At 39.7% G+C, this 144,179-nt stretch overlaps 1 protein-coding gene across 1 annotated transcript; it reads left to right on the top strand.

Annotated features, from left to right (window-relative positions):
- Positions 1 to 79,144: 79,144 nt before the first annotated feature.
- On the top strand, positions 79,145 to 136,150 carry epha5 (EPH receptor A5). The gene is made up of 19 exons (XM_085358067.1): positions 79,145 to 79,244; positions 84,066 to 84,130; positions 92,071 to 92,791; positions 107,752 to 107,907; positions 108,024 to 108,362; positions 116,770 to 116,894; positions 117,953 to 118,042; positions 118,220 to 118,289; positions 118,444 to 118,546; positions 122,113 to 122,180; positions 122,759 to 122,884; positions 124,176 to 124,361; positions 125,702 to 125,763; positions 129,167 to 129,234; positions 129,330 to 129,471; positions 130,722 to 130,871; positions 133,194 to 133,387; positions 134,357 to 134,521; positions 136,039 to 136,150. The coding sequence occupies exons 1-19, from the start codon at positions 79,145 to 79,147 to the stop codon at positions 136,148 to 136,150; spliced, it is 3,042 nt and encodes a 1,013-aa protein (XP_085214193.1).
- The last annotated feature ends 8,029 nt before the right edge of the window (positions 136,151 to 144,179 follow it).

The following is a 144,179-nucleotide window of genomic DNA, read 5'->3' as shown; positions in this document are numbered from 1 at the left end:
CGCCTCTTCTTTCTCAGGAGACTGAAAAGATTCGGCATGAGCCCCCGCATCCTCAGGACCTTCTATCACTGTGCCATTGAGAGCATCCTCACTGGATGCATCACCACCTGGTATGGCAACAGCACCACCTACAACCGCAAAGCTCTCCAGCGAGTAGTGCGGTGCTCTGAACGGATAATTGGAGGTGAGCTTCCCTCCCTCCAAGACATCTACAGGAAGCGCTGCCTGAGGAAAGCGGGGAGGATCATCAAGGACTCCAGTCACCCCAGCCATAAACTGTTCAGACTGCTTCCATCAGGAAGGAGGTTCTGCAGCATCCGGTCCCGAACCAGCAGACTGAGAGACAGCTTCTTCCATCAGGCCATCAGACTGCTGAACACGTCATAGACACCTCAGCTTCACTACTGGAACTTTAACATTATGCACTCCATACTGTACAGTAATGCCACTGTTTTGCACATATTCAACTCTGTATATTTTATATATTTATTATTGTTTACTCTATTTAATTTGTAAAATATGTGTACACACACACACACACACACACACACACACACACACACACACACACACACACACACACACGTAGGAAAATATTTAGTATACACATCCAGAAATGCATACACTATTATATATTGTACATATATTTATTAGTTTCAGATGTAGCCATTCTTGTATGTTGCTTGTTTACATTATTGTATTTTGCACAACTCTGTTGCTTGTGAAGCTCGCACACAAGAATTTCACTCACATGTGCTGTACCAATGTACCTCCACATGTGATGTGACAATAAAAGTGATTTGATTTGATTTGATTTGATTTGATTTAACTACATGTTATTATCAAAAACAAAACCTTTAAGGGTCATTTTAAAAGTAGAGAGGGTGTCTGTCTCCTGCATCCAAAGGATGGTCTTGAAAGCTAAAGGCTCCCCTAAAGGCTGCCTCCCTTTCTACTTTTAGATACCCTATGAATCACAAGTTCCACCAGTCTAACAACAAAGTGCTCTATTGGGCAGTAAGATGAGAAGCTTGAGAAGGGGTTGAAAGAAGAGCTAGAGAAGATGTGGAAGGTGATGCCAACAGTGGTCTTCATGGTACTCAGACACTCGGGGCGGCGACCCCAAAACTGTAACCAGGAATGACACCCTGTACAGAATTTCTGTAAGATGCTAAAGTTGTCACACATTCACACAAGATTGCAGGGGCCATACAAGTTACTAAGTATTATTTTGAGTTGCTGCAATTAAATGTCAGAAAATAGACTAGCCCGCCTCAGTTTTTTCACTTCGATTTTTAAGATGTCTTTGAAGTCAGTCCACTGTTGTCTGATATTTTTTATTTCCAATAGTATGAATATCTAGCATGATTTATTTTTTCCACTGACACTGACTATGTTTTCTAAGTGTTCCTTTAATTTTTTTAAGCACTGTACACTGGACTTAAGAATACCTTATGAGAGATAGATAGATGGACTAGGTGAGGTGTTGGCAGACTCAGATAATAAGCTGAAATGATTAGCTACACACACAAACAAATAAACACAGATAAATGAACCTCGGCAGGCAAGCAGGCAACCTTTTTATGCCAGCATAAACAGATGTACACACAAGGCTCTGCTAACATAAACACACACAAGCAGTGAAAGGCAGACACTGGTTTTCAGCCATTTGAATCTCAGTAGTGACAATCAGTATGTTATTGTGGGGAAACATAGCGCATTAAAGTCTCATTTAAAAGGGAATATGAGCTTTAATCACATGCAGAGGGTTGTTTAACTTGCAGTGCAGAACTTTTGTCTCCCCCTTCTGACAAAGGCAGTAACTACACCAACATTGTGGATGCATGTTTATTTCACAGTTCGAAGAATACAGATATGTTTTCTACTTTCAACTGTAGTGCAGTAAAGCACATACTATACAAGAGCAGCAAGCCGTTGATCTGTTTGTTCTCAGTGTCACCATTTTTTCAGACATTTCCTAAAAAACAGGGAGATAGTAAATAGGTACAGCAAACACTGAGCATGATTTTCAGCCCTGTGTCCTAGAACAGATTTGTTTCAGTAGTTGTTAAAGTCTAGTAAACATAAGTCTAACTTAATAGTGCACAAGTTATATAATGAAATATTTCCCTTTCACAGTCATATATATGACATTATTGGATTATAGTTATTAATTAATTGTTTAGCACCTAAATGTGCTACACAATTAATTGATATAAGAGCTCCTTGACACAATTGTGCAACATCCACCCATCCCTTTTCAGGATCAGGAGGTGCTGAGGTCCAGCTACCATTGGGTACACCCTGGACATGTTGCCTCTGTCAACAGCTATAATAAGAAACTAAATTGAGTACACATAATGTCTGCATCCAAAAATATCACAGAAACAGTAGAATAACATAGAAATAGTAAAAGTACCTTAAACCTTGAGCAAAACTTGAGTAAATGTACTAAGTCACACTTTCCTTGTAAGAATAAGGGTACACAGGTCCAAAGGCACATCGCCTATCTTGTGGGGCATTTGGCACCCCAAACTCTCCTTCTGTACATGCCCTTGTTAGCTCCACATTTAATCAAACGCCTTTTCTAAGGTCTTCTTGTCTAACCCTTGTTAATAAATTCCACATTTACTTGTTCTATGCCTAACCTCTAACAAAAGAAACTGAACATGTACTGTTTCACACTGTGTGTGAGTTTGTGTGTGTGTGAAGGGGTATGGGCAATTTAGTTTTGACCAAGAAAAAAATAAAAACACTGGCTTTTAGTTCTGTTTTGCCTCCTTGCTGGCTTTTTACAGCTGAACCAAGAGCTGTAAACATAAATTTATACTGACTGACAAGTTAGTCAGTATAAATAGAGTTAGTCATTTATTGGAAAGTTTTAGTGTCACCCAACATCATAAGTGCTATATGGCCCCGTGTGGGAATATAAAATCTAGCACTTGACAGAAAGTCATGCAGCACTTTACTGAACCTTTCTAGTGTCACACTACTCATCTAGAATGTACAAGAAGCTTAGAGGCGAGACCCTGCTTTTCTGTATTGATTATTTAGGGCAGTCGGACTTGTCAGTCAACCCCTGACCTCAGAATGGTCTAGTTGTATGTAAACAGCAAGTTAATGAAATTCTGAACATATCATCACTAACTGAGTACTGTCTTGGCATCTCTAGGTCTGACTGCAATAGAGTAAAGCTAAATCAAACACATAAAATCTTGTTATATGTTATATTCTGTATGTTTTAAATGTTTCATAAAGAGGATGCTGTGTGTTTCTTTCACTGATGGAAGAAACATATACAAACCCTTTTGCAGACAACGGTTCTGCATGGTTAACAAAAGCACATTATTATAGCCATCACTTACAACCATTTATTGTTTCAGTGTGAAAAACTTTCCAGTAGTTTTCAGTAGTTAAATTATGTTCTCATTTCAAATAAAACTCTTTCATGTTGTTTTTGATATTTTGATCCCACTGTAGTAAAAACAGTATTATTCTCTGATGGCCAAAGCTGATGAGACGATGGAAACTTTGCATTGATAATTTGACTACATCTTAAATTTTACCTATTGGGAGTTTTATTATGTCAGTGCATTAGACTGAGACTGACATCATAATAAAGCACAGAAAAAAACAATAACATGGTGCTACTGGGGTGCAGTGAATGGGTGGAATATGTCTCATCACGTAGAACTTCAAAAAAGGCTCACAAAGAATGAGGAAAATCATCAGAGACAGAATGATACTGACAGAGACACAAACAGAAACAGAGAATGAAAGAGTAAAACAAAGCAAGAGAGAGATGCATAGGCATCCAGAGACAAGAGTTTATAAAAAATGGAGTTGGAATAAAAAACCATAAAATGACAGAAAAATGTAAAAACAAACAAAAACAACCGCACATGTGGGGGAAGACCCGAATAAACATGAGTTGTTTGGGGATTTGGTTTCATAATTTACCTAATCTTCCTGTTTGAAAATAAACTCGGGCAATATTCATAGCTGTGGTCTTCTGTAATTTAAATGTAATGTGGTTAACTGTAATTAATATGCAAAACGCTTCTTTGCAGCAACTGCCATTTTAATAGTGTAACAAAGAAAGGCAGATTAATGTGAGACAGTACTGGCTAACAGTGGCACATTTACATTTTTATTAATGTTGAAATATTTGCACTATTCCTCAAGATAAATAAAAACAGAAAACAGCAACTAATAAAAAGAAAATGTGATGACTTAATTTTTTTGTTTTTCATAGTATAAATAAACGATTCAAGTGCAGGTGAAAATAATATCAAGAGGAAAAATCACAAAGGTTGATGTAAAACGCTGATATGCTGAAAATACACGTGTCAAAATCTCCTGTTACCCACTAGAATATGTGACCTGAAACATTTCTTTAGTCACTCTGTCCTGATCTTTTTTTTTTTTTTTTTAAAAACAAGCAAACAAAAAACCCATCACTTTCACATGCATTGCGTTGACTACCACATGCTAGGAGAAGTGCAGCTGTCACTGCAAAACATGATCTTGTAGTCTGAAGACAGCTGGAAACAAACCTGATCTGCTGGTAACAGGATACAAGTTTTAGGTAGAAACATGTCTCCAGTAAAAATAAACAACTGACCAGCAGGCAGTAGAAAGATAAACAACTGGAAAAGATGTATGCGTGTTCAAACATTCAGACCCTGACACCAAAATTCCACACTCTATACACATTCATCCTTTACTCTGCTTACATTGTAACAGAACATATGTGTATACACAGACACACACAAATGAATGTGTGTTCACAACACACAGGAGTTCTACACTAAATACACATCATGTACTTTCATAACACTGGCAGAAACAAGCGTTACAAGTTATCTTGACAGAAATAAAAAAGAAGAAGAAAAATCATCATATGCAGGCATGTATTCAAGGACAGGTACAATACACACTTTTGTGGTGTAACTCACTTATTCTCGGCAGCACTCTCACTCGCACACATATATACTTTTCTATATCTCTTTCATATTCCATAGGGGCTGGAGTTAATCCTCAACACAGGAGGTGTCATCACCTCACTGAGACTGTTGGATCCTGCTGACACACCTCAAGCGTAAGTCGAGATGAATTAATGTCATTTAATTCCCTTCACAGTCAAACACTGGCATGCACTGTAATACTTTAAACTCACATATGCCTCAAACACGAAGTCAAATATTTGAACGGAATTGAATTCACTGTTTTTGTCAGCGCTCATATGTGCTGGGCTGTCATCTCCAATATTACAGCCGTTAGCTCACATGCTATTTGTTCACGTTCAGACTGTTTACATATTAATACGTCTGAAGAAGTATGATTAGTGGGAGTCCCTGAAACCTATTTGTGTTTGAGGAGTGTGGGAGGAAGAGGAAGAGTAACAGGAGCCTTTTGAGCTCTTTCTGTCTACCTCTCTCTGCATGTTTCCCCTCAGTTATTCTCTCTCTGTAAATATTCATTAGAGCTCTTTGTAACACTTAGTTCAGCTTTCTTTCCCTGATGCATAACCCTAAACACTGCTGCATGTGATACATGCTGATGAAGGTGACATCGTTTCAAAAAAGTTTTGATCCGCTTTTGGGAAACAGTTGAGATTTTTCTTTAATCTGCAGAGATGGCAAAGTAGGTAGGATCATTTGCTTTTTTTCTGTATTATTTTAAGTGCAGACATATGATTTCCACTGGTGTGTGATATTCTAAAGGTTCTTCTGAGTCACTGATCAAACTCAAATTTAGGTTGTTCAGAGTTTGATGGTTGTCATATCTCAGTTTTTTGTTGTCCTCTGACAGAGTCTGAAAGGCGTTTCTCTGTCTGTATTGAATTATCTTGCTTTTTAAAAATCACTGGGATAAAAAAAAGAATATGAAAATTATATGAACGGCACAGGTTTAATATTTGGATATTTAAGAGACAGAGTTAGTCTTAACCAAAAGTGAATAGACGCTTATTAAGAAATACAGCTTTGGCTTAGTAATTTCCCTCATTTATACCTTGTCCTCCTAGGTGGCATGCTGGTAACACAATGTGCAGCATACATGTAAAATTGTTCTCTATTGTTTTGCAAGGAGTTTATTATTGTCATGGTCCGGGTGTGTGCCAGTGTGTCTCCCTCCGAGCCGGCGTCTCCACCCCTGGGAGGGGCCTCAGTGTTTTTGCTGATCGCTTACACCTGTGGGTAATTTAGCCGGGGACTCAATCTCTCTTCGCCAGATTCTCTGCTAACATCAGTCAGTGCAGGCCACCACCATAATTCCCTACGTATTTTGTGAATCTCCTTGCCTCACTGTATGTTTGTCTTTTGTGCGCCTCTCTCTTAGCTACACCTAACTGCCAACCCCTGCCGAAGAGCTCCTACTTGGATGCTGGACCATCTGGCAGTCCCACAGGCTATTACCCGAATCACCTACCTGCCTCTCTGCCTCCATGCCAGGAGTTTTTGGATTACACATCCGGACTACTCACCCCTTTACGTCATCTCCGACCACCTGTGGCAAGTACGCAGTACGAAGGAGGATTCTGAACCAACAACATATTCATATGTCTCCTTATCCGTATCTGAACATCTGCACTCTGTTACAGTGACCCCGACCTTTTCCTGGATCTAATGTGACTTGCTTTCCAGTCCAATCCCCGGAATAGCTGTCCCCTCTGACCCGGACCAGATTGTTACTTAGTTTCAGTGGTGGAACGTCGTACTTGTCTAACTCACCTTTTTGTTTATGAATATTTGTGGAATCATTAAACATTATTCTTAAAATCTTCTTACGAGCTGTTCGGCGTCCTGCATTTGAGTCCTGTCACTCGTCTAAGACGGTCTCGGCCGTAACAATTATGTACCAAGAGCAGGTTTTACACTCTTTTCAGTTCCCTGTGGAGATTGTTGTAATTATAATGGGGCAAAAGAAAGTAGATGGTTGTGGGAAGCTGCTGTTCTATGTCACTCTGCAAACTACAACTTTATTAATAAAATCAATATGACTCAAACCATATTTTAGCACAAATCCAAAACTGTACTATATTACTGTGACATTAAAAACATTTAATATGGCAGCTTGAGTCAAGGGATAAACTGTCAGTTGCAGCATTTACTGCTTCACTGTGAAAGAGTTTGAAAACGTCATCATAAAGAAGAAACCTCCACAGTGCTTTGTGCAACAGGGTTAACGCTTTGTGTAAGCACCTTCCACCTCAGGCTGACCATTACAATAAGCCTTATTATCCCTATCAGAGAGGGAAGAAACACAAACATACATATGTAGGCACTTTTTTGATCATCACTAATAAACGATAGTAATGGAACATGTATGAAGTTATTTCTTGCCTTTGAAGTGATTCATGGATTTGCATCATTTTGTTTATTTGATATAACTTTGTGCATTTTTGCTCAGCTCCCATTGTGATAAGATGACATCTTTCACTTGAAACTACGACACACATTTTTTGGGTGTGTAGAAAAATGTATGTTTGAAAAACTGGTTTCAACGTGTTTGCTCTTTTAAAAAAACAACTTATTGATCATCTAGTGAAAATAATAAGAAATGATGAGTCAGAAAACACCACATAATTATGGTGCAAAGATTTGAGTGTAAAGTGTAATGACATATGCTGATTGATTAAATGCAGAGCACATGCCTCAGGAATAAATCATTTCAATGAAAAGATGAATAATGTCATCACGTATTCTGTTTCAGAGGACATAATCTCCTTGACCTGTAAGACCCAAGACTGGTAGAAAATGAAATGAGTGGGGAAATGATCAAGACAGAGTGGAATTAAAGAAGAAACGGATTATATTTTAAATTAGAGATTAATCATTTACAGAAAATGTCAATCTCTGCAAAAAGTGTCATGGTCCTGCATATTGGACGCACGGCTCTGAGTTTCTTAGACTTTTAAATTCTTGTTTATTATAAAATAAAAGCTGTGGCACATTTTCAAATTCAGATTCAGCCATGCCTCATTACCCTTCCCTAGTTACCTTGTGCATTTATAGGGCTGGTCTCCCTGCGTCCTCAGCTGCATCATATTGTGTTGCTGATTTGTAGTTCCTAGTGTGTTCTGTTCTGAGTTTTCTTTGGATTTGGACCACAATAAAGGCTCAACTTTTGCTCTGACAAGTTAGACTCAAAAGTCTTCATTTGGGTCCCACCTCCATACCTCCACCTCATGGTAAAAAAGACAGTTGATGATTTCAAATGAATATTAGTATAGCTGAAACAAACTGTCACATTTTAAAAATGGACTCATGCAATTAAATTACAGAAATAAATTGTGCTGTGTTTAAAAAAGCACATATGCTGCTTCCTGCTGTCTGTGTAAACAGTTGTTATCCTGACTTAGTGGTTAGGAGTTTGGCTTCTGCAGCTAATACCAGCTGGTAATTTAGAGAGAGATGGATAATTAGAAAAGACAGAGTTGTAGTTGCATGTGTATGCCTGTAAACTTGTAGTTCTGGCTTTCAGTTTCACTTGCAACACTGGGTCAGTCAGGTATATTGTAGGGGAATACATACAAAAGTGGTGCACAATAGGTGTACAGGTTTTCTGTTGGGTTTAATGGAGCAGCCAAACAAGGTTCTTTCCATGTGTGGCTACTATTTTTCAAACTGTGGAGAGTTTCAATTTATACAGCAGATAACATTGTAAGAACACCCCTTTGCAATAATAAATCTATTAGTAAATGCCATCACTTGTTCTTTGATGTTTCATTTTCAAAATACCTTGGGAAAAATGTTTCTCTCCTCCTCTTTTCTTGTTTCTCCTCCTGCAACCTCAAGTCTCGAAGTATTACTAAAATACATTTTATCATTACATCACCTTTCTCACTATCTTTTTTTCTCTCCTTCCTTTGTGGTTGTGCTGGTGATGACGTTTATCATTTATTTTACCCCACACGTCCCCATGTGCTTCACATGTAAGGGATTATCATCATCCCTTACATGTGAAACTCTCAAGATTTAATCCTATCAGGACTTCCCTTCTGCACTGCATGCAAATTCACCACTTGCCTTTGCACATGTTGTGTAGTCAAAAGTAAATTGTGTTTTTGTGCCAGGCAAGCACAGTTACTCTGAGAAATTAACATAAATAAATTTCAAATAGGATGGAAGCAGTGAATTGATTTCTTGGAAGGGAAGTGGGTATCATGAATAATGACTTAGCAGGGGCTAGTCCTTGAAGTCCCTGATGGAAACCAGGCCAATGTTTTGTATGCCTTGTACACTAAATACACTGGCTCTTTCTGACATCTAGTGGTGACATTATCAGTTGCACTGATGGTAGTTAGTATTCCTATTTGTAGGCTGAATGAATGACAATGGATAGATGGATAAATTCATCTTGGATGGTTGATACCTGATGCAAAGCTCCAATATTAGAAAGGAAAACACATTTTCATCTCCTCTTAAAATGGAAACTTTTGGCTAATATAATCAAGCAAATTACAAGAGATACCCCTCTCTGAAATTTAGTTATGACGTACCATTATTAAAATTTAATTTGTACTACTTGTGCTGTAGCTTATGATATCCCCAGTTAAACCATTGACTAAGGAGCAGGGATATCTTGGAATAATAATAAAAGTATGCACAGTATAACCTTAATAACAGTAAATTCTACTCTTGGTGAGCAGTAGACAGTTCATCCAGTTCACAGACTTGGACAAAGAACCTTAAGCCATACTTGACTGAAGAAATTTTTAGAAAGAAATATTTTCTCTGCTAAATAAAGGTAAATGTTTTTTATTGTCCCATATTAGATCTTCGTAAATCCTTGGTGGGGAAAGATCTTCAGTGAGCTGGTAAATTAATTTGTTACATCTTCCCTCCATACTTACCTTAGATCCTGTTATCTAAAGCATGAACAAAAAGCATCGTGCAAAAGAATTTGTGGTGACAGAAAAGCAGGGTAAGAAATCTTAAATCTCCAGTGATACAATATTGGATGAAACTCAATTGGTGTCATAATACTTTGATATGGACTAAATTTATTTAGCATATCGTTTCAAGCTTGGCAGCAGGGCTACTTAAATTACATCAGTGTAACTCACTAGAGAAGACAGCAGTGTAATTAAAGACCGGTGCTCACTGCTTCAAGGGACATTTTAGCAAAAAATTACGAAATGTGCTCTTTGTAGGACGGTGGCCTGAAACAAGAATAAAACGGTGCTTGTGTTCGCGTGCGTGCACTCTTTTATTCTTGTTTCAGGCCACTGTCCTACAAAGAGCAAGGTGTGCCTTGTCAGGGTTCATTTCTGGAATTTCTTCTTAATGGGGCTGGGATCATCAGTTGTGTTGTGCAAAAGTCAAGTTGGCACACAGCTGACAGCCCTATTTGACAACTGTTAGAATTCATATTATAACAAGAACCAGTCACTTAAGAAAAGAGAAATAACAGTCCATCATCACTTTAAGAACTGAAGGTCAGTCAGTCTGGAAAAGTGCTAAAACTTTGAATATGTTCCCAAGTGCTGTCGCAAAAACCATCTAGTGTTAAACGACAAAACTAACTCACATGACTCATATGAGTGGCTCACCAGCCTCAGACATCGCAAGTTAACAGCACCTCAGATTAGAGCCCAGATAAATGCCACACAGAGGTCCAGTAGGTTCAGAGGAGACTTTGAGAATCAGGCCTTTATGGTCAAATAGCTGCTAAGAAACCACTGCAAAAGAAAAACAACAAGCAGTTGACATTTGTTTGGGCCAAGAAACACTGTGCTAGATGGTCTGGCCTCCACAGTCACCTGACCTAAACCCAATCAAGATGGTTCAGGATGAGATGGAATGCAGAGTAAGGGCAAAAGGGTCAACAAGGGCTCAGCATCTCTGGGAACGCCTTCAAGACTGTTGGAAAACCATTTCATGAAGCTCATCGAGAGAATGTATGCAAAACAGTAATCAAAGCAAAGGGTGGCTATTTTGAAGAATCTGATTACTACATAATTGCAAATGTGTTCATTCATACTTTTCATACTTTTGATGCCTTCAGTCAGACTCTACAATGTAAATAGTCATGAAAACAATGAAAAAACATTAAATGAGAAGGTGTGTCCAAACCTTTGACTGGTCGTGTTTGTGTGTGCATGTGTGTGCATGTGTGTGTTTATATATTTTAATTTAATTGAAACAATTTTGCTTTTTAGTCTTTAGTCAAAAACAAAACTGATGTTACTGTTTAGATATGATAATCATTACCTGCCAAGACAAACATGTTTTCATTTGATATATGTTAATTATAAGGCAGCTTTGACAACTTTACATTGGGATTTGCATGGTAAAAACTATTATGATAAATAGACAATTCTTCACTGAACAAAGCATCAAATAACATTAAAATTGCACCTCCTTATTTATAGCCCAAATACAACAGAATCATTATTCTGCCAGAAGGGGGTGCTGGTAGTTCTTCAGTGACCCAAGAAATTCCCTGATCAGGCACATTCATCTGCTACTTCAAGAAGTGGCACATTAGTGACACAAAAGAGTTTGTTTGTTTTTTAATACAGATGTTTCAAAAGTCTTTCTCACTTGGTAATTTTCATTTGGACCTCAATTTATAATAGCAGACAAGATTTAATAATGTGATTGTCTTCTAATGGAAATTTAGTATCCTAGCATCCTGACAATAGAATTAAATTAGTTTGCGGTTTTTAATTTATTTATTTATTAGAATGAAAACATTTTTCATAATCCATTCCCACTGTAAATGTAATCACTCAAATGCATTCATATTGCCCTTCTATCCAGTGGGACTATCATTCAGTTGAAATTCAGTGGTGTTTGCAACATTTCTATGTGTGAATTCAAAGAATGTAATACTACCATATCCTGTGATTGTTTTATTGCATCTTTTAATCAGTTTGACTTTTCTATTCTGACTTATAGTAATTAGGGGAAAAAAAGTGCTAGTCAAATGCACATTTCACTGAAATGAGAAATGTGTGACACATGTATCCAACACTGGAGACACACCATTTCATTGCAATGAATCTCACTGGACTGAGCTAATTAATGAATGCAATTAGTATTTAATGGTCAGGTCAGTGGCTGATCTTCTAAAGGACTTGAATGGACCATTATCAGCATGTGTATGGTCTTAGGAGGATGCTTCAATGTTGTCTCAAAGTGGTAATAATGCATTTTTATATATAAAAAACCCCAATAAGAACTCTCTATGAAATGAAGTTATGGTCAAAGCCCACAAAATTGTCCATGAAATCTAATCTAACAGCTCCTGAACAGCCTAAGATTTTCAATCGTGTTCGATTTTTTTCACAATAATTACTGGTCTTTGGCACCTTTTCTTTTCAGGCATATTCTGCCAGAACAAATAAAACACAAACTGTATTCATCTTTTGGCTGATTAGATCACCTTTCAGGACTGCGTGGTTGACGTCTTCTGTACTCTTAGTTTTTTACTGGTTTACACCAACACATCAATAAAATTATCTTATGTTATACTACTGATTGAAACACTCCGCTTTTCCTATTTGTTACAGTGGGGCAAAAAAGTATTTAGTCAGCCACCGATTGTGCAAGTTCCCCCACCTAAAATGATGATAGAGGTCAGTAATTTGCACCAGAGGTACACTTCAACTGTGAGAGACAGAATGTGAAAAAAAAAAAAAAAATCCATGAATCCACATGGTAGGATTTGTAAAGAATTTATTCGTAAATCAGGGTGGAAAATAAGTATTTGGTCAATAACAAAAATACAACTCAATACTTTGTAACATAACCTTTGTTGGCAATAACAGAGGTCAAACGTTTACTATAGGTCTTTACCAGGTTTGCACACACAGTAGCTGGTATTTTGGCCCATTCCTCCATGCAGATCTTCTCGAGAGCAGTGATGTTTTGGGGCTGTCGCCGAGCAACACGGACTTTCAACTCCCGCCACAGATTTTCTATGGGGTTGAGGTCTGGAGACTGGCTAGGCCACTCCAGGACTTTCAAATGCTTCTTACGGAGCCACTCCTTTGTTGCCCGGGCGGTGTGTTTTGGATCATTGTCATGTTGGAAGACCCAGCCTCGTTTCATCTTCAAAGTTCTCACTGATGGAAGGAGGTTTTGGCTCAAAATCTCACGATACATGGCCCCATTCATTCTGTCCTTAACACGGATCAGTCGTCCTGTCCAAGAGAAAAACAGCCCCATAGCATGATGTTTCCACCCTCATGCTTCACAGTAGGTATTGTGTTCTTGGGATGCAACTCAGTATTCTTCTTCCTCCAAACACGACGAGTTGAGTTTATACCAAAAAATTCTACTTTGGTTTCATCTGACCACATGACATTCTCCCAATCCTCTGCTGTATCATCCATGTGCTCTCTGGCAAACTTCAGACGGGCCTGGACATGCACTGGCTTCAGCAGCGGAACACGTATTGGCACTGCAGGATTTGATTCCCTGCCGTTGTAGTGTGTTACTGATGGTGACCTTTGTTACTTTGGTCCCAGCTCTCTGCAGGTCATTCACCAGGTCCCCCCGTGTGGTTCTGGGATCTTTGCTCACCGTTCTCATGATCATTTTGACCCCACGGGATGAGATCTTGCGTGGAGCCTCAGATCGAGGGAGATTATCAGTGGTCTTGTATGTCTTCCATTTTCTGATGATTGCTCCCACGGTTGATTTTTTCACACCAAGCTGCTTGCCTATTGTAGATTCACTCTTTCCAGTCTGGTGCAGGTCTACAATACTTTTCCTGGTGTCCTTCGAAAGCTCTTTGGTCTTGGCTATGGCGGAGTTTGGAGTCTGACTGTTTGAGGCTGTGGACAGGTGTCTTTTATACAGATGATGAGTTCAAACAGGTGCCATTCATACAGGTAACGAGTGGGGGACAGAAAAGCTTCTTACAGAAGACGTTACAGGTCTGTGAGAGCCAGAGATTTTCCTTGTTTGAGGTGACCAAATACTTATTTTCCACCCTGATTTACGAATAAATTCTTTACAAATCCTACCATGTGAATTCATGGATTTTTTTTTCACATTCTGTCTCTCACAGTTGAAGTGTACCTCTGGTGCAAATTACTGACCTCTGTCATCATTTTAAGTGGGGGAACTTGCACAATCGGTGGCTGACTAAATACTGTTTTGCCCCACTGTATATTAGCAATGTTTATGTTAATAGGTGAGCATACATGTTTTTATTACTAATTTTAGAAATTAGCAGTGCCCATTTTACAGCTAATGCCATTTTGCAAATCAAACAAAAAAGAAATATAAGACATTTGAATGTAAATTGTATTCTTATAGATGCATTTTTATTTTTGTTGTTGAGTGTGCGTGTGCGTGTGTTTGTATTTGTGTGTGAAAGTCTTCCCATGTGTTTATGGTTTCAAGTGACAGTTAAAAGGCAGAGTGAAGAGGCCCATCTGGAGAAGTGAAACATGAGCCATTATTTCACTCTCTTTGTCAATGTGTGTGAGTGTGTGTGTCAGCATGTGCATGAGCGACTGTCTGTTACTGACAATTCGGGTCAGTTATTGGCCAGTTAACATGTTGTCTTACACACTTAAGCAAAAACTGTATGAACACCTGCACAGCCTTACAAACATTTGCTTTGCTGCTCTACACCATAGACAAAGTTTCCATCCAAGTCTGAAGATGAAGAAAAACAGGCCATTCATCAGGAGACATGGGATATGGGACTGAGACATTGGTGAGCTCTGGAGACAGAGATGCATGATAAATGAAGAAAACCTGTTATATTATCTAACTATTAATATACCTTTGATAGGATATGTTCCTACCTGCTCATCCACCCTACTATCCTGAGGGGTTGGAAGATAATTATGTCTTACTGATGGACAATGTGATTGGGAGTGGAGGATCACATGAAAGAATATGGGGAGAGCACAGAAAAAGAAATTCAACCCTTTTGGGTATCGGGACATTAATGACTACTGTGGTCACTCAGAGCCAGATACCACTCTAATATAATGTAATCTACCTGGACACTAATCAGACTACGGTCTCATCATCAGTTGATGAGCATGTCAGCATGAACTCTTAATGGAGTTGACCCAGAAAGGAAGAAATCTTTGTAGAACATCATTAACGGTGGATGAACAAAGTTTTGTAGTCTGGAGTTAAGTTTAGTTTCACACTTGTACATGCCATTTCTTCAAATTGTTAGTGGCATTTTTAACAGGCAAAAGTTTAACATCGTCTTGTGTGTGCACTGTCCAGTATCTGCAGTGGAATTACATTTCATTTTTACATGATAGCAGTATACTGCAATCTTCCAGTGTTACAAAATGTAATACAATAAAACAGCTCAGTCCACCATTTCAGTCCAACTGCTGCTTCATTGCCAGGCGATTTATGGTCTCCATCCAAATGATCCAGGTGATCTCTAAAATGCTGGTAAAATAAAAATTAAAAAAACTAAGGCAATATCAAAGTTCTTTTAAGTGCCACTTGACTGAAGGTCGGGTAGCTTAAGAGCAGAATTACTAAGTTAAAAAAAAAAAGTTGAATGGCATTGGCTTCATACCAGTAGATATGGCTTCATCTCTTTGCAATCTCCTCCAAGACCATCAGTTACTGACCGACCAAATATGCACACAAGTACACTTATAAGGTTTTGGGGCTCTAGTGACAAGAAGTGCAGGTTAGTTATATATTTCCAAGGCCAGTATTTGCAATCAGCACATTTCTGATGTAAGCATGTGTGTTGAACAGATAACAGCACAATGCAACATCATCATTTATCACTATCCAGGTGTTTTCTGTCATCTGGGAAATGCCTGTCAGCTCTCTGGAGTATGATCACATTGTGCACAGACACAAAAGACCCAAAACCTCAATTATGAATCTTCTTAATTAGATGTGACCAAAAATAAGCTAATAAAATGTCTGTTGTCTGTTTTGCTGTTTATTTATATAGTTAGAACTGAATTAGGTGGTAAAGAAAGTTGTCTTTTAGTGCCTGAATTTGTAGCATGACTCAAAAACAGCCCATGGTGAATTATAAGTTGATTGGAGGCAAGCACCATCAACCCTGATTTGTGTGCGTGTGTAACACATTGTAAAGTGTTTTGAAGAACCACTGAGTTTAAAAAGGAGCTTTATATTACAACAACATTAATTTGAACAATGATAGGCAGAAAAAATATATTGTTAAAGTTCTGATGTAGAAGACAATAGAGAATATAAATGATGATGTTTTATATGCACATTATGCAGTTTAATGTGTCTTACATGGCATTTTCTATATACTGTATCAAACTTTGTCACCGTTTTTAACATATATAATTGGTGAACAAAACACTATTTTGTTATTTTGGCAAGACAGTGGCATGTATCAATAATGATGTGTCTTTTAAATAAAGAGCGTTTTTGAAAAAGAAAATACACAATAGAGAAGCAATTACATGCGGGTCCACTTCAGCTTTCCAGATAGTAAAAACACAAAGAAAAAGGCATTATTTCACTGTGACTGAGCATCTGTTATGGTGAATACAGGTCTATTTAATGAACACTGATCAGTGTCCAGAAGCAATTAACATGTTCCCAAAGAGAGATGGAGAGCCTTACACAGGATGGGGAAATTGAGAGCTCATAGGCAATTGCCAAGCCTGCAGAAGGAGGCAACACTCACCTGAGACACAGCACAACGTTCTGTGGTGGAAATTCACAGTTTTCTTCACAGAAGCAGATAGAGAGGCAGGGACGGGGACAAAAAAGGATGAAACAAAGGGAGGAGAAATCGTCCCCAGATGGCAGGGCATACGGTGAGATGTGTAGAAGACAAAGCTGGCATGCTGATGTGACTTGGAGAGGAATAAAGGGACAAGGGATTTGTGTGTGTGTGTGTGTGTATCTGTGTGTGAGTGTGTGCTGGTGATTTAATCACTCCTCAGAGAATCATTATTCGCTGTTGCACAATAAATGATGATCTCCACGGGAAGAAAAAAAAATCACAGAGTTTACAATTACGAATAATGCATCTAAAAGGTATAATATATAATATCTGTTCAATTTATTGATGAAATAAACGGTGTAGAAGTTATAAATTTTCTTTTAAAGTGTTTATAGCAGCCTGTAGAGGGCAATCACAGTCTATTCTTTATACATTTGTTCAAACTGACAAATTCTTGCACATATAAAACTGAGAGGCAAGTGTTAAGGTGAAAGACTCAAACGTTTGTCTAGACAGTTCTCTAAATCAGCAATGTTTCCAGAGAAAAACCAGTGGAGAAAAGTCATGGACTGAAGATGTTATTATTCTTACTTTTCACCTTACAGTTTTCCTTTGTTGACCCAATTATTCTTCAGCCAGCAACCCTGTTTATTACCCACTCGTGCAGGATGTATTTATCAGTTGATGATGTCCTGCTGTTCTGTAAACAGAATATTTATAGACTGAACATTGATTTAACAACTGGGTAATTAATAACAGTGGTTGACTGCCGTGCTCTTAGGTGTTCTGGTTTGATAATTAGAAACAGATCTTGAGACCTGAAGAGAGAGGAATATTTATCATCACCAGATCCCCTACTTAGCTTAGTAAGACCTTTATCTAAATATAGGTCAGGTGTGTGTGAGGCCACTATTATCTGCCAGTCGAAAAAGGATACACGGCTCAATTTCCATGGTTCATACAAAATGTCTTGTGGTGTCAAAGAGGCCAGAAGACAATTAAAGTCAATTACTGATTAGCACAGGGAATTGGTAGAAATGTAGACACCCCAGACTGTGTTATGAAAAAAAAGATATGCACATTAGAAAAAGATAAGAGAGAACAGCTGTTTTGCTGTTTGTTTCTTGTATTGTTGACTTTAGTAGCAATGTTGCTCAGACATACAGTGACAGTAATGTCTGTAATGATTTGATGCTCTTAATGAGTAGCACTAACAACAAGTCTTGGTACCAACCCTCCAATTTGAGAGCTGTTTGTTTAACAAAATTGCACACCAGATGGAAGAACATGCGATTCACAGTGCAGGTCTCGCACACATATATTGCTGGTGCATATCAGCACGATAGTCCAACATCAGTCTACACTGGAAATGAGCAGAGAAAATTCCTAAAAGTCCCACTTGAAAATTTCAACCTATCGCATATTTCAGTTTGTGACTAATATGAACAGCGCTGAGATTCTGAACAGCTGTGCTTGCAGGCTGATGTAAAGCTAATATTTTTGACAAACCCAGATGGTTTCACACCTGTTTCTGCAACCATGACAGATTTTATTTTCATGCCGTATTTGAATGGACAACACGTTGTAATTCTAATCTCAATATTAAACAAGCCCCAGTCAAGGTTTCATTTTTACAATGGGAAAGCAAAAGATGAGAAGACGGAATTTGATTGTTGATGTGGGCCACTGTACGTATGACATTAAAGTGTGGCTAGATGTGAAGATGTTTCCATAGGCAGAAAATCAACATGTATTCTGTCAAACTGAGCAGCTGTGAACATCATGCAAACTGTTCAAAGACATTTACAAATCATGAAGACCAGTATGTGAACAAAAATGGTGGGCAGGGGGTTTGTGGCTGTACAGTATTTGTGTTTCTGTTCAATTCATGAGACATCTGGCATCCCTAAACCCCCCACCCTCTAGTGCAACATACCACACACACACACACCAAGACCTGAATAATGAGGTGTCATGTCTCCCTCACACCGTGGGACCTCCATTCATGCCTCATCCATTCATGTCATCTTCCAAATCCGTCTCTTGTGCACCAACTCTTCCGTGTTATACACTCATTCTCTTCTTTTAACGCACATGCATACACACACACATACTCACAGTGTCAGGATGGAGGTCAGGTCATTGTGATGAGAGATGAGGCTTCTATTGAGAATAATTACAGTTGAGAGTTGGATGCTCCCTGGCCTCTTCAGTATGAACAGCTCCTATTGGTCAGTCTGGCCCATGTCTAGCCTACCAGCTGCCCTGTTTGTTTCGGGTGGTGGGAATGATTATTATGAATGATGAAGATATTATTTATCATAGCAGTTAATTTGACAGCAGGGCTGGCTCTGGCTGCTTTGCTACAATGGCTGACATTGTTGAGGTGGTCATTATTCATTTTGTTCATCTGTCTTTCAGTCTAGTATGAAAACACTGATGTGAAGTACAAATAATGCAGACTTGACAACAGTCATTTTGTCTTCTTGCTGCTCAAAAGTGATTTTTTTAGGCTTATTTTTACTTTCCACAGTTCAATAACAAGACATTTGTTAAGCAGACTGAGACAGAAATTAGAAATATATTATTTCTCTGTTGTATTAGAAGCTATTCCAAATATATATAGCCTTTTGTGACTGAATAACAAGCTGATGTGAATAAATCAGATACACTGTTGTACTAAATTGTGATGGAGAGACGTAAATGTATATCAATGAAATCTCATGTTCTGGTGTTTTATGACATATAATAAAATATAACTTTTAGAATGTAAAATGTAACTTTTAGAAAATGTTTGTGAGCAAAAATGTGTGAAAAATGTTGCAATAAACTTTTAGAATGGTGTTGAAAGTTTAAGCGTTTATCATAAACACAGAAAAGTTACATTATTAAAGGAATAAAGTGTCATCAAAACCCACAAAACCTGCTTTGACGCACGTCTCATTGCTACCTTCAGTGATTAAATATTCAGTTTTTTCAACATCAAAAATTCACAAAGAAAGCACAAATAATATATCAAAACTATGTCAACAGTGAGTAAGAAGCCATTAGATCTCAGCATTTTCTCCATCAGAAAGGGTTTTTTTTTTACCCATTTTCTTTTTAAGTATCAAAACTGTTTACGTTTAAGAGTTAAGACTTTGGCTCACTGACTAAGAAAGCCGAAGTGTGTGTGTGTGTGTGTCACAAGTGACACGGTGTCACTATAGTTAGGTCATCATGTTTAGGCTCATTCACTCCAAAATTATTTAGGCCAAATCTTTCAAATGGTGTCACTGCATACACATTTTCAATTCATTTCAATCACACAAATGCAGAAATAATTATTTGCAGTATTTTATCTGATTTATTATGAGAATGTCATGCCTTTGGTGCTTAACTTAAATGTACCAAAAACATTTTTCCTGTTTTGCCTTCACAAGTCATTATATGTTTTGTCTATCCACATTCACTCTGATCCACATACTGAACACATAAAAGTGGTGAGCATACTGCATGCCTCGACTGTACATTTAATTCAGTTAGTTGTGAAGCTCAGATGAGCACAGACCTTTTAGATATTACATTCCTACTTCTTGAATACTATATTCAGCCACAGCTTCCACCTGGTGCATCTCTATTTTATATAGTTCTACAATATGACAACCTGCCAAAGTATCTTTGTCACTAGTTTGCTTGGAATTATTTTTTTTCATTAAATCAAGCAAAAAAGGTTGTTTTCTTTACCCTCTTTGTTATGCCCTTTAGCTAAATATAGATATCTTTTTATTAGATACATATTCTTCAAATAATGCTCCCTTTCATAAAATTAGGATAATTTAAAAAACATGTATTATAGCTCTATTATGTAGAAAAAAACAAGTCTTCTTTCCAGTTGTTTGTTATTGCAAAACAAACATAACATTAGGGATGTTAGTGGAATTAATTTCTTAGTCGACTAAATGGGGTGGGGGGGTGGACTAACCAACTGGTAAAATAGTAAGTTAAATTTGAAAACAGTTAAAAAAAATATATATCCCCATTTCAAAATGTAATGTGATCTCATTGGCTTACGCAGTGATGATGTCATAAGGACACCTTTAGAATCTTAAATCCTTTTAAGTTTTTGCATAAAGAGGAGTGAGAAGCAGCAATTTTTAATTCGTTTCTTCGCAGCAGTTGTGTTCGCAACCTTCAAACGTTCACCAGAGACACATTTGGAAACCTTTTCAGAGTCATCGTATACAAACTCCAACATGTATCCAAGACAACCCGAACAAAGACAAAAAGATTATGCCACCTCTCCTTCCTGGCGTGGCTGGCCAATTTTCCCAAATGGCATCTTATCCCTCCAAAAGGCATTACAGGAAAGTAGGAAGGAAACTATCATCTCCAGAACAAAATTAAACAAACTGAAGACAAGAAACTTCAACTGGAGGAGAAGTGCAGACAAATCGAAAACCAAAATAAACACCTGGAAGAAAGACCGCAACACCAGCCTGACATTAAAATTATTAATGAGAGCTGGGGAATAAAGTTTGGTCAAGCCCGAGAGCAGATTGTGTTCCTGATTAAAGAAAACAAGCAAAAGAGCGCTGAACTAAAAGAAATGTCCGACCAGCTTCAAGACAGGAAAGCTACTATTGAAAGATCCAATGGGATCTCCAATACAGGGAGTGCAGAATTATTAGGCAAATGAGTATTTTGTCCACATCATCCTCTTCATGCATGTTGTCTTACTCCAAGCTGTATAGGCTCGAAAGCCTACTACCAATTAAGCATATTAGGTGATGTGCATCTCTGTAATGAGAAGGGGTGTGGTCTAATGACATCAACACCCTATATCAGGTGTGCATAATTATTAGGCAACGTCCTTTCCTTTGGCAAAATGGGTCAAAAGAAGGACTTGACAGGCTCAGAAAAGTCAAAAATAGTGAGATATCTTGCAGAGGGATGCAGCAGTCTCAAAATTGCAAAGCTTCTGAAGCGTGATCATCGAACAATCAAGCGTTTCATTCAAAATAGTCAACAGGGTCGCAAGAAGCGTGTGGAAAAACCAAGGCGCAAAATAACTGCCCATGAACTGAGAAAAGTCAAGCGTGCAGCTGCCAAGATGCCACTTGCCACTAGTTTGGCCATATTTCAGAGCTGCAACATCACTGGAGTGCCCAAAAGCACAAGGTGTGCAATACTCAGAGACATGGCCAAGGTAAGAAAGGCTGAAAGACGACCACCACTGAACAAGACACACAAGCTGAAACGTCAAGACTGGGCCAAGAAATATCTCAAGACTGGTTTTTCTAAGGTTTTATGGACTGATGAAATGAGAGTGAGTCTTGATGGGCCAGATGGATGGGCCTGTGGCTGGATTGGTAAAGGGCAGAGAGCTCCAGTCCGACTCAGACGCCAGCAAGGTGGAGGTGGAGTACTGGTTTGGGCTGGTATCATCAAAGATGAGCTTGTGGGGCCTTTTCGGGTTGAGGATGGAGTCAAGCTCAACTCCCAGTCCTACTGCCAGTTTCTGGAAGACACCTTCTTCAAGCAGTGGTACAGGAAGAAGTCTGCATCCTTCAAGAAATACATGATTTTCATGCAGGACAATGCTCCATCACACGCGTCCAAGTACTCCACAGCGTGGCTGGTAAGAAAGGGTATAAAAGAAGAAACACTAATGACATGGCCTCCTTGTTCACCTGATCTGAACCCCATTGAGAACCTGTGGTCCATCATCAAATGTGAGATTTACAAGGAGGGAAAACAGTACACCTCTCTGAACAGTGTCTGGGAGGCTGTGGTTGCTGCTGCATGCAATGTGAACAGATCAAAACACTGACAGAATCCATGGATGGCAGGCTTTTGAGTGTCCTTGCAAAGAAAGGTGGCTATATTGGTCGCTGATTTGTTTTTCTTTTGTTTTTGAATGTCAGAAATGTATATTTGTGAATGTGGAGATGTTATATTGGTTTCACTGGTAAAAATAAATAATTGAAATGGGTATATATTTGTTTTTTGTTAAGTTGCCTAATAATTATGCACAGTAGTGATGTGCGATACCACTGATTTCCTTTCCGATCCGATACCAAGTAAAATTCAGGGTGGTATCGGCGATACTGATCCGATACCGATACTCTGTACAAAAACTTAATGTTTCATTGCATTTCATAATACAATATATAATTTTATGATGTAATTGTAATAATAACATAACCATATTGCTTCATAATGATTAGAGGACATCAGACAACTTGTTTTTATTGCTTAATAATACAGAATAATCATATAGAAAAAAAAAAAAAAAAACTGAAGTTGTGCGCTATTTGAGCATGTTGCCTGCCTGCAGCACTAAAGGACTCTGCGAGAGACGTCTGTGTCCCTGTCCTCCTCTTCAGTTCGCCTCAACATAAGCTCATCATATTCTGTGATGTGATTTACTCCGAGGTGTTTGACGAGGTCAGTGGTGTTGCCATAACACCTCACTGTCTTGCCACATATATCACAAACCTGCGTCTGGGCTGTTTGTGGAGGTAAAACGCGTCCACACATGACTCTGTTTGCGCTCAGCCATTGTTGTGAGTGTGCAGGCCAGGGGCTGTGACACATTTATACAGCCGTATTTCACATATGACTATGAAAGGCGTAAGAGGAAGTAGTTCCTTCCAAATTAGACGATCCGAATGGTATAGTTTCTTTCCACTGCGTTCATTTTAATGGAAAAACTACAAATTTACCCCAGAGTACTAAAATATCGATATTATAATATGAGAATCGATTCTAGAACATAAATTGCTGGTATCGGAAGAATCGATATTTCAGTATCGATCCACACACCACTAATGCACAGTAATAGTCACCTGCACACACAGATATTCCCTTAAAATAGCTAAAACTAAAAACAAACTAAAAACTACTTCCAAAAACATTCAGCTTTGATATTAATGAGTTTTTTGGCTTCATTGAGAACATGGTTGTTGTTCAATAATAAAATTATTCCTCAAAAATACAACTTGCCTAATAATTCTGCACTCCCTGTACATGGAACAAAAGAATCGAGTCCTCCAAGGAAAACTTGATGAAGCTGTGGAAAAAACTAAAGAGATCCTCCAACAGAAGGAAAAACAGGATATCAAGCAAAGAGACATGCAGTGTCAAAAGCATGGAGGAAAAATACAAAATGCTGAAAATAAGGTTGGATTAAACAGTGCGCAAAAATCAAGACCTTCTTCAAGAGAAAGAGGAACAGCAAGAAAGACTGAAAGAAGAAGAACCTGTTCTCCAGAACTTTTTTATAGTAAAAATCTGAAACTGCAAGAATTTTGTAATGACTTGAAGAACAAAACAACTAAACTGGAAGGAGAAAAGGAAAAACTGGAAAAACGATGCTCACAGATGGAGAAAAGGATCAATCTAATGGCGAGAAACAACTCAGAGGTCATTAAGGGGATATTATTGTCCTTCAACAACTTGAAGCACGAACATACTGAAATGCAGGCGCAAAAGTAACAACAAGACAAAATACATGAAGACCTGCAGTGTACGCTCCAAGAAATCCAGAGAAGAAATCAGCAGTTAGAAGACATGCACAAAGAAGTACAACAGAGTAATGCAGACCTGCACAATGCAAAGCTAACACAGGAGGCAACATCCAAAGAACTGAAAGAAAAGCTTGAAGAAAAACGAGCAACATTAGAAGAAGTGGAACAACGATGCGAGAAACTTGAGAAGCAAAACGCAGAAACAATCGATGAGTTGAAAATCCTCATCCTGGAGAATAAAGCGCTCATATGAAAAAGAAGAAAAAATGCTTCCACTTGCTCCGGAGGAAGAACACTGCTGCTTCCTTACCTGATGTAGCCTCGTCTTCCTCCCCCTCTGTTCACCCCCCAACCAGTCCCGGCAGTTGACCGCCCCCTCCTGAGCCTGGTTCTGCCAGAGGTTTCTGCCTGTTTAAAGGAGTTAAACAGGACCAGTGTTGCCAACTCCTCAGTAAGGAAAATCGCTATTGGCTTTCCTAAAAGTCGCTAGAAGTCGCTAAATGACGTCATCGCCTAATTTGCATAATTGGTCATGCTAATCTAATTGTAACCTATGTTGTTGGAGAGAGAAATAACATCGTGGAAGAGACATAAAGTGAGTAAAAAAAGTTTTAAATGCATTTAGAGTTTATTTAGAACTACAAATTAAATTTCTTTTAGCAATTATTGTTTTTTTTAATGTCACAATTCCAACCCTGCTCCTTTACCCGGGCTTGGACCGGCAAGTGACCCGAAATAGGCACTCTGGTGGAGTTACTTTGTGTGTGTGTGTTTATAAGTAGTTTTAAACCTTGTGATCCACAAACCAGCATAAGAGTAAAAGAGTAAAAGAAGAACTAACTGCGTTACAGCACCCGCTGCTTGTTGAGAGTAAAAGAGATACGCGCTTTCACGTCTTTTTTTAGCGGGTCTGAAAACTCGCTAAATATAGCGACAAAGTCGCTAAGTTGGCAATACTGAACAGGACTGCTCCTCCCCACTGTCGCCTAGTGCTTGCTCAGAGAGGGATTGTTGGGGGTTTCGCTCCTCTTTCTCTTTTGGTTTTTACCTCATTTTACCTTGTTCCTCTATTTACTTGTTTCTTTGTTTAACTTTATTTTTTTCCAGCTTATCTAACAAAATAATAAACCAACCTTAATTGATCTTTTGAGTATTGTGAGAAAACTCATAAATGGTGAACTAAAAACCCTGGAAAATGGTTTGAAACACAGAAATTGTTTCAGCTGAAACCGGCGAAGTCATACGTGCCTGCCTGTGCCTTTTGCTCATCAATAATAGCCATGCTTTTGGGTCCTTACCATGACAAGGACACGTGTGGACTCATATACACACCAGCACGTACAAGGTGCCATGTATCTTCTTTTCTATAACCTGGTTACCTGCTGGCTTCATATTGCTGATGACTGCTTTAGAACAGAACACTGCAAAGATCTCTCATCACTGTATGTGTCTCTTGCTCCATTACGGTCCATATTAGATCATAGGCTATAATCTAAAAAGTCTAGATTTTTGTTAATTTTTTTTATTTTAAACAGATAAAAAGCAAAATGGTGAAAATGGTAATAAAGACGGCAGGAAGTAGAATGTGCGAATGAAGATGTGAATTACAGATAAAGGGAAGAAGGCAGCAAATGCAGGTGTGGGAGGGTTCATAGCTCTGATGGCAACGATGAAATTTATTCAGTGAGTATGTAAATAGTGTGAAGTATAATGCTATTAGCTGTGATTATATTAGGCAGCTATTCCAGAACGAATTCGCACCCAGCTGCTATCACAGATGTTAGAGGAGAGTAGAGGAGACCTTTGACCAATCTTTTAATTAAAGTTTATTTACAGTTGCAGGGAGAAAAACTTAAATATGCTATAACATACAACTTACTTAACACTGTTGTACATTTTCATGACCTCACCCTATACCTGCCAGTAAACACTACAATAGAACCTTTCAGAACAAACTAGTGATGGGATTTCCAGCTCTTAAGCTTTAATTAATTTATTATTAACAACAATATAAAATTATGCACAAAAGGAATTACTAATGTAAAAAAAAGTGGCTTTATTTATATATGTTTATATATAAATATATACGGTGGCCCCTAGAGACAAAGCACGTACCAACTCCAAAACACATTTCTAGCGTTAACTGAACTTCCAAAACAGAGCTACCTAGATCACTTAAATTACACAATTGAAAGCATATGTGTATTGTTTGTGTATTTATACACAAGCATTCATTTATAGTCAAATAATTTTAAAAAAATGTTCATTTACCTGTTACTACCACACACCAAATCCAGTCGTTGGTACTTCCTGGCTTGTGTAGCCACTAGGTAGCAAAAGCTCAACACTGGGCCTAGCATCCTGGAGCACTTCTGTTGTCTTTTATACGTGTTTTGGAGTTTTTACGTATTTTGGAGTTTGTACGTGCTTTGGAGTTTTTACGTGTTTTGGAGTTTTTACGTGCTTTGTCTCTAGGAGCCACCGTAAATATACTTTTATTTATTCACTCCACATAAAATGTAATAAATAAATCATATAATACAAAAACCAGCTATTCACATTTCAACTTTTAACTATTTAAATTTTCAGCTTTTTCCTTTTAAACAAATTTAAAGTGAAACAACACAAAACACTGCAAACCACAACACAATTAAATATAAATTCAAATATGAAAACAAAAAGAAGATGCACATTCTCTGTCATATGGGCCCGCATGAATAAACTTTCTGAATCCTTTATCATCCGCAACTGAAAATAGTTGTGGATGATTACTATACCTTTCTAATGTGACGTTGTTGTCCCTGGCTCGCTTTCTCTGTCTCTCCCTCCGGCTCTGTTCCTGTGCTACTGCGACTGTAACTACCGTCCTCCCCCTCTTCCCAGCGCAAGCACAAGGCTCGCGTGCAGAGTGAAGCGGGGAAAAAAGTGCGAGAGGGAGGGTGAGAGAAAGAAAAAAAACAAACCCCCACGGCTCGCGTCGTTCACGTCAAAGACCCGGCTCTAAGAGCCATTTCGTTCGCAACCGACACATCACAAGTCCAAACCAGTGGCTGAGTTTCTGCAGAACTTACAGTTAATGCTCACCAAAAGACACCGGGAATGCCAGCCATACCGTCAATTTTTTTGATCCCACAACCAGAGATTGGCAGTAACACGTTACAAGTAATGCATTACTGTAATCAGATTACTTTTTTCAAGTAATGAGTAAAGTAAGGGATTACTATTGCAAAAAAGGTAATTAGATTACTGTTACTTTCCTGTAAGCACGTTGTGTTACTGCGTTACTAAAACCGTGATTTTTTTGCGAGTGTCTCATGACAATGATGTAAGCGAGTGCGACGTTCGTGACAACAGCTGTGTGCAGATCAACAATGGATAATATATCGAGTGCGGGAGAGAGTATGACCGTGCAGCGTTTAAAGCGTGGAAGTACTGACCTTACTTTGAGTTTGATTCTGTAAAAAGTGACAAAAACATTACTGTCCGCTGTTCACTGCGTGGGAAGAAAACTTCGTTTTTACAGCGAAAAACCCCCTGAACATCCGAGCAAGCACCGACAGTATACTGCCACGGGAATGTGAAACTCACAGATTCTTCCACTGACCGCTGCGGCACACCTGCACCAGGGCAAACCTCCGCCTGCCCCACTCGTGCTATACAGGTGAAACTAGAGCAACAGGACTGCTGAGTCTTTGATTTTATTTATTTTCTGCTGTGTTTTACTTGCATTTATTTGAAAGAGTGAGTGTAAACACAAAAAACTATTTTATTTTATATGCTGGAATGTGCAGAAAATAGGTTTAAATGTTAAACAAATTTCTTCCAGTCAGAGAATGTTGCATATAATTTAATGTTTGCTTCATGCGTAAAGTTAAAAGACTAAAACTAATAAAACAAGTTTCAAAAAGAGACTTTTTCATTTGATTACATTTTATATGATGGATTATGCAGAAAAATAGAACTGGGCTGAAAGATCTATTGCTTTATTACCTATTCAGGTTGTAAATCATGTTTTTTAAAGTAATGAAGTAACTAATTACTTTTGAAAATAAGTAATCAGTAAAGTAACAGGATTACTGTTTCAGTAATTAGTTACTGATTACTTAGTAATTTGACCAACACTGCCCACAGCACAGAAGCTGTTTCAGACCAAATCTGTGGGTTGTGGTACAGGAAATGCTGAGCAGTCCAAAGACAAAAAGCTGTGATGCAACTACAAATTTCAATCACTTTGAAAACAGTACTGCAGATTTAATTTAATGGTAAGGGTCCCCAAATTGTCAACCAGTTTCTTATTTTTGTCCTGCACCAATGCATTTGGAGGTTTAGTGCAACCATGAAGCGATACCAGAATTTCAAGGCAGCCAGATATTGCAAATTGTCCGTTTTTGCATTTCCCAGATTTAATAGGTCTAATTGTAATCCTTTCTGTCTATTTGAGAGAAATTTTACAATGATTTTGTTTCATTTGCTCAGAAGGGAAACACTGGTGTCCAGTTTTTAAGCAAGCTAAGATCTCCCCTTTTTTGGAAGTAGTGACAAAACTGCCCTTGTGCAGCTCAGTGATATTGTCCCAGAGCCCAGTGAGTCTCATGCAAGTCTTTTTCTTACACAGATCAAAATCATTTGTAGAACTCTGCAGGAAGTCCTTTGAATCCCGCTGGACGGTGACAATAAGCTGCTGGACACCAACAGACATCTGCTCAAAAAAAGGAGTGACTCTATGGAAGGCTTCTGAGATCCATTCAAGTTGGCTGGTTCATCCAATATGATAACTAATTAAAGTAAAATTTTCACATTCACTGTAGATCTGTATGGTCTCCTTCACTGTGCTAGATTAGTTGTTATGGCTATCAGGAAGCTTCGGGTGTGTCACCAAATTATGACTTGTTTTCTAACTTAAACCCATATATAGCTGGAACTATGTTGTTAATAGAAGATGCTCTGTCTATCTCTTTAATTAAAGATCCCTTTAAAGCTTCCTTTCCTACTGTTGGTCTTATTGTCAAGCAATAATCGTATCTTTCTACTACCTGTGTTCTATTCCTTATTGGTCTTTCTTAAATTGTGTCTAATCTGGCTGTCTTTCCATTACTTTCTGTGACTTTGACCCATGTCTGTTCTTTAATATGTGGGTTAAATTTTATAAGTAAGGTTATTTTCTGCTATGACAGAAGACAAATTGGTAAAAGAAAGTAGGTGGGTTTCCTCAACTGTTTAATTTTTGTTAACTATAAGTCAGTGATCCAATTCCAGTCCCCAGCTACTTTTATTAGTTGGGGATTGGAATTAGATGAGAAGATGATAGCCACACCTGCCCTGAGGTTTGTACAAAAACTTTAAATAAAAATAAATCCTTTCCAAGCCTTTTCCAAGTCAACAGCATAATTATGAGAGCTGTGTGTTTCTTGTAGGAATAATATGTCTATGTTTATATTTTTTATCTGTTTAGCTACGATCGCTTGCTTAATTCCATCTCGGTTTGGTCATTTTTGTTAACCAAAATCCTTTCTATTTGCCAAGGTGCTTATAACCTACCATCTTTTGACTTTTTGTACAGAGTTTGAGTCTGCGAAACATGTTTAAAACCTTGCTGATCTACTTTAACAAGTAACATTATTGATCATCTTGTGATACAATGTCTGAAAACTGTCTGTTTGCTCTAACTTTCTCTCTGTACCACTGGAGTTTGGCCTACCACCAACTCTACACATTCACCATCCACCACTGAAATAAAAGCACTAAAATGCAGGACTATATGAGGTAGTGATACATTTGTACTGTATTTATCACAAATACAGACAATATCCAGAAGAATGCTCACAGGATCTTTGACGGATACATCTTTGAGAAATCTCTGTAAATGGAAAGGATTTGGCCTGTAAACTCCAGATACCCATCTGTGAAATATATGTGTAATCTTAGCTAATATTTAATCTGCTAAAGATCTTTTCACTCATCTTTTCGCATATCATTTTGATCACTTAATAACACAAAGGGAAGCAAAATAAAACACAATGCAGATGAGACAAGAGACTATCAAAATAAAACAGGAAACCAACAAAGAGATAAAGACTGAGACAAACACAAAGGGAGAATTAACAGAGACACGACTGACTACATAAATAAAGTACAAAGGGACCAGACAGACCGAGACATGACTGGGGAAACAGACTGAGAAGACAATTCAAAAGTTAAAAACCACTATCATAAATCTTTAAAAACAGTTAAAGAAAAATACAAAACTAAGGATACTCTTAACTAAGACTACAAAACTGCAACTGAAAACACTGGGCCAGGCTCAGGACCATGGTTATGGCGATAGGGCTTTGGAGCGTGATGTCACGGGGGTGGGCGTGGAAAGGATTTTGGCCCGATCCGCCATTTTGGGGGTCTAGCGCAAGTGAAAAGGGAGCGAAGGCACACACAACAGCCATGGTTCGTATTTGCTGTGTGGTCGGCTGCAGTGTTCGATCACACGACCGGCAAGAGAATAAGGTTGAAAATGGTTTATCTTTTCATTCTTTCCCAACCTGGAAGCAACATGAGGCAGCTCGTGTATCGGATGTTACCAAATGAAGGCGTCTAGCCTGGATAGCAGCTGTGAGACGAGCTGATATCCTGTTCTCTTCCATCTCCAAATATCTGTTGGTGCTCCAGACATTTTCATTCCGGTAAGTTCTAAATATGTTCATATCACTCTTTATAGCCTATTAGTTTTATTTTCTATGCACTCTGAGGTCATAGCAAATTAGAACAAACATCCTACTGAGTGATTTTGCAGAACTACCTTCTATTTATAGAGTTGCTAATTATTTGGCATTATTGCAGCAAACCAGCCAATGAAATGGATGAAACATCATGACTGGGTTCCAGCGCTACACAAGGGACCTGCTTCAAACATACCACCATGCCAATCAGATTACTTCTTCCATGTAAGGGTGAAGAGGTGACCCTTCTGGATAAGACGGTGAAGGTTTGCTGAGTTTTGGTGAACAGTGTGATAATAAAACCAGGGAAAATGAAACCTGCTCCTGTTAAATATTCTTAAGTATTGTGCTGTTAAAATTGCTGTATTTTTTCAAAAGATACAGTAAATAAAGTAATGTTAGTAGTGGGTGATGTCATGTAAACACTCATGATTTTGTGTAAACATTTTGTCCTTTATAAACTATAAATGACATGGATTCTACACTGTAACTGATGTGATGTTCTATAAAGTGGTTTTAATAAAAAAAAAAGAGGCAAAAATTAGTTTGTTTCTTTATTCAACTTTTGAACAGTGGTACTCAGTCAGTACATATTCAGTAAATGCAAATTATTTACACGGCAGTGCACTACAGGCATAAATCTAGACCCCTAGATAAAACATTATGGGTCATTCCCACAACCCACAGCTTTACTGTGCTCCAGCAAAGTATCCAATAGCAGTGACAACTCCTCCACAGTAGCAGGTGGGATTTTTCTGTTTTGAGGATGGCAATACGGATGGTCTGTTTATGTTTTGATCAAGAGCCTTTTTTTGGGCAGCTGAAGAGGAGAAGTCTATCTTATGGCCAACCTCTGGCTGTATCTTGGTCATATTACCCAGCAAAACCCAGTATACAGGTTTATCTGTAACAGTCCTTGTGCCACGGATCAACACTGTTGCTCCTACATTAAACAGAAGAGCAGGTACAGTACATGGGTGCAGGTCTCCGCGACTCTGGCCATACAGGTGCGGTGGGCGGCTTCAACCTTCCCTGTGATGCTCACAGTGACCCATGGCTGCAATGCTGGTTCATTCAGTCTTTGAGAGTGCAGGACCTGAAACACACACAGACAAAGTTCATTTAAAGACAAGAACTATGAGCCATGGCTGACGTAAATGTGTTTTATCTACTTTATCATAAATGTAACAAAGTGTTTAGAAAGTTAGCACATACATGTAATTTTTCATTTTTTTATGTATCCATCTATAGAACTCTGCATGTTATATTCTAAATCTGCCTGTTCTCTGTCAGAAACCTGCCTGCCGAAAATGAACCTAAAGTATGTAATCAAATCAAATCAAATCACTTTTATTGTCACATCACATGTGCAGGCACACTGGCACAGCACATGCGAGTGAAATTCTTGTGTGCGAGCCCCACAAGCAACAGAGATGTGCAAACACAACAACACAAACGAGCAAAATACAAGAATGGCCAACCTGAAACTAATAAATATATGTACAATATATAATAGTGTATGCATTTCTGGATGTGTATACTAAATATTTTCCTACGTGTGTGTGTGTGTGTGTGTGTGTGTGTGTGTGTGTGTGTGTGTATACACATTTTTACAAATTAAATAGTAAAAAAAAAAATAATAATAATAATAATAATAATAATAATAATAAAATATACAGAGTTGAATATGTGCAAAACAAGTGGCATTTATATACTGTGTGGAGTGCATAATGTTGAAGTTCCAGTAGTGAAGCTGAGGTGTCTATGACGTGTTCAGCAGTCTGATGGCCTGATGGAAAAAGCTGTCTCTCAGTCTGCTGGTACGGGACCGGATGCTGCAGAACCTCCTTCCTGATGGAAGCAGTCTGAACAGTTTATGGCTGGGGTGACTGGAGTCCTTGATGATCCTCCCCGCTTTCCTCAGGCAGCGCTTCCTGTAGATGTCTTGGAGGGAGGGAAGCTCACCTCCAATTATCCGTTCAGAGCACCGCACTACTCGCTGGAGAGCTTTGAGGTTGTAGGCGGTGCTGTTGCCATACCAGGTGGTGATGCATCCAGTGAGGATGCTCTCAATGGCACAGTGATAGAAGGTCCTGAGGATGCGGGGGCTCATGCCGAATCTTTTCAGTCTCCTGAGAAAGAAGAGGCGCTGCTGCGCCTTCTTCACTGTTTTGTTTGTGTGTACTGACCACGTAAGATCCTCAGCCAGATGTACTCCAAGGAACCGGAAGCTGCTCACTCTCTCCACAGCAGCGCCGCTGATGGTGATGGGGGTGTGTACTTATCTGCACCTCCGGAAGTCCACTATCAACTCCTTTGTCTTTGCGACGTTGAGGGTGAGATGGTTGTCTTGACACCAGTGGGTCAGGGCGCTGACCTCCTCCCTGTAAGCCGTCTCATCACCGTTGGTGATAAGACCCACCACTGTAGTGTCATCCGCAAACTTCACAATGATGTTGGAGCTGTTAGTGGCTGTGCAGTCGTAGGTGTAGAGTGAGTACAGGAGAGGGCTCAGTACACACCCCTGTGGAGCACCAGTGTTCAGTGTGATGGGGGATGAGGTGATGCTGCCCAGTCTGACCACCTGGCGTCTGTCAGACAGGAAGCTAAGGATCCAGCTGCAGAGGGAGCTGCTCAGTCCTAGATCCTGCAGTTTCCTGTCCAGCTTCGAGGGAACGATGGTATTGAATGCTGAGCTGTAATCTACAAACAGCATCCTCACATACGTGTCTCTCTTCTCCAGGTGTGACAGGGCAGTGTGTAGTGTCAGGGCTATGGCATCATCAGTGGACCTGTTGTGGCGGTATACGAACTGTAGAGGGTCCAGTGAGTCGGGTAGTGCAGAGCAGATGAAGTCCCTGACCAGCTTCTCGAAGCATTTGCTTACGATGGGGGTCAGGGCTACAGGTCGCCAGTCGTTCAATGAGGAGATGGTGGAGGATTTGGGTACAGGGACGATGGTGGCCATTTTGAAGCAGGCTGGGACTACAGACAGAGAGAGGGAAAGGTTGAAGATGTGCGTGAACACTCCAGCCAGCTGAGCCGCGCATGACCTGAGGACGCGGCCGGGAATCCCGTCCGGACCAGTAGCTTTGCGTGCGTTCACCTTCCTGAAGCACTTCCGCACATCCTCCTCAGACACAGTGTGCGCACTGACGTCATCCGCGGTGCGCACACTGTCCGGTCTCATGGTGTTCGCTGTGTCGAATCTAGCGTAGAATACGTTTAGATCCTCACATAGAGAGGCCGTGGTCTGCGGTGTGCTGGTTTTCCCTCTAAAGTCTGTGATCGTGTTTAGTCCCTGCCACATACTCCGAGGGTTGTCAAACTGTTGCTCCACCCTGTCCCTGTACTCACGTTTGGCTGCTTTGATCGTCTTCCGGAGTTGGTAATGTGTGTGTTTGTAGTCCGATGTGTTCGCGGAGGCAAAGGCGGTGTTCCGTGCCGCGCGAACATCTCCGTTAATCCAGGGTTTTTGATTTGGGAAGGATTTGACTGTTCTGGATGGGACGACATCTTCCACGCATTTCCTGATAAATCCACAGACTGAGTCTGTGTATTCATCAATGTCTCTGGCGGCCACGTGAAACATTTCCCAGTCCGCGTGATCAAAACAGTCCCGCAGCGCAGACTCCGATTGGTCCGTCCAACAGTGCACCGCCCTCCGGGTTGGAGCTTCCTGTTTCAGCTTCTGCCTGTAGGCGGGCAGGAGCAGGATGGAGCAGTGATCTGATTGGCCGAATGGGGCGCGGGGGAGGGCTTTGTACGCATCCCGGAAAGAGGTGTAACAGTGGTCGAGTAGCCGGTTTCCACGTGTGTTGAAAAGGATGTGTTGATGGAGTTTTGGTGAGACTTTCTTCAGGTTTCCCTTATTAAAGTCTCCGGCTGTGATAAACGCTGCCTCTGGGTGTGCGGTTTCCTCGCTGCTGATCGCGCTGTACAGTTCCCTGAGTGCACGGTCAGTGTCGGCTTGTGGGGGAATGTAAACAGCCGTAATAATCACTGCTGTAAATTCCCTCGGTAGCCAGAATGGCCGGCACTTAATCATCAGGTACTCCAGGTCCGGTGAGCAGAAGGATTTGACCGGGTGCACGTTCGCATAATCACACCAGCTGTTGTTGATCATGAAACACACACCACCGCCTCTGCTTTTCCCAGTAAGATCCTGTGACCTGTCCGCGCGGTGCACAGAGAACCCCGGCAGTTGTATTGCGGAGTCCGGTACTTTGTCCGATAGCCAGGTTTCTGTGAGGCAGATCACGCAGCAGTCCCGCATCTCTCGCTGGAATGAGATCCGTGCCCGAAGCTCGCACAGCTTGTTCTCCAGAGACTGCATATTAGCCAGTAATAAACTGGTAACGGTGGTCTGTAAGTGCGCCGTCTCAGTCGAACCAGAACGCCAGATCTTCTCCCTCTGCGTCGGCGTTTGCGGCCTCCAGGGCCAGAGAACAAAGGCGTCTCAGGTGAGATGAATGGGGGGTCTGCAAACGGAGCGTCCGTGTTGCAAAACTTGAACTCCGGAAAGTTATAAGAAAGACCGTCTTTTATGTCCAGTAAGGTTTGTCGGTCGTACACAAGGAGACAAGTGCTGCTCGTGAAAAAATAAAGGAAAAGTAAAATTAAACACGCAAGGATGTAATCACTTTCAAGATGGAGAAAGCATAAAGTGACAATTATGAATCACTTAATATGATAAGGAGATTCTGCAGGTCATTAATCAATGTATAAAAGTAAAATAAAATGTATTTTTAGTCACAGGATACAAACATGGAAGCAAGATGCATAATTAGGATTATTTATAATAAATATGAATAAATTAGTGCAATTTCTTTAACCATAAAGAATAACTAAATTATTCAGGACAATGTCACATCAATGCACTGAACTCACTATGTTATCCACCTAACAGCCTCCACATGTTCTCACTGTAATTTCCCCTCATGAATGAATTTATGCTGCACTAATCTGAATGTTTGCAGGGAAATCAAACGCATTTCACACGCAGTACTCAAGCTGACTTACCTTTGCTTGAATGACGACTTGTACGCGCTGACTCCACAGACAAGGTACGAAAATATGTCAGGCTACATCAATAGCGGTTGGTCTTCAGGGTTTCTACTCCACGGCCCTATTTCATACGGGTCCACATTTCCAATGCACGTTATTTTCTGCAAGTACCGCTGCTTCGCCTCTGGACGCAATCGGTCTCTATACAGTTCATTCTCTTTTGAGCTGCTTTTAAGCATCTTTCTTGTCGTCTTCGTTCCAACACAGTGTGTTTGTTTTGATTCGTAGACCCCGAAAATGGCGCTGCGCTCCCATAATGCATTGCGCCGTGACGTCAACTCCAAAGCCCTATACTGAAGGAAAAATACTCCTGTAGCAAAAACATCAGACTGCTGTATGAACATAAAAACACAATAAATAATGAGTTCCAAAATATATTTTTTTTCTCTTGAAATGATAATCATAAATTCCGAGCAAGACACATTTCATCCCTTCTCCATTTCGTTAAAGGTAGTTGGTATATTGGTTGTTCTCACAAGCTGACAAGCTTACTTTGCTTTGTACTTCTCCTGCAAAGGTCAATCCTATGAGACCCTGACTGAGCTGGTTTAGGAGGGGTTTAATGCCCAAAGCATACAGCATCCCAGATAGAGGGCAACCTCTCTGAACAGGAACCGGTCAGCTAAGTCCTCCCCCACCTTTAGCCAAACAGTGGCACGTGAATACAACACATTAATCCAAGAAATAAAAGCTTTTCTAAAACAAAGTCTTCAAATGTTCTGAACAATGATCACTCTATCAAATGCTTTTTCTCCTGGAGTTTGGACAGATCAATAATGTCCCAGATAAAAAACAAGTTGTCCATTATAGTCTCTTCCCTTGTGCAGCTCAGAGTTAAGGTTTCAGAAATCAAGCAGTCTACAGTATAAGATAAAGCTCATACAAATGCTTATAAAGAATTCAGAATTTGTTTTAAAATTGTGCAGGAAGTCGATTAACCCCAGACAATCAGCAGCAGTTATTTCGAGTTATTTCGTGTGTTCACTTGGTAAAATGTTATAATCTGTGCTTTGTGTACAACCAATGATGATCAAGCTAGATTGTCTTGTCTCTTGTACTTAGTCTTCAATGACTCCAGAAGTCAGAGCAAAAAAAAAAAAAGAAGAAAAAAGCCATGGGCCAGTTAGCTAAATAAACCAATGGATAATATTGCTGCATTAACTAAACTATTATTGTATGCTTAACTGACATAAAATCTGTCTTGCCTGGCAGCCATCAAACTCCTTTAAGAGACATTTACATGTATATACTGTCTATAATGTGAGACCATTTTCTGCAATGATGGTGGATATCAGGGAACCTAAATGTCAACATCATCAAATATACAGTTGAAACCAGATATTTACACACTCTTCAGATAAAAACAGATACACTTTTTTAATTATAACATCAAATCAGACTAAATGTTTATTTTTTTTTAGATTGATAAATATAAAAAACATATTTGTTAAATTTAAGAGTAAAGAGAGAAACTCTGTATTTCTTAATTGCAAATTGCACCCAAATTGTATTCAAAATTGAGCCACACTTATGGAGCTCCACAGTTCTTTTACTGGTGTTTTGATTGATATCTCATGATTTTCCCATGTCAAAGAAACAGGCTCTGTGTTTTGCCTTATATGCATCCACAGGTGTGCCACCAATTTACTCACATGGACTCTACTAACCTATCAGAATGGAATCGTCGTTTTCTTATTAATTAACAATAAACTAAGTTTATATGTACTCCTAAATTTGATGAAAGTGATAAAAAATAGACAGCTCTGTCTCTCTTTATTCTGACATTTAACTAATTCAAAAGATATTTCAATATTTATTTATCTAAAACAAAACAAGTTTACTCTAAATTGATGTTTAACCGAAAAAAAAATGTTTTTATGTTTTTTCCCTAAAGTGTATGTAAATATTCAACTGTGAATATACTGCTGTGTGTTGAAATTCCTCTTGTTTTGCATAGAAATATACTGAACAACATACAAAGAATAATATATAAAATAACATCTCCCTGAGATTTTTCTTTGAAAGAAGCTCCTTATGTCCATTGTTGTATATCAGTACATTACTGAAACCGATTTAGAGGGCTTTGTTTAGCCATGGAGGGTAACAACTGAAAATATGAAATAAACACATATGTAAGCTAAGAGTGTCTAAAAAAAAAAAAACAGCATTGTTGCTTGTTTTTTCATTTCGCCATTTGTTGATTCACTCCAAGAGCAAGTAACGTAATATGGGTCAAGTGATCAGTTTGATATCAATCTTTTGCGATACACCGTCATGTTTACATTATTTGTACAGTACCAATGATTTGCTTTGGTACCTGGTCAAACTTAAGCTCTCCTCTGTCTGCCTGGCTCCGCTTCTCCTACAGCAAACTCGCAGGCAGCAGCTTCTCCCCCCTCGCTCACATGTGTAAGTGCTGTGCTCAGTGGCCTAGTGCCTGAGCTCGGATCATACCAAAATTAGGAGGAATTTACGACTGTACGCTATGTGCTTCGAATATTGTGTGTAGTTTTTGTTTTATACAGTTGTCAGTCAGGCATCTAACTATGAAAAAAATTGCACTCCAAACAACTCCGGGCTTCTCATAAAATGACTCGGGCTTAAGCTCAGTAAGCCGCCCCCCCAATTTGAACACCAAATTCAAAACATGTCATACTACTCGAGCTTGCATAAATAGTGTTGTATTTTTGTATTTAACTATGAAAGACACCCCCAGTTCAATAAGGCAGACCTGAAATCATCTGGCTGCTTTCCTGGCTTTTAGTCTATTCACTCCCTCTTTTCCATGCTTTCAAACTCTATATAAATACTTCATTACTTCATTACTCTAGTCCAATCATTTTCTTGCCTGCCTTCTGGGAGCCAATCAGCCTCTATTCTGCACGATTTAAATTTCAGTGCTCATCACTGTCAGCATCATCAACACCAATGTCTAGGCTCCAGAGGATACTGTTCTAACTCCTGCTAGGATCCTGTTCTGCTATGATGGGTCACCTAAGCCTAATAGCCAAATAACTTAATTGAATTCTGTATCTGAATAAATCATGTTCAGTTCTACCAAATGGCCTCTCCTTATTGAAATGTTTTCACGGTCACGAATGTGTGTGTGAATATGTGATTGGGTAAATGACACTTGCAGGACAGTACGCTTGAGTGCTCAGCTGAGTAGAAGGGACACTAATAAGTAGTGTTGGTCAAGTTACTTGAAAAAAGTAATCAGTAACTAATTACTGATTACTTCCCCAAAAAAGTAATCCTGTTACTTTACTGATTACTTATTTTCAAAAGTAATTAATTACTTAGTTACTTTTTAAAAACACGATTTACAATCTGAATAGGTGATAAAGCGATAGAGCTTTCAGCCCAATTCTACTTTTTCTACATAATCCATCATACAAAATGTAATCAAATGGAAAAGTCTCTTTTTAAAACTTGTTTTATCAGTTTTAATCTTTTAACTTTATGCATCAAGCAAAAATTTAATTATATGCAACATTCTCTGACTTGAAGAAATTTGTTTAACATTTAAACCTATTTTCTGCACATTCCAGCACATAAAATAAAATATTTTTTGTGTTTACACTCAGTCTTTCAAATAGATGCAAGTAAAACACAGCAGAAAAGAAATAACATCAAAGACTAGCGGTCCTTTTGCTCTATTTTCACCTGTAAAGCAGGAGTAGGGTAGGCGGAGGTTTACCCTGGTGCAGGTGTGCCGCAGCGGTCAGTGGAAGAATCCGTGAGTTTCTCTGTGAATTTCTCATTACGTCGTAGCGCACTCGGTGCTTGTTTAGGGTTTTTTTTTTCGCTGTACAAAGAAGTTTTCTTCCCACACACAACGGACACTAATGTTTTTGTCACTTTTTATGGAATCAAACAACGTCGCACTTGCTAACGTCATTGTCATGAGACATTCTCGCAAAAAAATCACGGTTTTAGTAACGCAGTAACGCAGCGTTCCTACGGGAAAGTAATGGTAATCTAATTACCGTTTTTGCAATAGTAATCCCTTACTTTAATCGTTACTTGAAAAAAGTAATCAGATTACAGTAACGCGTTACTGCCCATCTCTGCTAATAAGTACCACTCTGATTACAATTTAAAGTTCATCAAGAAGCAGGTGTAAAGAATGAAAGTCAGAAAAAACATGCAGTCCAGATGTCCCAAGTCATCAGCTCCACACACTCACCAACAACCTTCATGCACTCACTCACATTCCCAGCATGCAGTGCAGTAAGGAGAGGAGAAGAGAGATTTATGTAACTTCCCATGCATGCGACCGAGGATTTATTAAAGTCAGATAAACCTCATGCAGAATGTATGAGTGTGAAAGTTTTTTATTGTGTCCATGCTACATAAAAACTGACTGTGTGCTTGCATCTCTTTGAAGAAAAGACGCTCTTCCCTATGGGTAACTGCATGTGTGTTTGCATCTTTGTTCTTATGTGTGTGTGTACTTAATGCAAACGCCCATCTTTTTATAACAAGAGCCTGTAAAATTGTATCCGCACATAAGTCTGCAGAGCCAGATTTGGTGTGTCTACGTGTGTGTGCATGTGCGTTGGTGCACCCTCACCACAGCTTCCATGCTCTCTTATCCCCCTCAGTTACTGCGTTGAGGTATCCTTGCTCTCTGTATTGTGATGTTTTTATCTGTGTGTGATTGCTACAGTTCCCCTCAGCCAAAACACACAGCTCTCTGTAGGCACACACAGTGCCAGCTTTAGCCGCCCTCTAAGGAGTTTACGTCAATAAAATATGAACTCCGCCATACACACAATCTAACAAACACTAACGCTAACCCGACGACTGTACACACACCGAGGCATGCCTTAGCCTGTGCGTTTACACTGCTGTGAACATCAACACTAAGTGGAAGTTTGCACGCAAACATGGCGGCCACGGGAGTTACCTCAGGCCAGCTGCTCTGTCATCCGGTGAATCAAGCGGCCCTCTGTATTCCTGATCTCTTAAGACCTTTGCATCACTCCCAAGCAAGGAAGACAAAAGGGGAGGAATGAGGTAGAGGTATGGCTAGGAGGAGGGAGCGTTTTTCTTTTTTCACATGGGAATGAGGGTTGGTGTGGGAAATTTAGTGCATCAAGTTCACGCTTGATTATGTGAGCAAAGTTTTCCTAATATAAGTGTTATCAAATTGTTAAAGGGATCATTGTTTTCAGTGACTTGCAGTGATTAGGACTGCTCTGGTGACCTGTCCAGGGTGTACCCCACCTCTTGCCCCATGTCAACAAAAACAGGCTCCAGCTTCTGCTGGGACTCTAAATTAGATAAGAAGTTAAGAAAATTGATGGTTGGATGGATGCAAACATATGTGATCCTGTCAAAGAACAATGCCCCCGACTAAGCGGAGCTCCTAATTCTGTTCATTTTCACAAGATAGACTGTCTCAGAGGTCCTGCTGCATGAATCTCCAATGCTGGGATTACATTTGCTTACAGATGTACACTGCTGAAGACACCACAGTAGTTCTTTTTTAAGGACCAAATACTAGCCTCTCACCCACCCTGTGATGATGAAATTTACATCACAGGGACTCAAGCAGACCATAACATACTCAAGGATATGGCAATGGTGAGAAGTCCAGGAGAAGATGAGAGGTTTTCTTTACAAATACAAATACTGCTGGGCTGATTACTCTACTGGTATACACATTAAACATACTTACTGCACAAGCATCAATGAATTTCAAATACAAATACAGAAGAACATGGTCCGCACAGTTGATTGTGTTTGCTTAGAACCCACGGCCAAGTCAGAACCCATGTGCGATATTTATTTTACACCTTAAACTTACAATCTGTCTTTCTCAGACCTATTTAAAGGAAACTTTAACGGCTCACACTTCACATGCATGACTGCGATCTGAAGGAGAATTTAAGGCTTCAAGTCAATTTTTTATGTATTAGAAAAACTGTGAATTTGATTTTGACTTCAAAGCATCTCTGAGTTTAAACTGATTTGTAAATAACACACCCAACACAACAAACTTTGAAGCACAGAAATACTTTGCCTTACTCAAGTTTGTGGCTCTTTGTCCTGTAACAATTCTGTCAAACTTTGCTAATTAGTATTGACAAAGAGAACTGGATTTGTATTAATGAAGGTGTTATCACTTCGGATCCAGACTATTGAGGTATTTAATGGTCTGGCTGGAGTGTCATGAAGCGTGGACTGACGTCATGTCGTGCATGCAGGCTTTTGTGAGGAACAGTTGTCCAGCTACATGTAAGATTTAATAAGACACTAAACTTTTTGCTCCTTAAAGTTATTATTGGTCAAGTTTTTAATAACAGCCACATTCCTTCGTACCTTCTCTTCCCTTCTCTTTTCTTTCTGTCTGTCTTTCTTTCTTTATTTCTTCCTCTGAATGGACAAGGGAGCTCATTAAAGCCATTCTTTATCATTTAATGAAGCCATTGGATTAGAGGTGATGCTTTGACCAGTCAAAGGGGAGAAATGAGGAGAGGTGAGGAGAGCAGAGAGTAAAAGAAAATCAATTGCTGGTAGAAACAATTCAACAAGCATTTGGCTGTGTATCAGTGTATTTACAGTTTCCAGATTATTTTAATCTTCATCATGTACGATTATTGCACTTCTTATTCCCCCATTATGTACAAAGTTCTTATTAACCTTCCTTACCACTTTTTTATGTACCATGATTATACTACACATTACATCCCTTTTGCCAAAATTATTCAAAACAAATTGCTTCAAATACACTTTAAATACTGTAGCATAATACACTAAATACAACTTACATTAATATATTGAGTAAAACTGTAACAGTTAAACAAAACTCTTACTTCCAAATACATCAAAGGTGAACTTTACTATATATATTAGAATCTCTCCTTTAGACATATGCTCAATCTTTAACATTGCAGATGAGGTGGAAAATTAGATCTTAATAGAAAGGACAGAGTTGTTGCTAGTTGCTTCTAAGGAGGTGAGGTAGAGGCCAGGTATCTGATCTGATTTTCATATTCAGGCCACATAAGAAAGAGTTTTAATATTCAGTTTGAAGAAGAGTGAGACTTCAGGCTTTGTCCTGATGTCGATCCTTGGAGGGATAAAAACATCAATGAGGTGTTCGAGCTTTAAAGTGTGGATGCAAGCTGCGGTATATCTTCCTGACTCCATCCAAGGAGACTGTTCTGTGTACACGTAGCTGTGTCAATATTGAGATATCTCAGCCTAAAGAAACAAGAGAGCAGGCAGACTCTAGCCTGCCCATGATTGCTTTCACTGTATTTTCTGCTATTTCATCTCTCATTTACTACCTTCTCTATCCATTCTTCTCTCTATTGCATTTTCAATCTGTGTCACTGTAGCTAACCCCATATCGCTGATCATTCTTCTTTCTGCCATTCTACACCCGAGCCTTTCCCCTTTTCTTTTTACTGGGTTTTTTCCACTTCTGATTGTTTATGTCTGACATTCAACTCTTTCATGTTTTTTCTGGTGCACTCTGTTCTTGCCTGGCTTTCACTTTTTACTATTATCTTCCTTCCTCTGTTCTTTTCTGTTTTGTACAAGGAGATGCACAAGTTCATCATCCTACAAGTAACCTAAAATGATTTCTACAGAAATTTCTTGGATCCATTAGCAATCAAATTTCAGTGAGTTAGCTGAAACCAGTAGGTTTTGAACAAGCTCTTGCCAAAATTCAAGATAAAAGCGAAACAATCTTTTCTTTTTTTTTTGCCTGTCCCGTTTGTATCTTTAGCCATCAGAATTGTTGTCTGAAGGCCAACAAAGATGCCAAGTGGATTTACTTTACCAAGTGGATCATCATGGCCTTGCCATATTGGTCCATTTGGTTGACCTTTATTATAATTATGTATTTGTTTTATTTTCGTTTTTTAAAAGATGGGACAGACATGACTGGGGGATAGGACAGGGAGAAAGAATGAAAGAAAGAGAGGGAGAGAAAGAAAACCAAAGGGGAGAAGAGACGGTGAGAAGGGGGGGAAGAAAGAAAAAAAAACAAAAAAAAAAAAACACCTGGATCACCTGTATGGAGAAAAAAAAAACAGAAGAGAAAGCAAACAACAAAGAGCAACATAATAAAAAAAACGGCACCATCACAATAAACTAGCTAGCAGTAGATATCAGTAGATACTAAATAATAAACGATATTGTGCAGCACGCAAGATAGACAGCGCACAATGTGCTTTGAGGCAGCAACCAAGAAAGCTGTAGTCCGCGTCTGTGAATACCCGTGTGTACACCTGTGTGGATCAGCATGCTTGCATTCCAAAGGTTTCTCCATGTAACGATCTGCTAGGGAGTGTGGGGAGCCACAGCCCCGTCCTCCAGGGTATGAAGCAGGTATGGAGGAGATCAAAACTCCAGACATCCAGAGGCCCCCAGAACACAAGAGACCAAGGAAGACCAACAGAGGGGCAGCCGCGCCACTGTCCCAGTAAGAGCTGAGGAGAGTCCCAGATGAGGGCTCACTCAGCAGCCGCAGAGCAGAAGCCAGGGGCACCCCACCTCCGAAGTGGCCCGAGTGAGCCCCAGGCTCCAGGCCCCGATAAGCGGCCGCCAAGGAGTGAGCCCGGACGCCCACCCCCAGACACAAAGAGCCACCAACGCACCGACACCGGAGTCCGCCACTGGCAGGGGAAGTGGTGGTGGGTGGAGATAGGCCTCCAAACCTTGGAGGGCCTGAGATGTCCCCAGAGAGGTGGCGTCTGATACCCAACCTGACATATAGACACAGACATACAGGCACACACAGATACAAACATTCATTCCCGCCCTCATGCTCTCATATGCACTTACTCCACACTCAACCAACGTGGAGAAAGACATAAAGAGACGCTGTACACACGATCACACTCCCCAAGCGTACTCTGCGAACTGGGTCTAGGTACCCTTGCCCCTGGAGGGGGGAACTGCACCCAGACCCAGGTGGTGTTACCCTTTTCCCTGCGGTGGGGAGAGGCAGACCGCCCCGACTCCGCAGCAGTAGGGAGGCCCCACACTCCAGACCGCAGTTGGACGGCCAACTCCTCCTTGCCCCCCCGCTCCAGCAGGTCGCAGAGATAATAATAATTCTGCACTCCCTGTAGTCAACAGGGTCGCAAGAAGCGTGTGGAAAAACCAAGGCGCAAAATAACTGCCCATGAACTGAGAAAAGTCAAGCGTGCAGCTGCCAAGATGCCACTTGCCACCAGTTTGGCCATATTTCAGAGCTGCAACATCACTGGAGTGCCCAAAAGCACAAGGTGTGCAATACTCAGAGACATGGCCATGGTAAGAAAGGCTGAAAGACGACCACCACTGAACAAGACACACAAGCTGAAACGTCAAGACTGGGCCAAGAAATATCTCAAGACTGATTTTTCTAAGGTTTATGGACTGATGAAATGAGAGTGAGTCTTGATGGGCCAGATGGATGGGCCTGTGGCTGGATTGGTAAAGGGCAGAGAGCTCCAGTCCGACTCAGACGCCAGCAAGGTGGAGGTGGAGTACTGGTTTGGGCTGGTATCATCAAAGATGAGCTTGTGGGGCCTTTTCGGGTTGAGGATGGAGTCAAGCTCAACTCCCAGTCCTACTGCCAGTTTCTAGAAGACACCTTCTTCAAGCAGTAGTACAGGAAGAAGTCTGCATCCTTCAAGAAAAACATGATTTTCATGCAGGACAATGCTCCATCACACGCGTCCAAGTACTCCACAGCGTGGCTGACAAGAAAGGGCATAAAAGAAGAAAAACTAATGACATGGCCTCCTTGTTCACCTGATCTGAACCCCATTAAGAACCTGTGGTCCATCATCAAATGTAAGATTTACAAGGAGGGAAAACAGTACACCTCTCTGAACAGTGTCTGGGAGGCTGTGGTTGCTGCTGCACGCAATGTTGATGGTGAACAGATCAAAACACTGACAGAATCCATGGATGGCAGGCTTTTGAGTGTCCTTGCAAAGAAAGGTGGCTATATTGGTCGCTGATTTGTTTTTCTTTTGTTTTTGAATGTCAGAAATGTATATTTGTGAATGTGGAGATGTTATATTGGTTTCACTGGTAAAAATAAATAATTGAAATGGGTATATATTTGTTTTTTGTTAAGTTGCCTAATAATTATGCACAGTAATAGTCACCTGCACACACAGATATCCCCCTAAAATAGCTAAAACTAAAAACAAACTAAAAACTACTTCCAAAAACATTCTGTCATGGTTCTGGGCCATGTTGGCCCAGTGTTCTTAGTTTCCTTGTATGTTTGTATTTTGTTCCTTGCTTAGGCCATGTTTTCTGAGTTGCCCTGTTGTGTTGTTCCCTAAGTGTTCTCCCTTCATGGCTCTTACCCCCTGTGTGCCCCTCTGTGTATCTGTGAGCCCTCGTCTCTCCTTATGTTTTATTCCATGCTTCCCCTGCCCATTATGTCTAAGTTCTCCCCGTGCTCTCTCTTCCCCCTGTGTGCCCTCTATGTATTTATGAGCCCTCGTCCCCTTTCGTGTTTATTCCGTGTCTCCCCTGCCTGTTACGTTGGTGTTCTACTCGTGCTCTCTCTCCTCCTGTCTGAACCTCTGTGCACTTCCTGTTTACTTTGTGACTCTCACGCCCGCACATGTCATGTTCAGTTCACCCCGCCCTGTCTCGTCATGATTATCAGTGTCACCTGTGTTCCCCGTGTGTTCCCACTTTCCTCATTAACCCTCTGTGTATTTCTGTCTGCGTCTCCCTCTGTTCAGCGTGACGTCGTCCCTCATGCTGCGTGGATTTCCCTGTGTCTCTCTCCCCGAGTGTTAGTTTACTTTTCCCAGTTTAGTTTTGTATTTCCTATGTTCTGCCTCTTCGGCAATAAAGCTGCCTTTTGAGTTCATCCCCGTGTGTGTGAGTTTTGCATTTTGGGTCCTCCTCCTGCCTGCCACACAGCCGAGCCTTGACAGTACGACGTCACCACAACATGGACCCAGCAGACTTACCCGGGGAGAGCGATCTGGTACGTGTCCAACGCCTAGTCGAGTGGATAACCCACACTTCCAATACAAGGGCAAAGATTGTGGGGATAAATGCTATCGAAGCAATCCTCAAAGGAAATTCTCATCTCCGCCAGGTCAGAGGATGTTTGGACTTATTGGCCAATTTGAATGAAGCCCGGGAGGCGGCGCGAACTCGGGAAATATCAGACTTGGCCCAGCAGCAACAGACAACGGCCACCCTGGAGCAGCCGCGTCAGTTTCACCGGCCGGATGTGGTTTTTCCCGGCCCTTTGGAGCCATCTGCGGGGAAAAAACGGCATTCACGCCGCCGACGCGCCACCCCACAGCCGGACATTCGGCCTTCTAATTCACCTGCTGTGCTACCAGAAGCTCCGTCGGTTCCCTCGCAGCCCTTCACAGCTCAGTCAGCCCCCTCGCAGCCCTTCACAGCTCAGTCAGCCCCCTCGCAGCCCTTCACAGCTCCGTTAGCTCCCTCGCAGCCCTTCACAGCTCCGTTAGCTCCCTCGCAGCCCTTCACAGCTCCGTTAGCTCCCTCGCAGCCCTTCACAGCTCCGTTAGCTCCCTCGCAGCCCTTCACAGCTCCGTTAGCTCCCTCGCAGCCCTTCACAGCTCCGTTAGCTCCCTCGCAGCCCTTCACAGCTCCGTTAGCTCCCTCGCAGCCACCCTCAGTTCAGTTAGCTCCCTCGCAGCCACCCTCAGTTCAGTCTCCTGTGTCCCCGCTAGCTCAGCCATTAACTCCACCACAAGCTCCATTTTCACCTCTACCATCGCTTCAGTCATCAGTTCGGTCTGCCACTCAGTCGCCCTTAGCTCCATCATCCACACTACCACCTGTTTCTCTTCCACCACTCTAGCTCAGTCTCCTGTGCACTCACCTCTGGTTCATTCTCCTGTGAAGTCATCTACTCCACTGCCCACTCCACTCTCACCACCTCCGTTACAACAGACATCAGTTCAGTCCCCTGTGCCAGTGCAGACACCCTCAGTTCAGTCCCCAGTGCAGTTATCTACTTCACCACCATCAGTAGCTCAGCTCCCACTCTCATCCGCCTCTCCAGTAGCTCAGCTCGCACCTGAACCATTGGCCCAGTCCCCGATAGCAATACGGTCTTCTGTTCGGCTTAACATTCAGCCAGGGGTCCCAAACCTCTCTGGCTCTACATCAGCTCCTGCTGGGAGCTCGGATGAGCTCATCCAGGACTCCGCGGCTCCCACGCCGCCATCTACCTCGTCCGCTGGGGGTTCCAGTGAGCCCGGCCAGCACCTCCTCGTCTCCGCTGGAGGGTCCGAGGGGCCCGTTCAGCCTCCTGTCTCCGCTGGAGGGTCCGAGGGGCCCGTTCAGCCTCCTGTCTCCGCTGGAGGGTCCGAGGGGCCCGTTCAGCCTCCTGTCTCCGCTGGAGGGCCCGAGGAGCCTGTCCAGCCTCACGCCGCATCAGCTGGAGGGCCCGAGGAGCCTGTCCAGCCGCCATCTGCGACCGCTTCGTCATCGCCTGGGCCAGCCTCTGCCTGTGCTTCTGCTACGCCTGGTCCGGCCTCAGCCTCTGCAGCTCCGCCTGGTCCGGCCTCAGCCTCTGCAGCTCCGCCTGGTCCGGCCTCAGCCTCTGCAGCTCCGTCTGGCCCGGCCTCCTCAGAGTCTTCGTCCTCGTCTGGCCCGGCCTCCTCAGAGTCTTCGTCTGCTGCAGCCTCCTCAGAGCCTTCGTCTGCTGCAGCCTCCTCAGAGCCTTCGTCTGCTGCAGCCTCAGCCTGTGCTTCGCCTGGTCCCGCCTTGACTGGTCCCGTCTCGACTGGTCCTGTGCCCACCGGGCCTCGGCCAGTACGCCTGACACTGGAGTGCCGCCGCCGTCGCCTTCCGCACGGCCGGCCCCCGGACCGCCTTCGCCTGAGTGGCCGCCGTCGCCTTCCGCACGGCCGGCCCCCCGAACTGCGTCCACGTCGCCGTCGCCTTCCGCGCGGTCGGCCCCCGGACCAGCGCTGTCATCGTTGCCGTCGCCTCCCGCGCGGCCGGCCCCCTGAACTGCTCCGTCGTCTCCTTCACCGCCGCCGTTGCCTTGCGCACGGCCGGCCTCCTGAACTGTTTCCACGTCGCCGCCGTTGCCTTGCGCACGGCCGGCCTCCTGAACTGTTTCCACGTCGCCGCCGTTGCCTTGCGCACGGCCGGCCTCCTGAACTGTTTCCACGTCTCCGCCGTTGCCTTGCGCACGGCCGGCCTCCTGAACTGTTTCCACGTCTCCGCCGTTGCCTTCCGCATGGTCGGCCCCCTGAACTGCTTTGTGTTTGGGTTGTTTTCTTGGGCTCCGGTGTTTGCTGTGCTCTTCTTTTGTTTTCTGTTCCGAGCCCTCCGTCCTGGGCCCCCGCCGCCCGCCCTGGGTTGTTTTCTGTTTGGTTTTGTTTTTCTGTGTTTGGGCTGTCTGGAGCCAGCCCTTGAGGGGGGGGTACTGTCATGGTTCTGGGCCATGTTGGCCCAGTGTTCTTAGTTTCCTTGTATGTTTGTATTTTGTTCCTTGCTTAGGCCATGTTTTCTGAGTTGCCCTGTTGTGTTGTTCCCTAAGTGTTCTCCCTTCATGGCTCTTACCCCCTGTGTGCCCCTCTGTGTATCTGTGAGCCCTCGTCTCTCCTTATGTTTTATTCCATGCTTCCCCTGCCCATTATGTCTAAGTTCTCCCCGTGCTCTCTCTTCCCCCTGTGTGCCCTCTATGTATTTATGAGCCCTCGTCCCCTTTCGTGTTTATTCCGTGTCTCCCCTGCCTGTTACGTTGGTGTTCTACTCGTGCTCTCTCTCCTCCTGTCTGAACCTCTGTGCACTTCCTGTTTACTTTGTGACTCTCACGCCCGCACATGTCATGTTCAGTTCACCCCGCCCTGTCTCGTCATGATTATCAGTGTCACCTGTGTTCCCCGTGTGTTCCCACTTTCCTCATTAACCCTCTGTGTATTTCTGTCTGCGTCTCCCTCTGTTCAGCGTGACGTCGTCCCTCATGCTGCGTGGATTTCCCTGTGTCTCTCTCCCCGAGTGTTAGTTTACTTTTCCCAGTTTAGTTTTGTATTTCCTATGTTCTGCCTCTTCGGCAATAAAGCTGCCTTTTGAGTTCATCCCCGTGTGTGTGAGTTTTGCATTTTGGGTCCTCCTCCTGCCTGCCACACAGCCGAGCCTTGACACATTCAGCTTTGATATTAATGAGTTTTTTGGGTTCATTGAGAACATGGTTGTTGTTCAATAATAAAATTATTCCTCAAAAATACAACTTGCCTAATAATTCTGCACTCCCTGTATTTTGAATGAAACGCTTGATTGTTCGATGATCACGTTTCAGAAGCTTTGCAATTTTGAGACTGCTGCATCCCTCTGCAAGATATCACACTATTTTTGACTTTCCTGAGCCTGTCAAGTCCTTCTTTTGACCCATTTTGCCAAAGGAAAGGATGTTGCCTAATAATTATGCACACCTGATATAGGGTGTTGATGTCATTAGACCACACCCCTTCTCATTACAGAGATGCACATCACCTAATATGCTTAATTGGTAGTAGGCTTTCGAGCCTATACAGCTTGGAGTAAGACAACATGCATGAAGAGGATGATGTGGACAAAATACTCATTTGCCTAATAATTCTGCACTCCCTGTACAGGCACACACAGATACAAACATCCATTCCCACCCTCATGCTCTCATATGCAATTACTCAGCACTCACCCAACGTGGGGACAGACATAAAGAGACACTGTACATACATTCACACTCCCCAAGCGTACTCTAAGCCCCGGGTCTATGTACCCTTGCCCCTGGAGGGGGAAACTGCACCCAGACCCAGGTGGTGTTACCCTTTTCCCTGGGGTGGGGAGAAGCAGACCGCCCCGACTCGGCAGCAGCTGGGAGGCCCCACAGAGAACGGGGGTGTGTGAAGACTCCAAACCTCCCTCCGCCCGCTCTTATGTAATGTTGATGCATGTGTGTTCTAAGGTGCCTTTAAAACCCAGGAGGGCATGGAGCTACCTGCCAGAGAGCAGCAGGTAAGCGCATAGCCCCTCCTGATAGCCCTCAATGTCTACGTGTATTTAAAATTGAGAGGTGGGCAACGACGCCAGGGGTGAGGTGTCCACCCCCACCCCCAAGATCCTATATGTATGTGTTATGAGATTGTGAGTAATGTGAATGTCTAAGTTGTGGGATAAAATTGAGGCAGAGACAGCCAGAAGGGGACAGAGGGGGGGGGGGGGGGGGATGCCTCCCCTGCACCTTGGTGACACATCTTTACCTCAAGGCCCTGCATGTGTGGGTGATTGTGGTGGAGCGGGAAGGGGGAGGAAGCTGGAGATGGGGAGGGAAGGAAGGGAGGGGCGAGTGGCCCCTCCCTGGGGCCAGCTCCCGCGCTGACCCCAGTAGGCACCCCCATACTCTGCAACCTGCCAGGGAAAAGGGGGCCCAGGCCCCTCCCGACCAGGACCCAGTACAGCAGTGCCGCCCGGCCCCACAGAGCCCGGGAGAGTCCACCCAACCCCACCACAGAGAAAACTGCACCCACCCCGTCATCCACTCATCTTCCAAACTGCACAAGACAATAGATGCCCAGGCTGAGATCTTCCTCCACCTCTCCTGTATCTCCCCCTCCTGCAGAGTGAGTTCCTGAAGAGAAGAGAGCTCCTGCAAGATGTAACAACCTCCCCCACCAGTAGAAGAGCCCCCCAGGTGGCTTGATGCACCGGCGGCACCCTGCGCCAGGACTGGGGCCCCATACACCCACCCGCCCACAACCCCGGCAACACACCAACCAGGACCCGAGCCCCCGAGGCCCAGCCAGGGCCCCAGCCCAGAGACGGAGCACCCCCAGAACCCCGCCTGCCCTGGACACACCCAGAGACAGCCAGACTCCCAGGTCAGTAACCCACGTCCGTCAGCACAGACCCTCCCCTAGCCCCGCTGCACGCAGCCACGAGGAAACCGTCACCTAAGAGCCAACAGAGCCCTTAACAGGCCATGACCGCAACCCCGGGTTGAGCCCTCCAAGGAAGACACTTCTGGGGAATCCCCTGACGCCCCAAGCCTGTCCCTATCCCCACACCAATCACAACAGCGAAGGTGGGACCAAACTATGACCCCCCACCCCCACTAGGTGATGGAGCTGATCAAAGGAGCCCAGAGCAATTGATGTGGTGGCAGAGGCTGTATCAAGACTAATGTAATCTAATAGATAATTTCTATATTGACTGGAATCAAGATTATTTTTATTTTTCCAGTTCATGAGGACTGTTTTCTTGGCTATGCATAGGGCAGTGAAAACCAAATGGGCGATATTCTTTTCTGTAGTGACATTATCTAAGCTGCCCAACAAACACACTAAAGGGGAAGTTTGAATGTTACATTTCAGACACTTTGATAAGTCTTCACATATCTCGCGCCAAAACTTCTGAACTGGTGGACAGAACCAAAGAGCGTGCATATAATTGTGAAACAATCTAAGGGAAATCTGTTTATGATGAAACTATTATCTCTGAGCACTTTGTTACATAAACAGCAAATTAATGCCTTCAGTGTTGCTATTAAGACACATTATAACTTTTAACAGCTTAAAAAATTTGAGTAAAACAAATGTTTTTTTTAAATAGTCCAAAAATGTCAAAGCAAACAAGCAGAATTTTAATCAAAACTAACTGAAAGTTAAAACTATTTCTTACCACCTACAACAGAGAGATGTAAATTACACACTGACATGAGTTAGGTGGAATAGACTGATCATTGATTAAATTTTCACACCGCCCTTATGCAACAGTCTGGCTGCATAATATTAACTTGATAATGGCATGATCAACAGCACTCATGTGTCAGGAGCATAACTGAGAGCTGGGTATGACAATTTCTACCCTGTCTTGTTATCTTGCAAAGTGTGTCACAGCCACCATGTCACACCTCAAAGGGCCCAAACAGATGGACAGCTTAACATTTTTATACACATTCTCTCACCTTGTTTGACAATGTAATGACAACCCATACAACACATAGCTGCTTTCATGATCCCAGATATCTACAGTATGTGTGGCTGTCTGATTCTGTCCAATCTGCTATAATAAGGCTTTGCTGTGTTGTCTGATATTATTCCCTACAAAGTTAGGCTGCATGTCAAGGGACTATGATAGGAAGACTTATATACCATACAGTATGACCCTGGTTTCATCTGGGATAAGGTTAGTAAGTGTTATCTCTTCTTTTTTTGGTCAGTATTGTTTAAGAAAATACTTTGTGTGGCATGAATAAGGCACGGCGGGACCACGGAGCGACGTTCAGAGCCAACTTTATTTGATTTACGTCACACCACACCACCACCAACCCCTGAGTCCCCGTGTTTTAACACGGCGGGCGTGATTGCGGATGCCGTGCAGGTGCGTCCGCACGGCCCCGCAGACCACGCCCCACCACATACCCCCATCGCCCGATTGAGGCCGGGGAGCAATCTGGCCGAACCTACTCCCCCCCCGCGAACTGGGGCGAGACTCGGCCCCTACACATCGGCGCCCCAGCCCCTGACCAAGCGACGGGGAAGCGTCCGTTCTGGTGGCCGCCCGCGCATCCAGCGGCAACGGCGAAGCTGGTCCGGAGGTCGGCCGCGTAGCAAGCGGACACGGCCCCACAGGCATGGCCGTGCGCTCCTGCACACAGGCGGCTGGGCAGATGTAACCGGTGTGATTCTGCGTTGTGTCTGATAAAAAAGGTAAAAGAAAGAAAGACCTCCAAGTAAATAATTTGCCCACTCCAGCTCCTCTCCCACAGGGGAATTGTAGAAAAAGGGGCTGGCATTTATTTTTACATTAAACATAAAATATGCATTTACACGTAACATATTTGACATAAGATAAAACAAAAACAACATGAAATCTGACATACCTGATAAAAAAGGTAAAAGAAAGAAAGACCTCCAAGTAAATAATTTGCCCACTCCAGCTCCTACGACCAAATACAGACAGTGGGGAAGAGGATTAGCTCAACCCACCACAGCTCCCAAGCTAGCAAGGAATACATATTCATGCTATCATTTATGGCGCCTAAAACACATTTATGACACACACATACTACACACTTATAACATCTTACAAAAACAGGCTCAATAATGACAATAACTGAATTAAAATCGCAATCATAAACATCAGGGTGGTTAAATACGAATTATGTGTGCTCTAAGGTGCTGGAAAGAAATGACACCCACCTCTCCCACAGGGGAATTGTAGAAAAAGGGGAGAGGCAAAAGGGGTACACTGTATTTATAGTATTGCACCAAAGAAGAAGAAAAGAATGAGGAGGGGCTCTAACTGATAATGAACACAACTACAGGCTTGGAGGTCCTAAAAGTCAGGTATAAAAGGAGAAGTTTGGCGGTTTAGAACACATTTTGTGTAATTATAACAATGTTATTTATGACTCTGTTACACAGACGTCAGGCGCGCAGAACCGACTGGTGGCAGCGAGGCTGGACTAGCCAGCCCGCCGATCCCCGGCCTAGCGGGGCTGTCCCGCTCCTCTGCCTCCAACTCCGGCTGCACAGGCTGCCCTGGAGCAGGGACCTCCGTCTCCCCGCACAGCTGCTCCGCCACCACCTCCGCCACTCCCGTTTGGAGCGGCTCCCCGCACTGCGTCTCCGCCCCCAGCAGGCACAGCCCCTCGTCCACCTCTGGGTGGAGCGACTCCTCTGCCTCCGGCAGGTGTAGACCCTCGCCCGCCTCGTCCTCGGCCTCCGATTGGAGCGGCTCCTCCACCGCTCCCGGCAGGAGCAGCCCTTCACCCGGCTGCTCCTCCTCCTCCGGCAGGCTCGGACCCCCGCGTGGCTCGTCCACCACCTCCGGCTGCCGAGGTGACCCACACGGCTCCTCCACCGCTTCACTGTCCTCGGGACACACTTGTGGGGGTGGCGCCCAGGCCCAGAGCAGCGCTGCCAGCTCTGCCATCTTCCCCAGGTGGCGTTCGCTCTCCTTCCGCAGCTCTTCCTGTTGGCGACGCACCTCCGCCGCCTGCTTCCGCTGGGTGGCCGCTATTTCGGCCACCATCTCGGCCAGCTCTTTCCTTTCCTGGCTCTGGTAGGTACCCGCCATGCCGCCTCCTGGGTTTCGGCACCAATGTGGCATGAATAAGGCACGGCGGGACCACGGAGCGACGTTCAGAGCCAACTTTATTTGATTTACGTCACACCACACCACCACCAACCCCTGAGTCCCCGTGTTTTAACACGGCGGGCGTGATTGCGGATGCCGTGCAGGTGCGTCCGCACGGCCCCGCAGACCACGCCCCACCACACTTTGCCACTGATGAACCCAAGATATATTATTTGTAATAAGGTTATGGCAGACATGGATAATACAAGCAAAGGCTAGAATGTAGGATCTTTTGGCAATGGGTCTGAAATTGTCCTTAATCCTTTTGGTTGAAGCTTGAGTCAGTATGTGTGTAAGACAAACAACCAAAAGACAAAAAAAACATAGGCCAATTTATTACAGGCCCTATAGAAGGTCAGAGTACCCGCAGTGGTTGAAATTATGTGTGCCCTTCACTCTGGTGGATAATGAGTTCATACATTGATATTTTTAGTTATGTCACATCAAATGGTGTCGTCACAGAATGAAAAGCCAAATAACTGACAGGTAGAAAAGTGCAAATGTTAAAAAAAGAAGAAAATATCCTTAAATGATTATATGATCATTGTTCTCACCTCCCCTCTTTCTACTTCCTACCACTCCTGTTCGCCCTTCCTTTTTGCACTTTGGTTCTTCCCGCTGATCTACTTTTCTGTTTCTCCTCCCTTTCACTTCTCTCCCAAAGTCTGTGCTCTCTCTCTCCGCTCCTTCACTCCCCTTGAGTCTCCCTCTTTCTCCTCTCTACTGTCTTTCCTTTTTCACCCCCACCCCCAATCTATAGGGATAGAGACTCAGTAGAATTACCATCCTCTTGATCTATAATTACCACACAACTCTCTCTACCCCTGGCTCCCTTTCTCCTTGCTTACTTGCCAGACAGTCTCAGATTGTACACAGGATACATGCATCATTGTTGAGCATATGTATGACAAGTGTGTGATAGAATAACCAACATATTGAATAAACAAGAACGAATACATGATGTCTGCCATCACATCTTTTAATTTTCATAAAAGCTCACAAGGTAATGTTCTGTGCACAGGGAGCCTAATTGTCTAATTGCATATCCAACTGTGCAGGTCTTATATCTATGTCAACGTTTTGTGCCTTTTCCTTATTTAACTAACGACTTCTAATGATAGCTTGTTATCTTAGTGTAACTTTAGTTACTGCCCTTCAATTTTGTATCATTTAATTTATGTAGACTGGAAATGAACTTATGTTGCATATTAGGCTGTACAATATTATTTTGTGACTTTGCATTATATATTTAATTCATTATTATTTACTGCACTTTAAAATGTATGTGTAACATTTAAGTTATTTATTATAACTCCTTATGAAAGGTAATTTTGGTTCCTACCTGGTAGTGTTTATGGTGGGACTCTTTAGATTGTAACATGCTCTGAGTATTGGGGAGATCATTGAGTAAAATTTTGAATGCACACTTACCTGCCATGGTGGTGTTTGTTCTAGAAAATATTTTTAAGAGAAATGTAGCCATTCACCCACAACCCAGAGAGACCAGGGAGCGCTACCACAACAAGAAGCTAGCTTGCCAAAAATGTCTTGTGGTGTGTGTGAAGTCCAGCTCTAATTCACTTTCTTTTTATAAGGGAGAGGACTTTAGTGTTTCAGTCATATAGTTTTGTCACAGCTGTATTGCCAAACTTCAAACATTCAGCAATACAGTGGCCTGGAGACCATAATATTGCCAAAATTATTGCAACCATGCAATAAACTTGCAGACTCATTGCCTTTCATTGCCAGTCATTTCATATCTTCAAAGCAGCGTTGGCGTTTTCACGCCGGTGGTTAAACAACAGTAAGTGCCATCAGTCTTTTATCAGTTTATGACTGAATAGAGTCAAGTTAGCACATACACACTATCTGCTTGGAATGATGATCCTTATAAAGTTGCCTTATAGTAGGCCACCTGTGCAATCGCCTTGTGGTCAAAAGCGGTAACTCGCAGATTGAGTGAGCAACATCTGGAAAAGTACTGTTGGCAGGTTAGATGCCACAACTACTTCCAAGAAAAACTAAATGCAATCACTGCTCAACTACTAATTTTCCTCAGTCACAAGGAGGTTGCCATCCTGTTTTTTCTCTAGTGTGACTAGGCCATAAAAACATCTGCAAAACCAAAAGTAAGCTATAAGTGAAGAAGCCAAACAGAAATAGAAGCAGCACACAAACCACTGGCTAGAGGTTCATACTGTTGATCTGCTTACTTGCCTATTTGTACATTGCCAATTTAAAATAATTCTCATGAATATCAGCTACAACTTTGTAAAGAATCAAAATTATGCTGAGAGATAACTTAAAAAAATCTACTAAACACTTAGTAAACATAACTGAGTCGTTATTGTCAATATTAAAAGAAATTTAGCAAATAAACTTTAATGAGCTAACAATGTGCCATTATTATGAAGTGTTACTATGTGTAGCATTTTGTTCTGTTTTAGACATATATAACCACTGCACTTTTGAAAATTGTGGTCATTAGGCCTGCAGACTCTCTGTTGGAGGACTTTATAATGCTCTCAACACTTAACACTAGTTGGTCTGGAATAGCACTTAATGTAGCAGACTCTCCATACAAGTGTGCAAACGGAGAGGGAGCGGGTTGGGGGAAGGCATGGGAATGCGTTGAGATTGAGTCTCTGTGTGCCTTTGATACCTAGTGAGATGGAACGTAATGGTGTCAGCCTAGTCTAAGTCCACATACAGAAGACTATATCTTTCATTCTGACAAGTCTGCAGTAAATGTTCACCTTTTCATCCACGATAGTGATGAACAGTGGGGATCACAGTGTTAGCTGGGCAATTCATTCATTCATTCATTCTATACCTATTACTATGTGGACTGAAATGTTTCTTGGGATGAAACTGTGTAAATCCCCGAAGTCAGAATCCTATTGACCCTGACTTTTACTTCACTAACATAATTAGGTAATTTTAAGCTGTCTTGTTTTATTGTTTTTTTTTTGTTTTTTTTGTTTTTTTTTCTCGTTCTTTAGCCGTCAGAATTGTTGTGTGAAGACCAACAAGGATACCCAATGGATTTGCTTTGCCAAATGGATCATCATGGCCTTGCCGTATAGGTCCATTTGATCAACCTTTGTTGTTATTATTTATTTTATTTTATTTTCAGTTGTTACAGACGGAACAGACATTACTGAGGGATAGGAAAGGGAGAAAGCAAGATGAAGGAAAAGAAAAACAGAAGGGAAGAGGGACAGTGAGAAAAGGCACTTAAAAAGAGAAAGAAGAGGGGAAAAAATCTCCTGGATCACCTGTTGAGAGAAAAAGAAGAGAAAACAAGCAAAAAAAACTGAGCAACATACTAAACACAACACCATCACGTTAATCTAGCTAAGTGTAAACAGCAGTAAATACTAAATATTGAATGTTGTTGTGTAGCAAGCAGGACCGACAGCGGATAAATACAACAAAATAAAACTAGTACCGGTACCAAAAAAAAGATTTATTTATAACACACGTTATAAACCCCCGGGCCTCGGACCGGTACCGGTCCGAGGCCCGGGGGTTGGGGACTGCTGTGCTAGAGGATGTAGAGATCCTGTCTTGTCTCGTTTTATTGTACTAATATTTTGTTTTTAAAAATTAATTAGAGTGTAAACCTTTTATTTATTTTTTTAGTGTATTTCTACCTTCTTTGAGTTTGAATACTGAAATATGCAGTAATAGTGGGAATGCCATGCAGTACAGGTTTCGTGCCATGCACCATAACCATTTTAATGGTAGTTATCAGCCATGACCAAAATCTTTTCCTTACCTTGAATGAACATTTTAGTTCCCCTGTCATAAATGTTATAATTTTATAATTATGTTTTTTCAAAACTGTCAAATATTTCTGTCCCATTACTATGAATGTGCATGAAGAAATTTAGACTTCTCACTCTCACTCACTCCTCATACGGATATACACTGAGACATTCAGCCAATATTTTAGGGAAGGAGAAAATGAGTAAGCACAGGTTTGTCTGATATAATACTTAACTCTGCAACTGGTACTCGGAACACTGGGAATCACAGCATTAAATGGAATATAAACTCAACTGAATCAGTCAGTCCTTTATATGATGAAATCAAAGATGTGTGAAGCAGTGACCCAGTATACTAGCCCTACCATCTATAGCAGATTTGAGTGCATAGTGGGTTCCTGTTCTTAACTAGCATTAACAAGTCATCTAAAAAAGGAGTCAGTTATCCAGTTGTTTAACTACGATGAAATTAATAAGGCAGTAGATGAGGCAGTGAGGGTAAACACAGTTTGTAACCTACACTTCTATTCTCCTCAACATCTATTATTCATTGGCCAAGATGATTCTTTCATGAGGCAAGCTAGTTGCACATAATTCATAACGCAGGCTGTGGAAACTAGGACAGAGTGAGATACAGGCAAAGAGGGGGGAAATGGGTAGAGGAGGAGGGGAAGGATGAGAGGGCTGAGTGAGAAAGAGGGTGACGAAAAGGATGAAGACAGAGGGTGTCAGGATGAGGAGGTGAGAGAGAAGAAGAGAGGCAACAGGATCTGGGTTTACAGAAATGTGGGGAAACATGCCGCATAGCCTGTTCCAGTTCACCACAGAGAAAGAAAAAGATGGAATTTGGAAGATTGAAATACAGGAGAAGAAGAGCAACAGAGAGATAGGGATGAGGGGGGGGAAGGAGGAAGAGAGCTTAAAAGAGGGGAGGAGGTTGCGTCTAGCTGATGTGACAGACATCTTTATCAGGCAAAGGGGGGGTGGAGCCTAGAGTAAAAAGAGAAGTTTATCATTGGTGCTTCGTTTTACCAAAGCAAAGGGGCAATACATTTGTTTGAGCTTAACTGCTGTGGTGGTGAGACAAATGGATTTCCTGTGGATTTTTCTCCACAGAATCTATACCAAGGAGAAGCCATCTTGTGATCTAATAGTCATGAAAACTCCATTATTATTCTTAACTTGACAATAGGTTGCTCAGGAGAAATTCTCCTTAATGCAGTTGCATTTAATTTTCGTCTTTAGAAAGCTTTGCTAGCAAAGCTTCTCTAACACATCTGACGTAAAACAGTTCAATCTTCCACTTGTGGTCAGTGCTGTCTGAATCTCCAAGAAAGAGGAAGATGAGAGACGTAAATGAAGAAAGAGACAGGGGTAATTATCTGATTGAAGAACGAGACGAAAGTTTAGCCCACTTCGCTTTGGTCTGGTATTAGGAGCAAAAAAAGATCAGAATTCAAACAGCCCTGTGTGTGTATGTGTGTTTGAGGAAGAGACGGATGACAGGCAAAAACAGAGAGAGAGGGAGATCACAGAGAGTGTGCACTTTTTCCCCTGCTATATAGCTCTGAGCCATGTACACAGCAGAAAGTCACGACCCCAAAGTACATGCATGATCTGAATTCCAATGACTTTTTAGACTGAGACAGAGCAGCTGTGACAGTGTGTGTGCATCTTTGCTTGTTGGGTGGAAGCACACCAGGAATAGTATTCTTGTTCAGAACCTACAAGAAGAATGCACTGAGGTGGTGGTGGGGGAACCACAGCACGACTAAGCAAACTGACGGACGCATTGCAGAGCATTTTTCCTATACTGGAGGCTCGGTCATGTGTCACTTGAGAATTCCTAGAGGAGCTGAGGAAAAAGGAACAGAATGCTAAATTGTGGCAATGACATACCACCATGGTAGCATACACCAAACACACACACACACACACACACACACACACACACACACACACACACACACACACACACACACACACACACACACACGGAAAGCTAATCACTGTGCAACCTTCTGCTTTATAAAGCAGAAAGTTGCACAGTCATTAGCAAAACAACTGGGAAAAAAAAAATTGATTTTAGAAATTTACACAGACAGACATGCTAGAATATGTTTTCAAAATGAGTTTAGAAAACTATAGGAAACACCATTATGACGTGGTTTTGAGTCAGCTAAAATCTGTGTTTCAAATCCTTATTATCTTTCAAACACTGGTAAACTGAGTTATCTATGATTAAAGTCCTTCTACATGCAAATTTTACCACTTGGTACCTATCTTCCAGGCACTTTTTATTATATTTAATTTTTTATTTTATTTGATGTCTAATGTATTAATTTTTTAATTTGTAGTCTTCTGCGAGTGTTATTTAGATAGTCCTTCTTTATTTACAAAACAAATGCACCGTTTTTATTGCTGCCTCCATGTGACCAATAAAAAAATAATAAATAAGTACACAGTTTTCTAAACATCCTTCTTATTGTTAAATCTTATATTAACTTAGATGTTGTTCTGGGTTCTTTTGTGACTTCGTGGATGAGTCATCAGTCAATTTTGGAGTAATTTTGATAGGCTGGCCCCTCCAGGGAAGATCCACCACTGTTCCCATTTTTTTTCCATTTGTGGATAATGGTTCTCACTGTGGTTCACTGCAGGCCCAAAGCCTTAGATGTCAATGGCTTTATTTTGCATCTGTTATTGAGTGTCTTTAGCATGTGGCATGATGTGTTTCTTTCCGATATCCTACTAGCCTACTTCACTTTGTCAGAAAGTTTCTATTTAAGCGATTTCTTGATTCAACAGGTTTGTCAAATAACAAAAAAATCGGGAAGAGGGCAAATACATTTTCACAGCACTGTATGTCAGTTTTCTACCTGTGTCAATGTATGTTAATAATGTTATGTTTTTTCCCCAATCCTAACCTAGTATGTCTATGTGAGAATAAACAAATACTCATTCATATATTTGATCACTCTTGTTTCTCTTTAATACAGTGATGTACTTTGTCTCTCATATTACAGTGTATGTTACACGCAAAGTAAATCTGTAAGGCCATCAACACATTGCAAAAAAAGAAAAATTACAATCAATACCCTTAAAGGCAGTGAAGTAATCTTTAAGCATGTAGAGTACTGAAAGCAGTTACATATTTTGATACGCTCCAATCTGAAGTAAAAAGCAGTGATTTTATTGAAAGTCAAAAAAAAGGTCTGGCAGGAGTGATGTAATGCCCGTTGATGTGTCATTTACTTGGATATGTATACTTACCATTTATAAAAAAAGTAATTTACTCTAATTCACAGTTCATCTATAAGAGAGGTAGAAAGGGTCATCTTGTGTCGCAGATCATTGGAAAGCGGGGTCACCCAAGGTCAGAAGCAAAATATATTCCAACTTGATTTCTTAAGTATGTTATTTAAGAAGTAATATTTCTTTTTCACTTCACCTAAAACCCCTGGATAAGCACTCAGCAGAAACTTTAGAAGGCCTTGGATAGGAACACACCCATCTGAAATCAATAGTGTGAGACAGTGCCACCTTTAAAGATCAATAGTATCACTTAATGGAAGTGTTGGGTTTTGTCATTGTATTTTGTAATTTCTCATTATATGCAAAGAAAAAAGAATATGCCCCTAAAATTTTAGTAGGTCAAAATGATGCAAAACTATTAGAGACTTATTTCTTTTAGGTAGAACAATTAATTGCTGTCTGTCTGATATATTTGATATATACAGTTTTTGAGACTTCTACATCATTAGTGGGATTGTTTTCCCCAAAAATCCTAATTAAATTGCACAAAACATTTTTAGGCAATTTAGGCTAAAAATTGCTACATCTAGCTTTTAGGCAAAGCCAGATGTAGCTAATATGTTGCAAATTAAATTTTTTTTAAACAAATTTGTCAGATGGTTAATATATATATTTAAAATATATATACATATATGTTTCTGACAGTTATTTTATACTTCAGGCTTTAAGGTGTTAAGAAAAAAGACAGATAGACAAATAGTGAGCTCACCTGGATTTAAAAATTGCATTGTCCATTACACTTTCTGTGGCCAACATCTAATAATACCAAAGTTCACTTAGATTAATTTAACGATGTGTTAGATGATATTGGCTGACTTCCAAAACCAGGTCATGTCTTCAACTTGAGGGAACACTTTTAATGCCACATCCCATGTCAACAGAAGGTATTTACAGAACCTTGATCACTTTTGTGTAAACTAATTTGCAAATATATTTACAAGCTGATAGTAAATACAGTGCATTATTAGGTTGTTCGAGAGTTAAAGGATTCATGGAATGAATGTTGTAAATTACAATTCCAGAAAAATAGAAAATCCCAGTCAGAACCCCCCTTTTATCCATACCTCAGAGAAATGACACACTGGTATTGATTTTCTGCAGAAAGGAAAAAGAGAATATGGCAAATCACAATATAATATTTAAAGCTCCAGAAGAGTTGACTCGCTTGTTTTTACCACAGAATCTTATTCTGCAGCTATAAATAAATAGCAAAAACACATTTTGGTGTTGCTGGGGTGTGATTTGTCCAGTCGGTAGCAAGCAGCTAATAGATCTTTAGAGTCAACGTGATTTTTTCAAACTGAAAAAAAAAAACCCACAAAAAGATGTAGAAATAATCATATACTCTTCTGTCTTCCTCATAAGACTAGAAAAGATTCTCACATTGTTCTCACTTTATGTCTACAGCAATGCACACACAGTAATAATTTAGAACTCATTTATTTGACAGGTTTAAGTTTAACTTGTGGCATTGTCTGCTTGTTTCCTCCGTCTTTAATGTCTCGGTCTCTTCTTTTTTTAACACTGTGAGGCGGTAGGTTGACAGCCCCTGTAAGAAAATGCCATGTAGCATTTCAAATGATTGCTTAGTTATTGGAAATACCTGTCTGTCTCTGTATGTGTCTTTGAAAGCGGCATGGGTATTATGCATATGTCAATGAGTGCATGTAAATGTATCTGTGTGTCTAAGCGTGCTAATTGTAATTAGTCGTTTCCTGTATCAGGCTGTTTCCAGTTTGAAGCTCAGGCTCTGCCAAGTGCCCCAAGGGTGTGTGTGTGTGAGTGTGTGTTTGTGTGTGAGTGTGTGCGCGTGAATGTATTTGACACTGGTGGGTCTTTGTTTGTATTGGGGTCAACTGACATCACACTTCCTCTGCACTAGTATTCCCTGTCTGGCAGTCTGTGCTTCTGTGTGAGTTTGTGTAGATATTACCACTGGCAGAGTCACAAAACCCTTAATAAAGCTGTCACCAACCCAGTGACTTCCCCCCTCCTTGCTACTTTGCACTACTTTGCTGTATGATTCTTTTATGTCTTCTTTCTCTTGAAATGAATCACAAAACCGAAATTGTGTTCTCTTGCACTTCCCCCACCCCTTTCTGTCTTCTTATATGTTTATTTATTTTTGTCTTTGTTTTTTAAGTTGTTACATCTCTCTTTCTCCATTGTTGAATTTTCCTAGTGATTTCCTCCCCTTATCTTTTTTTCTTTCCTTCACCTCTTTTTAGGAATGGAGGGTTTGCAGAGTTTAAAATGTGTGTTGTTAGGAACAGGGCCTGTCTGTGTACCACTGGTTAAAAGCCTCTTCCCCCCAAATGGTGAGCGAGAGCTGCCTCACCAGGATAAACAGCATTTAGCTACCAGACTGTAAATGGCATTTAAGGGAACCTGCTGTATATACATGTAGCTATACATGTACATAGGGTTGGGAATTAGTAAGAATTTAGTGATTCCAGTTCCATTATCGATATCACATATCAATTCAATTTCTTATCGGTTCAATTCTGTTATTTAATTACTCTCAGGAAAAAGTAATTAATTATACTATTCTTTACATTAGTTTTGTGTTACCTGTTGAAGTTCAGGATCTAGCTGCCGTGCTAAGATTAGCATTCCCTCGGCTTTGATATTAGTATGGATTCTTGGCTAGCTTAGCATTTGCATGCCGTCTGCACACATGCTTGCAAAGAGCCTAAGCTGTGTTAGCAGAATAATGCTGCACCGTCCTTTTGTGGAATAAAAATATGTCCATATCCACGCTGTAGACTGCTCTGCTGTTGCCCTACTCTGACACACTAACTGAAATCAGCTGATTGTAGCTGAAGTGCAAGTAGAATCCATAAGCGGTATTGATACTCAGGCACAGGGACGTGCAGAGAGGTTTAAAGGGGCGGGTGCTCAAAGTTAAAAAGGGGCACATTGAACCAGGCTGAATAACAACAACACACATTCATCAAGAATCTAATATGGGAAGGGCAGGGCTGTGTTGATCTGAGACTGTAGACATTAAAAAGTCCACAGGAGAGATGGTAGCTGATTAAACAAGTGTCATGAGATAATAACAAAATGCAAAGATTGGTGACAGCGCTTGGAACCATAAGGCAACGAAAAACTGTGACATAAACTCGGCTCTGCCTGTGAATCACTCTTTGCTTCTCTTCTTCCTTCCTTCCCATCATTTCATATATCACTCTCCACTTGCTGTCTATCTGAGAACAAGGCACAACTTGCTATTGCAATAAACTATAATCTAATTATCCACACCTAACAACTCTTGCACTTAATCTATAATAAAATGATGACAGAAAAATGTTATAGCCCTGCCTTTAGTAGCCTCATACAGCTCCTACTGTTTCCTCCTCATGTCCTTACCAGCCATGTCTGGACAATGTTATATCATGAGTAATATTTTTTTAAATCCAGCTAAATAAAACACACACATGCACACACAGTGACATTTTAGACCTTCTTCAGAATACTGTATATACTATGGGCATCCTTACATTATTATTCATTACTAGAGCTACAATAATAAAGCAATGAGGAGCAATATGAAATAATGTATTTATGATGATTCCATTTGTTTCACTATCCACTCTGTGCAGGGCAAAGCTTATTACATTTTTAAACTGTAGAGATACAATCATTTTACTGCTGTAAAATCCAACTTTTGTCTTATTTAAAATATAAATCTAATATAATCTGCTTCTTAATGTATGTTCTTTAAAATACAGCGTGTGTTTTTTAATATATTATAATTATAATAATTATTATGTGGACATGCATATTAGATCGTTTTTTAGTGAAATATAATCCCTCCAGAAAGGCAGGAAATGCCCAGAAACTTACTTTAAAACTAAATATGTTCCCTAAAACGGTGACAGAGCTACAGACCCATGACAGCCTTACACAGGTAGCCAGCAGCTGTGACCAGCACTACTTGTGCAGTTAATAAAAGGACAGGTAATGTTTGTCACGCTGTTGCACACACAGCACGCTCGTTTGTTTCAGTTAGTCAAACTGCCACAAGACAACTTACCAACGTGTACGTAATAAGCTAATACTCCTGGGTGCTACACACTACAGTGCACGCTGTACACCTACTTACTGGTTGTGTCGCATCAGTCTGTGTCTCTGAGTTAACTTGTGTTTCTCCTACAGCTCTGGACCGCAAAAAATGCGCGTGCTCTTTGTGAGCTCGTTCCCGGCTCGTAACCAGCGCGTTCTGCCATCGAGGGCGATCATTGGTTAAATGTGATCATGTGACTGATGCAAGCCAGATCCTTTTATTTAGCAAAACTATGATTAATAGTTAAATATTATTGTTGAGGGGCACAGACAGGACTCCGCACGCACACACACATAAAAAAAATAAAAAATAAAAAAAATTTTTTTTAAAGTTGCCTCAACAAAAGGGCACTTTGGGCACTCATCAGGAAAGGGGCGGGTGCTCAAGCCCCTCTAGCCCCCCCCCCCTCTGCACGTCCCTGCTCAGGCAGATCGATGCCTCAGAATTTGACTACTGGGAACTGATTCTCTACAAGAGTCAGTCCTCGATTCCCATAACTGCCCATAACTATTCACTGAAATAAACCAAAATATACATAAACACCTTCCCACACAGAAATATCTAACAGAGCTGTCATAGTGCTGGAACTAAGTAGATGAGGCAACTACCAGGGGTGCTTTGTGCCACAGAAGGAGGTTCTGCTCTCTTTCTTTTTAGCCTATACTTCTTTGAAGTTCCAATTTCCCTCTCCTCATGTTTACTAGTTGTGTATGCTGTATGTGAGAGAGGAAAACACAAGAAATTCAAGCAGTAAATGTCGTGATATTCATTATGTTACAGTTAAAGTCTCAACTCATCTAATGCAGTACTTTCCCAGCCAATAAAATGCATATATACTTTGTAAACAGGCACTGGACTACAGAAAGTAGACTTTTTTAAACTGACGTTCCAAAGAACTGTGGATATAAAGCAAAGATACTGCCTTTATGATGTCTAATGGAAATTTGAATACTGATCTTTATGAGATTCTTTTATGCAATAAGAGGACTTCAAATTAAAAAGCTAGCACTTTGGAATTTGTGTATTTTCGCTCAAATTATGATGTAATTATATTTACCTTCAAAAACTTACCAGGCGATACACTAGAATTAGGGAATAAGAAATAACTGCAGTGTAAATAGTTTTAAGTATTGTGGATTGTGATGTTTTTATGATTTATTCTGGGGGAAAGGATTGGAAAAACAAGCTTATAAGCCACTTCTTTTATGTAAGTATTAGCTGGATATCAGGCACAGGTCCCTAAAGATTTGCAAAAAGCGTGTTAAAACTTGATTCTATTGTGCATTATACAGTTTTTTTTAGAACAAGTACTCCATCACTTTGTGGAAGGAGGAGACAACTTTAATTTTTTTTTTCCGTTCTTCAATTTTTTTATATGATGTTATTTTTAATATATTTTAATTATTTTCAAATTGTATATATTTCAAAAAAAATTACCATATTATGAGTCTTATCAATTTGCGATTGTCTGCTTCAAAAACCATTGACATTTATAAGGTTTTATCAGTGTACAATCAGAAATCTGTCGCTTCAGCATTTTTTGGCCACAGTGCCTGCAGTACATGAAAAACACATAAAGCCATCAGGTCTTTTTTTACGTCTCTTTTTATTGCTATATATGTCTGTCTGCAAGCTGGTCTCCCAGCTCCACTGTAGTGTTGCCAGCTGTGCAATTGCTCCCCTGACAGGTAAATCATGAGGCCTGATGAAACAAGCTAGCAATGTAATGTCAGCTTTTTAAATAAAAAATGTGTTTTGCCTCCCAAATTCTTGCTCTTCACATAAAATATGAGTACTGTAATGTGTTATGACCATGGCACAGACAACATCAACCATGAGATTTCTTATGGTGTTGACCTTCAGGAATCCTTGGCATGGTCAATAAACCAGACATTCAACACAATAGACATTTAGTGTTTTCACCTTAGAGGATACTGTAATAACTCTCACTTTATATGTAATACGTATTAAGTTTAATATGAAAAATGCTGCCAGATTTTGGCTTCTGAAATAACTTTTTTTGATCCCTAACAGTTTGTTCAACTACTGGATTCATTATAAAGCCAGTCCTTGCCAAAGGATGTAAATTTGAGGGTAATAAACGAGCTATTAACCAAAACTGATTTATTTTTGCATCGTTACACTATGAAGATCAAGTGAGCCCATCTACAAGATGTTATTTAGAGAACCTCTGCAGTGTCTACCAGCTGTGCCAGCTCTTTCCTGGCAGGCAGCATATTCACAAAACCATCTGTGTATGCAGGCATCAGAGAGCAACACCAGCGGAGTATATATGTCCTCCTTTAAAGTGACATTGTACCTCTGCTTTATCCACAGATATGAAGAGCAAATGCTTTAATCATGCTTCTCAAAGAAGTTATCTGGTGATACACTGAACCCATCCATCTATATTTTATTTTCCTTTTTTAAAGAACAGATATTTTAACATCATTTTATGAAATAACGTGCAGTCAACGGGAATAAAATACAGCCATTCTCCTTCTTTCTTATTTCTAGCAATGCAAGGTTGGCTAAAACATGCAAAACTGTAAGACAAAAGATTTTTTTTCTTTTTCTTTTCTTTTTCTTTTTTAATAGCAAGGTAGGAAGTGATTCTGCTGAGAAAGATTGCCCCTGACCTGGCTATAGTGCCCTTAATTACTAGCATTTTATACTGCATAGACGCACAAAGAATCATTTCTGCAAAGTATGGAAAAATATTGGTCCCTTGTGAAAATGAGGGACACCCTGGATATAAGACCATAGTAAAATCCCAAAGTGTGACAAATTGTAGTCAGTTGCACTAGGGGGGAGTCTCTAGTCTGAATAGCACAACCACATACCTTGTCAAATTTGTATTTTAAAGAAAATTTCATGGGTTACTTCTTCTCAGAAAGATTTGTTGTAAAAGCATTTTATTCATATACGTACAAATGCAAAATACAGTGTTATTATTAACTGCAAGACACCACAGTCACTGAAGAGCTCTGGCTCTAACCCCATTTCTGCTGGTAAAAAAAATGTATATTTTGTGTAGTGTATTTAATGCTCATATGCCTCACTTCAAAAAAAAAAAAGGGGGGGGGGGGGGAAATAGGCATTAAACAGGCTTTTGAAGTTTATTGGTAATCAGTAATTTTTTTCTGTTTGGTTGATTCAGTTTTTTCTTTTCTTTTTATCGTTTTGTGCTTCGTTTATGTTTTTTTTTTAATATATATATATAAATCTTACCAGCTGTTTAGGTTATATTAAATACATTTTAATTCAACAGCCATTTTCAAGAGTCTAGACCATATATATCAAATATAGATATTTAAGTCTACATGTATAAGATTTATTTCATTTATTAAATGTAACAGGAAAGCAGGAGTAATATATGGTAATTCTCCAGGGAACGTCTTTCATGTTACCTCATTTATATGCATCTACGCATGCCAGCAAGTTTATTTCTGCTCTATAGGGGCTCATTCCTGAAACATTCAGATTTAACATTACGTGTACATGTGTAACCAAGGGGTTGATACTTGTTTCTGTCTTAGTTGGTGGTAGTAGAACGGAAGCAGTACAAATGTGAATATTCTAGTGAACCTTTGTGATCCAATCCCACATGTGACTGACACTAGCTGGAGCAAAGCCATAAATGTTTCCCATTACCAATTGTTAGAATATTAACTTCTGGTTAGAGGGTCGGAATGAATCTGCTATTAATGCAGATATTATTCATAATTAATGAAAATGCTAATAGCAATCTCTGCAGTTCCATTTAACTGTGCTCTTATTTAAGGCCTGTGTCAATGTAGTTACCCAAAATTCAAATTAATAATTAGTCATTGAAAAACAAGTCAGGAAACCAGGACCATGGCACGTGCTGTATTGATGGTGTTGCCATAATCCCCTTCCATATTGGACATAACCCCACTAACACCTGCTGACATCTGGTTTCTGTTGTCGTGGGGAAGAGAACAGTCAGCATTCTTTCCCAGGTCAATTGATTCTTCTGTGGTCAAAGGTATTCATGGGCTACGCCCCCAATAAGCAATAATGGAAAGATAAAATTAGGGTCGACACAATTTCCACCCCTATTCCAGTGTAACGCTGTGATGCAATTTCAAGAGGCGACTCTCTGTATTCTCATTTACCCTTTTGAAGCTCATTTGAGAGTGATTTGTTGCTTTCTGTTCGCTATCACTTCCACACTGCACTATTTCATCTGTCTGGTATGGCAAAAGAAAAGAAGCAGCATCATTTTTTTGGTTTTTTTTTTAGTGTTTTGTATTATTGTAGGGTCTACCTTACAATATAAAGCACCTTGAGGTGACTGTTGTTATGATTTGGCGCTGCATAAATGAAATAAAATTCAACTGAATCATTTTCAGAAATTCATTCACAATTAATCTTTAATCTACTCAAGTTTTTAAAACTGGCATTAGTTATTTTTAAGTTTGTACAATATAAACATAAAACACACCCATGATAGGATATGGGAATATACGTAATATACGTACGTATAAGAGGTTTGCTGAACACGTTTTTGTTGTCTTATTGTTGTTCCGTAGATGGATCAATGCTATTAATACTGCAGTATGGGAACCCAGTGGCAATTGTCTGAAAACGCAGCCTGTGGGCATAACAGTTAAAGCTTTGGGGCTTCTGATGAAAACAGTGGATGTCTGGATAATGGATAACTGATATCCGGGGCAGCACTTCCTGTTCCGTGCACTGCTTCCTGCCTGTGATTTAAAGGTTGCATTCACGCCAATGCATTACATTAATGTTTGCCTGAATGCAGCTTATTCCCTCTCAGACATGCCTGGATACTTCTACATGCCTAAAAGCTAACAGCAAATTAAAAGAGAGAAAGAAAGAACTTGTCCTATGGGTACTGTAATGCTAGCGCCTCTGACTTCATATTGTTTAAACAGCAGCATTCAGTCATGAACACACGTTTTGTCACTGATATAATGTTCAAATATATGATCGCACATGATTCTGTTAGTGGGCAAGATTTTCTGTGTGTTTCTATATCAGAAAATCTGACCCTCAGGTAGCAGCTGATAAATTGTGTACATTGTATTTTGGTGGAAATGTGCAAAAGGAACAGAGATAAGAGATGGACATAAAATGAAAGAGAGACGGCAGCCTTTTGTTAACGCCACTGAGCTGGACTTACAATTGATTACCCTGGATTCTGTGTGTGTGTGTGTGTGTGTGTGTGTGTGTGTGTGTGTGTGTGTGTGTGTGTGTGTGTGTGTGTGTGTGTGAGCCTACATCATCTATACTTCTGAAGGCTTCATGTCTATGCAAAGCTCAAACAATGGGGTGCGATTTAGAAGTCATTTACTTTTTACATTTCCCGTTTCTTTCAGAAGTAATTGAATTTCTATATCTTTGGTCTTGCTTTCATAATTCTAAATTCTTAACTGATTACAGAAACACAGAGGTTTCGAGACATTGCTTATGGTTATGTTTTTTAATAGAATCTTTGGAGGACCACGTTTGAAGTGTGGTGATATGACAATGAAGTGTAGGAAGGGAAAAGAAGTGAGAAAGTTTACCACCAGAACAAAGTAAAGAGAAAGAGAGTAAGAGTATAACATAGGATGTATTGGAGAAAAAGCTGTGGGAGAGGAAAGCAAAGTGACAGAAAAGTGCATGGACTGATGTGGGGTAAGACTGACTGAAAAGAGAGGGAAAGAGGGGGTAGACTGGAAAAGACAAAAAGGATGAAATAGATAAAAGAGGATAGGGGAGCTGGGTGTGCCTCTGGGAAATGGAGAAAAGCCATAGTAAAAATATACCAAAATACTGAGGGGTGAGGGAGTGGGGGTTGTGTTATGTAACTTCAAAATGGTAGCTCTGATTTTTAAAATAATCTGAATTCTGAAGCACCCTCATGTATCCTCCAAGCTGATTTTTGTATAATCAGAACAAAGACACTGTGTCCTGTGACTTAGACTGCATGAAGTTGAGGTGAACTGAAGCCTCCCAAAATTTAAGGGTAAAAACAAATGAAGAAACAAACAAACAACAAAAGGAATCTTCACAATGAAATCTTTTACCATCTACTGCTTCTGACTGCTTTATGGAACGTGGTACACAATAACTTGTATGTATTACATAATGCACATGTTTTATATTCATACCACATTATGCATCTGGCCACTTCTCCCAGCATTCGTTCCCTGTATGCAGCCAGAAGGACTCACCCGCACTACGGCCTGACCACTCTTGCTTTGCATCTGCTCTGGAAGCGATTGGGAATGACATCTACTCAGCCACCAAGTGGTAGGCCATCACAGAGCGGGGTCAGTGGATGCTGAGGCTCACTGTGTGCCTGCAAAGTCAGTGCAGACATCAAAACTTAATGTGGCCTTCAGATTAGCTCAAGAAGAGTAAGAACAATAGTAAAAACCTCACCAGAGAGAATGCTGTGAAAGTATTTCTCAAAGTGTGACTGGTTGCTAATTTCTTCCTGTGCATTAGCCCTGGTAGTTTGGAGGACAATGCCGTAGCTCCCACCTCCTTCTGTCTCCTGTGCTTTTTCGGCAATACGGGTGTTTCCAGAGTACTCCAGACTTTGGAAAATCTCTCTGAACTTCAAAGTTTTGCTCCCCTCCATCCCGTGATCATTTGCTTCATCAAGCTTCACCTGTAAACACAGGATAAATAACATAGACATATATAATGATTGCTGTGAAATCAAGTCTTACATAGGTTATATTTTTTCAACATACAGTGTTGTTGCTTTCCTTTTTTGTTTCACTTTTAGTCTTACTGCATTGTAAGACTTACACCAATACCAAGACCATAAATCAAAGTACTGTCTTTATTTAGTGTTTATGCAACAGCTCATCTTACAGTAAATCCTTGAGCCCTTTTTTCTCTTCAGTCTTCACTAGGAATAAGTTCTTCCTCAGCCTCTACATACACTTTTTAATATAAAGTATATATTCTGTAGGTCCTGAGTTAGGAGATAAAAAAGTGTGAAAAGAGAGCAGTAGGATTTGGAGCAGCATGCAGAGGGGAGCAGCCAAAATAGAGGGAGAATATCAGCAGCCCTGCCTGCCAGCCTCACTGAGCTGCTAAGCAGGGCTTAACGATGCCCAGGGGGTTATGTATGTGTGCGTATGTGCATGTCAGTGTGAGTGTGTGTGTGTACATTTTTTGTGCGCTTTCCTTCTTTATAAGCCCAAACAAGAGCTCCATGTTTCGGGGTCAAAGAGAGGCCAGAGAATTTGAAATGTATAACTTTGTTTGAGGGCAGATAACTACTCAAGCAGTTAGTAAACTATGAAAGGCAATGTAGGTTGTTTTATTTGCATCAAAAGTGCAGAAAGAAGAAGCTCTGTTATTCCTTATTCCTCCCTACACTGGAGTCCATTTGTGGTGCTTGAAGGTCGCTTGACAGTTGGATACTTAACTGTCTTTTAGACAGCACGGTGCCATAAGGAAACATCTGTCAGACCTGCCCGCTCTTTCTACAGAGTCATGATGATGTTGTCAGCTTCTTTTTCTTACCTGACAGCAAGGAGGTTCACCGTGAGAGTTGAACAACTAATGATGTTGACACTATCTCCCAGATTGTTTGTCCTCTCCTGAATGAACAGTCAACCTGAGCAACCCGTTGGAGCTACCAGTGCATCAGTTAGGACAGGTCTCTTCCTCTATGGAACCTGTAGCAGACCTGGGGGTGTAATATGAAAAAAGATTAATGGGTTAGGGAGCTATGGTGAGACTAAAGCCAGAATATTCTCTTTTCACATGACTCCAGCAGTAATGTATGTTGTACCTCACCTGTTCAGGTGGAGGTTATTTTCAGTTTTAAAATTAATTCAACAGTAAAACGTGCCAACTTTAGAAAATTATATTTGCAAGCCTGTTGAGTTGTACATTTGTGAGGCCGTAAATGGAAGTAATACAATTACAGCAGTGCAAATGTGTGTTTGACAGGGGAATTAACATGCATTCAGTAGATGAACAGAATAAATATTTCTGATTGGTCTGCACTGTGCTGATGTTCCACATTAGAAAACTGATACATATTAGTTAAGTTGTAGAAGTAAATCTAGCCATTTTCTTAACAACTGATCCAACTTCAGATTGTAGGCAAGCCACCAGGCTATTGCAGGGCTAACACAGAGACACAAACAACCATTCACACTTGCATTCACACATATGGCCAATTTAGAATTACCGGTTAAACTAACGTGTATGTTTTTGGACTATGAGAGTATCCAGAGTTTTCCGACTGAACCCGAGCAGACACAGGGAAAACATCAAACTCCACACAGAACAGCCCAAGCTGGACTCAAACCCAGGACATTCTTGCTATAAAACATTGCTAACCACTTCTCAGAAGCAACAGAAAACCAACTTCCAAATTTACAACATTTTTTTTCCAGCCCTGTGACCAATTCCTCAGAGGTTGATCAGTCCATATTGTGCAGAGGACAATAACATAAAAAAATACCTTGGTTAACAAATAAATTGCGGATTCACCATTGTAACTATAACTTTGGGATCTAATTTACTTACTTACTACTTTGTTGAGCCAGCTAATGCAAAGAAAACCTGTCTATTTTCAGCTTGCTTAGCAGTGTACCCTTCTGCAGTTGGGAAAGACAAAGTTTAGCTGTTAACATGATGGTGCCTCTTTTTCATGGTAGGTGCTCGAGTGTGCCAGCATGCACAACAGAAGGCCTCTGGAACTTTGCCAAAAAAGGCAGCCAAAATTCATGATAGTAACTAGAAATACTCTTGCTGTTGTGAAAAGTAAAAATGTTCATCATTCTCTTCTTGAGCCCTAAACAGAAACATTTCTATTCTCTTACAGTTTCTACACATCATGGTGGGAATGTTCTAGAAGGAATACTGTAATAAAGTTGAAATATCCCTTTAAAGCCAAATGTGTTGTAGTGTTTCACTATTTAATGTCATGGTATTCTGAAAAATCCCAGAGTTCCCTTCAACAAGGAGCCAGCTGGTCAAGTCCAAAAGCTGATTATTTGGGGAACTGGGTGATAATACTGTATGTGTGTGCATGAATCTTTGTGTTGGGGTTAAAATACACAGTAATGTCATGTTTGTATATAACGTGCATGCATTTATAAACTTATTTTTTTATGGTTACACCCTGGGAAAAACACATCAACATTATATGTTCTTCATATTAGTAATATGGCGAGAATAAAAGAAATCACTGCAATTATAGGACTGCATGTTCATATGGGTAAAAGGCATTTGGTTACATACGGACAGCCTAAAAGGTTGAAAAGCTTAGATTCCTTCCAACCGGATTACTGTAAATACTAGAAATATTATGCCAAATGGTCCGGCAGTAAATATGTACAAAAAAGAAGACATGCTAGAGTCAGCTATTTAGTTGTAAAGTGAGATCTTCTCAGCTGGAAGGCCAGGCCAGTCTCGACTCCCTAGGCTTGCAACAAAGGTGTTTAATGTGCACTGTGCCAACAAGACGCTCACTGCAACAAGTGTGTGTGTGTGTGTGTGTGTGTGTGTGTGTGTGTGTGTGTGTGTGTGTGTGTGTGTGTGTGTGTGTGTGCGAGAGAGAGAGCGGAGGAGACAGGCAAACCTCTACAGTATTTACAGTGTGTGTGTGTGTGTGTTGCACTGACCCTCTCTGACCTTGCTTTCCCTTTCCCTCCCCTACTGTCATGAGTGAGCAGACACAAAATCCCAGCTGACTATTCAGCCTCCAAGGTACCATCACATCTGATTGCACCAAGCCACTGGTTTTGGAAAATGCTTCATGGTGCTCTACCATGTAGTGATAAAAAAGACATTCTGCCACCAATGAACAAAATGGGAAATGGTTGTGGTTTTCAGATGAATGGCATGCCTATTTATTTATTTATTTTAGCATGTGTATTTACTAATATGTGTAATTTGAACTTACTGGCCATACTGTTATTAAAGAAAACTTCACAAGACATCAAAAGGACAATATCTGCAATTTGTTGTGAAGCAGTATTGTCTTTTTCTATATCTTTAACTGGCCATATATACATTTGCTAATAGGAAAAGCACAGATACTCAGAGTCACATAGAGAGTTATTACTCTGCCATGCAGAGCCCAGCCTGTCACAGGCCGCAAAACAGCTCTGATGAACTGTACACTGCCTGTCTGGCACGAAATGGAAGACACACAGAGTCAACAAATGGATGGTGAACTTAGTGGTGTATTTAGCAACTAAAAGGACAGAGCTAGTAGAGACCCACAAAACATAAATGTTGGAATGAATGCTGCATCCCCCAAAAGAAAAAAAATATATACAAATTCTTTTTTATTATTATTATTATTTTCATGGCTAATCTAATCTTGTTTGAGGATCTTAGTCTGAGTGCAGCTATTGTATCCTAAAACTGATACATCTGGAGAATGCCTACCACTTCCTGCATCGTCTATTTTAGGGAATTCCACCTGTCCATCCTTGCTTTTATATAACTCCATTATTGCTGACCTAAAAATATCTAAAAGTGAAACCTCACTCTTTCCACCCATTTACCAAACAGGCGTAGAACAACAAAAATGCATTCTCAACCAACAAAAATGAGAAGATTCATCTGATGGTAAGGCTCCTTGCGGGGTGAATTTTTCTTACACTTTCCTCCGCAGACCTTTTATAGAATTAAACCGACACCTCTAGGAGACAACAACAGTTTCTGGCATCCCAGAACCACCTCCACACCCGCTGTCACTGCTGATCAGACCCCTACACGTCTACAATACACTACCACCTTGGAATTACACCTACAGTTGCATTTGTGCTTGGCAAACAATTTTTTCACATATTTAAAAGGATGCAATATTTAAAATCCGAGGTTGTTCAATTTCTGTAGCAAAAACAAAACGTGGGGCCCTGTGCGCCACTGAGTATCTTGATGTGTTTCCAAGTTGGGGTGAGAGAGAAATCAATACCTGTGTCTATCCATGTGTTATATATGCGTAGATCTGTGTGCATACACAAGGAATGTAGGAGGTGTCAGCAGGGTAACACATGTGAATAACACCACGAATTGCTTAGTGATTAAAGAATGTAATTTCACCACAGAGAACGAGAGAGAGGAAGAAAAAGTGAAAAGCAAAACACATACAGAAAACACAAATAAGTAACAGAGATAAAAATACAAAGAGATACGGCATTAATTGGTCTAAATGGATAAAGGTAACAGAGAAAATGTAGAAGATGGTCACAAAGGAAAGGAAAGCTCACATCACAGAATCAACATACAACTTCTTAAAGTCTCACATTCAAAAATTATGAACTGATTTTAGGCAGTTTGAGGAATTATAATCTTACAACACAGATTATAAGAAACTAAAACTCAAATACACCAAAGCACATTTAACTGGAAAGCAAGACAATTGTACCGAGATGGCTGATGGTGCACTTTTTTTGTTTGTGTGTTTTTAGTTGGAGCAAATAAACTCAATAAAAAATATTATGAAAAATGAAAAAAGTATTTGGAGACTGTTCCAGTTTGTCTTAGTACACTGAATTGACATTAAAAGATAAGATAAAAGATAAAAGTAAACTGAAAGCCTTGAATTAAACCTCTTAAGAAAGAAGTCTTCATCTAGATGGGATAATCAGTGATTACACAATTAGTATACCTGTAGACTCGTACTTTAGGTTTATGTAAAACTAAGTTGTATATTTCTATTAAAAATCAGGGTTACAAAGTAGTTTCTTTCTTCTTTTTTAAAAAAATATTTAATTAATTTTTTTTTTTACTGCTAAAAGCGTTGCAGAACACAGAAGAAATAAGAAGAAGACAGGGGTGAGAAACCATCAGTTAAAGAACCCTCAACATTGATGGATACAACATAGATGTATAGCTCTTTGTCAAGAACTGTGTTGCATGCCAAGCATGAAAAAAAATATAGTGTTAAAAATATTTTCTTCCGCCGATCCAATCCAGAGTCAACGAGTGTGGAGGATCCTATCCCAGCTATCACAGGACTAGAAGCAGTCACTGGTCTAACACAGGGCTACCACAGAGCGAGACAGACCATCATTGTCAGCTGTCTGTAGCCTGAAAATGATCTATAAAGTCCACAAACCAAAGTGATTATATGAGACACAGGGGCTGGAAATGCTGCCCAGAGGCAATATTTATTGGAAATCCACATCCTGTTCACTACTACAGAAGATGTTAATACTACAATAACTGTATTACCAGTAAATTATCCTACTAAATAAGGGTTGCTTTTGCTTTTACAGTCTGTTGTTCCCTGACGTGATACACCAAGAACTACTGAAAGATTATAAAGCAAACACTGCTGCAGCAGCAGTCAAATAATGCGTCTTTAAACATTCTCTCAGTAGTTAAAACGGCAGTTGTTGCGTTATAAACATGTTGTCAAAAACTGAATACAAGCACTGATAACCCACATAACTGAAAGCAATGCAGCTGGACTGAAACAACGGGGATATGTTTTTTTTTTCTTTTTAAAAAACACCTCAAAGTACCTGCGCTCTGTTCTTTACAAATCCAATTTTGTAGCAAGTCTCAATCGTGCAGAAACGCAGAGCAGGAGAGGGCAACTTAATACGAACGGTAAGTAATGCTTTTACGGTCAACAGAGGTAATGAGTGAGGGGTAATCGATTATTGGAGAAATGAGTTCAGCGGCAGTGGGGTTCACCTGTGGAGGGTCTGTGATTGGAGAGACTGAGCTTCACTCCGCCTCCCGACGCGCTGCCCGCCTTCCCAAAACCAGAGCGCACTCGGCTCCTCATTGCCTCCTTCTTGCCGCCGCATAACATGATCCCCATCTTTCTGAGCGGACTCATAACGCGACAGATGGTTTCACTACGCTTTCCCCTTCTGTTCTGACCGAAACTGCTGTTGTTTAAGAAAAAAATCTTGTTGCTGGTTTTGGGTTTTTTTTGGATGCGCCATGCAATCTCGTTGGTGGAGTTGTGGCATTCGGTTGGTGACATGGACATGGATTTGGAGCCTGGCATTTCTTGGAGCGTGGTGCATTCCCGCAAACGAAGGTAAACTAAAACAGGAAGGATTTAGGGTTACTGACAGCGCTGTTTGGTTAGGCTTTAACGGGCGCCGAAAAGCGGTTAAAGGTCTGCTCGTACCACAGCTGGTGCCCAGACCATCGGTCTCAGACTCCTTGGCTGGTCTATTCGTTTCTGGAGCCGTTTGACGGCAGAAAGAGGTCGTATATAATATTAATAAAAACAGATTATCTTTATGACAGCTGTGTGCCCCGTGTGTGCAATGACTCTGTGTTCCCAAACTGTAAAGGGTCGAATAAAAAAAGACCTTTGGACAGAACATGTCTCTTTCTGATAACCATTCCTCTGAGGACATGGCAGCGCCAACAGACGCACAGTGCGCTGCAAAAATCTCCGTATCACTCTTTAGCATTTTTGTCTTTAGCGTGTAAGGTGCTCACCATAGACTGGACGAAGAATGCAAATTCACATTTTTATTTTTGTATTTATTTATTTTCTCTCTCGGTAGTTACTGTAAAACGACTCTAAAATTAAATTGACCGCTTGGCTTCCCACTTATTAAAATGCTGACGTTTAGGTGTGACAATAACTTAATTTCCCTGAAAACTCATTTAGTTTGGGCTTGCCTTGTTCCTTTATAGGTTTGTTCATGTTTGGTTCTTTCAGCACTTATCATGTCAGATTAATCTGTGACCGCTCATAAATTTCCTCAGTTCCACAGTATATTGCAAAATACCTGCAATATTCTTATCATCTGAACAAATGCACACCTACACTGTCCTACTAAATGTGAAAAGTGGGCAACTGTAAAGTGGCATAAAATAAGGATAAATATTTGACAATGTAGGCACAAAAAACTGAGTAAGAAGTGTAAAATAGTCTGCCAAATACTGTTCCCACGCCATTGTCTGCATGAGCAGCATTTTAATAGCTCCAGATGAATACCATTGTTTGGAGCTATTAGACAGTATTATCCGGGAAAGAGAGCACATTCATCAAGCAGCATATTCTCCACATGGCAGATTTATTTGGTAAAAGTTTATATTCACCAAAGTTCTCAATATTTGGCCACAGGACACTGAGGGGTCCTGGAGCGTTTAGCAGGGCGTCATTGACCAGCACATGAAAAGTTCACAAAGATTGTTTATATTATATCTTTCTTTCTTTTCTTTCTTTTTTATTGAATCCAGGAAATCATGATGTTTCGTGTTCAATTTATGAATATATCCTTAATGTGATAAGGTGCACTGTTCCATTAAATAATGAAAATATGCATGTGGTTAAAATACACCTACATTTATTCGTCATTAGTATCAAAACCTGCTGTCAAAATACTTGAATACCCCCCTTTTTTAAGCCAAAGCCTTTTTAAAGCCAAGCTTCAGGATGGAGTCAATGAAGTGAGTGAAGGGGAAATAAAAAAACATGCCAGCATTTGATCTTTCACATCTGGCATATACGCAGACATTTGTTTTCTTTGTTGTCTTCAACTATCAAGTTAAAACCTGTTCATCTCATTCTAATTTGCAGAGAAAAGATATTAAACTTTTACTTAACCAAACACCAGAAATGAAGCTGTTCAACACCCAGCCAGTCAAGAACCATTTACCAGAGGTTAACCATTTAAAACCAACGTTAGATTCATTTGACAGATATTTGCATTGCAAAGGATAATCACCATAGCACTGCATGCATAATTGGAGAGGTGAGTGAAGCCCATAATTAAACTAGCCTCTTCTCTCATTTGACTAATTAATTGTAATTAGTTAAAAAAAATACAATTAAGGAATTTATTTTTTGCTTGTGTAGACAAATTTGAAAAATATTTGGGTATTTTGGCCACTTGCCCATCTCAGGTTTTGTTTTGAAAAAGAGGAAGTTCTTATCTGACAGCATGCTACTAACCTCATGTAAATGTTTGGTTTTCACTTATTCTCCAGTCTCACTAAGTACATTTAAATGACTTACTTACTAAATCAGGATACAATTGTTCAAAAATTAAAATAAATAAAAAGGAAGTTGTGCACACATTACCATGTTGAAAATTCCGTCTCTTGAAACTAATCAGCTCATTTTTAAAAAACTAATGAAATTCAGAGTACATCCCAGAGCCTCACATCTGTTACATTATTACTGTGTTTGATTAATCATGATGTGTGACACGAGGAAGATATGGGGTTTTGGGAGCCTAAACGGATTTTAAAAGCTTTCACTTTACTTTTTGTTGGCTGTGGCATTGATCAAATGGAAATGGTGAATCTGGAGTAATTACACCAAATGGCTTGAAAGAAAGAATATTTGTCTGCCTCTCTCTGTGTGGGAGGAGAAAACAGACCATTAATCCCAGAGAACTCTGAGCTAACACGTAAATTGTCAAAATCAAACATCACAAGGTACACACAGCGAAAAAAGAAAAAAAGATGAGGGGACTGCATTAATTAAAATTGCGCATTTCATATGTGCAGGTAAAAGTAACAGGTAAGATATGGTTACACACGAGACTGTTAAAGATAACTTAGGTCAAGGAGTAAAACTGCATAGTTTCAGTGTAACTGAAAATAAATGTCCTTTGTCTAACAGCAACAACACTTAACTTGAGGAGAATTTTATCAGTATTTCCAATGTTAAAAATCCGCATCCTTCAAAGGATTTAAAATATGTATCCTTGAAGTAATGTCACTCAAGACTTTAAATCACTACATTCATTTAGCTGAGATGACTTTTAATAATAAGTGCTATAGATCATTGTCATAGCCGAGCTCTAACTTGTTAGGTGGTTTAATCCTTAGAGAGAACAAGAGAGGGAAAGAGGTAACATATCCCTTATGATCTAGTTCAGTATCACTTATCTCTTCTTTATGGCCTAATTAGTTGTCTAATCGCCTCCTAAGGACATCTTTTATTATTCTCTGTAGAACAGTGAAGACAGTAAGACAGGAGGTGTGTCTACGTCTGTGTGTTTGTGTGGTGCTCGGGGTTGCAGAACGTCTGTGTCTGAGATATTGAGCAACGCTGCATACACCAGTACACCTTGTGATGCAGATTATTTATGGATGCCTATCATTTTGTTTACATTAGGGCAGGGTTCATGTGTAGTTTGGTTGTTTTATGACAGCACATGTAACTGTAAATGTTACACTCAACAGCTGGTCAGAAAGTCACCAATGTTTCTGAAATTGTGTTTTTGGATAGTTGGCTGATTTTTTTTTTTTTTACATACATTAATGGTTGGTTTGTGTAAATGTTACATGTGAAAACCTGTTTTAAAGAACAGCAGAAGTTTTACCTTATCCAAGATTTTTAGGAGGTTAAGTCTTAAAGATTTGTTTTTACCAACCTGGCTAAGCTGTGATGGGTTAAAGAAAAATGTCTCCTAATGCATAGTGTGTCCACCAGTCCCCTGCTAGACTCAAATGCAATTTCTGTTTTTCACTTCCAGTCTTATTTTTTGTTGTTCATCATCAGATTTCATGTTTACAACATAGATGCAAAAAGATTTCTTATGAAGTTAAACATGTGACAGAGCTTAACCAAAATAGAATAAAGGCTTCAATTTAGACATGAACTACTTAGTCATAAAAACAGGTAGAGAGACGCGGCAAGGAGAAGTATCCCCTTTGTCTGCTGTTGTAGGTAGATACAGATAATGTTTGCTTCAGTTAGCAATATTTTCTAATGTCTATCTCTTAATCTGCTTCAAGTATAAAAGCTTGTCTATGGGTCACTTGGTTGGACTTTTCTTTTATTGTTTGAGTACACATTGTATCAAACAAAGAACAAGCTAAATGTTATCGTAGAGGAGATAAAGAAAACTGAACTCTGCTTTAACAGAATATGAGCTCAGTTTATGACAGCATACGGTGTTGTAAACTGTGTCACATCATTAATATACTACGTGTTAACCTGCTTTGTTCTCGCCCAGTCATGTGGCCACAATGATTTAGTCAGATTCTGCACCTGGGTGTTAACATCTGCCTATCTCAGCCATATCCAGTATGTTTATAATGAGAGCTTAGGTTCAGTAAACATCTAATATTTTCCAGATGTTGACATGTGCTTTTGTTGAGATAAAACTAACAAGCCACTAAAGAGAATATTGTTTAGTGCCTCCAAATATGTCAAAAAACTGAGATGACAATTGCCTTCACGAGAGGCTCTTTTGTCAAGACCTGTTGTGCATTTGATGCGGAAGAAGCATGTGAAGGCACACACGCAACTTGCGAGATTCCGCTGTTACCAGTCTTGCACAAGAGTTGATGGAAACACACTTTAAGGATTTGAAGTGATCAAGTAATTGCACTTGACAGCTTTCAGCCGGGAAGCTGAGCAGGGAGGTTTTCCTTTTTTTTAATGGATTAGTTTGAGTTTGAGTTGTGTTGCAGACACTGAATTGTGCGTACAAAGTTGTGTGGGAGTTTTTGGTTAGCAAGATCCCACATTCTCATTCACGCACACATTCTAATTCAATAGATTTTATATGTGGAATTATTTTTGACAAATGAATGTGGATAGAAATCCTTTGACTTGGGCAAATATTTGCTCTGATGAATGAATCTGTAATAGGTATAATGTCTGGCTTCTATTTTCTTAAGCATTTCTTTGTGACTAAGGTGTCATCAGTTCTTAGCACATCCAGTTGAGTCTATTCACCAATCAGGCTTTGTGATGCAGCAAGCCCTGGCCTTCATTAGCTGAATATGTGTAAATCATTTTATCTTGGTGACTTGGTATAATAAGGGAGGGGTAAACAAAGTGAGGATTTATATTTCTTCTTCCTTTTGCATTTCTAATGAATCAGCTTGTTGCTCATCTTTACTAACAATTCTTTGTATTCCCAACCTTCAACAGTGAACCTGCTGGATTCCCGCTCTGTGATGGGAGACCTGGGATGGGTGGCCTACCCTAAGAATGGGGTGAGTATACCTCTTTCTAAGATGTATCGAAAAGGTGTTGATTTATAAAAGTGTGGGTGAGATTAGACAAATACTAAATCTCCATTTTTACAGATGCTGCAGTCAGCTGTTAGCAATTATGATGTTTTTGATTCATGATTAGTGATCTTTTTTTTCTTACCCATTAGGAAAGTAAACTCATTTGTGTGTAAATCAAAAGACACTTATAATTATAGTTTACACTGAAGCATACTGTAAGTTATTCTTTTGTTTTATCAAGGTGAAAGATCATTTTATTTCCAAGAACTTTCAGTTCATTATCAGGGTAAATTGAATTCATGAATAATATATCGAAAGTCACCATGGAATATTTTATTCTCAAGCCAGGAGTTGACTTTCCATTTCCAAGTATTCCCAAGGTGAAGGCTAATTAGAGAATGACTTACTAGACTTACTAAATTGTTATTTCATGGTATTATATAGTGTATTTTAATGAGGAAAAATGGTGCTTTAAAAATGATTAATGTCTTTTCGATTTTCAATACTACCTTAGAACATCAGACATTAAGCTACAACTGAGTCTGTCATACTTACGTGAAAAATGGAAGTGTGGAACATCTGGGGGTTTACAGTGCCGTGGCTTATTTAAACAGAAATGTTTTGTGCATCGATTTGATCCACATTAAAAATCTCCTACTGGCAAATCTTCTCTGAAAAGATGCAGCTATACACACCGTACCAATAGTGCTGACCATAGCATTTTCTTAGCTTTGAGTATTCAAATCACAGCCCACTCTGTGGCGGTATGTAGATGGGAAAGATAGTGCTGACAAAAGCAGCCGTATGTGCAATCATATTAATGAAGATTTCATTATGGCGTGCGGGTTTTTAACAGTACAGCTGCATAAATAACTACGTTTAGGGGAGATGGAGAGAGGAAATAAAGGACTTCATTAGACAATCCAAGGATCCCTTAACGATGTCTTAATTAGTTGTTATGTTTATATTCAGCTGCTTTTTAAGACGACTCGTTTTGGGGGGTTGTCTAACAAAGACACACCAAACATGTCTTTATTTCCCAGTTGGCCATTATAACGTGTTCAGTGTTGGTACAACAGCACACTATTTGCAGTCTTGGACTTTTTTTCACACAAGCACACACTTTCACACTTCAAATTTTGGCTAAATAAGTACTTGAAAAGGCACGAAAGTTATTTATTTAATGATTTTTTTTAAGTCTCATGTTCCAGATGGCTTGATTTATTCCTGGTTTTCTCCTCTTCCCTTCATCCCCATCATTGCCTTTACTTCCATTCTTCCATGTCCCTGAACATGTGCAAGACTCCTCATCTCCAATTTCTTCTTATTCTTGTCCTCTACTTGCCTTTGACTCTTACTCTTCTCTTTGCTTCCTTTGGCATTGTTTTTTTTTTTTAAGTAAAGATTTGACAGTTTTTTAAACTTGAATTTAAACAAAAGGGATTAAAATAAGAGCTTTAAATGTGTCTTAAAATGTGATGGATGACCTTGAAAAACTTGGGCAGATTTCAGAGAATGCAGTAACACCAAACACAGCATAATTACTGTAACAGATAAATGTCTTGAAGTAGGAGAGTGAAACACTCTAGTGATTTACATGGTAGCTTGAAATTGGATACTTGGAGTGGAAAATCATGAATACTGTGTTATAAAATCCTGTTTCTAAAAGCTGGTTTGTGTTTACGATGAGTTCCTTGAACTTTGTTGTTTAGAGTTGTTGTTTCTTCGCTTCTTTATCCACATCTTTTCTCTATACACAAGCTCAACATTAACCGAAGTTTAAAAAGACCTCTGGAAGTTGCTGTTTCTAATCTAATTTGGAAGTCTAAGTGGAAAAAAATCACCAGGCCTCGCTGGCTGGTACCCAGAGTTATTTTTGTTTATTGAGACTTGGATCTTTATTCTGGCAATATGGAAAGAGAAGTAGGGAGAACTGGATATATAGAACGATAAAATGGGATTTTTCCAGATGAAGATATGCATGAGAAGCATGAGAAACCAGTATTTCTTTGATCTCGAGAACAGAATGCTTTCATCTTAAACTATTTTTGATAGAGGAGAAAGTTCCCGAAATAAGGACAATAGCAATTGGAAATTGGAAATCTAAAAGGTAAAATATAGTAGCTTTATTTTCACTGGGATGTAATCATAGGTAGAGAGCGGATGATAAGGCAATTATTGAACTTGTTGTGGTGTTGTGTGTTCATGTGAATGGGGGAAAGACCAAAACAGCTTTTTAAAACAGGCTGTAAACATGCTACTTTTTTCTGCTTATTTTACCCTAAGTTCTATTAGGATTGACTTGAGGCCAAGCCTCATCTGGCCAGTGAAGAAACTGCACTATTTGGTTTCATTTTTCAGCACCAGAGACTGACAATTGTTTGCACATGAAAAGACTGAGCAAGAAATGCTGTCGTAATTGAGGCTAAACATGGAGGAGTTTTGATTCATCAACATTTGAACTTTTTTTCAATGTTGATATCAACTGTATATCTCCCTATTGCCAGTGGAGGAGCATTTACTGATAGTTTGGATATGACTTTTATGTTTAATTAATTATGTTTAGATGTTTAGGGTCATATAATAAATTCTAGTTATGTGCTCTACATAAAAAAAGACCACCACGCACAGTGCTGTTCAAATATCTTGGGCCACCAATTCTTTATGTTTTGCTAGGAAAATGGGGAGTGTGTGCAGGGTTTTATTGAAATGTGCAAACATACATGCATTATATATAATGCAAAAGCAGAGTTTGTACAATTCTAATGAGCTGGAAAGTCAATATTTAGTATGACCACCTTTATTCTTCAATACAGCCTCAGGCAAGTTCCCTTGTAATTTCTTTAAGTAGTCTGCAAGAATAGTTCTTCTGGGTTCTTGAAGGACATTTTAAAAGTCCTCTCATGCTTTCCAGATAGTATTGATATTTCTTTGTTGATAATTCCACACAATTTTGACAAGATCTCCAACACCGCTGGCAGAAATGCAGCCTCAAACTATGACAGAGCTTCCACCATGTTAGACACTCACTGTTGTACCTCTCTTCTGACCTCGTTCTTACGTGTTGACTGTGATTTGAGTCATTTTTTTATAATTTGGATTCATCACTCCATCAGACCCATTTCTACGTAATTCAGCCCAGTTCCTTTGTAATTTAGCATTCTTCAACCATTTCTCCCTGTTTCCCTTCCTTAAGAATGGCTTCTCTACAGCCACCCCCGGGAAGGGCCTTGTTCCATATTTCTTAAGGACTTTCAAATACTGTTCATCTGCTGTTGTTTCCTCTAGTTCTTGTTTTACTGTTACTATTTTATGCCTGTCAGACTGTGTTATTGTTGACATTTTTCATAGCTTTAACTAAATAAATTAGAAATTTGTGTGTTTTTGCAACAGGGTGCTTGTAAGAAAGTGTCTAAAGGTAGAATTTAAAGTTAATTCTTTGCTAAATGATCTGTTATGTGTGGACAAAACACTGGTCTATTCCTCCAGATAGGGACCTTTTTTGCCTGAATGATTCATAGGTGAGATTTAAGTGGCTAAAAAAAACCAACAACAAAAAAAAATCTCTGACAGTGGTTAAATACAAGAACTGGACTGAAAATGTGTGAAAAGGTATCCATTTTCCAAATAAAAACGTTCAGAAAGCCTGGAGAACAATTGCTCAAGACCACTTTAAAAAAATTACAAGAACCTCAGACTCCTTGGAAGCAAAATATAAAGGCAGGAGGGGTGGTTTCAGACTTTTGAATAGGACTGTAACTTTGGCACATAATAATTAGAGAAACTGGCCAAGATATTTGTGGTATCCTCGACATAATTAACTGCTATTTAAGTATATTTATTACACCCAAAATTACTGATACCTTTTATAATTGGCTTGTTATAGTGACAAAATACTTCATTTGTTTATGTGTTTTGCAGTCTTATGAAATTATAAACAGCTTCAGTACTTGGAACTCTGAAGTTCATGATTCAGAACTTTTCAGTTTCTAACAACACACTGTACAATTAATCTTTTACGTTTAACTGCTCACTGATTAGGTAATCAGAGAGTCATTCAACTCTACCATACAGTTTCATTTATGAGGTGAAATTTAAAAAAAGCAAAACCAGACTAAATTGATGTAATCACTGATTCCCTTGGCTGAACAGCCAGTTAGAGAGCTCTTTTTCATCAGCTGTATCCACTGATTCACTGTGCTCAATTGACCGAAGATAAAGACAGGCTAACGCCAAAAGTACCGAACAGACTTCAAGAACTGTGGCTGAGCACAGATGCTAAATGATATCCCAATGACAGCTTACAGCAGGCTTGTTTTGTGCAGCAGATTATATACTATTTAGCTGATTTTCTTTCCAGTTACAGTAGAAAGATGAAAGGAAGACAAGGTGAGTTAGAAAGAAAAGAAAGCGGACAAGTTGAAGTGAATGGGGAAGCCAAATAAGTGTTGCAGTGTTGCAAGAAAGACAAAGTAGTTTGAAAAAATTAGAGAGGTTAACTGAAATCAGGGAAATATTGGAAGATGAGAAGTCAGAGGAGGAAGAAGGCAACCTGCATTCACTTTGTTAGACTTTAAGATTGTATAATTAAAGTAAGAATAAAGGACACAAAGGGAAAACGATGATAGACATGGGTGAAAAAAAATAAATCAGGGGAATGAGAGAGGAGGCCATAGATGGAAAGAGGTGTGTGTGTGTGTGTGTGTGTGTGTGTGTGTGTGTGTGTGTGTGTGTGTGTGTGTGTGTGTGTGTGTGTGTGTGTGTGTGTGGGGAGTAGTGGCACTGGTAGTGTTAAGAAGAAAAAGGGCCAGTTCTATTACAGTGTCATGATGGTCAGCAGTAATGGGTGATAATAATAAGTTGGTTACAGCGTTGTAGACTTGCAGCCGGAAAGGCACTCAGCACAACCACAGGGGGTCTTCAGACTAGATGTGACACACAAAAATACACATATAACAGTCCAAAAACCCCCAAAACTAAACACACACACTAATGAGGAGCTAGAAGGATGCCTATAGGGGAGTTGGGGTTTTTTTTAATTTGGAGCAAAGTGGAGATGAAATGACACACAAATGAAAGAGATCTTAATCTCTTTAGACTGAGTGTTGGGACCATTTGCACTCCTACAGGAATAGCAGCTTTTCCAAATTGGCAAAAAAATTCCAAGTCATGCAGATAGTTGTGCTTTAGTGTGACAAAGTAATGACATATATGTGCTTCTCAAAACCCTGCTGCTTGACAAAATATATTGTTGTTAGCTTACCATTAGCTTTGTGAAAATAGATTGAAAACCAATGTAACATAAAGTTGTCCTGATTGATGTAATTGGTCACAGTTGTTTCTGAGGTACTAGGATATTGTCTAAGTCTTCTGAAAAACATGACCTGGTAAATCCACTAGTTTACTGTCGGTGGGGATAGAAAATCATTCCCCTTTCACATCATGAAGAGGCAGTCTGCACACAAAGTTAGGTCTATGCACTGAATCGAGAGGTTATTTCTGGAGTGATTGAGAAGGAAGAAAGTAAAGTTGAAATAGATCTAGCATTAGGTGAGTTTATTGTGTGATTAACTTTTAGACTGACTGTTTCAATACATTCCCTCACATTATGAATGTGGTTCTGCAACTGCAACCTTACTGCTGTGCTGTTCTGTGCACAGATCAAAGTGTGTTCCTCCAGTAGGTGCAACTAAAAAGTCTTAGAGCAGTCTGTTTCTACATCAGCGGCATTTTTTGGAAAGCCAAAGGATGAACCTTGGTAACATTTTGTTACTCATTTTAGTGGCTGTTTGCTTGTAAATGGGTTATGCTAAATAATTGTTTGATTATTCACTTTAAAGTGTTAGCTCAAGTATCATATCCTATTTACATTAGTAATTAAACTCTATAAATACAGTTGAGCTACAAAGTGGGAGGACTCCCAATTGCAACAATGGCAACACCACTTCCAAGCACACATGCCGAACCAATTTGTTCAAGGCAGAGTGAGAGGAGGTCGTCTGTTCAACTCCCCGCTGGGATACCAATAATGACGCTGTGTGGCTCTGTGTGTGTGTGTATGTGTTAAGCTGTGTAAATCTCAGAGCAGGCTTGTGGATCTGTGCGATCTAACAAGTAAGAGGCTTAATGTCTGTACTGGGACTGACTGGGCTGAGGTCTGGTGGAGATGGGGACTGGCACACAATTAAAAACAGATATCTTTGAATAGTTTGCACTCCATATATGTGAAGACCCTCATTAGCATAATACACTCAAACCACCAATCAAGACCTAGGTCTAAGCCGAACTCAGGAACAAAGTTTAAATCCTCAAACAGCGTTTTAGTAAATCGCATAAGATGATTCGCTTTCCAACAATTTCAGGAAGACTAAAAGTGAAATTGCTTGTTACAAAGATAAAGGTGCAAGACTATTAACACACTGCGTGTGCACACAATATCTATAAATACTTAAATGTCTGCATCCATTATCAAATGATTCTGAAACTGAATAATTACAATCAGAAAATAAAAGAGACAAAACAAAAGAGACACACTTAATCAGGGAAAGTGTAAAAAAAAAAAAGACAGCTGGAGAACGAGACAGGGAGAAGAGAGCGAAAAGATAAAGACAGAGGGTTGTATACAATGGATCAGCAAGGATTGATTAATATGGGCTATTAAGCCATAACACCAGATCATAGTCTGGTCCCTCTGGCCATATTACAGTGACATGATGAAGCGCCTATATTAGTCATGAGAGAGGGCTAGTGATGCAGATAATAGCCATCTCCCACGAGACCTGCAGAGGGAATTAATGCTGCTGTCTGACACACGCACACATGCATGGATGCATATGCTCACATACACTTGAATGCTGACAAGGTAATTTGCATATATGCACATGCAGAAATGGATTCACACAGACACACACATTCTCCTTTAGAGATATGGTGCTACAGATGAACACACAGGTGCAGGTTAAATCCTCTTTTTTTTTTTTTTGCTGACAAGAACGCCACCCCTCACTCATGGTAAATGCATATGTACCCTTTAACACGATCTCATTCCTTTCTCTCTATTGCAGTAGGAGGAAATGAGGTGGAAGTGATGAGGATTATTTTGCTATCTATACCTTGACACACACACACTAACATGCATGCACACACACACAAACACACCGTTAAAATTTCCACACCAGCGTTAATCCTTTCAGAAAAGCATTTCTGTTGCTCATTCTTAAAGTATTACCACGGTGTCAGATTCTCTGTATGAGTATAATTTCACATTTTTAAACAATACAGGCAACATACTAGAATTTACTGTTTACTTCATTGTTATATGTAGAATTATAAGCATGCTTAATTAGACAAGTTTGTCCTAGTAGACTGAAAATGTTATGATGTAATACTGTAAGTGTGTTACTAAGGATGACTTATGGTTTTGAAAAAAAAATGTGTTTTATACTTTATACATTTTGGTAATATTGTACTGTGTGTTACACTCTTACATTTTTAGAATAAGATGGTACATTATTAATATTAATATTAAGTTTAAGACTAAACTGTAGTTGGGCTGACTGTTGGTAACTGTTAATGGATTAATTTAAAAAATCAGAATGCTAAAAACTACCGATATAAATTTGAGTTTTAAAATACGATTATCCCCACACACCTATTAAATTGATGTTGTGACTCTTTGGAGGTTCAAGCAGTGACCATAGTAAAGTAATATTCACACATTGATGCATTAGCTACTAAATATTCTTGTATATAACAAATTTAAAGCCATTTCATCAAAACATTTTTCTGTACTTTAAGCATGTTGTAAAATTGACTTTAGTGATGTTTTGAATGCAGGATGTGCATGGGAATATTAAGCATTTAATCATTTGAAAGGAACAAGGTCTTTCCACTAATATTTTGGGTTTTTTTTTCTTTTTCAGTGGGAGGAGATTGGGGAAGTAGACGAGAACTATGCTCCCATCCACACCTACCAAGTATGCCGTGTGATGGAGCAAAACCAGAACAACTGGCTCCACACCAACTGGATCCTGACTGAGGGTGCCCAGCGGGTATTTATTGAGCTCAAGTTCACCCTGAGAGACTGCAACAGCCTGCCAGGGGGTGTCGGGACCTGCAAGGAGACTTTTAATATGTATTACTATGAAACAGATGGGGACGAAGAAGAGATGGAGGAAGGAGAGATGAGAGATGGTACCGGGATGACAGAAGAGGAAGACAGGGCAATGAAGGAGAGCAGGTACATCAAAATTGATACCATAGCAGCTGATGAGAGCTTCACTGAGCTGGACCTTGGGGATCGTGTGATGAAGCTTAACACTGAAGTCCGCGATTTAGGTCCTCTGACCCGGAAAGGCTTCTACTTGGCATTTCAGGATTTAGGGGCCTGCATTGCTTTAGTCTCAGTGAGGGTTTTCTACAAACGCTGCCCATTCTTGGTGAAGAGCTTGGCTGAGTTCCCTGACACAATCCCAGGCTCAGAAGCCTCACAGCTGGTAGAGGTAGTGGGCCGCTGTGTCAATAACTCCCTGCCTTTATACGAGCCTCCCAGGATGCATTGCAGCACAGAGGGAGAGTGGCTGGTGCCCATTGGGAAGTGTGTTTGCCAGCCGGGATTTGAGGAAATCAACGGATCTTGTCAAGGTGAGAGGGTAAAGTTTGTTGTGAAATTGAGCTAATAAGATCATTTTGAATAAATCAGCAGCTTTTAAGATGATTAATTGAAGTTAAAGATCCAGTTGCTTAATCTGTCTAGTCATCACATTATTTTGTTACCTTTTTAGGGCTGTGGGTGCACATACATGTTTGTTTGTTTTGGTTGCTGTCTTCATCCTGTGTGTATTTTCATATCCATGCACATGTTTATTTTTAGTATAGTGTGCTTGAGTGTGTGCATGGATCTGTTTATTCTTTTAGCAAGAGTGCTTCTTACGCTGTTGCTGCGTGAGTCTGTGAGTGTTTCTTTCTAGCTTAGTGGAGGGTATTCCCCTGTGGCCTGCAGCACTTTGCTGCTCTCATACTGTTCTGCTCCAGCTCGTGCCCAAACATTCCCACCACTGACCTTAACTGCTATTTCCATGGGTACCTAGGGTCTATGTATTTTTCTCTCCTTTCAACCTCTTCAGTCTTCCCCTACGCTGCCTTTAAATTACTCAATTATTTGCACGCTAAACTCCACTTATGCAACTGAGAGTAGCTTTGAACGGCATGGTGGACTTTAAGAAGAAGAAATTTCAGAGAACATTCGTTACAATGGCACGACGCTATGTGATACAGTAAAGTGAAATGTGTGATTTGGTCACTCTTTGTGCTTTTTATTTTCACACAGTCTTCTCCCAAGTAAGTACCAGTCTCTAGTGATTAAATACATGATTTGTTTGTGAGCTACTGATGTGGAAGTTTTATTCTTTAGCTTTTCTGATTTAGATATGTGCATGTGGAAACTGGATTGAATGTTAAAGGAGGGTGATTGGCAGATGACAATATGTGAAAGAGGTCTAATAGTAGGGTTTTTTTTCTTTCAGAACCAAAAGAGAACTAAGCTTTGATTAGTTCTCAATAATCAAATGGTAAAAAAGTGAACCATCTCTCCAGTAGCTCTACAGTAGCTTCACTTTGTCAGATATGAAATATCTGTGGGGAGATCATTAGGAAATAGCTGTCAGTAGACCACTGGCCTGCCTGAAGTCATTCTCCCACAGACTGTACAGACAGCCAGACTACTGTTACGGTTACAGGCTGAGAAGGCAAAAAAAAAAAAAAAAAGTTCCAGAACAGCATTTTTGTGATCATGAATATTAAGAACCAATTACTGTCTCAGTATTATTAAAATAAAAGGATCATCTTTGAAGCTATACTGCTGTGTACTACTGCATGAATACTGACTGGAATGCACATGCAAAAGATAAAAGAATGGCTCTACAGTACTGTGATTACCACTCATTAGCTTGCCACCTAATTATACACAGCTAATTATGCTTTACAGACTTCTGCCATTTGATAACTTTTGATTTGACCACTTGTGTCAGCTGAAGCCTGGAGAATATTCAAAATTACTGTACACTGTAAGTACAGCAGTTTCGCTGAAAAATGACGCAGACTTTTTGTGACTTCTTGTGCCTCGTTAACATATTTTACATGTTTTGATGCTTGACTCAAGGACTTAAATTTTTTAACACCTACTTGCACATTTACTTCTGTTTTCGTTGTTGGTCACGCTAACGCTTTTAGTTTATTAAACAGACTGCAGCTGTGTTTTTGCATGCTAACAATGCTGCTGTTGGCATTCAAGTCGGTTCTAAAAACTTGATGGATTGTTAAATAATGATGTGAAGACTTGACTCAGGATCTGCTGAGTGGTGTAGTCTTGATTCCTTAGTACCGTCTATAGGCAAATATTAGCATGCTAACATGCTAAACTAAGAAAGAAACATTATAAGCCTTGGGCTAAACGGGCCCTCACCAAACATGAGCTTGTACTTTTTTTGTCTTGTGAGGTCTCTGGTACGAGGCCTGGCTACAAAGGGTTTGTCATCAAAGTACTTTGCTGCACCTTATGCTGGAGGGAAGCTCCCAAACTTCTGTAGCCTTGTGCACTTTCTCTACATGCTATGCATATTCACATTCATCATTCTGCAAGTAAAACAAAATGCAAAACAAAGGAAAACTTTTTTGATGACTTTTTTAAAGTAACAGGACAGTGACATCATTACAGAGTATTAAAATACAAAAAAAAAAAAAGAAAGAAAGAAAGAAATCTATGAATTCCAAAAGGTTTCCACCCAAAATGGCTTGGCAAGCATATAACTGCAAAGGGATTTGCAAATGCATGAAGCTTGCCTGGACAGCACAAAAGATTAAAACGGTACTTCGGTGGTGTAGACTGAGCTATAAAGAGAACAGTCAAAAAGCAGCACTCCCTTTGTGCACTTTTGTAAAGGGTTGTGAGGTGTTATTTTGATGTCACTGTAATAAAATCTGACCCTGCCTTGTCTTGCAGCTAACTGCCTCCACGGGCTCTTTCTTTCTGCCTTCTTGTGCCAGAACAAAGTTACAGGGTTTACCTGGTTTTCATGGTGTCTTTCCAAGCTCCAAGGAGTGTTCTGAATTCTTAGGAGATGAAGTTGTGTGATATGCAAATTTTTGCCATTAGTTAAACCTTCTGGAATAAAAACAAATCTCGGGAGCTCGCAGTAATATCATTTATCTCTTTTTTTTCGCAAATTGTAGTCCATATTTACAGCAAGCTGAAGTGAAGTGAGTAGAAAAGATTCCTCACTATTAATTAGGCTACAGGGGGATGTTTTTCGTCTTTACAGTTTTGTATACAGATGAAACTGTTAGAGTGACACGTACCCTTTGAAAATGTCTACAGAGAGAAACATGGCAGGGTTTCCTCAGTAGCAGGTTTGTAACCATATGTGTTCTCTGCCTTAGTAAACACTTTTTCATGTGTATTTCAGTCAGTCACATTGGAGTGTAAAGTGTTGATTTCTGTTTTTCAGACACTGAAAGAATTCCTGGACTCCATACTGCTAGAAGTCATATTTGGTGTCTTTTTATGGACAGCACAGGAGTAGTTTCTAGCTAAGAAATGGTTGTCGTACAGATCTGTTGAGCTGGATTTTTAGAACCTTAATTTTAATTGTATGCTCTTTCAGTGGATATGTGCTATTAAAAACGAATAGCACTTTTTAAAGAGAGATGCCTCATTGGTAAAAACTACATTTTATGTGTAGACAGTGAATCAATGGATTGAAGGTCAGAGGACACTACAGTGAGTGAGAAGATGTGTAAACCCTGGCTGTATTGGCAGTGTGTGTGCTGCTTAGTAGAGCATGATTTAATGTTGCCTTTGTGAATGTAGGACAAAACTCATTATGGACAGCTCTTCATCCTCCTTTTTGTCTTTATCTTTCTCACCTCTCTTGCTCTATCTCATTCACACGTCCATTTTTTTCTCACTCCTTTTGTGTGTGTCTTTCTCTGTACCTTGGTTTGTCCATTACCCGGTCATTTTGCTCTTGCATTTCTTAAACCCTTCATATGTCTGCTTCTTTTTCTTCTTTGACTGCCTATCATTCATTGTTTCTCCATCCTACTTTTTTCTTTTTCAGGTTCTGCTATCCAGTGCATTTGCACTCTCCTGCTCTTGCAGCTGTCTTTGACTCTTCCCTCACTTTTTTCCTCAGTTTAAAAGATCTGCCTCTTTCACTATCAACACACCACACAACTGTCTTTACTCTGCATCTGGGAGATACATACACACAGCACCCACACATATACTTTTCTCTCAAAAGTTCATCTCTATTTGTGGAAATAACTCAGTCACCAAACAATTGTAGCATGTAAAGGAGAATCTGAGCTCTTAGGGATTTATGAAAATGGTGCATCATCCCTGTGGAGCAGCAACTGTGTGGCCATGCACTGCTGGATTTGTTGCAGTTTATTTATTGTTCCATTCTGCTACTGTCCAACTTTGTGCTACGTTTGACAGCACACTTAATATCATTAAATTATGCATCATCGTGCATCATAAAATCCAGTTTTTTTTGTTTTGCTTCTGCACAAAAAAATGAAAAATACATATAAATACATATATATATATATATGTATACACTCTATAAATAAATGTCTTGTAAAAGAACAAATTTTGTCAGATACTCATACATATGGTATATCATAATAAATATGAATGTACATTCAGCCTTTTTGCTGCTATCCTGCAGCTTTGTAAGCCTAATAGGACTGAAGGGAGGAGGGCAGCACATCCATGGGTAGATGGTTTGATGGATAGACAGAGTGATGAGAAGAGTACAGAGAGAAGTGAAGGCAAAACAAGGGGACACAAGATAAATTGGAGATTTCTCACCACAGGGTGTGAGGGCATGGAGACAAAGAGATGGATGAGTGTTGTTCCAGGGGTGATGGGGATAGAGAATGGATAACTGTGGATAGAAATGGCAGATGGATGAAGAGAGAGAAAAGAAGGAAGAGGGTGTAGACTGACTTAGTCTTTGAAATGAGGCCTGTTTGATTGAATACTAGAGAGAATAGAAAGAAACACTGGAAGAATGCTTGAATTAAGGGTTAACTAAATAAGAGCTAAATAGAAAGGCAAATATATTAGCTTTGTCAGGACATGTCACACAAATCGGGTTAGTAAAATTAACATTTTCCTTTTTTACATCAACTCAGCCCTCAGATGGGTTAAGAATAAACCCAATTTATATTTAAATTATTTAGTCTACAAAATGTCAGAAAACAAAAATTACAAAAAAGTTACACAACCTTAGAGTCTGCGGTCTTGTTTACAAAAGATACTATTTTATATGAGAGTAACCATACAAAAAAGAGGAGGCATTAAATTCTCACATTTGAGCCGGTTGGCTATTGGAATATACAATGTAGCAAAATATTTTTGATGTGCATTAACAATGTTTAACATTGAAAACGTTACATAAACAAATGTTTAAATTGGTGCATTAATGGCCTTGTCTTGCTGCATTACCATATTGAAATGGCAATGGAAACTGAATTTATTTTTCAGAACAAGTCCCAAGAAAGTTTGACATCATCAGAACAGTTTGAGAAGCCTCCATGCTAAACCACTATCAGAGCAAAGGCCTGCAGAGGCTAATTGGACGGCCTCAACCTAAATATGTAGATATGTTGGCATAACTTATTGATCTGTCAGTCTTATATAAGATTTGTTTATTTGTTTATTTATAAGGAACCCCATTAGCTTCCACAACAGTGGTTGCTAGTCTTCCTGGGGCCCAAGCCATCAAATATCTCCAAATAAAATGTTACAACAATTAGATCTACAGTAAAGTTTTACAATACTGAAATGTAAATATGTGAATATTAAAAATTATATAAAAGCAGAAAACCAAAACAAAACACTCAAACAAAATACACAATTTCCATTACAAGTGATATTACCCTCTACAATTTTTACAAATACATTAAAAACTGCCTAAATAGGCTTTTAGGTGATTTTTAAAATTATGAATTGAAGCCAATTCTCTTATTGCCTCAGGCAACTTATTCCACTGAAACGATGCTCTGAATATAACAGAGTTTTTCAAAAAGTTACTTTTAACACGAGGAATTACTAAATTGTGGTTGGTTGAGAATCGTGTGGCATGATTATGAATTTCATCTGGATACTGCAACTGAGCACAAAAAAAGTGTGGTGTGTTTAACAGTATTGTTTTCTTTAAAAATACAAGTAAGCCATAGTATAATTTAGCTTGTACAGAAAGCCAAGAAAGATGATCAAAAGTCCAGTCACCAATATGGTGGACACATACTTGAAAACACAATCATGATTGAATTGTTGATGAGAGATGTTGAAATGGTGGAATAAGGCCTGAAATATATTTGAATAAATTGTTTTTGGAGTGAAATTCATATAGGAAGAAATTCATCTACAGCTGCAATGATTAGAGATTGACTGGAATGTTGGCTGCATTGAAAGTAAATAATGGAATAATGGTATATGTGAGAGTAAAATGATGAAGTGGAATGATGCAATAAATATTGAAAGAAGCGTGCAGTGATAGAATAAGGGCTAGATTCAATGTGGAGAAAAGGGAATTCAGGATGACCAGGATGTTGGATGTTGAAAAAAAAAAGAGCTAAATGCTTTGGATTCAGAATGAGGGGAAAAAGGTGGACTGAAGCAGGATTGAGCCTTTGTGATGTTTGGATTTGGGCTACACTGATTTCACATGACAAAAGAAGAAAGACTTAGAGGTACAATACGGGCAGCAATGTTGGGGGAGAGAGAAAGGGATGTCGGGGGAGGGGATGAGGAGAAAGACAGCAGATACGGGATGCAAATTAAAACAAGTGTGACTACTGGTATCCTTAATTAACAGAATTACTTGTAATAAAGAAAAAAAACCTGGTTGTGACTGGAAGGATATTGCATCTTCAGGATACATCTAAACATTTTTTAATATTTTGTTTGGAGATAGTTGTCTAAGTGTCAGGGGTAGAGTTGGATTTCCCTTGACGATTCTTTGTTTCAGTGCCATGGCTCCCCTGATGTTCCTCTGTGTTTGCCTGCCTGTCAGACGTCACTGCAGCATATGTCAAACTTGATCTGGCCACAGTTGTGATGCTGCCATCAAAAACAGTCTCACTGGCGTAGTAATGTGAAGAAGCTTTCTGCCTTCTCCCTCTAGGGATTTATGGGGATAGTGAACAAGCAGCTCACACTTACAGTGTGAGGCTTGTGGTTGATGCTGTGGTGACAAGGGTATTACAGTCTCTTGCATAACACAGAGATACACACATGATCATGAAGCATCTGTCATTTTAGTAGAATTACCATCATGTGCCGATAAGGATCTGAGTGTGACATGAATACTCTGAGTGTTTTATTTTTTTCTGTGTATTTTCAAAATTGTTCAGTACATTACATTTTTTCCACTATATACAGGGAGTGCAGAATTATTAGGCAAGTTGTATTTTTGAGGAATAATTTTATTATTGAACAACAACCATGTTCTCAATGAAGCCAAAAAACTCATTAATATCAAAGCTGAATGTTTTTGGAAGTAGTTTTTAGTTTGTTTTTAGTTTTAGCTATTTTAGGGGGATATCTGTGTGTGCAGGTGACTATTACTGTGCATAATTATTAGGCAACTTAACAAAAAACAAATATATACCCATTTCAATTATTTATTTTTACCAGTGAAACCAATATAACATCTCCACATTCACAAATATACATTTCTGACATTCAAAAACAAAAGAAAAACAAATCAGCGACCAATATAGCCACCTTTCTTTGCAAGGACACTCAAAAGCCTGCCATCCATGGATTCTGTCAGTGTTTTGATCTGTTCACCATCAACATTGCGTGCAGCAGCAACCACAGCCTCCCAGACACTGTTCAGAGAGGTGTACTGTTTTCCTTCCTGTAAATCTCACATTTGATGATGGACCACAGGTTCTCAATGGGGTTCAGATCAGGTGAACAAGGTGGCCATGTCATTAGTTTTTCTTCTTTTATACCCTTTCTTGCCAGCCACGCTGTGGAGTACTTGGACGCGTGTGATGGAGCATTGTCCTGCATGAAAATCATGTTTTTCTTGAAGGATGCAGACTTCTTCCTGTACCACTGCTTGAAGAAGGTGTCTTCCAGAAACTGGCAGTAGGACTGGGAGTTGAGCTTGACTCCATCCTCAACCCGAAAAGGCCCCACAAGCTCATCTTTGATGATACCAGCCCAAACCAGTACTCCACCTCCACCTTGCTGGCGTCTGAGTCGGACTGGAGCTCTCTGCCCTTTACCAATCCAGCCACAGGCCCATCCATCTGGCCCATCAAGACTCACTCTCATTTCATCAGTCCATAAAACCTTAGAAAAACCAGTCTTGAGATATTTCTTGGCCCAGTCTTGACGTTTCAGCTTGTGTGTCTTGTTCAGTGGTGGTCGTCTTTCAGCCTTTCTTACCTTGGCCATGTCTCTGAGTATTGCACACCTTGTGCTTTTGGGCACTCCAGTGATGTTGCAGCTCTGAAATATGGCCAAACTGGTGGCAAGTGGCATCTTGGCAGCTGCACGCTTGACTTTTCTCAGTTCATGGGCAGTTATTTTGCGCCTTGGTTTTTCCACACGCTTCTTGTTGACTATTTTGAATGAAACGCTTGATTGTTCGATGATCACGCTTCAGAAGCTTTGCAATTTTGAGACTGCTGCATCCCTCTGCAAGATATCTCACTATTTTTGACTTTTCTGAGCCTGTCAAGTCCTTCTTTTGACCCATTTTGCCAAAGGAAAGGAAGTTGCCTAATAATTATGCACACCTGATATAGGGTGTTGATGTCATTAGACCACACCCCTTCTCATTACAGAGATGCACATCACCTAATATGCTTAATTGGTAGTAGGCTTTCAAGCCTATACAGCTTGGAGTAAGACAACATGCATGAAGAGGATGATGTGGACAAAATACTCATTTGCCTAATAATTCTGCGCTCCCTGTAATGCATAGACCTACATCCTAAAAGGAGAGGAGAACATTTTCTTTCATCTCCCATGCCATTTCAAGTAGTACTTTTTTTCTCTTAATGGTAAGATTATAAGAAAAAAAAACTACAGGAGAAGAGGGAATGCTACTAGCAACACATTGCTTGTACTAAGTTGGTCCCGCTATTGCATCAAAACTACCTTAATTTTTCATAACAGAAATTCAAGCAAATGCTTGAAATATCCTTCAGAGATTTTGGTCTATATTGGCATGATAGCATCATGCAGCTGATGCATATTTATTGGTGCACATCAATTATATGAATCACTGCTGTATCCTTAATTAAGATCTGGTGACCGTGGAGGTCATTTCACTATAGTGAACTCATTTTCAAGTTCAAGACAGTTTGAGATTATTTGAGGTTTGTGACACGGCACGTTATTCTTCTGGAAACAGCCATCAGAAGATGAGTACACTGGTAATAACCAGATGGACGTGGTCATCAACAATACTCGTTTAGGCTGTACTCAGTTCGTACTAACAGGTCCAAAGTTTAACCAGGAAAGATCCTGCACATCATTACACCATCCACCACCACCAGCTAGAACCCTTTATACATTGATGGTAGGATTGGCCTTACTTAGGTGCTTTCATGTTGTTTACACCAGATTCTGATGACAGACAACATTTTTCTTAACTTCTGTTGTCCATTTTTGATCACTATATCAGAATTCACTGGACCCAAAACATCCAGTAGTTCAAGTAAGATACTTTCCAGCCTGTATCTATGTCTTTTTAATTCATGTCATATGAGTTTAGAGTATTCAGATTCCCATACAGAAATGTTCTGCCATCCCTCATCACAGTCAAAGATAAAGAGTGCAAATATCAAGTGGCAGGAAACCATCATCCCCTAAACTATGAATTGACTAGATTCATCAAGGAAAGAGCCACCATTATTCCTTTTAGATCCTGCTCAACTGGAATCTGCTAATGGCTTCTTTCATTGAACTCTTTCCTCCTGCATCATGCTCTCTCTCCAGCTTTCTCCCCACCCCCTTCCCCCCATCATCTCCACGTGGTGATGCTGTCATGACAACTAAAGTGCTTCCTGAGTGCTTGTTGGGTAAACTGACTTTCCCAGAAGAGCTTCCTCTCTTTTACCCTTGCCCCTGTTAACATGCATACACACCCACATGGTTTTATCTATACTTGTGAAGACCTTAATTGACTCATTGTCATTACCATACCTCTGACCCGAGCCATAACCAGCATAGCAAGTTGCATAATCCCATTTGTTACACTAACAGACAAATGCATCATCCTCACTCAGACAATACCCCTAAAAGAAAATCTCTTTGAAGAAAATGGGCCAGCCATTTGTCCTCACAAAGATGGAAGAGCAAACGCTCATGCACCCACACAGACACGCAGAAACACGCACGCATTCCTGCAGTTGCTGAAATATTCATAAAATGCTTCATTCAGCAGCAAGGTTCTTTCCATGAAAGCCTGGCCATCTCCAGAGTCCGAGCCAGTGGAAGCTTAGTACTGATCATTTTGGCACTATATTACCCATAATGCATTTAAGAAAGGTGATGAGTTTCACCCGTTTTATAAAACCATCATAGCTCTACAGCAATGATGCAATGCAGGCATGCTATTTTTTGTGTTGAGTCAGGTGGATTATACCATACATGCAAATTTGTGAATTAAAAGTCATAAGAAATTCACAACCTAATTTTATACACATCACATATCACTGTCCTATCCCCTTTTTGCAAGAGCATGGTTGTACAACTGAGATCCCGACCTTTGTACACCTAGTTTGTGGATCTGTGCAATTTTTCTTCATGCTTGTTGGTCCATTGATGGAGTCTAATATTTGGAAGTAAATTAATGTCAGCTAAATGGTGAAAGGGCACTATAGTATGTTTTATGGCTAGTTAAATTGTTTTCCCAAGACATCCAGTCAGCATATTATGATTTATCACACATTTCTTATATTTACTCTTTATCTCTAGACACTTACTGAGCCAATACATTGGGTTTGGTTCGAAAGCTATTGTGACCTGGATGCTTGACCTTTGGGTTTCTGCTCGTGGTCTGATTGTGAGAATAAATGAGTTGTGAACAATGGCCTCCTCTGTCAACCAACAGAAAGGAAAACCCCATTCACTCGATTGTGTATTATTACGGTATTATCATCCTTCTTTGTTTGTGTTCACATAGAAACATGCACAAATATGAGCATGCATTGGCACATGCACACAAGCAGAGGCACACAAACACAGCAATACAAAAATAATAAAGGTATGAAACATCTCATGCATGCACACCCTGAAACACGTGTTTATGATTGTTAGGCCAGTAGTTTGTTGTGGGACAAACACAGGAACAGGATATTTACTGTGTTTCCTCAGCTGGTTTATTAGTTCACAATAGTATCTGCTAACAATATAGGCAGTGCATTGAAATTCAGCCTCGTGAGTATTTGGATTTCTTCAGTCAAAGTTTACTTTTTGGTCAGTCCTGCTGACTGTGTGTGCTGTTGGAAGAGTGACGGGAAAGATGGAAACGTAAGTGGTTGTCACAGAATGGTGTGAGCCATTTGTGTTTCCATCCTCATTTCATCTTTTTATGGCTGTTTGGTGGTTCAGTGGTGCAACATAACTGCAGTAAAAACAACTACAACAGCTACATATACAATTTACTGTGTAGTCCGGTATGCAGTGTTCTCCAGCAATCTGATGCATTGGTATGATCAGTAATAATCCATACTATGTAATTATACATAAGAGATCTTTTTTTTTAATATATTTGCATCCATACAGTTTTCTAAGCCCATATAAATGAATTTAAATCCAGTGTTCAGACACAGTATGTGGTCCTTAACTTTAAATTCTCTTTCATTTTAGTCCTTATCTCAGTACGTCTCCTTCTCTCTGCCTTAATCGCTTACTCGCTCTAATCCCACCAAACGACAGACAGTCATATAAATCAACATGTTTACAGTGAAATGTTTCCAATTAAAGAGGACGTTCGTTAAGAAGCATCAACGGATACCGCTGGATCCTTAATTGCCTGGGATGCCAGTGTATGATGCATATTAATTACGTATTAACCTTACAGTCAAACACACACAAATGCACATTAGTGTGTATTGCATATTAATTACCTATTACCCTTTGTTCTGTGCATTAAGAGCTGCGTGGCATCAGAAAGACAGCTTGCCCAAGGGCAACACATACTCGTACACACGTACATTAATACCACCAACGCCGTCTATTCAGGTTGCATTCACAATGAGGAATGACCTATTTCAGTCAGCCAGGCATGACCATAACTAATCTCACTGCAGGAAGTGTGTCTGTTAGTGTGTATACATATGTGTTTTCGGTTATTTGCGCATTTAAGATGGTTAAAGAATTAAAGCACCTCATCCGAATCCAGCTGCCTGCATGTCCCTCGCTATTGTTGTGGAAATACAAAAGGTGAGTTGGTCAAAAACAGACAGTAAATGCAATGTAAAATAAATGAAGTGAAAAAAAAATCACTTAAAAATAGCACTTATTTTTTAATAAACCTTTAGTAATCAAGCTGCCATGTAAAGTTAATGTAGACCGCTTGCATGTTATGCAGTCCTATCTAGACAGTTGTACTGTGGATCTTAAGGCTGCCCCTCAGCTGTTTCTTGCTCTCAGTGTTCTTAAATTTACTCTCTGTGGCTTTTTAAGCACTTAATCCTATTTCCAACCTCCAGTTTGCTTCTCTGACCTTCACAAACCTTTGCATTCAAATCCTTTAACACATAATTAAGTGAAGAGAGTGATATTGATATGTAGTCATGATATATGTTGTCAGCTGTACTCATACAATTCAAAAAACGCATCTATAGACTTAATTTCTCTGCATGTTCTTTGTTCATTTGCATGTAGAGCATGGGTAATCTATTTATCCTAAATGGAAATGGAAATGAAGTAGAATTAATGATAATAAATACCTTAACAAGTAGTGATTAGTCAACTAGAATTGACTTTTATTAAAGTGGCATCCAATGGATTTTTTTTCATGCCAGTTTGCACATTTTAATTGCAAATATTTATATCATTTTCATAATCATTTACAACTTCAAGGGGAAAGACATTTCCATACATTAATTTAATTTAATCAGAGCGCATCATTTCGCCTTTGACGCCACACTGGGAGCAAAAGTCTATCAGTCTATCAAACGTGGAATAGGAAAAATATATCTATTTTTCAGCTAACAAATAGATTTATTTTGCATAAGCAGTAAATGTCAAAGTAACAATGATTTATTTGATTTTCATTATGGTAGAGTGGTTTAACTATTTCCCAACAATTAGAGATCATATATGTGTGTATTCTCTTGAGTGACAGCTGGCCACAACGGTGGCCAACAGACAAATTAAGAAGAAAGAAAGAAAAAACCATCCAGAATGTCAAAACGAGTTGAACAGGAAATCCAAGTAGGGAGCCATCATAGTACCACACTGTGCCCACACCATACTGTTTGACTGACAGGTGATCTTTGGGGAGCGCCACATACACGCACACAAAGTTACAGACACGCACGCCTGATGATGAGAGCTTACCAAATCAAAAAGAGATGAAAAATAAATAAAGATAATCCATCATCTTGGCATTATACCTGAATGTAGTATCAGAAATTATTAAAGAAGTTTTTCTTTTCTTTTTTTTCATTTATTTATTTTCTGCTTTGACTCTACTCTCCAACACTCTACTTCACTGTTTGGGCACAAATATGCTTGTCTATGTATGTGAAATGAGCTGCCATCCCATTTTTATTGATTTGACCATGGGGGTTTGGAGGATGAAGCCAAGGAGAGCTAGAGACCAGACAATGGCAATAAATCTATATGCAACCATAAGTGTGTAGGTGTGTGTGTGGTAACAGGCTCACAAAAAGATTAGGTGTGTCCTACTGCCCTGGCTCGCACACCCATGTTGAGGGTAGTACATCATTGGCCTAACAAAGCACATTAAGTAAGGGAGTAACCATCAGTACAGAAGCTGAAACATTAAAATGCTTCATGAAACAAAAATACACAAAAATGTAGCTCATGGAATAACTTTCTTAAACACCTGAATGAAACAAGCCATACAAAGGCAGTTAAGCATAGAGAATGTCACCAGATGTAATCCTGTCCTGAAGCTTCGCCAGCTTCATAAATGTGTCAAAAACATTATCTTGAGCCCCAACTTATAATTACAGTATGTGAGGCATTCGAAATGCCAAACAGATTTTATAAAAGGCCTGTTTCCGTGTGTGTGTGTGTATGTGTGCGTGTGCGTGTGTGTGTGTGTGTGTGTGTGTGTGTGTGTGCGCGAAGCAAAGGTGAGACTTAGAGTGATCCAGGGCAGAGGGAGAATTTTTCAGGCCTAATGTTCCATGACAACAGACCAAGGTTCCGTCAAGGTGAATCAGAGCCACTGCTGCCTAACGACTGAAACACACACACACACGCACACGCACACACACACACACACACACACACAGACATACACACAAACCATCCCACCAGTCTTCCTTTGTCTCGTCCTTTCTTCTCTTCTTTCTCCTTGTCTCATCCTTGTAAGCTTGGCTTTTCTCCTCCTATCATTTCCTTTTCTCACCTTATCTCTGTTTTTAACCATCACGTATTGTTTCCGTTTCCTAGTTTTTGTCCTCCTGTCCTCCTACCTGAGGTTTAATTATGTAGTTCTTAATCATAGCTGTGATCTGAGTGGGCTTCACAATAACTGGGGAAACACCAGCTCCTAAATTTAGAGGACAAGTCTTTTTTTCCTCAATTCTCCCCCTTGTCCTGCTTAGTGATATAGAAATATGCCACTGACTTTGCAATAACTTATAGAACTCCACTTATCAGAACTTATCTGGATGACAACAGCCAACTCGTTAAGCTGGTTTGTGAGACTGTTGATGTATGAGTACCATTTAACATTCACAGTGCATCAGCATCCCGTCTACCTGCCCCACTTAGATCAGCCTGAGATCTGTCTGTGTGTGTGTTTGTGTGGGAGGAAAGTAAATTTTGCCTGTTTGTGTTCTTGTCGTATTTGTTTGTAAATGCTGCACATATGGCACCGATATTGGGAAGCAGATGCAAGTCCAAACTTAATCAGGTGCTGGTTATAAATCATTGAACTGAAGATAATACAAGAAGGGAAATCCTTCAATGAGGAAAACTTTTTGATTAAACAGTGAAACATGAAAAGCAAGGTTATACAGGTTGACTAAAAGAAATAAGCCCCGGAGGGATATAAGAAGAAATCAGACTTCAAAAGAAACAATATAAGTGTGCCAAATGCTTCTTTTAATTTCAACTATGAAACTGCTGTATATCTCTGACGAGGAACCTCAAAACAACCGCAACCACCCAGGGAAAATTTCCTACCAGTGTGATGCTGACCTCCTTTTTTTTCAAAAGAAATAACCATGTCTTTTTCTCCCCCACTTTTTTTTGTATTTGTACCTCTCTCTGTGACCCCTTTTCTCCTTTCTATTTATATGTCCACTTTTATCATCTCCCTATCCACCCCCAAACATCCTCTCTCCTCCCTGTCTTTCAGTCTGCAAAGTGGGGTTTTACCGCTCGCTGCTGGAGTCTTTGGCCTGTAGTAAATGTCCACCTCACAGTGTGGCCAGACAGATGGGAGCCACTGCTTGCAGCTGTGAAGACGGATACTTTAAGCTAGACTCTGACCCTTCTAATATGGCGTGCACACGTGAGGATATAACCCCTTTATATTTGCTCATGCTCACTGTCAAGGCTTTTGTTTATCCAAATGCTTCTTTGTATTTCTAGCTGTATCTTCTTCTAAGCCCTTTTCATCTCCCTCAGGCCCTCCATCTGCTCCTCGTAATGCTATTTCTAATGTCAACGAGACCAGCGTCTTCTTGGAGTGGTCCATTCCTATGGATACAGGTGGCAGGAAGGATGTGCGCTATAACGTCATCTGTAGACAGGTTCTGCCAGACAGAAGGGGCTTGGAAGAGTGCGGTCCCAATGTACGTTTTCTGCCACGCCGCACTGGCCTGTCGAACACCTCAGTGATGGTGGCTGACCTGCAGTCACACACCAACTACAGCTTCTTATTGGAAGCCGTCAACGGAGTGTCAGACCTAGCCAAAGGCCATGCAAAGCAGTATGTGTCACTTAATGTGACAACCAATCAGGCAGGTATGTTCCGCCAGATTTGATTCATCATCACATTCACCATACCTGTCCACTCCTCCATTTGAACTTATCCTGAATTCTCCAGCAAAAGTCAAATGTTTTGTCATAACTGCTTCTTCTCCACGCTTATTTAAAATGCCACAGACCAACTGGCATGCTAGATTCATCGCATGACAATCTGGGTTTGATAACAAAGACACCAGATGATCAAATTATCACAGTATTTGTCCAACAAATCTGTTGCTGTATTAATTTTCACTTATGCATTATCCCTGCAGCGAAGGAGAGAACATGACACAGTGGACAGCCTTTTTTGTTGTTTTTGCATCCAGCTATGTCATCGAAAAAGCAGCTTGGTCCTCTCAATTAGGCGCATCAATGAGATTCACAGGAATCTGTGGCATAATGAAAGCTCTGTTATGTGTATGGGCTGTCGTGCGTGGCAGCAGGTGTTATTCTGCATGTCTATCAACAGTGATGGATCATGCTGATGCCATACAAGTTTACATTTGAATTTTAGGTTGGTGAGGGCTATGTTTGCTCAAGTGTGAACAAAAAAACAAAACCTAGGCTGGTGTGATGTTCAGCATTCATCATTTTTGGGAGTATGCATTATATGTGATGCCAGAGCAGCTTAGCAGATCTTTGTAACCATGAAGTCAGCTTAAGCACCAAATGAAAACCACTAAAGTGGCCAAACACATATTGGATAATGAAAGAGTCCAGCTACTTCACATAGCTGTAAATACTGGATGCTTTGTTAGCTTCCTTTTAAATGAAGATTAGGATTCACACTCCACTGGGAACCTATTTTTTATGGGTTAAGAGTTATGTGCTTTTGTTAGTTTTAGTTTTATTTGCTTGTAATGAAATGGGTAGCGCAAAGCATAATGCAATGAGAAAAATGCAAAATTACTACTCTCTTCCCCAAGGCTTCTGTCAGGAGAAAAGGCAAGAGGGGGGAAAAAAAGCTATGTCGAAAGAATGTGTTTGTTCCATCCAAACAGATGGTTTACTGGCAGCCAAAGAATAGCAGTTATTATTAGTAGTATCAATGGGAGGAGCTGTACAAGTAATCAGGAAGGTACAGTTTGTGTTTAGGAGGACAGGAAAAAGAGCGAGGCAGATGGCTGTCTAACAGTCAAGACTACTGGCAGTCCTCTAAATGTGTTGTCACTGTGGCTGTCAGCACACTGAGTGGATTACACCAGACTACACAACTCAAATGCAGTTTATTTCAGTTGTAGCTGGATTAAAGTTAGGCAGTCACTGGACCAAGTGGAGATTAGGGATTACGTTAGATTACACATGGCTGACAGAGTCACAGACCAATAAAGTCTGCTGTACTTTGGCTTGTATCTGGTACATGCTACTGTAAGTGAGGGTGTTTTTTTAACATTACCTTGAAAACAGAATCGTGTGAGCATACTGAGAGCAGCTTGGTGGTTAACAGTTCTAATTAGTACAAATATAAACAAGCATGAATGTACAACCTGGCCGTGCCATCTGAAATGCACTCTAAATGCCTTACTCTGTGTAAAAAAAAAAAGTAGAAAGTAGAAAATAGTAGATATAACACCTCTTTCCAGTGTTATTATTCAGCTAATTATTATCTAGATTCATTAGCCAACATAGCAACATCCTATTCTGAAAGGTGGCTCAAGCGTGAACTTGTGCTTTCCCAGCATGTGTAGGGTTTTCCATTTGAAGTAGTATTTAAAGGTGCTGGGAAAAATAAAAAAATGAGGAAACTAGTAGGCTAGTAAAGAGAGATGGCCCTAATGCTATAGATGTCACCAAGACTCACGTATACCATTAACTGTGCAAAGGTTATAACCCAATCTTCATTTAATATTTTTCTAGGGAAAAAAAGAAAAACGGTGCAACAAATTATTGAAGCATGTGTAAACATACATAGAAATACAATATATTAGGCAAAAGGCAAGGCAGTTTTTCTTTTTAATGTCCTGGCTGAAATTCAACCCCATTCACTTTTATATTTCCCCCCTGACCTCCTTACATCTTAGACAAAGACGTGAACCAAAGATTTCATACAATCAGACCTGTTGCCACTGCATTTCAGTCCAATTCTTGTGTAATTTGGCATACCGCAGCCTTTTCCCCCTGTTTTCTATCCTTAAGAATAAGACCATTTCTGATGAGTGTCCAAAGACCTTCAGAAAGCCTAGGGAACTACTACACTACAATAAACATTACAAGAAAGGAAGAACTCTGCTTGGAAGCAAAAATATTAAAAAAAATAAAGAAAGAACTTTTGTCTTTTGATTGACAAGTAACAGGTCTGTGTTAGTGAAAGAATTTTAGTTTTAGGTAAGAATCCACTTAGAAAGCCATCTTTGTTTATGTAATACAGTTTATGATGCTAAACACTGTGAAACTGTGCTTTAAATATTGCATTTTGGATTCATTTACAACGTTTTTCAATGTCATGATAATGACACAGCCACTTGTGTAATTGTGCTATGTCATTGTACTTGTGTAAAATAATAACAGCAGTGAATGTTGCCTGCAGCTGCTTTGGCTGATTTTATGTAGATTATATTGACTTAGGAGTGAAAACTTTCTAACATCTTCTAGATGTTGCATCTGCTTTTAAAACCAAAATTATTTGTGAATCATTTCACAACAAATGAACTTAAGAGTACTAAAGTTAGAAGTAAGTCCACCCCTAGGAATAATAGATCCTTTTAGCCCAAGGATGTTTTTTGAATACAGCTCCTAGCTCTTTGTAGCAGTGTGCACCAACCGCTGTTTGTGTAATGCGACTCACAAAACCAACAAAGTGAGCACTTCAACTACTGGAAGGCTGTGTATCAAGTGACTAACATTATTTGGAACAATCATTTTCACAATAATCCTGAGGCAGTAATTGTAATGACTGATTTAAAATGTTCTGATCCATCTGCTCTTTAGTGACAGATGTAATTACTAAGTGAAAACCTCAATCAGCAGTTTAACCACCTGCATTTTTGTTGTGCTCGTATGTGACTGGTCTAGAGTGTGCTTCTGCTCTCTGACAGTAAAAACAAGGTACTGAGACAAAACTACTGCTAAGGCTTAGGCAGGGAGAGAGATAGAGTCAGAGGATCTGCTGTTTGATGTGTGAAAAGTGTCACACACGATAAGTTATCCGTGAAATAGGTGATTTCACAGTGTCCCTGCGAAACCCTGCTGAATAATAAAGTGTTGGTTGTTGGGAAGAGGAGATCAGGAGAGGTGAAAAACGGGAGAAATGTACGACAGAGAACGAGAGAACAACAGGGCAGAGGGGGCAAAATGTGGAGGGAAAATGATAGGATGCTTGTGATAAGGAAAGAAAAGGTTACAGCAAGAAGCTGTAACAGCAGGAAAGATAAGCAGAGGACGGAAGTAAAGAGACAATAGTGAGAGTCTGGACATTAACTGCTTGTATACATTCAAAAATACAAAGAGCACTGTTGGAGCATGGAAGCCCACATATTTTTCACTGCTTTGATGTTCCTTGACACACTGGTATATACATTTGATAAGGTGGCTTGCTAGCACCTGCCTTTATGAGGTAGAAATTAATTTTGAAAAGAAAAGTAAGCCACCAAAATGCTCATACAAGTTTCCCTGCAACCCAGTGATTGTTTCCCATATGTTACATTTTAAGCTCTGTATTTGCTCAGACATTGATGAATGTTTGAGTGGAAACAATTAGCATATTGCTCTTTCTACACACTCAAAAAGGAAGCTTTGAAATCTAAATAGTTTCTTTTTGTATTTAATAAGCACAAGTTTTACAGCTTTGTTTTATTAGGATAGCTCTGTCTGTTTTAAAATATCTTATTTCAGGTTATTTGTTCCTGCTGTAGGCACATTGAGTGCCACTTGCACAGTAAATGCTCCCAAATACGTTTTTTCTGCTATTGGCTATTAATCAAATGTACCATGATACATTAGCTTGCGTGTGGTAAAAATGTGCTGCCTGCCACTGCAGCTATTTATTTTACTTTGATGTGGAGCGTGCAATACTGTGCAAAAGTCTTGAACCACCTTTCATTTCTTTAGATGTTTCTAACAGGGAGACAGACTTCCCATTCAGTCCTTGTGCATGACTATTTTCATATGAATATCGTTTTTGTTTGTAAGCCACTTACACTGACCTATGAGTCATTCAATTATCAAAAGACACCCAACTCAAGGTATGAGCCAGTGCGTTTTCTCTACACATAACTTTAAATTGTATCTTTAATCACTTTGTTCCGAACACTTTGTTGCAAAAACACATCATTTGTTTCTATTTCTTTAGTTGAAACTATGATTAACGCCATAGATCACACTGTTTGACAGGTATAACATAGTATTTCTTCACCCAACATTGTGGCTCACAACAATCCCAACACTATCTTAGCAAAGAGGTTATATTGTTGGTAGCATTGCATTCTTTCTGTCTGTATACATGATAGCTCAAAAAGTACTAAATGAATTTAGATAAAAGATTTGTAGGGTTGTAGAGTGTGTTTATTTTAACAATCCATTCAAATTGGCTAACATCCACCAAGGTCGTGAAGGTTAACTCAAGGATTTAGTGGTTTAAAAGGAACAAAAAGCCTTCTAACATATAACTTAGGAAACTGAATCTTATAAGTGTGGTGTGTATTGTCAAAATATAGAAAGGCACCAATAGCTCAGTTGTTTGTGCATTAATTTTCATTTACTTCCTCTAATTTAAAAAAAAAAACCCATTTATATCCTAATTAATCCAGCAACAATAAATAAATGTTATAAAATAAAGGGAGAGTGATGGGAATGGTACAAATGCAAATTCTGTAAATACACCAAATTGGAGCAGTTTATGGTCACAGCATTAAATCTCCAAGCCACAATTAAAATATTCCAGCTATTATATTTTTTTGTCAATATTGATGTGCTGATAGGGAAGTGGATTGTGGCAAGATGCTGGATTGGTGCAAAGCCACTAATCGAATGTATTGCATCAAAAGAAAAGGCAGATTAAAGTTTTAAAGTTCCTCGCAAAATAGATGATAGCAGTTTTTGTACTTTGCAACCCTAGTGAAGACATCTCTGTCCCCTATCTCCAATTCATTCTGTCTCAATCTATCTATCAGTCATTCCGAGAGGGTAGTTATAAGATAAAAACGAGATCGTTGAAAGCCGGTATTGATTTTGGTGATGTGCAGACAGATAGTGGTCTGGGAGATTTATGTTTAGCACTGTGATGATGTTGCTTTTATTTGTTACATTGGATAGCTGTATTCCTCCAGTGAATGGGTTTTACCTTTTCTAAACTCACTCTTTGTAGAAAAAAAAAGTATCAGACGGATAGCAAATAGAGCATTACCAGCCACCAGGCATAAACACCAGGAGTTCATCTTCATTTGCGTTTTCATTGGCATACTGTACGTGCTCATTAGCAGTTATAACACGCAGTGGAAGTGTTTAAAGCTAGAAGTGTCATTACACTGTTTACCCCGTTGTTAAAATAAAAGTGTTGCTGGGTCCCGTCTACACTCTTTCAACATGTCTCCTCCTCGTCTTTCATTTTTCACTTTTTTTTGCCTCTTGCATTCCCTCCTCCTCCCCGTCTCTCTCTTCTATTACCTCTCCTTCTGTCTCGATTGAAAATCTGGGTTTTAAAGCACTTGTTTGAGTGTGAGTGCTATTTTGGTATATACAGATATTGTATATATCTGTATTTGGTGATAAGGAAGAGACAGAACCAAGTGAGCCAAAAAGTGTTTAATCGCTGTGTTTGCCGCAGACCAACATTTCCTGTTTTTATGTGTGCTTCAAATGTAAACCGACTTTGCATTAAGTAAAGCAACAGCTCAGTGAAAGCATGTAAAGTAGCTTGCACATACTTCCAACTAACTAAAATAGGAATGGCTATAGTTTGGATTATAGTCTAGAAAAAGTCAACAGTTTTAGTTTGTCTAAATTGACAGAAAAATTATTTTTTAAGAATTACGAGTTTGCAACCTTGTCGTGGTGGAGGCATTTGTGTGTCCCAGTAATCTCAGGGGCTATGTTGACAAGGGGCTTTCATCCCCTGGTAGGCTCTCCCATGGGAAATTAGTCCTGGGTGAGGGACCAGAAAAAGAGTCATTCAAAAATCCCTATGATTGAAAGATCTAGGAAACAGTTCACCCTGGCTGGGATAGGGTTACCGAGGCCTGCCCTGGAGCCCTGGAGCCAGGTCCATTAAGGGTGCCCAACGGTGAGTGCCTGGTGCCTGGGCCTTAGTCCATGGGGCGCGGCGAGGCACAACCCGAAAAAGAGACATGGGTCCACCCTCTTGTAGGCTCACCACCCGGATGAGCCACTTATGTGCCAAAGGACAATACAGAGTACCCAGCCATCTTGGAGTCCCTCGGTGGGGTACTTGAGGGTACTCCCCCTGTGGACTCTGTCGCCTTATTGGGAGACTTCAAACCTCATGTGGGCAATGACAGTGAGACCTGGAGTGGCGTGATTGGGAGGAACGGGTTTCTGACAAGGATGTCTCCTAGATGCCTCCTGGGTATGGTGTTCCAGGCATGTCCCGCTGGGAGTAGGCCCCGGGGCAGACCCAGGAAATGCTGGAGAGATTATATCTCTCAGCTGGCCTGGGAACGTCTTGGTGTTCCCCCAGACAAGCTGGAGGAGGTGGCTAAAGAGAGGGAGGTCTGGTCTTCTCTGCTGAGGCTGCTTCCACCACGACCCTGCCACAGATAAGTGGAAGAAAATGGAAGGATGGATGGATTATGATGATAAATAAAGATTTTAAAGGCATTAAAGGAACGTAACCTCTATAATTAGTGTCCTTATTGTTTCTTTGTGAAAAATAATGTTTGACAACATTTTTGATGACAATTTTGAGACAAAATCCCTACTTCAAATCTAAGAATGATTTATATAACCCTAAAAATCACTAGCTTTGGTAAAAGGCTGTACCCTCTTTACAAATCCTTTTCAAAACATTTGATTAAATATAGAATGGAAAACTGCATCCATTTTTGGAGGGTGTAAACTTAGATTTTGGTGTATTGTTACCCATAAAGCTGCTGGGAAAATAAACCCTCTCTCTCATCATTGAATCCAGGCTTTATACCATTTAAGCATTGAGTGTGTGTATGTGTGTGAGTTTCGGTCTCTGGTTTCAGGCTTTTAAGATATTCCAGATAACACTTCTGTGCAACCATCCACTCAAGATACAGTTACTGTGTTTGTAGCGATGATTTATTCTCTGTGGACTTCTGCTGAGGCCATTGAAACCTAAACGGTGTTTAGCATTTGCAGTAGCCACACATTCACATGCACATCCACGCGCATCAACATTCACACACACACAGGCTATAGGGATGTTGCCTGAGGGAGCATTTTGCCTAGTTAAAAGCTCTTTATGTGTCAGAGACTCTCCAATTGTCCCTCTGAGAGATGAACCAATAGATCAGGTTACACCAGGATGGCTTTGCAATTGATGTAAACTTGCAGAACAAAGCTCACTTCAAAACTGAAAGGATAAATGACAGAAAAAAGACATAAATGAAAATATAAGCTTTAAAGAAATACAAAGAAAAGAACGAAATACACAAATATCTTGTGCATAAAAGTGACACATTTATGTCGTTATTTTGTTGTTTGTGTTGATTCTACATTAGAAGAGTTTTACAGTGTATTTCGTAACCTTTAATGTGTGCCAAATTTGGTACACTAGACACTCAAATGTGAAGACTTAAACAGTTGAATTCATATGCTTCTCTGGCAGCACATGCTCAGCCAGCAGCAAGACATAAAGGGATGGTTTAATTAGACACAGGTGCACCTTGTTGCCAAATTGCAAACATGCTTCTGAGGCAGAGCTGCTTGGTAACCAAAAATAACATTTTTTGAGCTGGAGCTTGACAGACAAAAGCAAACAACCTCAGAGAGGAGCCTAAATTCCAAACATGAAACTCATAAGAAAAAACATGGCAAATTATGTCTTTGAAAGAAATCACCAAACAGCAAAGATAGATATCCGTTACTGTGTAAGTTGTTACATGAAAAACCTCTTCCTATTGTCGCCAAATTTAAAATCCTCTTTAGGTTTTTTAATCTACAGTTAAATTTTTCATGATTTACAGCAATCACAGCATGCATGACAATTAGTTATGTGCATGTAAACATCAATGGATGAGGTGTCCTCAAAAGAATGATGTCTTGTGAATGCTGATGGGATCCAGCAGATTTTACAACATTGGCACACTTTGCCACGTGCCTTTGTGCCACGGTTTATTAGAGTTTTATGCCTGTGTTATTTAGTTTTAATAATGTGAAATGCAGTGAGAAGTGCAATGGGTTGCATCATATTTAACTGCTGGATTGTGCTATTTATGTTGATACTTCAAACCGTACTATTTTCTTTGAATCTTTGTTTCTGCAGCACCGTCCCCTGTGAGTGTGGTGAGGAAAGGTCATACAGGGAAGAGCAGCATTGCCCTTTCTTGGGCAGAGCCTGATCGTCCCAACGGCATCATCCTAGAGTATGAGATCAAGTATTTTGAAAAGGTAAAAATCTTTTCACAAAGCTGTGTACCTTTGTCTACTGCCCTTGGGCCAGCTGTGTTTTCCTAGTACCTCCCTGAACCTCTCGTACAGTAGAGGTTTCAGTTTTAAAAGCACTGGTTTTCCAGTTTAGTGTTTTAATGTATACAGTTTTGAACAATATGTACTATGAAATTAAATGTACTATACAACAGAAAACTCATTTGTAGGGCTATTCTTGTTCAAGCTTTTGCTTTTAGTTGTACAATAGATATCATATTGACTTTAGTCCACAGACACACACACATCATATAAACATTTCTGTTGATAAATGTCATTTTCAAAGTACATAGCTAGTGACACTGGTTGTATCTGGCCTTTTTTAAGAGTATATATATATATATATATATATATATATATATATATATATATATATATATATATAAGAAACTGACCATATATAAGAAACTGACCATGCTTGAACAACCTCTAGCAGCACTTCCCCTTTGCCCTGTATAACACACCTAATTTGTTACAGCTACAGATGTGTGTATCTTACTGAAATTGTGTTTTAAGCCGGGTCCAGTGAGAAAACTTTGACTTCAAAAGTCTTTGTAACAGCATAATAGCTTTTTTTCCCCCCTTTTTTGTTAAGTTGGACTTAAGTAGGGACAGCAATTTGATGCTTCTGTGCAGATCATTGTTCCTGTGCCCTTCCTCTTTTCTGCCTGTAATCCTCTGATGTCTTCTTTTCTAAGGTCACAATAAAGGTACATTGGAGAGCAGGGTAGGGTTTGTGGTCAGTGGTGAGCTAATGGCATCTGGCTAATGGAGGCAGCATTTAGCTGAGTTAAAACCTGATGTGGTTACAGTTGGAAAAGTGATCCCTACACACAGGCATTTAGACACACTCATGCTCGCATATACCACAGGTAGCTGCGGAGAGAAAGCAGCAATAAGCTATATGCATACAATTTGGCAATACAATTATTGGGGCAACACATTTTTGACAATCAAAAGTACAAAAATGTTAGTAGAACACATGAATAAATTAAGCTAACATTCTCTTTCTTCAACTAAAGGAACAGGACTCCAGTTACACAATAATAAAATCCAAGGATACTGAAATGGTGGTGGAAGGCCTGAAGCCCTCTTCAGCTTACATCTTCCAGGTCAGAAATGGGTTTCACAAATTAAGAGAATGATAATGGAACTGGATGACAAAAGGGAAGGAAAAAATATTTAAATATGTAGCAATGACAAAATAGTTTGTCAGTATTGCCTAAGATCAAGCAAATCCAAATGAATTAAATTGAAGTATGGTGCATGAATGATATGATGCATTACAGGTACGAGCCAGGACCTCAGCAGGCTATGGTGCATTTAGCCGGCGCTTTGAATTCCAGACCAGCCCTTACTGTGAGTACACCAAAGAGAAGGAGAGAATGACAATACAATGAAGTTTAACTTGTACACAACTCCCACCTGTGTTCTGGGGCTGTATCAACAACAGATGCCAGGTGTGGTTTTGTGTTTGTGTACTGTGTGTAATCCCATGTCTTGTCTTTGGCAGTAACTGCTACTAGTGAGCGTGCTCAAGCTTCGATAGTAGCGGTGGCCATCACACTGGCTCTGGTCCTGCTGGCAGTGGTTGCTGGATTCCTGCTCAGTGGGCGGTAAGGCATAACCTATATACCTGCAAAAGAAAATATGATATAAAAGTATATCCATGTGCATGTGCGTGTATATCACCAATATACACGCACATGCACATGGCAATAAAAACAAATACAAAATATTAGCATGAGAGTGCTACTGTGTTACTTTTAATAATGTTCCTGTTACTGGAAATATTGAATTAAAGTTACGGTCTGTAAAATCTAACCAGTAGATGTCAGTAGATTGCAGTCAACGGAGTTCTGTTTTCTTCCCAATTTACCTGCATAATCCTAACTACGGTGGTCACTGTAGGACAAACAGCTCTGGACTTGAGGTGGCTGTAAAATTTAGGGATAGGAGTCCGACAGCAGTTGATGAGTCAGCGAAGTTCGCTGTTGTCTGATGACAGGGATATTGTGTTGAGTTGTTGAGGATATCCTGAACTTTTCTGGTGGCAAGTGCTGTTGTTTTTGACGGTGTTGGCTCCTGTCAGTGGCATTAGTAAAACTTTTTTGGAGTGGCTCAAACATTGTTGAATAAAATGTGAGAAGGCAATCAAACTGTTTATCAGCATGAAAGTGTGATATTTTTGACACTCGAGCCTAAAATTATCTGGCATGGTGTTAACTTATTACCAGCTGTTGTTGATTAGACGGGAAAGTCACATGTCAGTAATTAATTGTGATATCAGGAATAAATAAGTATGTTTACGTACATTATGCATGTTTTCATGTGTTTGAGCCCTGAGTTGGGTTCAGAAGATGAGGCTTGGACATTTTCTAGGACATTTTCTCCAGATGCCAGTTGGATTGTATGTTTCATTCACATTTTTGCTTCTTTCATGAAGAAGCATAGGTATGATCTTTCATTTCATTTTAATTTTAAGGGACAGCTTAGATTGAGCAGTTTGGAGACAAAGTTAGAGAAGCAAGGCTGAGATCGCCTAAACGTGAGGAGGAAGGATAGTGGATATTAGGCGAAGGATGCTGAATATGGAGCTCCCAAGCAGGGGGAAAAGGAAGACCACAGAGAGATTTGATGGATCTAGTGAAGAAGGACATGCAAAGGGTTGGAATGGTACAGGAAGCTTATGGGATTGGGTCAAATGTAGGCAGATGTTCCACTGCGCTAAGCCCTAGATGGAGAAGTTTAATGCTGAGGTTAAGTTTGTTGTTACTGGACTATGAAAGTGCAGTTTAAGAATTTGAAATGTTCAATGGAAGAAGAAAAAAAGAGGTCCAAGAGGTCAAAGACAATTTTTTCTTATTTTCTCCTTATTTAAAAAAAAATAAAATAAAGCAGATAATAGTGCATATTCTTCTCTGTTTATTTTATGTACAATATTGTACGTTAGTTCAATAATGGTCCCTCATCACTTTATCCATTTCTGACCTTATGCTGAGTAAATCTCGTTTCTGTCCCAGATATTTCTCTGTGGTTGAGCAGCATTATGGGATTAGACACATAGCTTGAAGTAAGACTTTTGTGATAGGTCAGGATTAAGGGTTGCTTTTTAGGTTATAACTACAGGCTGGATTCATATCAGTCAAGTGGATTTTCCTCACATCTGGTAGCACAACCTTGCTCATAAGCATTTACCATTTTTCAGTCTACAAGTCTGTCACATTCGCATGCCCCCATGTGCATATGACCTTCACTTTATCAGTAAAGTCAAATTTTTTTAATTATGAAAGAATGTTCCCCACGTGCAGACACAAAACTGCAGACGGAGTGATAATAGACAGTAGAGAAAATAGTCAAAGCCAGAGTAAAAAATCATTAGAACTCGTGTATTCCTCTGTTTCTTCAGGGTAGTTAAGTCAAAGCTCACATTTCAGTTTCTCTACTATATTTTGAGGTTTTCTAAGAATGAAAATACATGTTCGTTTTTCTCCCAGATGCATATTGTTGCTTCATTTACAAAATTTTCTTCTCTCCTTCAGTATTAGGTCATCATTTAAACAGTTTAGGTTTGGTAAATGCACAATTTTAAAAAACTGTATTTAATGTTGAACATAAAATTATGATGTTGGAAAGAATTCAGAAACAAATCAGAACGATACAGAGTTGATTTCTGGTTTAGCCGAACAGAGATGAGGATTGCGGATCATTCCAGGGTTTTGTGTGTGGGGGAGGAGAGATGGAAGAATGCCAAATTTTCCAACGATGGATTTAGGGCACAAGCACCACAACCCCCTCCCACCAATGCATCTCCCACACACCCACTCATACATGACTCTCCAGACTACACACGCGTGCACAGAACACATGTGTGGAGCCTAGCACATACGCACTGGTGTATGCATGGGTTAACACACATGTACGCACACACGCAAACACATGCATGAAGTTGGAGGGCATGCTCAAACCCCTTGACTCAACAAATCCAGCAAACTAAACACCCTCCAGGCAGACACACAAAACACGCACACGCACAAATACAGACACACAGAGTCAACCCTCTCCAGCTGCCCATACAAACCCCTCTAGCCAAGCCTGGTTACCCTACAGAGAGGTCCGATGGGAAAGACTTGGACATGGCCCCGCTGTGTGTGTGTGCGTGTCTTCATCTGTCTTCAAGAACTAAAAGATAGGAAAAATTCTACCATCAAAAATACTTGTTTGACAAATGACTAAAATAAAACAGTAAATTTACATTGCAGATATTTTAATTAGTTACTCTGTATCTGTTCGTTGCGTGGTGTGTTTTTGTGTTTGCATATAGGATCAAGTTTAAATTCATTACACATGTTTAATCTGGGTTATCTGTGATTATCTCTGATGCCAGTTGTAAAAATATTGACTTATAGAAGCGTTTTAAGCACAAACACACAAACATACAAATGAATGTCGGTTTAATCCACCAGGCTTACACAGACATAATGGAAAAGAATATGATATAGACATAAACATAAGCCTTGCGGCTTCAAAAGTTCTGTTTTCAGTCTGGCCTTTCTTAAAAAGTGACAGATCTCTTTTTCCTGTTGCAAAAGTCAGAGTTGATATGTCGAGAAGGGCTTTCTTGGTTATTGATATTTTGTGGAAACTGCATTCCTTTGCTGACATCTTTTCTTTTCAGCAATATTTTTGAACACCTTAAAAGATGGGTTAGCAGATTCAGTGAGAAAATATAAAGCTTATTTTGCACTTAGATTCTTGGGGGAGGTGGCAGGGTTTGCTTTTCTTTGCTTGGGCTATTTTGTGAGATCACTATTCAAAAAGTATATTTTCCTGTGTTTTTGTACTAGTTTGTACTAGGAAATAGTTGCCAAATGATATCACTTTGAGAGGAAACCACAGGGATCATTTCTTTTTTACTGCCTTCATCTCAAACTGCATTAATGCTGGAATTCATTCAGTCTACCTTGGAGACGGTGATAAATGTTAAAATACTTGCGCTCTTTCAAAATAAAAGTCAGATTCTGAGAAATATCATCAGATTTAGTTATTCCCCCTCAGTGTATGTGTCATTGAGACAAGTATCATTTGACAACATTGCTTAGTCGCTGACTTTACATGTGTGTATTTAACAGCACTTTGACATGACACTGACACTAATGTTTTTGGATCACTTCTTCCTTAGGCGCTGTGGCTATAGCAAAGCAAAGCAAGATCCCGAAGAGGAAAAGATGCACTTCCACAATGGCCACAGTAGGTTAAAGCCCAGACTCGTTCTGTATGTGTCTATGTATGTGGGCTTAAGTTCATCCAAAGTTTACAGTACATGTACAGTACAGGGTTCACACAGCGGTCATGTCTGGTCATGCTATCTCCTTTGGCATGTGCGTACTATAAGTACAGTTGACAGTGTTTTGCTAGAGTAGCTATTCACTGAATGGCACTGCCACAAACCAGGCTCATAGCTACCAGCAAACACACAGTTGGCAGACAACACATAGAGCTATGATGACTTATAGATTGTGACAGCTTAATATATTTGTCCACATTTTTGGCATGACACCCTCTATCCATCTTTTGGTATGGAATCAAAGCCAACAGAGTAGTCAGGAAAATAATACCATGTGGGATAGTGTTATATTGATTTGGACTGTGAAATAAAATGTTTAAAATTAGCGTTTATTATCTGCATGCCAAATTTGCAGGATGGATGAAAAGATGGTTGTCTTCTGGGAATAATTAATGGCACTAATTAATACATGTATCTTTTTTTTAGGCGTATGAATCTATTGTACTCAAATAATAATGTTGCTCTGTGTGTGCTTCTGCAGTAAAATTTCCAGGGGTGCGTACTTATATCGATCCCCTCACCTATGAAGATCCCAACCAGGCAGTGCATGAATTTGCCCAGGAGATTGACGTTTCATACATCTCCATTGAAAGGATCATTGGTGCTGGTGGGTAAAAAATAATGTCTGCATCTGTGTGTGTACACCTTGGAGATCCACTGTTTCATATTTGGAGCATCAGTTTAAGCCTGTCTGTGTTATCCTTAATTCAGAACCACAAAGGTAAACCTGTTTAATCGGTGCCCTGAAACAGCTTAACGTCACAAAATGCCTTATTAAAACATAGACTAATAGCATAATGACTCGAGCCTAATTCTGCCTTCTGTAGTGTTGAAACATTTTCTCATTAACACTACTGCAGTGTATCGTATTTTCTACAACCTTCATAAACCTGTCACATTCATAATTGCATAAGCTTGCATAAGTTAAGAGTGTGCTTAAAAGCAACATTGTGCACAGACATAAATAATGTTTCTGTCATGGTCCTGAGTCTGAGGACTCAGTGTTTTGTGTTCCTTATGCTTTTGTTCATTCAGAGTGTGTATTCTGTTGTGATTTTGCCATTTGTTAGGTTTCTGTTCTTTGCCTGCCTGCTTCCACTTCTCTGTGTTCCCTCTGTCTGTCCATGGTGTTATTGTGTCTGCTCATGAGTCTGCCTGTCAAGTTCAGTGTCCGGTCTGGTTCTCTGTGTCTGTTAGTTTCCTGTTTTATTCTGAAAGTTCATGTCTCATGTCAGTGTGTTCAGTTTTACCTCTCCCCTGTCTCGTTAGCCTTATTGCTCCCAGCTGTGTCTCCCTCCTGTGGCCCATTCCCTGATTACTCCCCGTGTATTTAAGCCCTGTGTTTTCCTGTGCTCTCTGTCACGTCGTCTGTTTAACTCCATGTCAGTCTGCATTATTCTGTTACCTGGTATTCATTCTGCGTCTCTCTGCCATCTCTCTTTGTGCATTTCGCTCCTCCCGTGAGTGTCTGGTTTAAGTTTTGTTCTTTAGTTTTCCCAGTTTAGGTTTGTTTACTCCCCGCTCTGCTCTTCCTGTTTTGTCACTTTATCACCTCTGCAAATAAATTTTCACTCGCACCCCAGTCAGTGCCTGCATCTTGAATCCTTTTCTCAATTCACCACACGACTGCTGTGCAGCCGTGACAGTTTCCACTGACAAAAATTTTGACTGACCACATTTATTAGCTTCAAGCGCTTTAGCCAATTTCAAGATTGGCCCCTTAAAGTAAAGAATATAAGCTGTACGAACACAGTGTGTCAGGCACAAAATTTCAGCTTTACTTAAAGAAAATCTATCTGTATCTTCAAGGTTGATTTGCCATTTCATAATAGTTTTTACAGGTCAGGTTTAACTGAAATGTTGATGCCACTCTTAATGTCTACCTTTTTTTCCCTCAGGGGAATTTGGTGAAGTGTGCAGTGGACCGCTGAGGCTGCCCGGGAAACGAGAGATCCAGGTTGCCATTAAGACCTTGAAAGCAGGCTACACAGAGCAGCAAAGACGTGACTTTCTTTGGGAGGCGTCAATCATGGGCCAGTTTAACCACCCAAACATCATCCGTCTGGAGGGTGTGGTTACTAAGAGTGAGTTATCAGCATGTGTATCACTATTTAAGTTTAATACACTGTGTTTTGTGTGAAACTGCATCCTGTAGGATCTAGCACATATTGGATGTCACAATGTAAGTAAAACACAGCAGTTGTTTGGTGTAGATATATAGGAATCTTAAGCCGTGCTATGTCATTTTAAACTTGCATGCTGTACTTAATCAGTCCTGTAGTTTAACAGGTTTTCCTTTTCAACTTTTTTTCTGACTTACACTTAGTTAATGTCATAGTCTGCTTGTCAAGTTCAACAGTATCTAATATATTAACTTTTGAAAGCAACTGGAAAGCTGACAATTCAATTTCAACCCTATAATCTGTTTTACCTTCATGAAGATTAACATATTTCTTTCTTCTTCTTTTTTCTTTTTTGCATAACTGAGTGTTGATCTAGCTGCTAAGTTTATGGTGGCCCCGAGAAGCCAAACAGGCAACTTAAGAAAACACCAGCAATAAGAAAAATGATGCAAAAGCACACAAAACACAACGGAGATAGGGGGAAAAAAAACAGAAAAGGAAAAACGAAAATGGAAATAGGAGAAAACAGATTTCCAAAAGCACAAGGGAAGTGTTTCTGGGGAGACAGAGTGTGTGTTTTAATCTCATGATTCATATAATACTAATGATGGATTTTTAGGCTAATAGTTAGGCTAACACACTTACCTCTCATCTTTTCTTTCCTCACAAAACCGATAGATCCTCCACTTCTTTTAAGTGTCTCCCAGCACAATTCTTAGCATATTTTGGTTCCTGCACCTGGTCCATCAGATTATTGTCTCCCCAGAAACACTTCCCTTGCGCTTTTGGAAATCAGTTTTTTCCTATTTCTGTTTTTGTTTTTTTCTATTTGTGTTTTCTTTTTTCCAGTTTCCGTTTTCATTTTTTCTATTTCCATTGTGTTTTGTGTGCTTTTGCAGTGTTTTTCTTATTGCTGGTGTTTTCTGCAGTCCGTTTGGCCTCTCAGGGCCACCGTATAAGTTGCTGTTAAGGGTTGTTCTCATGCGTACAAATGTTTACATCTCAGTTTAAATTTTGGAAAATTGCATGCACAAAGTCAGATAAAGAATTGATTATTTTAACTGAGAAGTAAGCCATATTTCAAGCAAAAATTGGCACACATGATATGTCCTTATTCTATTTTTTTGTTTTGTTTGTATATAATATAAACTTTGGAATTAGATCATTAGAGGATATTTTATTTTGTGTTGCTATCTAGATAAATGGTAAAAACAAAATCTTATGTCAAAACTATGATTTCAAAATATTTGCTTATTAACGTGAAGTATTTTATTGTTGATTTTGTTTTTTCTTCTTCTCAGGCAAGCCGGTGATGATCATCACAGAATACATGGAGAATGGCTCATTGGACACTTTTCTCAAGGTAAACTATACAGGAGAAGGGTCTGAGGGAAGAAATACTTAAAAAACGACCCTGGATAAAATACAAACCCACTCTGATTCTCCAAAAATCTCCAAAAAGTTTTTTAAGCAGAATTCGTAGCTTCATTAACAAGAAATTATATCATCTCAGTTTTAGTGTTGTCTGTAACATCTCAATGGACTGAAGGATGCTGGAAACAGACAGTGGTGCACACATTGAGACAACAGTGGTTCATAACAGAAAGATGGCAGTTAAAGCAGGTTTTATAACAGCTTTTAAGCAGAAAACAGATACAGATGTGTTCAGGCGATGAAAGTAATATTTCCTACTAATAGTAATGTATTTTGTATAGCACTTTTCAAAACAGAGTTAAAAAGCGCTTCACAGTTCAAATAAAAGCCACAAATTGAAGATAAGTATACATGTTCAAACATGCAGACACAGGCATACGGTCAGGATTTCATTTCAACATACATGCAAAAAGTCGCAAATTATGGCAAAAAATTAAAGGGTAAAATTAAAGGAACGCTAACCTATACACAGTTTTCAGTAGTCATTTTAAACAAATAAGAGTCGCCTGACCTGACTGACTGAGGAAGTCTGTTTCACAGTTTGGGTGCAACAACCTCAAAAGCACGGTCAGCTGGTTTTAAAATCAGAATGAGAGACAGTTAGGAGACCCTGGTTAGACAATTGGAGAGGCCAGCTGCATTGATAAGGTCAAGGAAGGAAGATAACATGATGAGAAACACAAAATAGTAGTGAATAATCAGAGAATCTGAGTTCATCTGCATGGGGCAGATTTAAGGCACATTTAAATATTGAAATGCTTTCTCACCTTTACTATGACACAGATCACCTCACCAGAATATATAAAGTCACTAAGCCTTCAGAGTTGGAATAATGCCTTTCCTGCGTTAATGAAAGTACTGCCTTCATCGCGAGTAGAATGTGGAATTTAATGAAGAGGCAGGCTGAAATAAATATTCCCTCTTCAGACCACTTAACAGTCTGTTCACTGCCTACAGTGGCACAACGCTCAGGTAGCAGACAAGTCTAATTCCTGCATGAGAAAAACTATAAATTTCTTCAAGAGTCTTGCTAATGAAGAGATGAAATACATAAGATTCAATCAGGATTCAGCACTGAAGAGAGTTAAAGTGTTTTTTTAAAAACAAAAAAACAACAACAACGGAGGAAAGGGGAGAGTAAAATGCTTCTGGTTTGAGGTGTCGGTTTACTTGCTTGAAAGGCATTGCAGACAGGAACAATCAGAAATCTCATCTGAAGGGAATGATCTCATTTTGGCTGCATGGAAAAGGGGGATGCTGTGAGACAAAAAATACAGATAAGTGTGTGTTACAGAGCTGTGGTGAGTGAAAACTGCTGATATGACTGTCCTGTGTGTCATGGGGAATAAACCTGAATGGCAAAGTGGAAGCAGGGAAGATGGGCCACCAGCAGACGGTGCAGCACAGAAAACCCTTAGAAGTAATTACATGGATGGCTGGTGTACTGAGGCCAGTATAAATGACACAGCTATTTGAAAACCAGAGGCTGGACTGGGTCCTGGATTAGCTGTCACAGCTATGGACAATGTACTGTGAGGCTGCTAACTCACATCTTTGGTTTAACATCTCATTTCACATGTAAGTGGGATGTTCTGCTGCGAGTGGATAGAAAAAACTATTTGTTGAAACTGTGAGCTGCATGTCTGCTGTCAAAATGTGAAGAGTGGATGAGGGGAATGTTGATAGTTTACATTTGGATTGGAAGGAGCAAAAGCTTAAACTAACAATGAGAGCCTACCAATGAGAGGGGAAAAAGCTAAGAGGAAATCTAGTGAAAGAGTCTTCCATACCAGGGAAAAAGCCATCACTGTGTATGCAGTTTTCAATATTAGCTTAATTACTAAGTGGTAATACCTTACCACTTAGTAATTAAGCTAATATTGTCATCCAATGCTGTTGCTTGAATTAATTATTTCTTTGGCAAAAAGCATGCTTCATTTTTCTCAAATCTTGAACAACCGATTTAGCATCATTCTTCTATACAGATTGGGAGAGTACCAGAAAGGTTAAGTCGGGTATTGCAGGGAGGAAGGGGAAAGATGAATTACTTGGGGAGACACGCGTCTGTACAGGAGACAGTCATTTCATAAAACATGATGTGATTCAAGGCAGCAGGGTGACACTGAACTCTGGGCAGGATTCATGGAAATATTAATGCTTTAGGTCATTTCATAGAGCAGGAGGTCTGACTTGAAGTGCATAGTTGATTGGATGACCATCACTGACACTTATAGAGGGAAAATGGTGAGCTCCAGAGCTAAATACTAGAAATATATAAATGTAAATTAAGTGTATTTTCAGAGTAAAGTGCTTATGGATATTCTCTATAATTATCACATAAAACTAGAGCATTAGGGTTAGATAAGCTGACTTGCCTTGCTGACACAATAGGCTAATCAGATCTGTATTGATCAGTGATTATGTGGCTACAACCAAACCAATACTGGAGAATATATTTCAGCTTTTAATCTTTCTTCCTGCTTCACGATCCACAACCTGTGCTGTTGGTTGGTAGGTGTTAGAGAAAAACAGAAAAAGTAATCCCAACATTTGCTGCAGTGGCACCATAACAGCCATTGACAAAATCCAGGGGGAGAAGTTGAAAAGGAGCCTTTTCCCATCTTTCTTTATATTATCTTGTAATTGGCCCAGGTCTGCAGGTTTACACGGTTTAAAATCAACAGAACATATACAGGGTTGACCAGTAGTTAAGTGCTAAAGTTCGATACAACATGGGTAAATAATTTGTGCAGATGCTGCCTGGGTAGCATTTGCTAAATGTCATCCCCCCCTGTGCTTACTTTGCCATTCTTCCCACTGTCCCTATCAAAATAAAGTCAGAAATGTTCACATGTTTTATTATTATTATTATGTGGTGCATATATAGAGTTGTCCCTCTGTGGGGGTCACTCCCACTGGGTTTAAATCTGGGACTCTCCACCATTTGACCCTAGAACTGAAGAAGCTTCTCGGATGAGAGGTGAAACGTCTTCAAGCAACTTCCAGACGCTTTTCTTTCCAAGCTCCTTAGACTGCGATGACCTGGATGACTGAGAACCTTCACAGACATATATAGAGTTACACTATCCTGTCCTGTCTGGCAGCTTTTATAAGGCCAGCTCTATAAACTCTCTATAGGCCCCATTTTTTAAGGTTTATCTGTTTATGTCTTCATTTCTATTCGTGTTATTTTTTGTTAATACATATGTGGTACATCGTATGTGATACATTATAGACTCGATTTATTTACACTATATTCAATTGTTTAGATAAAGATACCAAAGCAAAATATTAAGATTGTCTTTCCACCTTTGTCCCTTCTTTCTACATAGAAAAATGATGGCCAGTTTACTGTAATCCAGCTGGTTGGTATGCTGCGTGGGATTGCATCTGGCATGAGGTATAAAGAAAACCAACAAACACACTGTGTTTTCGAACTCATTAACGTGCAGTGTTTGTGTTTAACCCTTCTTCCCTTTGTGTTGACAAATGTAGATACCTGTCTGACATGGGCTATGTCCACCGTGATCTAGCGGCTCGTAACATCCTGGTCAACAGTAACCTTGTGTGTAAAGTGTCTGATTTTGGTCTATCCCGAGTCCTGGAAGATGATCCGGAGGCTGCATATACCACGCGGGTAAAGCTGCACAAATTTCTGAAGCCAGTGGTTATTACATATCTTAAAGTTGTTTGTCAGGCTAACTGCCCAAAGTCTGTTCAATTTAAATTACATAAGACTGTAATATATATCAGAGCAAAGATATTTAAAAGGTGCATGCAAGCGAGTAGCATTCACTTAACTTTCTTTTGATCAACTAATAAATTAATCACCTGACTGCCTCAGTGTGGGTGTTAGGGAAGAGGGCAGCACACTGTTGTCTTTAAAGTTATTTACATTTAATATGGGTTGTGTCAGAGCATGACTCTGCCTTATCAAACTTTGGATTAAGTGAAAAACTGACACACAGAATAGTCTTCCCACTAAATACACACCTAGACACTTTAACTAACACACACTGACACACACACACACACACACACACACACACACAGACAACAGCAGCAGGCCTTAAATTGAGCTGTATATCCCAGGCTGAGTGGCGTTCTGTCAGCCAGAGATGGCCTGCTTCCTGCTGGAGGAGGTCCAATTAGTACTCAGCTCAGTCTCTGCAACACTCAATTAGCACTGAGTCTTGCTGCCTTAGTGCCAAATATCCTGTCACTCACCTCTCACTGCCAGGCTACATCTCTTCTTGCTCTCTCTCTCTATCACTGTCTGGGTCTCCTTCCCTGACAGAGCAGTGAGAATAACATAATTCACACCCTTCAAATAATCAGAGCTTGAGATATCCTGCTGCTGTGTTCATCAATACTGCATCAAGCTAATTTCACTACTCATCAGCTGAAAACACACTTTCCTGTGGAACTCAGCAGTCTTTCTGTGAACTTTTTTTTTTATCTTTGCAATGAAAGCATGATAATGAAGATGAGTAAAAAATAGAGGAATCACAGGGCCCCCGACAGTTAGGATAGGGAATTTGTATAAGAAAGTGAAACTTGGTATCATGAATGTGTTCCTAAATTGGTATCCATTAGGGGAAATTTGGATTGGACCACATGCGGAAGAAGTGTCTCAATTAAGGTCTGTTCTTGGTTTCCATCCTCATGACACAAAAGATGAAAATGTTGAATGACGGCAGCTGTATTTACTGCTGTAGCTCTGGACAAGCGTAGCTCGAGTCTATTTATTTATGTGAACATATCAGATTTCTTCATAATAAAGCAGCACAACACACGAAAATTTGAGGTTCTATTTTCCAAGCCCCAGGTTCCGTTAAATGCTTCAATGTGTTTGGATCATCTGGTAAACACTGCATTTTGTTACAGGGCGGAAAGATTCCCATTCGCTGGACGGCTCCAGAAGCAATTGCATACAGGAAGTTCACCTCGGCTAGCGATGTGTGGAGTTATGGGATTGTCATGTGGGAAGTGATGTCATACGGAGAGAGGCCCTACTGGGAGATGTCCAATCAAGACGTAAGTTTTAAAGACATTTTAAGGAAAAGTTAGTTTTCTTTAATCTTGTGAGTAACGCATGTAGTATTTGCTGGATTTTACAACTGCAGTCGTATCAGATGGTGATGCGTGAGCTTGCAGTACTTGATTCATCACCACACACATGCATCAATTTCCCACCCACCCACTCACACAGGCAACATATGCACGCACAGCCCTCCAGTGACCTCTCCAACTCCTACTTCAGACTCCACCCTCCTTTTGGTTGTTAGGCTGTCTGTCTCGAATCTAGAGAGGGGAAGGAGAGGAGGATGAGAAGGAGAGGAGAAGACGTTTGATGTTTAATTGAAAGCGTTATGCTGGATTTTCTCTGATCTGCACAAGAAAGTGCAGGCTCTCACACTCTCTTTCTCTCAGCTATCACCTTCTGTTGCCCACTGTCTCCTCTTCCTTCTCACTTCTTTCTCTTGTCCCTTTTTTTGTCTCTACAAAATGCACTTTTTTGCGTCTTGTCCGCCCTCTCTTTCTTCCCCCACTTCGTCTCTCATTCCCTTCCTCTGATCTTTCCTCCCTGCCAGTCAGTTTTTCTACCCCCTCAGCACGCAGTGATTTGCTGCTGTGCTTCTCTCTTATGCTAGAGTGCAAGAGTACATATGCATGCGCTTTAATACATGCAAGCGTATTGGAGTGCCATCACATCTGTCTTCTGTGTGAATTTGACACAAGTAAAGGCTGTCATAAACTCAACAAATCAATTCCCTGTAGTGTCTTGCACTGGCAGAACTAGGCTGAAAACTGCAGCCTGCTTTCCACTGCAGGGTCTAACGGAGGGAGCTAAGGTTTATTTATTATTCATCCAATTCAATTTCCCCCACCAAAACATTTCTGTGATTCAGTACTGCATCCTGTTACTTGCAGAAATGATTAACGGGGTTATGAGGCATGTGAAATAAACAAAGTTGTGTTAATGTTGTGTTATTTTGCTGGATTCACACAGGCCATTGGTGTTGGGTTGCTAACTTCATGGATATTTGAGTATAAGGTCGGGTAGAGAGCAAGTATCAGAATTCAGGATCTTGCTCAGGAGAACTCAATTTGAAAGTAATCTTGCCTTGCTGAAGTGTGTCATGGTTCTGCCTTTAAAAAAATATTGCAGGATACACCAAACAGGATGTACCCTCTGCATACTTCAATATATATCCATGTTATAGATTTTCATTTTATAGTCGCTTTGGAGTCTTATTTCCTCGGGGACAGCATACCAGAATCTTTTGAACAAACCTGATTATGGTGTTTTGAAATTATTGTGTCTTTTACATGCTCAGTGCAATAAGAACAGAAACTGAGAGCATAAAAACAGCAAACTAAATCTCAGTTACTAAAAATAAAGACACAAAGACAAAAGTTTGACATATAAACACAAATAAAAGTATCAGCAGCAGTACAGGAGTACGCATAGGCACAAAGTGGAACAGTGTTAATTATATTAATGCCATCAGCAAACGCAGTAAGTGATAACAGAGAATAAATTACAAGTGATACTATGGTAGTAATACTAATCCTTCCATCTCGTAAAGAACAGATGAGAAGGTATAAAATTATAGTATTATAGAGTGTTAATGTTGTTAATGTGTAGTTGTTCTTTTTCGCTTTTTTTGCTCTTTTTGGGGTATTTTCAGTGTTTGAACTATCAAAACAGATGGGAGTTGGATAATCTAATAGCCACAGGTAGAAAGGATCTGCTGTAGTGCTCAGTCCTGCACCTTGGGGCAATGAGCCTTTTCCTGTGTGTGCTGTGGTGAGCAATCAGAGAGGAATGTATAGTGGGATGGATTGTACATAATGCTGAGCAGTTTCTTTAGCAACCTCCTTTCAGACACCTGACATCAGCTGTTTTCACCCTGCTGCCCCAACACACTGCCATATAGTCATATGTCCAACCTTAGAGTAACAAAACATAGACAGCATGGGCATTTGGCATTGCAGGACCTGAGCCTCCTAAGAAGATACAGGCAACTCTGGACCCTTCTTAAAGACAATATCTGTGTTCCTGTACAAGTCGAGTTAGCTGTTTATGTGTAGTCCTAGGGATTCATCCGTCACCCCAACATCTGTTCCCCTGATGATGATAGGGGAGGAGGAAGAAACTGCTTCCTAAACTCTACAATCAGACAATAATCATGAAGTTAAAGCAACCTTTAGCTATGCTACTCGCATAGATGATTGAAATTTATCTTTTGCTCTTACAGTATAACTGTTTGTACATTATACACAGGTTTGTTTTTTGTTTGTTTGCTTTTGTAAAGCTAACCTGCCTGTCTTTCTTCATCTCTCTATCTGAAGGTAATAAAAGCAGTGGAGGAAAGCTATAGGTTGCCAGGTCCTATGGACTGTCCTGAGGCCCTGTACCATCTTATGATGGACTGCTGGCAGCGAGAACGCAGCAACCGTCCCAAGTTTGATGAGATTGTTTGCCTGCTAGACAAATTCATCCGGAACCCCAGCTCGTTAAAAAAGCTTGTCAACTCCTCACACAGGTAGGATGTAACACTGTACTTTGCACACCATTTAAAATATATATTAGTTATAGTTTATTCCACAAGCACACACACATACAGATGATATCATCTAAATGGCTGGTGTTATTGTCTTTGTTAAGAAATGATGTTAGCTTTCTGTTAAACATTTCTAAACACTTATTGATGATGCTTCTGCTTCTTGGCTCTTAAAAATGAAGTGTATTCATTTACACATTCATTTTTAAGCAAATTAGGCTCTGCACTCTAAGCTAATAGACTTCATCTTTCAAGATAAAATGTAAATAGAGTCTTACTGAAGTCCTGTGTAGCAGCATAGTTAAAACGTAGTCTTTGGCTGCTGCACACTAGCAATAAAGAGCAGAGAAATAAAGTGGCTTAATTTTCTTAGAATGAAGCATTAGTCTGAAATGTAGTCAGTGGGGTGTCCTTTGATTGTCGTAACATTTGAACATTCAGTTAGTATTTCCTCTCCATGTATGTGCAGTGCATTAGTACATAATGGTATGAAATGGCAATAATTGCTCTGAAGCAGACATTTATGCAGACACTTCATTATGTTATTTTCTTTGCGGAGATAATGAAATAATGGTAGATCTTTTGTTTTCCTCTTTCTTTTTGTACACACACACACACACACACACACACACACACACACACACACACACACCGGAACGCATTTAATAAAGCAACACCTTATCTAACAGCCATACAATGACATATGACGGGCGTCAAGATTAAAATGACTCAAGCTATGCTTGTCCTTTTCTCACACCACACGCCTCTTCTAGTTATAGTGTGGAGAATGTTGTTAGTTGGCATAAATATTTGTAAGCATGAAGAGTGAGCCAAATGACAAAGACTTTTGAGTGGACAACATTTGCAGTTGTGTAATGGTGCATAAATAGCTTCATGAAGACTCATGTTCAAACATTTTGCTTTCTCTTTACCTGTTTTCCCACGTTCCAGAGTTTCCAACCTGTTAGTGGAGCATGCCAGCGTAGAAGGGAACTGTAGCACTCGAAGCCAGACTGTAGGAGAGTGGCTTGACTCCATCAAGATGGGACGTTACACTGAACTGTTTATGGAAGGAGGTTACTCTTCACTGGAAACAGTGGCTCAGATGACATCAGAGTAAGAGTCTTATGCACATGCACACATACATATAAATGCATAGGTGATAGGACGTCTACCTTAAGGTTTAGTTTCATTCCCCCTGGTTTTAATATAAATCATTTGTAAGGCATTAACATGGGTTTTATCGCTGTCCACTGGGTATTTACAAGTGGACACTTCAGAGTATGTCAGTTCATCTACAGGATTAGAATGTATCTTTGAGTTACATCAGTGACCAATTGTCATTGAATCTAATATATCTGTCATTTGTATCCAGTTGTTTCTTTACTGGTGAGAAGCAGCAAAGCACTTCATGTGCCTATTCTGCTATAGTTGTAAGTTATAAGAAGAAAACAAGATTAGGTCTATTCATTGGCATGTTTCAGGAAAAACCCAGTCAAACATGCCAAACATGCTTGAAACACATCTTGGTGATATATGTCTGTTTACACTTGAGTAGTACGCCAGTAGTGCATAAACAATTACCTACAGATTGTGCTTACACAGAAGACACTGTGGTCCAGTACTGAGCCCAGTCCAAATCCCATATTGTTTGAGCGATCTGATTTGAATGCATTGTCAGTGTATACTGGGTCTATTCACTCATGTCCTTAGCTGACATGTTAATGCCAGGTTTAAACAGCATCACAGATGTTTTTTCCGTAGACCATTTAATGTAATGAACACTCTAATGAACACACAAAGTGGTGTGAAGGTTATCTACAGTGCTTAACAACTTTATTAGACCATCACCCAATGTAAGTTTTATTCCAGTGCTGCCCTAAATGAAAGGTATTCATAATTACACACATTTTTGTATGTTTCTATGCAGAAGCTCTTTAATCAAAATTATATTTTTAATGCTAAGCTATAATTATTGTTGTTTTCCATTCATTTTCAAATTTAGTGTAAAGCATATTATAGTAAAGCCAAATTACAGTTCTTTACTTGCATTCCTGAACAGGAAAGTCTATTTTCAGCAGTTGAATTTTAGACTTGGTTAATTTCTGACCTCTCAGAGAAAAGTTTGCCGGTTCAAATTTGGATAAAAAAATGTGAGTTCAGTTTGTTATTTGCCTAAAACTTTTTTTTAAACATGTTTTTGATAGATTTCTAAAATATTTGTGTTTTCTCATTTTTATTACAGGGGGTCTAATAAATTTGGTAAGCACTGCATTACAAGATTGCAAGTCTGTGCAAATACTTCAAAATGCTTTTTCTCTTCATTGAACTAAGAGTTCATATAAAGATAATATAACTACAGAACATTGGTAAAAATGTCATATATAACTCGAGGACGATTGAGAAATTGGTTTAACAGCAAAATCTCTTTAGTCAGTGTGTATCCAAAAGCCCAAACACACAATAATTTCTAACTTACAAAAAAGACTGGTTATCACATTCATTAAAAATGAATTTATTTATGTAAGTAATCCAAAATGCAGGCTTATTTTTAACAACTTTCTCATGCATTGCCTTATTTGTTAGCAGAATGCTTAAATATAGTGCCCTGTTTTCTGTGTGCTGTTTTTCAGGGATTTGCGAAGAGTAGGCGTGAACTTGGCTGGACACCAGAAAAAAATTATTACTAGCATTCAGGAGATGAGGGTCCATATGAACAGCACCAACTCTACTGTAAACATATGATGTGAAATACAAACATACAGACACATGCACACTCGTACACGCGCACACAAACACAGAAATACAATATATGGACCTACTATCTACTGGACCTAGAGTGGCTTAGCACTTTCTGTGGACGAGGATACCCAGTGTTCTACCGATCTAAACTGGAGGATCAACATGTTGTTGGTTCCTGTGTGTGGAGTTTGCGTTGGTGTCATTGGGAATATTGGATATTGCAGCACTAAAACCAAACTGAACTGGACTGAGTGGTGCTACTTGGAGGGATGATGATGGTGAGCTCAATATGAACTTAAGTAATGGTTTTACTTTAATTATTCAATTATATGACTCTGGGGATCCTCTTGGCACTGTTTTGGATACCTAAATCACAGACAGCAGATCTAACTCTGAGAGCAACCATAAAGTTTTTGGCTGTATCACAGATGTGAGTTTATACACTGGGCTCGAAGGGAACCTTTTCAACCTGTCTCAGGTGAGCTGAGCCCCGTGGAACAAAAAAAGTACTTGCTGATTCTTTGGCAACTTTCTCCATCGAGATTACCGTTCCATCAGGTTTCACTGAATTAATTTCCATATATTGAACCATTATCATTATTTAAATTAATGTCAATATTTGCTTTGACATGCTGATGTGCTTGTGGTTTTGATTTTTACCCATTTCTACCACATCTTCATGTGCAAAACTGAAGCTAAAATCTATTTTAATCATCCATATTCATATTCACTGTCATTTACTTAATTGTCTTCCAAAGCAATGAAAGACAAGAATAGATACTTGACCTTTGCTGTTTTAAAATACTAGATCTTAAGAATGGTTCTTACAGAGCCTAAAAAAGAGAAGTGAAAACAAACAAATAAAGACATGAAGATTTACACTTAAATATACTCTCTACAGCTGTTCTTCTGGGTGAATGTATAGCACTGCTACAATGTGGCAATAAAACCATTCTAGTCCTTAAAACCAGCTTCTGAATGAGGCCACTGATTGTATGTTATTCAGCTGGCTTTGCTCTATGTGTAAGACCTTTCACTTACAGTGAAGTTACTACAAAGCAATGCATATTTTAATTGTAAACTGTTCTATTAGCTGAAAAATTCACACACATTTTAGTGAAATATTCACTCAGATTGCAGGCAAGCAGCACATGGAACACTGAAATCGCTTAAAAACCTTCACTTCAAAGTCTAGGAGAAGATTTTGCTGAGATTCAAAAGAAGCATTTGCTTATGAGTAAATCTTTCATCCAGATTCCAAATAACCTTAAGGTAGGATCCACACTGGAACTGGACATTTTTAATTTGACATCCATTCATCGATCGCGCATTTTCAAATTAAACTCCACTTCATGTTTAAATGTGGTTCCAGTAGAATACAACTGGAACAAACTGACACTCGTCAAAGGTTCATTCAATCCTGATGGAACATTTGTTCATGTAATAATGGAACTGCCATTCAGATTCTCATGGAAGGGATCACAAAGATTCCAACAAGACTGTTTACTGGTATTCTAATGGAACATTTTCCTCAGATTTTAAGGGAACTTCTACAAGGATTTCAATGCAGCCTTCTCTCAAGAGTGCACTCGGATCTTCATCAAGCCTTCACTTAGAACCAACAAACTTCAGGTACCGCAGAAACCCATCAGCACTCTGTTCAGTTTACCATGCCGCGGAGAATCTCTCACACGCATGTCTGCAACACCACAATAAACCTCACTCTAACAGGACTGCTGAAAATAAGGAGGCAATATTCATCTACTTGATAATCGTTTATTTATTTCTACTTGTTTGAAAAAAGAGCAAAAGTTATGTGGACAGTTTGTGTTTTATAATAATACTCTCTCGGACTACTGAGCAGCTTTGCCTACATGTCTTTCATGTATATAATGTATTATATATTTAAAGCAGGGAGCATTGTTCTTCTGTCTGCTATCATGTGGACAAGTGGATATTGACCAGTCATCTCAGAGTAGAACACATTAGTAAATAGTGACAGATATTCTGAATCGGCATTCCTGCTACATAGACCTGGGCCGCTATCGAGTGGGGGCAACCAGCACAACTGTCCCCAGATAAGGGTCCCCAGAAGGGTATGCAAAAGAGCAAATATTTATCTTATGTTGTTGGTGATTATGTTTCATTTTACATTTTTTTTGGTGCAAGACCTAGAAATATTTTTCAGTGGCCCTAAATGAGAGCAGCAAGAAAAGCTTTGTTGACACTAGAAGTAGATGAGAATTATGAACAGGGACTGATGAATTTCTGGTGTATTGTATGGTATAAACATATACAATGATGTCAATGATCAAGCCCTTGCTTTACTTCTCTTTGGTATGGTATGTTATACGTAGATTGCTACTCAGTGCTTTATTGCTAAAACTTGACCTTTTTTCACTGCATTGTTCACCTAAAGAGAAGCTACGTTCTCACATTATATCTGTGCTCTCTGCAGATAACATGCTTATATTTGTATCAGTTAGTGTACTGCTAGTGTTGGGGTATACAGATGGAAATGCAATGAGATTGTAGAAGTAGGGTTTCTTTTTTTTGGGGGGGGGGGGGGGGGTTCAAGAGGTGTTATCACCTGATTGTATGAAAGGTATAGAAAAGCACACAAGAAGAATGTAAAGGTTTTAAAGGGGCATTTCACTTTTTCAAAGAACATGCTTTCACTTTGAAACACTCAGACCCCCCACAGAGTTCAAGATGAGTAAAAGGGATAAGTCCTTAATGGTGGTAAGGACCCTCTTAGGTAATGGCATTTAAGCTTTTCCACCTGCTGTCAAGATCAAACTTCTTGACTGCTTCCATAAAAGATTGTAAAGTGGGGAATGGTCACAGGTTAATATTCTATATTATTATGTGTTTCTGAAAGTCATAGTGTTCTAACAGAGTGAAAGTCTGGTACAAGATAAATATCTGCATAGCCTCTTTAGTCTATGGCTTGTACATTGATAAACTATGTTGCTATGTTGCATATTATTGGGGAACTGTATGCATTTAGTGATGTCAAGCATTTAACAGCAGGCAACATTTGGCAGTAAAACTGGCATCCATGCCTATGTAGATTATTGTGGCTGTGCAGGTATTTCATTCAGCAGGGGAAGGCATCAGTAATATGGTGCAAAATATAAGGCATGTACTGTACAGCAAAAGCAGTTGTGTTGGGCAGTTTTTATTTACGACCCAGCGAGTCATAAGGCTTCCTCAGTCTCACGAATACTGCTTTTAGTTTGGGTTTCGCAGTGTTTTGACCCTCCCTAGTTGTCATGTTATTGGCTTTTTACAACCACCCTTTCAGCTTACTGGAATTTTCAAACTAAAATTTATGCTTGGGGCATGAAAAATTAGTGAATACGACACCCTTATAAGTGCCTCTCATCTTTTGAGCACCGTTATTTACTCCCCTGCCAAAATGCTATGCCCCAGCTGTTCAACTTTCTATACATGTTTGCCAACAACGTCTACAGGCAATAAGAAGAATGTCAGATAATATGCTTGTTGGAACTAATTTAATTTGCACTTTATGAGAATTCTGTTGCCCTTTGTTTGACTAAAATATCGATAGGTGACTGACATGTTACTGTCAGCAAGTGTATCCTTATTATTTACTATTTAATTATTAAAATTACTGTGTTCCCTTCACACTCCCATTGGTCACCATGGCATAATTTTTTTACAGTTAAGCACAAGAATTAATCATATTTGTAATACAAATCAAAGTTATATGAGCATCATTGATGTAGAGCACCATATTTTCGAGTGTATGGCACAACAATACACTTTCATGATGTAAACACAGGGTTTGACAGGCATCTTTTAGAATAAAGGTGAATTATTGGCTTTTTAACAAGAAGTCAACAGAGCACTAATCCTTGATGTCAAGGCCTCAGCCAGTCTTGACAGCTTTTTAGCATCAACACTGTTAATTCCAAAAGTGTGAGAACAGGTATTGATTTCTTGGCATTGCAAACCATAGTAAATATACAGTCAAGCTAATTATATGCTCTGCTCAGATTATCAAATCATCAATTCAAATACTTTATTCTCAGCACTTTTTCCAATAGCATGACTTTATCTTTTGCTCACATTTAGCCAAGAAAAAAAAAGAAAGCACAACAAACCAGCAAATACTAAAGATTTATGTGGTTTTACTCTTCAGTAACTGTCAGCTGAAACTCCGTCAGCCATGCAGTGTTTATGCAGGAGACAAAATTGTTGCGTCAAATTACATAAGACAACCGGTCTTATGTAACATCTTTGTTGTTTGAGTTTGAGAAGATGTAATCTAAGTTAGTCACACTGGTCCAGGCAGAAATGTCCATTAGAAGTTGTTGCACTCATACATGAGTTTTTGGGGGGTTTATTCCAAAATTACAGCACCGCTTAAAGGTAGAAAAGCCAAATGGCTGCTCTCTGGGGCTCTGAGTGATAAACCAGTAGATACCAGTTTGACTGGATTCTATGAAAGACCCAAAAGCAATATGTGACCTGACATTATTTGCAAAATTAATTTTTGCATACACAAATGCATGGGAATGTAACAACAACAAAAGGTTGCACTAACTGATTAAGTTTTTTGGGGGGGGTTGTCAGACGTGAACATACTGAAAATAGGTTTAGGAGTCCTTGAAAGTGAGTTGAATTGTATCAGGGCCCACAGTTCTAGCATTCTTCCATTACTACTATTAATATTAATATTACTACTATTTTTGATTAGTCGTTTCAGCATTTCTTATACTTTGGAGCAACTGTGCAAATAAAGTCAAAGACTTTGTACAACTTATTTTTGGTTTAAAAGATGTTTGGAATAAGCTTGAACTTATTCCACTTCTTTAGTGGGCAGCTTCATCTTAGCAACAGCTGATGAAGTGCATAGGATTTGTATTTTGTGCCATATAGAAAACCACACTGACGGGGGAAAAATGTCTCCTAAAGACTAATGTGGGTCAATAAAATTACAATTGTAATTCGAGACCACGGCATTTGCCTGTTGAGTAACATTTTTGAGAAAAAGCAATTCTTCAAATGCATATTTGCAGTGGGACAAACACTGTTTCCAACGGCACTGTCTACTTGCATTTGTGTTTTTAACTTCTCAGGAAGTGGAAAATAGGTACATTTATTTGATTATCACATATTTGATCTTAGAAATGATGTGCAGCTTTCACAAAGTGTTAACATACAAAACAAGTATGTGATTAATCAATTGTCCCCAGCTCAAATGTAATTATTTTATCAGTTCACACATACAGTTTTAAGCGACTGAGTAACAAATTCATTGTGATTTATTGAAAGCACAGTAAAAATACTCAGCTACTGATGTGCTATTGGTTTGTTTTTGAGACTGTCATGTATTATGTTTGTGTTGATGTTTTTGTAGTGTGTTATCAAATCTATATTTTTGCAATAAAACATGAGTAACATCAACTCTTGTTGTAACAATCATTATCTGTTGACCACACACAGGCACTACACATTACAATAATTATTAATAATTGTTTTATGTTTTATGCTCTGCTCCTGCACTGCAGTGATTTGTTTGTGACCTCACAGGAAAAAGCAGTGCCATCATATTATGTTACTTTCAGTCATTCTGAAGGTGTAACTGTAGCAATATCATCCAAGGAAAATTTTTGAATTTTGGAACTGAGTTTTTAGATTGTGCATAACTTTAGTGAACAATGAGGCCAAAATTTTAATATACAGTGATGTGCAAAAGTAAGTACACAACACTTGTAGAAACGCCTTCAGCAGTAATAACTTAAAGTAATCTTTTCTGTATGACTTCTGTCACATCGTTGTGTGAGGTTCACAGATATTCATTTATTCAGCTCTCAAAGAATCAAGCCAGTTATGAAGGCAATAATGGATATAACCTGGTGCTAGCAAGGTAAAAGGTGGTGTCCAGTGAGAATATAAATCTTTCATATTATCTCGTTTTATATTTTTCAATTTTGACTAGAGATGGACCGATTCGATACTGACCTAAATTACTGGATCGAATATCAGAGAGAAATAAAAAATGTAATCCGATCCATTAAATATCACAAAAGCAACTCACAAAACTTGCGACATGGCGTAACTCAGCTCATAACCTTAGCCGTTGGAGCAGTATGCTTCACGTGATAGAGCGGCTGTGGCGTGCAAGACCTGTTGGGGGTCTGGTTGAGCATTTGTAGCCTCGCTACCAAACCGGCATTTCATCTCAGAGAAAGGTTTCCCATAGAGAAGTAAAGCAAGTGTGTAAGTTCATCTCTGAATGTTTATAAAGCATTCCCACGTTAAGCTTAACGACCGATATATGGAGTGACTGCCTCTTCTCTCTCCCTCCCTCTCCTGCTGCTACTTCAATCATGAATCTAATCAATGATCAGCCGATCAGCACCAGGATCCTTTTCTAAGTAGCTGACGGCTGGTAACTGTGCGGGGGCGGGTCTAGCAAGATTTTGCCAGGGGGCCAGGTAGGGCATTAACAGGGAAAGGGGGGCAAAAAGACATACATTCTTTCTAATTGTCATGTCTAGCTTTTAATAAACAATTATCTGAATCTTTTTTTTTGTGTCCCGTTTGGATCTTTAGCCATCAGAATTGTTGTCTTAAGGCCAAGAAAGATGCCAGGCGGATTTATTTTACCAAGTGGATCATCATGGCCTTGCCATATTGGTCCATTTGATTTACCTTTATTATAATTATGAATTTATTTTATTTTCAGTTGCTACAAACGGGACAGACATGACTGGGGGATAGGACAGGGAGAAAGAATGAAAGAAAGAGAGGGAGAGAAAGAAAACCAAAGGGGAGAAGAGACGGTGAGAAGGGGGGGAAGAAAGAAAAAAAACAAACAAAAAAACAAAACACCTGGGTCACTTGTATGGAGAAAAAAAACAGAAGAGAAAGCAAACAACAAAGAGCAACATAATAAAAAAAACAGCACCATCACAATAAACTAGCTAGCAGTAGATATCAGTAGATACTAAATAATAAACGATATTGTGCAGCACGCAAGATAGACAGCGCACAATGTGCTTTGAGGCAGCAGCCAAGAAAGCTGTAGTCCGCGTCTGTGATAATTATCTGAATCTTACAACCAAAGTTTTCATCTGATGTCAAATGTATAGAAGTCCATTATTGTATATCAGAACTATTAAGTCAAATTTATAACATAGTAAGCTATAACACTTTTTCCTTTGGGAAGATACCATCTGTGCAGTCTGCAATTCAGTTGAAGAAAGATATAGAATCTATTTAATTATTGTAGAAAAATAATTGATTTCTGTGCATTTTTTTTTTCTTTACACGTGCATTAAATTAAGGTTGATTACGTCAATTAAGCATTGTGAGGCGGAGGGCAGGGGTTGGTTCCCTATTTTTTTTCTTTTTGCTAGGAGTTGGCAACCCTATTAGTTAGGTTGCTTAATATTTCTACTAAGTACTCTTTAAAATACCACAATAGGAAGGATGGTGTAGGTTTAAGTTTATTAGATTGATCAGTGTTGCTGAACCATGAAATATTTTGGGTGCAGTGTATTTTTTGCACAAGGTATAACAGAATAGCTTTAGTTTTATTTTGTTTTTTTAAACTTGAGTATGAACTTATACAAAATGCAGCAAGATATTTAAAAAAAAAACGTTTTATTGATTATAAAATACCCTATATATAAATATTTATATCGGCAGATATCCAAATTTCTGATATCGGTATTGCACATAAAAAAGTGATATCGTGCCATCTCTAATTTTGACACAGCATGTCAGACAGCATGAGATCTGGACTTTGACTACGCCACTGCAATATGTTTATTTTTTTTCCTTTCAGCTATTCTGTTGTAGAGTTCCTGATACATGACATAGTCATACATCATTATCCTGTTGCGTGACACAGTTGTGGCCAAGCTTTAGCTTTTGGACATATAGACTCACATTTGACTGTGAATGCTTTTTGGTATTCAGAGGAAGTCCTGGTTGACTCGGTGAGATACCGTAGTCACATGTCTACAAAAGAAAACCAAATCATCAAAACAGC

Source organism: Diplotaxodon limnothrissa, linkage group LG7 (genome assembly GCF_057381915.1).
Source record: "Diplotaxodon limnothrissa isolate DT_005_m linkage group LG7, D_limnothrissa_male_GT1.1, whole genome shotgun sequence".
Classification (NCBI taxonomy): domain Eukaryota; kingdom Metazoa; phylum Chordata; class Actinopteri; order Cichliformes; family Cichlidae; genus Diplotaxodon; species Diplotaxodon limnothrissa.
This window is presented reverse-complemented; position numbering and strand designations above follow the sequence as displayed.

What these genes read in the sequence shown, in the direction of transcription:
- epha5 (XM_085358067.1), top strand. Translation starts at nt 79,145, where the DNA reads ATGCAATCTCGTTGGTGGAGTTGTGGCATTCGGTTGGTGACATGGACA. An exon ending in AATCAACGGATCTTGTCAAG is followed by an intron (nt 92,792 to 107,751) that starts GTGAGAGGGTAA and finishes CCTGTCTTTCAG; the next exon opens with TCTGCAAAGTGGGGTTTTAC. An exon ending in GTGGCTCAGATGACATCAGA is followed by an intron (nt 134,522 to 136,038) that starts GTAAGAGTCTTA and finishes GCTGTTTTTCAG; the next exon opens with GGATTTGCGAAGAGTAGGCG.